Source organism: Dipodomys merriami, unplaced genomic scaffold (genome assembly GCF_024711535.1).
Source record: "Dipodomys merriami isolate MVZ:Mamm:240054 unplaced genomic scaffold, mDipMer1.0.p SCAF_10, whole genome shotgun sequence".
NCBI classification, from domain to species: domain Eukaryota; kingdom Metazoa; phylum Chordata; class Mammalia; order Rodentia; family Heteromyidae; genus Dipodomys; species Dipodomys merriami.
Window position 1 is genome coordinate 42,255,871 of NW_027202271.1, and position 121,896 is coordinate 42,377,766.

At 40.0% G+C, this 121,896-nt stretch overlaps 2 protein-coding genes across 12 annotated transcripts; both read right to left on the reverse strand.

Annotated features, from left to right (window-relative positions):
• Window positions 1–34,320: 34,320 nt before the first annotated feature.
• On the reverse strand, window positions 34,321–115,645 carry Poc1b (POC1 centriolar protein B). 11 transcript variants are annotated; one of them, XM_069989604.1, is made up of 13 exons: window positions 115,545–115,645; window positions 115,005–115,089; window positions 96,313–96,484; window positions 91,136–91,315; window positions 82,654–82,761; window positions 82,414–82,529; window positions 81,448–81,581; window positions 79,140–79,208; window positions 78,224–78,376; window positions 73,702–73,791; window positions 70,205–70,285; window positions 40,495–40,710; window positions 34,321–35,932 (listed from the first exon to the last, which is right to left on the reverse strand). In XM_069989604.1, exons 1-13 carry the CDS (start codon window positions 115,557–115,559, stop codon window positions 35,828–35,830), a joined length of 1,524 nt encoding a protein of 507 aa, XP_069845705.1. In that variant the 5' UTR covers window positions 115,560–115,645; the 3' UTR covers window positions 34,321–35,827. The 11 variants fall into 11 exon arrangements, 10 of the variants coding, with proteins under 10 accessions (XP_069845705.1, XP_069845703.1, XP_069845726.1 ...); XM_069989602.1 differs by lacking the exons at window positions 115,005–115,089; window positions 115,545–115,645 and adding an exon at window positions 110,575–112,653; XM_069989609.1 differs by lacking the exon at window positions 73,702–73,791 and having other exon boundaries at window positions 34,322–35,932.
• On the reverse strand, window positions 112,668–114,432 carry Galnt4 (polypeptide N-acetylgalactosaminyltransferase 4). Its single transcript, XM_069989593.1, has one exon. The coding sequence runs from the start codon at window positions 114,415–114,417 to the stop codon at window positions 112,669–112,671; it is 1,749 nt and encodes a 582-aa protein (XP_069845694.1). The 5' UTR covers window positions 114,418–114,432; the 3' UTR covers window position 112,668.
• Window positions 115,646–121,896: the final 6,251 nt, after the last annotated feature.

Genomic DNA, 121,896 nt, shown 5'->3' on the forward strand with positions numbered 1-121,896 from the left:
ATGCTCGGCATGTGACAGGTGTCCAGTGAGCTCTGCTCAGTTCTGCACTGGTGACTTACCATGAGAGACATGACAGGAATTTGCATGCCAGAGTACTTAATTTGAACTGAGAAATTAAAAAGCAGAATGAACTGATTGGGCTACTGTAACAAGAATCATATCAGTTCTTAGCTTTCTACAAACTATGTAAGACCTATCAAAGTTGCCAAGTCTGTAACAAATAGGTTGAAGGGAGAAATAAACCTAGAGGGCCTGGGAAGGTGGCTCAGTGGTAGAGTGCTTGCCTTGCATGCCTGAGGCCCTGGGTTCGATTCCTCAGCACCACATAAGCAGAAAAAGCCGGAAGTGGTGCTATGGCTCAAGTGGTAGAGCACTAGCCTTGAGCTGAAGAGCTGAGGGACAGTGCCCAGGCCCAGAGAGTTCAGTCTCCATGATCAAAAAATAAATAAATAAAATAAAAACTACAGCAGACTTGTTTCTCAAAGTAGAATCTGTGCAAGCATGCCATTTAACTGAAAAGAGATTTCTCTCTTAGTAAGTGTAGCTGTATTTTTTTTTTTAACTTGTAGGTACATTTGTTTTGTTTTGTTTTGGGGGCCAGTCGTGGGGCCTGAACTCTGTCCCTCAGCAATTCAGCTCAAGGCAAGCGCTCTACCACTAGAGCTACAGCGCCACTTCCGGCTTTTTTCTTTTTGCTTATGGGTGCTGAGGAATCGAACCCAGGGCCTCATGCATGCAAGGCAAGCACTCTACCACTCAGCCACCTTCTCAGCCCCTTGTAGGTACATTTGATGAAACTGTGTGCATTACAGGTTGTTAGTTTATCACTAACTCAGCAAAAGAACACACTGCCTGGGAATGGGGGCCTGCCTGAGAATTGTTCTGTGCTCTGGTGGCACATTTATATTTTCTGTCTAATAAAAAAAGAGAATATGCTAAATTGGTTATGCTATATGAAGTAATAAATAATTTAGAGTCAGTTCTAGAGAAAGGAATGAAAGAAACATCGTTGATAGTACATTGTTTTGTCTTTATATTTGAAACAAATCACAGAGCCAGTTTAGTGTCTCATGCTTAGAATCCCAACACTCCAGAGGCCAAAGGAGGATCTTGAGTTCAAGGCCAGTCTGGGCCACGTAGAGAGTTTACATCATCCAAGTCTGCATAGTAAGAGCCCATCTTAAACATACAAACAAGGGTTGGGGATGTAGCTTAGTGCTCTAGCACCTGCCTAGTGTACTCAATATCCTGGGATAGATTCCCAAGTGAAAGAAAAGATTCATTTTTTTTAAAGCATAAATGACAGAAATTAAAAGCGCTGCAGAAGAAATATAATTCAAATTCATTTCAAAGTAAGGCGAGGGCATGTTGTTTTGGGGAAAAGTAGAAGTAGCTTAGTGATTCTTTCCTCCAACATCGCTCCTCTTCCCTATGTTTCCTCTTCTCCACAGTTCTAAGCCTCACAGACATATCCCTGATCATTCCTGGAGAGGAGCATCAGTGCTAGCCTGCTGTGGAAATCCCTGGTATGCTGTTTCCTAATCTGGAAGAAAAGGAAGGTGTGAGGTAGAAGTGGAAGATGGTGAGGTAGGTACACTGCACCTCCGTACTTCTCCGTAGCCCTGAGTCACAGTATCCCTTGACAGAGGGAGGCCACCAAACCCCAACAGGTTGGAGAAAGAGACTTGCTTGTCTATGGGGAGCCACTTTTCTCCTACAGGAAAAACTATCCATTCAAGTGCTCCTCCCTATCCTAGACAAAGAGGTTGAATATCTGACCAAAGCAAAGCTATGCCTAGCAGATGCGCTTCACCTGGAATTTCAAGGCCAACACACATTTAAGTGACACAGAGACTGAGAATGATTGGAAAGAGGACTACATTCATTCCCAAACTTGGATTCCAAGCTGTTCTTGTCGTTGTATAAAGCATGCTCTTCAGTTGCTTTGTCTACTCAGTGAGCTCCTCAAGATCTTTCCAATACATTTGTTTGTTTGCTTAACATATCCGGAATCAGCATCTGCTACCCACATCCCAGAATTCCAACTAAAATAACTTCTCACATGCTTCAAGCTCCAACATGCAAGGCTAAAGGTCAAAGTCTGGGGAGTGGAGGGAGGAGTCATTTGGGTCAAACATTTACTAAGGGACCAAGCTCATATTTTCCCTTCTCCCACATGTTGGCTTTATGGCATCTCTTTATAGAGTGGGAGCCACACCAACCTGAGTTAGAAAACGAGCCCTAGAGCCAGTCTTCCAGGGGTCAATTGGGTTCTAAGGATCAGACTGACTACTTCTATCAATGAAATTCCAGCAGGTTCCATGGACTGTATAAAAAACGTCAGTGGTGCTGGTGGAGGAGGGTAATTTTCCATCAGTCTTACAAGAGGCCATAATTACTTAAGAGATCATGATGGAGGAGTAGCCACTGAAGTAAAATCAACAGGCATTAAAAAAATATCACTGTGTGGGAACATTTTCAACCTCAACCCTCCATCAGGAGCCTCCATTTCCCAGAAGGTCCTCATTCTTTCCTCTGGGCAGCAGTCTTCAAGTCAGCCCAAACCACTGCTTCCTTTGTAGCAGCAACCAAAGAAAGAGTCAGGCTGTATTTTACTTTATGAGAAGCACCAGCTCAAGGTCACTGCACTTCATACTCTTGGAATATCATCATCTTTGGATGTTATTTTCATACTTTTCAGAATGAAAATAACCAACACCCAGCTTTCACCCATAGAAGTTGGAGAGGAAGAAAAACAAGAAGGAAGGGAAGCATGGGAGAGAACACTATCCTCTATCTGTTCAAATTTCCCCTTCTTCCTCTTGTTTTGTTTTTGCTGGCAATGTCACTTTAGCATTCGGATAGTGAAGTGAACTGTGTAGCCTTTAATTCAACAAACATGTCTTGAGTAGCTATTAAAGGCTAGGCACTATGTCCTGGTACATTAGGCATATAATATCCTCGCCTTTGAGAAGCTTCTCTTTCAAAGGAGAGAGACAGAAGCATACAGGATGCTTACAGATCTGCTTGGCCCACAATGAATGGGTTGGGGATTCTGATGGCTCTACTTTCTTGGTGAGAAGGATTACTTGTAAAGAATACCAATTAGTTAGACACACACTGCAGAAAAGGAAAATCAGAAAAAGCAACTGTTGATTTCAAACAAGTTCAAAGAAGTAAAATCTTTCAGAAAAGCCTTTATTTTATGGACTAGCTTTAGTATTTCTTTGTTCTTCTCATTTGGGGCATTTTATTAAGTAATTTGCAACTGTGGAATGTTCGATGAATGTGCAGAGCACCCTCTTGCCCAGAATTTTATTTGGTCCCTAAGAAAAATTCTGGAGCAGCTACGATTTTGACTTACAAATAGGAAAACAGAAGCTCAAATGACTTGCTAAATGCCTAGAAGACAGCTCTTCCCCTTCCTTAATCAACACCACAACCCTCATCTCTACCTTCTACCCCACTTATCTCCATCTTTTCCATCTGGCAGAACAGCTCTGATGCTGTGGGGCTGAGTGGGGTGATATATACTATTCTGGTTGGGAAACAGAATATTCCCCCAACAGGTGCACACCTCACAATGTATGTACTACCCCTGTAATTTGCTGCCATCATTTGTCAAACTGCTCCACTCCTCCTTTTTTTTTTTTTTTCTGTCCTGGCTCAGAGACCATTCAGGAAAGAAACATGTTTCCAGTAGTACTTGTTCCTTAGGTTCATGGGAAATAATCAAGAGAGGACATAGCATAAATAATTGTCATTTTGCATCAAACATATTAGAAGTAGGAAGACAAATGTCATGTTTATAACATGAGCCTCTGTAGTTGTAAGAATCCTATTTTCCAAGCCCCATTTGCTTGAGTCATCCTTATAAAATGGATCCATTTTGTGACAACAGGATGGAAACTATATGTAAATTAATTTTCCTATAGTAAACGTGGACTCTATTAATGAAAGCTAGCATTTATCTAACATCTACTATCAACTAGGCTATATGCTAAGGATTATGTGTAATGATATCACCCTTTAACCTTGCCTTTTCAGTAAGGTGCTGTTATTATATCCACTTTACAGATGAGGAAATTGAAGCTCCTAAATGTTAACTAATTTTCCCATAACTACATAGTGATAGATTGAAGCCAGAGATAGCTAACTGGGAATTCTCTTTCCTAGTCAATGTTTTAACTGGAGTTAGACTTTAGTTCATCTCTTTCTTTTAGACACAAAAGCACACAGGTCCTATTTATCAGGTTAAGACATGTTACGGTGAAATTCCAGCACTGGAATAAATCTTGTTTTTCCGTTCTTTCTTCCAGCTGGAGAGATGCTAGGATGGGTCTTTTGGTATCTGCCTATGCATTTACAAAGGAATAGCTTCTGAGAGCATAAAGTAGGGACTATCCATGTTATGTAGAATGGAATCTTGACAGACTTGTACTCTCAAACCCAGTGCTGAAGTTATCTACTCAGTGGTAACATTTCTAATAAAAAAAAACAGCCATATTTTAGTAGGAGTCAGTCACCATTTCACCTGGGTCTTCTGATACAAGTGAAGTTGGAGAGTGATTATCTGTTTCATAATAGTGTATTTGTCTCAAGCTTTCAAGGGAGTCATCTTTCAAAAATTCATAAGCAGGAAGTTAACTGTGATAATATGCTGATGGTGACAGTTCAGGTTTCATTACTTTTATTGTTTCGATGGTTATTCTTTTATTTTTTCAAGAGCTCAATAAACCACATCAAATGCAAACAACCCATTAGCTCTAAAGGAAACATTTTTAGCTCCAAGAAAATTTCTTCTCATTCCCAAATCTGAACTGGCCAATACAAAACTCCTTGTCTCAATGAAAAAGGTTTAATATTGATTGTTTCTACAAGATTAGCCCTATTGATCTAAAGCCCTATGCTTCTGGAACCATAAGACATTATTTTTTTTCTTATTTATTTATTTAATTTTTTTAAATAATTTTTTTTTTCAGGAAAGCTGTGCTTAGTACTAAAGTTATTTATCTAGCTGTAAACGGACAAGCTCAATGAAGATCAAAGTAGTGTGTGATTGACCTGGTTACAAAATGCCACCTTCTACTCTCTTTCAGGATGCTGAGCAAGTGGAAGAGAGTGGTCTCTCCCTATCACCTACTTCAGGGACTCAGAAAAGCTCTTATTTTAGGCCATTCACTTGTTCTACTTAGTTTTCCGGTTATTGAGTTCCAGAGAACAGGCGATAAAAAAACCCTAACACAGAATTTGTATCCGTGAGACCCTTGGGAGTGACTACCAATCCAAAGAGGTATGGGCAAAGTTTTGGGGAACCATGTGTGTCCCCCATCCCAGATGAGCCTGCTCTACGCTCCCTAGGGAAAAGTGGCCACACAACTGTACCCATTCCCACGCCCTCAACCTGCTCTCACTCTAATGGCAGCTAAGCAGTGCAACACACACACACACACGTCCTAGAGTTTAACCTTGAACATTCAGTGACAGGGTTGGAGAGGGGAGAGCCAAAATAGAAAGAGGAAAAATACAAGATGGCTTGGCCTACGAAGCACACATGGAAAGAACCTCACTCCCTCCTCCTCCCGCCATGCACCCCTATTTTTTAAACATAAAAATAAAAACACAAAACAAAATCCACGGGTTACATTTACCTAGAAGCAAGAAAATAAAAAGAAAGCAATTTAAACTAGAATGTTGAAAAAAATGGCTGGCAATTGAGAAGAGGAGTACCCCCCTCTTCAAATTTCCCCAGTAGGTTTGAAGATGGGGAAGAGCCATTCAAACCAGACACTAGCCTGGCACAGGATTGCTCTCTCATTGAAGTGTGGCCCAGGTGCTTGGAAAGGAGCTTGCAAGAAGGCAGGAGGGAAAGGAGGGCAGAGAACCTGCTGGTATGCCTCTTCCCTTGGAATGCTTCTCAGAGAGCTTTAAAGGCTGGCAGCTAAATTTAATCAGGGTTAAATCACTGAAATGAAGATGATGTTCTTATGCAACAAATGAGAAGCGATTCTGCCGGTGCTTTCCCTACAAGGTATTGAATGGAACAGGCTCCTAGGAGCAGCTCAGCCATTTGGAAATGTTATAAATTCAGGGAAGGCAGGAAATGTGAAAGTCTGCTTCATTGCTAATATTGTCTTCTGGGGATTTTGGATCTGGAGGTTGAACAAGCAGAGTTCCACAGCTGATGTTGTGTAATGACTGAACACTCGCTTGCTCTCAGTTCAGTAAAGTGTTTCATACATAGCATCTTTATTCTATATTTAAGACAGCGTTTTTCCTCTAAGGAACTCCAAATGTTTTCTGTAAAGGAGCTTGCATAAAATCTTACATCCAGGGATTTGGACTAAGTAAAACAGCATTTGCTTCAAGGTACTTTGGCAATCTGATTTTGTGCCAGTTCAATTGTTTTTAGAAAATATACAGGCCCAGTTCTGGCTTTGATTGACTTCTCCCATGATTTATTTTCTTTAAAAAGCAATGTTAGGGCAACAGTGATCAGTCACGAACACTTGGTATGATGTGATGAGAAAAGCACGTCACCTGTGAAGTTGCCCTTCCAAAAACCCATAACCCCTGTCTAACCCTGAGAAAAATTGCTGAGAAGCCCATATGGGAAAACATTCTACAGATGACCTCACTAGGGTTCCCCAAGGTCATCTCAAACAAGGGAAGCCTGAAATACTGTCCCAGTCCAGAGGGCTCTAAAGAGGCATGACAGCTAAGTGAAATGTGGAATTCTGGAGGGGATCTTGGAACAGCAAAGGACATTAGGGGGGTGAAAATTTAAGGAAATCAGATCCCAGTGCAGGCTAGAGTATATGATAAAATGCCAATGTGAGTTGACTAGTGTTGACATGTACACACCCAGGTAACATGATGACAATAGACTAGCTACACATAGACTGTACAGACATCTTTTCTGAAGTTTCACAACATTTTGATAACAAACTATTCGATTTTTTGGTTTACTCAATAATAAATGTCCAAATGTACATTGACTCATGTTTCTGCAAAAAGTCAGTAAGTTGAATTCATATAAAGTTTCACTTTATGGCCAGTTTTAAACCCTGTTCCAGTGTCTCATCATCATCATCATCATCATCATCATCATCATCATCATCATCATCACATCATCATCATCATCATCATATACCAAAAGGAAAACACAAAAATAGACCTGAACATAAGACAAGAAGTAATGTAATAAGAATTTCTCTACCTCACCGTGAGCACCTGGCCTATGTGCCTTGCCCACAGCCTCGTGCCAGGGTGGTAGGTATTAGGTGCTTCAAGTGTTACCTTGTAAAGGGTTTCAGTGGGATCGTTTGGAAAGGGAAAAGAGGGTGCTGAGGAGTGATTTTTATAATAGTGGAATTTCTAATAAAGGCAATTAGTTCGAGATAGAGAATGGTTCCATTGATCCTCAGATTCTCCTGTACGCGTTGAGCCAGCACCTGGCTCATATGACACAAGATCAGTTAGTATGAGGGCAGAGGCCATCAAATTCTGATTAAGGCAGCAAAGACTTCCTGGAGTCAATCAGGGATAACATGCTTTCTCATCGCAAATATATAAGATACAGTCAGTGTAGGTGTGGATGCTCGGGCCTGTGACAGCAGGAGCCAGCAGCCTCTGAGATGACCTGTACCTTGCCTTTTGACCTTTAAGAACCTGAAACATCATCGCTATCACCTTTCTAACCAAGTTCTACAGACTGCCGTAATGAAAGATCACAGCAGACTTTGTCCTCTTAACGCCCTGACTTCAAGATTCTGCCTCCAACTCTCTATTTCCTGGCTACGTAAACCAACCAGTCTTCAAATTTTCCAGCAGGAATAAAGATCCTTGAGGGATTGCTGTGAGGACTAACTTCATTGAGTTACATGAGATCCCCTTTTCCATTGTCTGCAAAACAGTATGTGCTAAACAAATGCACCTCTTCCCCTCCCCCTTCCCATAGATCCAGGACACAGAGTAGTCACAGCCCAGGCAGCTTAAGACTTTCCACAAAAGTTTCTCTCTGTTCTCACGAGATTAGCGCTTTTAATAGGATTAGGAATTCTTCTCATTTATTTATTATTAATCCTGGGATTTGTCTCGATTTGTGCAGAATCAAGAATGTAATGCTCTTTTAGGATATACACTCTCTTATCAGTATTTTGCTGTTATTTGGTGGAAATGTCCAATTTTCCCCCCCACTAGAAATAGTCTGGATGGCTCTTGGGCCAGACAATTAAGAGTAATTGAACCCAGGAGCTATGCAAAATAGATATACTAAAAGAAGATTTGTTTAAAACAAGACAGACTGGCTACTTATACTATGACTTGAATCATAGGACAGCAGTGAATCTCCCAACTGTGGAAACAAGCAAGCAAGATGCAAGATATCTCAGAAGGCTAAGAGCAGTGGGGAATGCAGAGACAAAAAAACAGGTAGTCAGAAGGTAAACAGAGAATCCCTCACTATAGAGAGTCTGGAGATGAAAAAGCTGGGGAAATTCCTACAGGAAACCCTCACAGGGACAGAAAATGCTTCCTCAAGATAGACACCATTTATATTTCTGAATGACAGCTGCCTTCATGATGAATGTTTCTTTAAGGGGAAGTGGATCAAGTGTATCTGTTATACTGGACCTAACAGTGTGGCCTATAAAATGATACAGTTTACACTGAACTGATATGAGAAAGGTTCTGCATCTCTGTAAACCAAGCCAGCATTCAAATGAAAGGACCACACTTTTACTATTCGAAGTCTGCATTGTGACACCTGTCAAGTAATCCATCATTTAGAGCAAACACTATCTGAGCAGTATCATAGAGCTCTTTCTATATTTGATGGGCAGGTGTCTTCTAAACCATGAAGGGGAAATATATGAGTTTTAATGCTCTTACTATTGGGTAGCCTTCATTACACTATTTTAGAAAACTTTTTTGGTGGGAGTTCTGGGGAGTGAACTCAGGGCCTTTACCATGCTAAGCGTGTTCTCTACTACAGAGCTTCATCATCAGCCTTTGTAAAAACTTTTTATTTGTATTTTTTGGTCAGTTGTGGGGATTGAACTCTGGGCCTATGCGCTGTCCCTCAGCTCTTCAGCTCAAGGCAAGTGCTCTACCACTTGAGCCACAGTGCCACTTCTGGTTTTCTGGTGGTTAACTGGAGATAAGAGGGTCATGGATTTTCCTGCCCGGGTGGTTGGCTTTGAACCACGATCCTCAAATCTCAGCCTCCTGAGTAGCTAGGATTACAGGAGTGAGCCACCAGCGCCAGGCCCTTGTAAAAACTTTGAAATACAAGAGTTATACAAAATTATGAAAAGCGTAAAACTGAAGACCTGAGGATTAGCCAAATAAATATGAACTCATTAACTAAAAACAATAACATTAACGTTGCATTCTTTCTTATTTTCTTTCTTTCTTTTTTATTGCTCCCTTCCCTTGCTTTTTTTTCTTTCTTTTTTCAGGTAATACTGGGGTTTGAATTTAGGGCATTACAGGGCACATAATCTACCATTTGAAACACAACCATGTCTCCAAACCTTCCTTTTGAGATAAGGTCTCACTTTTTTTTTTGCCTAAGATGACCTGAACTGTGATTCCCCTATTTTCCCCCATAACTGGAATTACAACATGCGTAGATTTTTTGATTGAGATGGGGACCTCACAAATGTTTTTGCCTGGACTGGACTGACACTGTGATCCTTACAATCTCAGCTTCATGAGTACACAGAAACATAGGTGTGAGTCACCTATGTTTTGTTTTATGGCTATTTTATCTTTCTTTTAATTTTTCAATATAAAAGTATAATATAAAATGTGAAAAAAAGAACAAAAATGCCATAATTATTCTTCCTTCACGGCTGTCAAAATTCTGGTTTCCCTTTTTCTACCTCTATAAATATATTCCTACTGTAACATAATTGCAAAGAAATCACATATACAATTTATGACACTTTCATCTGCCATTTTCACAAGAGATTACAAATTTTCTCTATCAAAATGTTCATTTCTAGCCTCACGCTAATATTACATAGAATATGGTTATTGTATTACATATATTACATAGAATGTATGGTTATTGTATTAAACAATTCTCTTATAATTAGAATTTAGTTTATTTCCAGACTTTGCAGTTAGATGTCAAAATACTACCATAAGTGTTTTAAGATCCTGAAAATAGTATTATTTTGTTATATCTCATTGTTTTTGTTTAGGAAAAAGACTTTTATTTATTGAGTACTTGTGCAGTGTGCTAAGATTCCTAAGTGAGTAAGATTTGGCCCCTACTTAGAAGACTGTAATCATGTAAAGGAGAGTGATGCTTTTGATTCACCTTGAGAGGTACTATAATAAAAGTGCCATGTCTTATGAGCTAAGGCACTGAACTTGGCATCTAGTAAGTATTCAATAAAAGAGTAATCTTTGCTTTTTTGTCGGTCCTGGAGCTTGACCTCTGTTCCTGAGTTTTTGCACTCAAGGCTAGCACTCTACCACTTTGAGCCACTGCTCTACTTCTGGCTTTTGAGTGGTTAATTGGATAAGAGTCTCTTGGGACTTTCCTGCCCGGGTTAGCTTCAAACTACAATCCTCAAATCTCAGCCTCCTGAGTAGCTAGGATTATAGATGTGAGTGATCAGCACCTGGCTTAAGCCATCTAATTTCTAACAGAATCCTTTAGATGCTTGTGGATTCACATTCACAGAATATAATCAGGAGAGTAACAAAATGTTCTCCATGAATTTCAAAAATCCATGATGTCCCCTATGTATTTAGGCTATGCCAGTAAACAGCAAAGACTGCTGTGTTCCTGCTAATCAACCTCCTTCGATATGGCTGTCCTGCCGGCATGACGTCATTCCAGCTTGAACACTGCCAGACTACATGACTTTGATCTTCTGCTCCTGACTCTGGTCAGCTCGAGTTATTTTCAGATAGGAGATAAGTCATTTCAGATAAGAGATAAGTCATTTATATTTCAGGAAAAAAATATGTGTATAGCTTTTGATTTGATTTGATATCATTTTAGAAACCTAGGCAGAACATGGAAGTCTAAAATTTTCCATAGGTAGGTTTGTTGGCATGGAATTACTGATTCTCACGTCTGCCGGGTCCACAGACCCGAACAATGGTTAATGTTTAAAAAGGTACGGTGTGTTCTGGTTATCATCCCTGCTCATTTCCTCTTCCTCGTGGTGCTGCTGTGATTGTAGGACTCAAGCAAGGGATTTGTTTTTGTTTTTTGGACTTTGTGTGTGTGTGTGTGTGTGTGTGTGTGTGTGTGTGTGTGTGTGACATGAGAATTCAGGAGAACTGGTGTATAAGTCATAATCAGTGTGAGATTAAAGTTGCTTGGAGATAAGGAAGTTGTAGCCATAAGGAAAACCTTGACTTGATGTGGGCCCCTGTGGGAGGAGATTGACTGGAGTTAGTGGAAATAACCCACAGCCACCACTGAAGTATGTGTGAGGATTTTAGACAGGAAATGAAGGAAATGCTGCATTAAACTGAAAGCACAGTGGGATTTAAACAGCCAAATATAGACTCTCTGCTGAGAATTAGATCAGGGCATGGCTGCCTGGCTTGCCCTCTCATCTACAGTGGTAGGAAGAATTACATGGTCCAACTATCAAATCCAGAATACAAATGCTTTCAACCCTCCACTGATCCACCTTCTTCTGTTATTAACTTCATTTCTCATTAATCCCTGCGCAGTGTTCTGAGAGAGCCAGCTCAGTGCAGCTTCTGACATTTCCCATAAGTGATATACCCCAGTCTTCTTCCTGCCACATTGAAGAGATCCACTTCCTTCAGCCTGGTGACCTCAAGGCTATTCCTGATCACTGCAAACCCTCAGCAGTTATTTATCAATTGACTTGCTCACTATGGCAGTAGATTTGCTTGTACCTGACATTGGGCTTGGAGCTAGGGTGACACTGATGAGTAAACCTCACACACTGCCTTCATGGCGGTCACAGTTCACACGGAAAATACAAACAAAAAACATCCTAATAAAATGTGATAAGGGTCATGATCAAGATAGGCAGGCAGGAGCATAAAGACATTCAGCCTTCAGAGGATCAGAAGGCTTCCTGGAAAGGCTGATCCCAGCATTGAGTTTTCTGGGAAGAGGAGAAGATAGGCTGAGAAGAGCAAATGGGAGGACACACAAATAGCCCATGTGGTAGGTGGGACAGGCCAGCAACAGAGATGCGCTTGAGCGGCATGTTATGAAGGGTATACATGTAACTTCCACTTTATGAGAAGCTCTCTGAATTTCTTTCCTCCTACAATTGAACCAGATAAGCTCTGGCAGAGACCATGTTTTCTACTTATTCTGCCCTTTTCCCCGTGGGTCTATTTGAGTCCTCAGTGATTTTTACAAAGGAAGTGTTCCATCCTTCTGGGAAATCTATCAGCAAGTCAATGAACACCTCCCAGCTAAACTGCCTGGCCGTGCCAAGGAGACTTTGTGTGTGTCATGCTCTTGGAAGCTTTTATTTGCCATCTCCATGGGCTGAGGACAACGTACAGGTCTGACTACAGTAGACACTTCTACCCAGAAATTCTGCAAGTCTTTTGTTGTTGTTGTTGTTGGTCATAGGGCCTGAACTCGGGGCCTAAGTGCTGTCCCGCAGCTCTTCCGCTCAAGGTTAGCATTCTATCATTTGAACCACAGCACCACTTCCAGTTTTTGGGTAGTTAATTGGACATAAGAGTCTCACGGACTTTCCTGACCGGGCTGGCTTTGAACTGTGATCCTCAGAGCTCAGCTTCCTGAATAGCTAGGATTACAGGCATGAGCCCGCAAATCTTCATCACCTATTATCTTCCTACCATTTCACAGTTTTAGATTTTTTTGTCATGATTTATATTTTCACATTTAAAAAGCCCACTCACCAATAGTTCTATGAAGATTTCACTGGGAAATAACCACTCTCACTTAGCCAGTGTGGAATGGAAGTTCTCCTCCCTACTACAGACACAGGAAGTGTAGACTCAAAATGTTTAAATTAAGATTTTTAATTGATGTGGATGCTACTTTTTATAGATGTGGTTACCTCAAAAATTGCCAATGCTGGCTGACTCAGCCCTGCCTTGATTCATCTGGCTTTAAAAGTGGAAATCCTTTATGGGCAACTGGCAGTGACTTACAAGCTCTTGTGAGGTTCAGAGTCCCTCCCTTTCACAGAGAGGCTGGGGCACGAGCCGGTGGTGCAGCGTGAGCATGTGTGCACCAATCTGGCCTTGTAGTACACAGACGTTTACATTGTAAGGATGCAGTTAAATCCCAATCGCCTCTCCCCACACCCTGGGGTCCTGGTAGAAGGAGGAGAGGTACAACAGCAACAAACAAATTAAAAAAAAAAAAGAATCAGCATGAAGGAAGTTTTACAGGTTGTATTCCTCCAAAGCTGTCATTTCAAGATCAGGGTGAAAGGACAGTTAGGCTGTCCTTCCATAATGGAAGCCTGTACCTTCCTTAATGGAAATAGCCAGGATTAGCCTGCTTCAGGAAATAAGGGCAGATTCTGGAGCAGGAAGTCAGGCAAAGAATTTTGATCACTGATCACAAAGCTTGTAGAAACCTGGGAACTTGGAATCTAACAATCCAGAAGAAAGACTAAAATAATACTGTAGTGTAACAAGTGAAACCACTGGCCTCTTTTAAAGTCCCCAACTAGAATTGCCAAATGTTGTTGCTAGCCTGGTAAGCTAGCAACCTATGATAAGCTGGTTAATGGAAACCCCTTAAAATCATCATGGAGAACCAGAAAAGGCAAAGGTATTTCCTTATTCAGTTAAATTTCACAGTTAACCAGTGGTGTAATCAAAAGTCTTAGGACTTGTATAGGAATACTTTGGAAAAGCAAATGATACTTCCTGAGTGACTTGTCCTCAAGCCTGTGTCCTATTTCTTGGGAATGTTCATACTAACTCAAAGGACTGCTATGGAGATTCTATAACAGATCTTCATAGTCCTTATAAAGTAGGCCCCAGGGGAAAACTGCGCTCTCCTCATCTGTCTTCTTATCTGCTGACTCTTCATCCTTACTATCTCCGTGGTGATACTCACTGTGGTGTTTCTTTGCTCGTGTGTTCCTTCCTGGTAGGGCCTTGAGAACTGGATAAGGGCAGAAACTATGAGCAGCTACGCTGCTCTTCCCATGAAGGACTGCACAGGGCCGGTGGGCAGCAGATGCTGGTTGGATTCACGTTTCTGTACCTGCAATGAGCTGCTTCCCTTTTTTTCTGACTGATCCTCCATCTCAAACACACATATGGGATGTTGGTTGGGTGAGCTCAAAATGCTTTGGCAGACTTCAATGGCCTTTTCCTACCTTTGAAGACAACTGGCCAATAGGAATGAAACTAGAAGTAGAAAGATATTTCTTAACATAAGCTGAGATAATTAAAGGCCAATGACTGAATTTCTCAATGAGGATAGGATTACTAGAGAAATTATGCCCTATGAGGCTTTTGAAGTACAGTCCTGGAAAAATGTAACTTCAAAGCAATGTTGTGATCAAGAGCCCACTTTATAGATAACTCCATAACTTTATGGAACACAGTTCTCTAATCTATTTCAAAATACCAGCACCTTTACAAGAACCATACTGATACCATCAATCACCAGGCAGGGAATGTTTGAGCAGATTTAAATTTCCACAAATAGACAGACCCAAAAAGACATTCAAGATTACCTAGTCTTTCATTTCACAGATGAGCAAGCTAAAGCCATGATACAACAATCTGTTCAAGGTCACAAGGCCAATTATAGCCAGAGCAGGATCAATGCACCCACATCGAACAATTTCTAGTTCTGATCTATTTTAATTACTAAATACCTCGTGTGTTTGAGATACAAAGATGAGTATGACACCTTCACTAAGAATTCTAAGAATTTCTCATTCTAAATAATAAATGAGCTGGGCATTGGTGGCTCACACCTCTAATCCTAGCTACTCAGGAGGCTGAGATCTGAGGATCACAGTTCAAAGCCAGCCCAGACAGGAAAGTCTGTGAGACTCTTATCTCCCAATAAACCACCAGAAAACTGGAAGTGGCGCTGTGGATCAAGTGATAGAGCACTTGCCTTGACCTCAAGAGCTGTGGGACAGCGCACAGGCCCAGAGTTCAAGCCCGACAACTGACAAAAAAAAAGTAGTAGTCACCTGCTCAGCAGCACATAGTGACGGATGTAAGGATACCATGGGAGCCACAAGTTAGGATAAGGAGAGGGAGGCACCTACTTTGAACTTCAAATCTGAGGGTACACAGAAAAACTGAACAATCAAGGCAATAATATTGTCTAGAGAAGCTTAATAGGAGCCTTTTGGGCTTTGCATTTTGGCTCAAGGATCAATATAGCTTAACAAGACACTATTACTGATCTTGAACATTTTAATAATTTTTTTGTCTGTCACTGATTTTTTTCTATTTATTTTGATTTTTTTTAAAGTATTGCATTTAGCCGATGGCTCACACCTGTAATCCTAGCTACTCAAGAAGATCTGAGGATTATAATTCAAAGCCAGCCCAGTCCATAAGATTCTGATCTCCAATTAGTCACCAAAAAGCTGGAAGTGGAGTTATGGCTCAAGTGGTAGAGCATTAGCTTTGAGCAAGAAAGCTCAGGGGCAGCATTTAGCAACATCTAGACCCTGAGTTTAAACACACAATCAATGAATCAATTTATTTGGGAAGGCAAATAATACTTCCTGAGTGATATTAATATTATATATAGCATCTAAATATTTAAATATACATATATGTGTATATATACATGTGTGTATATATGTGTGTGTGTATATATATAAATATGTATATATATAATTTAAATACTGTCTTAGATGGGTGTGGTGGTACAAGTCTTGATCCCAGCACTTGGAGATATGAGGCAGAAGGATCACAAGTTCAAAGCCATTTTTGCCCCTTTCTCAAAAGAAAACTTTTTTAAAGACATAGAGTGCTTGCTAATCAACATGCCAGGACCTGGGTTCTAACCCCAGTACTAAGAAAGGTGTGTTCATCTTGATTAGGTTTTTTTTTTGGGGGGGGAGCACTTCAATTTTGCATCTCAGGCAATAGCTTCACTCTCATCTGTAAGGGAACCCAACAGGATAGGGATGGGTGGAAAAAAGGAGCAATCTGTATCCCAGCACAGGTGCAAGCAGTTTAGGTTTTGTTTCCCAGAGGGCTACAAAGTAACTCTGCCTTGATCTAGTTTGTTTGTTAACTTTCTCTGCAAAAGGTTTTGTTATATTCCTTGTTTGGAAGAATTAGGTTCAAGTTTAAGAAATGTTTGCAAAGCCCCTATAATCATGCAAAAAGTCTAGTTCACATACAGTAAGTGAAGAAAGCTATTGTTTTTTGCTGCAAGGAAAAGGAGAAATCTAGCTAAAAGTAGAAATGGGCTTAAGAGAAGTGACTTGCTCTTTTTATAAAGGAGAAAGAAAAATAAATTGTTTGTATGCAGATAAGAAGAGTCTGGCCGGGCGCTGGGGGCTCACGCCTGTAATCCTAGCTACTCAGGAGGCTGAGATCTGAGGATCGCGGTTCAAAGCCAGCCCGGGCAGGAGAGACCATGAGACTCCTATCTCCAATAAACCACCAGAAAACCGGAAGTGGCGCTGTAGCTCAAGTGGTAGAGCGCTAGCCTTGAGCTGAAGAGCTGAGGGACAGCGCCCAGGCCCAGAGTTCAAGCCCCACGACCGACAAAAAAAAAAAAGATAAGAAGAGTCTGCAGAAAAGCGGGGGGGGGGGGGGGGGGGGGGGGGGAGGAAATGGATGGTGCAGGGAAGAGAAGACAGACTTTGGGAGCAATGTCCTCAACAGGCAAAGGGGCTGGGATCAGTGCCAAAGAGATGCTAGTTCTCTGTCTCCGGGAAATGGAGGTTTATGGTCCGGGACACTGGAAGGTGGGCCGAAGTAAGTGAGGACAGTGGAAACCTCCATTGAAGTCTGTTTTCTCAACAGAAGGAGGACACAATGCTATCAGCCCAAAGTGGGAATCCTGACAGGGCAGATGAATGAGTGGCCTGGGGAAACAGGAGATGATTACTTGGGAACTGCAAAGGAGATGAACAGGTATTACTTAAGGACAAGGAAGCAGGAAAGAAAAATGTGCATGAACTTGCACTTGACAAATGTGCATCTGGAAACTTTTTTAAGGAAATGATTGAGGGACTTTTGCCAGCATGTTCACTGGCAGAACTTTTTTCTTTTTTTGGAGGGTCCAGTCGGGGGGCCTGAACTCTGGGCCTGGGCGCTGCCCCTCAGCTCTTCAGCTGAAGGCTAGTGCTCTACCACTTGAGCCACAGAGCCACTTCTGGCTTTTTTCTTTTTTGCTTATGTGGTGCTGAGGAATCGAACCCAGGGCCTCAGGCGTGCAAGGCAAGCGCTCTACCACTGAACCACCTTCTCAGCCCTCAGGGAACTTTTTTGAAAAGAGCAAGAAGTTAAAAATCATTATTCTCACCAGGCACCGATGGCTCAGGCCTGTAATCCTAGCTACTCAGGAGGCTGAGATATGAAGATTGCAGTTCAAAGCTAGCCTCGGCTAGTCTCTGAGACTCTTATCTCCAATTAGCCACCAGAAAACTGGAAGTGGCACTGTGGTTCAAGTGGTAGAGTGCTTGCCTTAAGCTGAAATGCTAAGGGACAGCACCCAGGCCCAGAATTGAACCCCCATGACTGCACCCTCCCTTTCTCTCCCTCCCCCCCACCAAAAAAAAATCATTTTCCTATTAAACAATTAATTAACCAGTGTCGTTTTTCTAATGTATTCCGTGCTTAGCAGGGCACTGTGACTCAAGTCTTTAATCCTAGCTACCTGGGAGGTGGAGCTCTGGAGAATTACTCTGATCTCAACTCACTGGCTGAGTTGAAGCTTTTGACCATGTATTTCAAAGAAAATGAAAGTTCTCGTGCTCGTTTTACACACACACACACACACACACACACATTGTCTATCTACAAGCATCTCCATAGTTAGATACTTAGGTTTAAAATGGATTATAGAGTGCCCATTCTTTCTGTTGACATTTTCTAGGTTTCTATAATTAGGAAAATAAGACATTTGTAATGGAAAATAAGAATAAAATCCTGCCCAACGTTCTTGTGCTATGTGGCTTCTTTGGTTTTGATGACTCTGAAGATGTCCAGCAGTTTCTTTGTACACTTCTTTATCCTGTTCTGAGTTTTCCTAAAGCTAAAAGCAACTTTGGTAATGCCCTGGGGCAAGGCTACTTCAAGACCAACCATACGATTACCACTCCAACCACCCATATTTCAACCTGTGTAAAATAATCCCACATTTTATTTGTACAACTATTTAAAAATACTTCCGTATATCTACTTTATGTGTGCAATGCGACTGAAGGTAAGATTAATTAGCACGTGAAGTGACCAAGTCAAAATAAACTTCTTCCTTGTGATTGTTAACATATGGAAAATACTTATAAGAGCTAACCTTTATTTAACTGTGTAGCCAGGGCAACAACTAGCTCATTCTGAGGTAACTACTTTTTATTTTGTTTTTTTCTGGTTTGTTTCTTTGAGACAAGGTCTTGCTATAGCTGGGGTTGACCTTGAACTTAGGATTCTCCTGCCTCAGTCTTTTAAAAAGGAATACATGAATTGGTTCAGCCACTCAGTTACATCTGAGATCTTTCAGGCCGGGTTCCACTCCATGGAGATTTGTGCCTAGGTGTTTCCTTCAACTCCAGTGTTGCCTATAAAATCCTGCTGTGTATATATGGAAGAGTCCACTCTGTGCTTTTTCCATAAGGTTTGGAACATAGAAATTGTCATGAGAGGGAGCTGTCAAGTGCCTGTCTACTCACTACTATGTGCTCCTGTTGGACCTATTTGTTCTGAGACTTGCTTGGACTGTGACACACCCAGTTGGGTTGAATCAGTAACACCTACCAGCTTGTTAGAGGAAATTACCAACACTTACCAGAAAGAATCTTGTAATTCTCTGTAGGCAAGGTTGTCTTAGGCAATTTTACTCACTCAAACCCCCTCCCCCCAACCCAGTATTATTATTTGACATGTTTAAAGGAAATTGCTTCAGTAGTTCATTGAGTAGATTTAAAAGCATAGAGGCTTTTGCTACTTTTGTTGATCTGCTGTATATAGTTCAAGTTTAAAACATGTGCTGCCCATGACATGGCTGTAAGACAGCCCTTGGCCATCTGTTGTTTAACCAGATTGGTGTCCCAGATCCTCGAGCAAGGGATTCTGGCACTGTCCTTTCCTCAAGGGACCCTGAGTGTTCTGTCCACCTCCCTGTGAAACAGCTTTCCGGAATTCAAATCGCCAGTACCATATTGCCACCTCTCCTACCCATTGGCCTCTAATGCACTGGGAAAGTTTGGACTACAGTGGATAACTCTGGGGGTTAAAGTTGATTCACATAAATGGGTATTTGAGTCAGCAGTTGATACATGACCTAAAATAAACTCATGGTTCCATATTGCACAAACATGTTTTATAATCTGTTTAACAGCAAACTTGATACTTCCTGGATGTGTCAATCCAAACACACCCCTTTCTATTAAAAAAAAAAAAAAAGAAAGAAAGTGCATTTTTCTTGTCATTCATAAGAACAATCCAATTTCTTGGATCATTCTTTTTACTCTGTATTCATTTTTCATCTCCTTGTGCAGGGTAGAATGAAAGCAACTCTCATACTTAGAATGGTGTTATTTAACTTCCAGCTTATTAGTTTAAGCTCAGATTCCTGGATCTGACTAGTGATCCAAGTGAGCATCATTAATAAATGCACAGAATGGACATTCTGTGTTCTCTGCTACAACCCTCGGAGAAAAAGATGGCATCATTTCTGTGATATTCCTGGCCAAATACTTAAGGAAATCAGTCATAAGGAAATGTCATACAAACCCAAATTGAGGGGGATTCTACAAAATTACTCGAGTGGAATAAAAAAGAAAATACTGAAGGAAGTAAAACAAACAAAAGACAAATGAATCATTTTGGATTGAACAGATATCGCAAGTAAACAGAACACATAGTCTCCGGTTGCATCCAGAAACAGAAGGAAAAAATATTTGTTGTACCTATTGGAACAACAGGTAAATTTGAATAGTAGATTTGATGGTGAGATTAGATTAGAATAGCTGATATAAGTATCAACTTCCTGCTTTGGATAACTGAAGGGTTGTAGGAGAATGTCCCTGTCTTTTAGGAAATTTACATTGATATTTCTAGTGGTACTCATGCCTTGCTTGTATTTCCCACTATTCAATTGTTGGAGGACCATGTAAAACAGATGATAGAAAATGATACAGCAAAAGTATACACACACACACACACACACATACACATACATACACACACATTACCAATTGGGGAATCTGGCTAAAAAGCAGATGGAAGGTCTTTGTATTATTATTTGTAGTTCTTTGTATTATTTCTTTTCAAAGAAATATTAAATATACATTTATACAATAGTCATTAAGGTACTATTTACAGTACTATTAAAATCATGGTACTCACCATCCCTATAAAGCCAATTGCAAATCCTTAAGTCTATAAATGATAGACACATATAGATGTAAGGTGCAGATAAGTAGAGTACAGCATACTTTGCTCATTTCTACATACATGCAGGTAGCTTGCCTATCTGGGATCCTGCAGATGTGCTGACTAGAAGGTGGCTGAGCTCCCAGAAGCTCCCGAGGTGACTCTGGGATGCAGCCAACATGCTGAGCTATCCCCTACACCAATCCTCTTAGTTGCAGAGTTTAGGGGAGTGGGTGTGGGAAGGAGGAATTTCAGCTTCTTGTCCTTGTTTTTTCCCTCTCATTCCAAGGTCTCCTATGTTCTTCTCTCTTGCTGCCTCACCTCCCAAGGTATAAATAAATACCTGATAACGGCTCAGTGAAGCTTCCTGAACTTCCTCAAAATACTAATGTGTTCCAGGAGAACAAAACAAACAAAACCCTCATCTGTTCCTTGGGTTGAATATGTCACATTTGGAATTCCATTTGTGGAATTTATAAAATGCATTTATTTCAACATGGTTTCATTTGCTTATTAATTCAGTACTTTGCAAATACATATGGCCATCAAATATTTCCCCTTTAATATTTATATGGCATAACACCCACAGACACTTGGGGCTCTCCAGGGTTTCTTCCTCTAGAAGATGGTGAAGGAACACTGAAAGGCGGTCAGGACTCAGGCCTGGTTCAGTCAGAGCCTGGCTCAACTCACTGCTATGTTCACTGCTCTGCCTTCTTGTGTATGTGTCAGCTCTGCCTGCAGTGGCCTCCATCATCAGATGTGAAGATGCCATGAGCAATAGCCATCAGGTCTAAGGCTTCACCCCACACAGCCAGGGAAAGAATATATTTGTATCATACTGACCCTCGTCATGCAATCCCCAGGTCAAGGGAAATAGGATTGCCCTGTTGGCTCAGACTCGTCTGGGCTCACCCAAATGGCCTTTGGGGTTCCATTTGTATATGGTGGCTTCACATGAGGAGGGGTAGAGTGGCAATCACTGTGGAAGGAAAGCCAGCAGAGCATTGCATTGCTCTCTCAGGTGAATGTGTCCTGGAATAAGGAAGAGGATCTTTAAGTTCTCTCCTCTCCTGGGTGGGAAATAGAAGACAGGGCAGTGGCACAGGCAGAACTCTGAGAAAAGGACAGTAGTATCAGTGCACTGGGCCAAGATTGGGGTTTAGTGGTAGAGTGCTTGCCTAGTATGTGCTAGGTATCATCTGCAGTGCATGCATGCAACACACACACACACACACACACACACACACACACACACACACACACACACACACACACACACGGTGTGCTAAGTAGCCTTTTCCAGTTTTTTTTTTTTTTCTCTTTTTGATTCCCATGCTTCTGCACAAATGGATTTTCCTTTTTCTCATCCCCACCCAGATTTCCTGTAAGGCCTGGTTTAGGAGCAGGCTGGTTACTGTTGACCTACATTTAGGACACTAAAATGAACATAAGATTGCTCACCAGTTTCCTCCCAAGAGCTTGAATTCCAAAGGTTATTTTCACTGAGCCCTTATCTCAACCTTTTGCTTCATAATTTTGAAGTAAGACCCATTTTAAGACAGGTCCTCACAAAGCACCAAGAAGTGAACAGTGCCTCATTGTGACTGTTGCAGTAATTTCCAAATAGCACTGATGAATTCAGATTTTGTAAGAAAATGTGAATGGATTACTCATATTACAATCAAGAAAAGTACAACTGTAATTTCACCATGAAGCTGTGGGTTCATGTCTTTAGTATGACTACAGGTAGTCAGCAAAGTAACTGAGGCATGTTTACGTAAGAAGCCTTAGGAAGTCCCAAGCTGCTGACCTGGACCAAGAGGGCAAGGAGGTGTCTTCCCTTCCTTCCCTTCCTCCTTTTTATTGTGCCCTTTCTCTTCTTACCCCCAAACACTGCCTCAAAGCAGAAGGCCCAAGACATTCTTGACCTTAGTGTAACTAGTTATAAACCACAGCTATTGTCCTGTTGTCCTTCCTTCTTGAAATCAGCAGTTCCTTGTGAAGATTTTCAAAATGGTGATTAAAAACTGTTAATTAAAGCCAGGTGCTGATGGCTCACGCCTGTAATCCTAGCTACTCAGGAGGCTAAGCTGAGGACCACCGTTTAAAGCCAGCCCTGGCAGGAAAGTCCATGAGACTCTAATCTCCAATCAATCACCAGAAAACCAGAAGTGGCCCTGTGGCTCAAGTGGTAGAGTGTTCGCCTTGAGCTGAAGAGCTGAAGGACAGAGCCCAGGCCCAGAGTTCAAGTCCCATAACTGGAGGAAAAAAAAAAAACCCACCACCACCACCAACAACAAAAAACCTTGATAATTACTAATTCTCCTAAATTAACCTAGAAGTGATTTTGTTTGAAGATTTTTTTTATGGTCACTTTGGAGTACTAGTGGCCCCTTAAGAGCTACCTCTAGTCATATGTCTGCCTCAGGAAAGTTGCTTGAGGCACACAACACACTCTTACACTTGGGAGTTGCCTTTGGTTCTAGAATTCCTTCTCTCAATTACCAGTTCGGCAGATATAAAGCCCAGGAGCACAGTCTGAAGGCAGATGATTATCATAAATGTTCCAACCAACCAAAAAAATGTGTCATTTCCTCACCGCAGGTGTAATCTAGTCTCCTTTAAGCCATCTCTGGGAATAAGCTATCTTGGACCTCTAAATAAGGGGGTCAATTGGTTTTCAGATAGAACTAATTGAAAATCTTCATTATGTCCAAGTGAAGTCTCTAGCACCCTTCTGCCTTCTGCAATGTTTTTAAATGTCCAGAGTTTCTACGTGGCTGTCTTTTACCATTCAGGAATCTTAAGGCGGATCAGAGAGACACAGTGTAGTTTCTTGTGCCTAGGTGGCCATGTTTCTTGTGCTTCCTCTGTCCTACACAATCCATCAGCCCATCAGGAGAGCCCGCATAAATGTTTATCTTACTAGGGATGATGATAACAAAATTCATCAATGAGATCTCTTCTCTCAAGAATTTGGTTTGGAAATGGATCAAAGACCTTGAAGTTAAACAGACACCCTGAAAACATTACAGGAAGGAATAGGAGAAAGTCTAAGGCTCCTTGGCACAGGCCGAAATTTTCTTAATAAAGACCCAGAAACACAACAAATCAAAGAAAGGCTGATAAATGGGATTGCATGAAACTGCAGAGCTTCTGCATGGCAAAGGACATAGCTAGCAAGATCAACAGAAAGGCTACGGACTGAGAGAAGATCTTCCCTAGCCATATAACAGACAAGAGTCTCATATCTAAAATATACTTAGAATTCAAGAAATTAAATCCCCCAACAACAAATTCTCAAAGCAGCAACTGCCCAATAAATAAGTGGGCTAAAGACTTAAAGAGAGACTTCTCTGAAGAGGAATAAGGATGGCCAATAGACACATGAAGAAATGCTCAACTTCTTTAGCTATAAAAGAAATGCAAATCAAAACAACATTGAAATTCCACCTCACCCCAGTTAGAATGGCTATAATCAAGAAATGTAATAACAACAGATGCTGGAGGGGATGTGGCCAAAAAGAAACCCTACTGCATTGTTGGTGGGAGTGTAAACTTGCTCACCACTTTGGAAAGCAGTATGGCGGTTCCTCAAAAGAGTCCACATAGAGCTCCCCTATGACCCAGCAATCCCACTTTTGGGCATTTACCCAAAGGATCACAAACAAGGCTATACTAAAGCTACCAGCACAACTATGTTTATCGAATGGCATCGCCCCATTTGTTAGGAAATGGAAAGACTTGGCCAAAATTATATTAAATGAAGTAGGCCAGGCCCAAAGAAACATAATGGGTCCTGTGGTTTCTCTTATTTGTAATAACTAGTATATGTCCAGGACAAGCAAAAAAGGTCAAAAGCTATGTACATGTGACCATATAAGATGTTAAGCCAAATGAACCCCAAGATAGGGACACAAGTGTTTTTTTTCTTTCATTCTTGCTATTGTTTTTAACTTATTTAAAATATACTATGTGGTGGTTTTCGTTGTTGTTGTTTCTCTTGTATATTCTACCCCCAAGGTATAACCCCTGTTTTCACTTTGATGTAGGTGCCTTGCATCTTGTATATACGTTTTTCTAATTTGGGGAGGAAAGGGGAAATAGCAAAATGCTTAAATAAGGATACAGGTTGACCCATTGTAACAATGAGATGTACAAGACACTATGTTAAAAACGAATTTTACAACTTCGGGTGGGGTGGGGGGGAGGAGTTGGGGGGCGGAAGGGATGGTAGGGTAAAAACAAAGGAGGATGTAACAATGCTGGATCGGAAATGTACTCATTACCTTACTCATGTAATTGTAACCCCTCTGTACAGTATTTTTACAATAAAAAACATATAAAAAAGAATTTGGTTTGGAGAAATAGGGAGAGGTTAGCAACATTTGTCAAGCACAGACAAAAAATAGTCTAATCATGTTAATGACAGAGTACTAGAAAAGAGTCCCATTGGGGCTGGGAAGGTGGCTCAGTGGTAGACTGCTTGCCTTGCATGCATGAGGCTCTGGATTTGATTCCTCAGCACCACATAAGCAGAAAAAATGGAAGTGGTGCTGTGGCTCAAGTGGTAGAGTGCTAGCCTTGAGCTGAAGAGCCGAGGGACAGCACCCAAGCCCAGTGTTCAGACCCCACGACTGACCCAAAAAACAAACAAAAAACAACCAAAACTGGCTTCCCTCTCATCTTACTGACAAAAGGAAAAGAAAATGGTAAATTCCAGATAATGTTTCAATTTATTATCAGAAAGAAAGGTGTAAATATTATGCACATCCATTTTCTGTCTGCATGTATTAGAAAAAATCTAACTGTTGCTTAGACCATAGGGACAGTGTTTAATGAAGCAGCTGGAAAGGGGCGACAGTCTGTGTTCTGTTTGTGTTTTGTTTCTCATTCCACATTAGAGTCTTTAAGTCTGCCCCCAGAATTCTGCTTGACATTTTCTCATGACCATGTTCAAGACTGAAAGTCCTGAAAATCTTCTTGAGCCAGCAGAAGACTTCCCCATCTGTCTGATTTTGCAGCTGGGAGGCACATGGCCAATCTGAGCCACAGCAGGGCAGAGAAGTAAGTGCCTGGCATAGGGAAGGAGATGGGCATAACTAGGCAAAGCGTCTGCTTCAGAGTTCACCGTGTTAAAAATAAAGTTTAATTTTATTATAAACGTTATTCTTTTCCTTCCTACTTTCCTTCCTTCCTGCTACCCCTTCTTTCTTTTCCTTCAGTGCTGAGATTACAGACCTAGACCACTAAACGCAGTTTATCAATCCATGATTAGTCAATACTGTTTGGAAAACAAAAGAAAAAGATTCCTGAATGCCACTACCTAATGACTTCTCTCAAGGCATTGTTTAAAAACTGTTCATACTGCACACCTTCTTCTTTTCTCTTTCACTTCAACATAAGATTAAGGCTCATAGGGGTTTTGAAATAGAATGCAAACTATAGGAAACTGCATAGAACCACAATAGAGGACTGGCTGAAGAATGAAAGATTGTGCCTTTAGCCCAGGTTCTGGTACTAACTGCATTTCCATTTCTTCAAAGAGGTAACATTTCTCACTTCCACATTCTCAAGTCTGCAAGATGATAAAACATGTACCTTTGATGGTGTGGATTGGCAAAAAAAAAAAAAAAAAAAAATTACTGTGATAGGAATATAGGAGAAAAAGTTTATCACAAGGCCTTTAAAGGAAAGTGGCAAGCAGCTAGGCCAAGCAGCATAGTACTGCTGCTCTTGCTGTGGCTGCATGCACCCTTGCGAAGGTGGGAACAAACTTGTATGGATGAATGGGGATTTTGCTGATTGGCTATTTTCCTTTTTGTGGACTTCATTGATTGGCTCTATTTTTTTTTTTCATAACTACATTCCATTTGGCTCATTTCACGGGCTTGGCTCACCTGCATGTTCTACCCAGACTTTGCTATAGAAATATCTACAATGTCTCCCCCACACTTGAGACCTATAAGCTGTCCTATTCGGATACCAATTCAGCATTGTGGGCTGGAGCCACAAAGGCAAGAGGAGGAACGGGAAGTTGCTGCCAGGTGACTGTATAACGTAAAATATGACATATAATAGCAGGTCTTCCAATTTTTCAACAGAAGCCAGAAATCAAGATTTGCATGGAGTTGTTTGGTCTGGAGCACAGCAAAGGCTAAACCCATGTCTATTAAGTGTCAGTTTTTTGTTTGTTTGCTTGTTTTTGTCTTTTCTTTTTTAGTACTGGGGATCATCGAACCCAGGATGTTGTACTTGCTAGGCAAAAGCACTTTGCAACTGAGCTACCTCCCAGCCCTTACATGCCAATTTTTAACTGGCTAAACCAGCAGCAAATTTATCAAGAAGGGTAAATGGCTGAACAGATCCACAAACATCCATACAAGGAGAGGAAGGTTCTGAAGAGCTTATAAGGCATTTTACGATATAGCACCTACATTATTACAACTGTCGGAAACACCTAATGCTTCTATCATTGGTGAAGAGACTCAGTCTAGTCTTTTTACATTGACAGAAACTTCCTTTGCTGATTTCAGAACACCCCCAGGGACCGGCTGAGATTTGATGTGCTGGCTTTCAACTCCTTTTACAGGTATTTTTCATGATCATATCTGGCTCTGTATCCAATCCAGAGTGTTTTGTCTTATTCTCTCAGTTTAAGCTGAAAATGAGAATGTAAATGATTAAAGTCCAGACAGATGCTTCCAGGAGTGAAAAGTGCTGTCTCAAGAAGTTGATTCTTTTCTTCTTCCTCCTTAATCACTCCTTTTCAGACAAAGAATGAGCAACACCTCCAGACACATGAATCTGACTCTTGCTTACTGAAAGGGGATTTAACAACTTTGAACTTTTTTTTGCCTTTGACACAGTTGTTTTTAGTTTTGAAGCAGCAACAGACCCCTGTAAGAACATCAGGTTTCTAAAGGATTCATCTCTTCATCCGTGATATTCAATCCAGGTGTGGGAATCAACGACACAACCCTGCAGGCTCTTTCCTGGGGTTTGGAAAGGCTTCAGTGAAATTCTGTAGCAAAAGGCCAGGCGCTTCCCGGACTTTCTCTTTGTTCTACTAACTTTTTATCTCTGAAAAGCAAAGGGATTTCCTCAGGGGATTAAGCAGAGGAAACAACCTGAGATAAGGATAGTGTTGCATTAGAAGTGAAAGTCACCAGAAAGATCCTGCAGCTATCTCAGCAGCCTGGAGCTGCTCAGGGTATATCCAGCTTCTAGCATCACAAATCCCTGTCCTGCTAAGGTTTCTCACTCACTCTTCCTTCTCCAGGTGACAGAAGTAACTTGGGCAAACAATAGTGGTTTCTTACGCAAGACAGAAAGGTATCTAATCCAAAAGTGCAACAACCTGCTTTATTTTATCCTCTGTAATTTTCAAAAATTTTATACGCAATTACCTTTTTCACACTAAGTTCCTTTGCAATCATTTTACTATCCGAAGATGGCTCCCTCATCCTGCCAGGTTTTAGTTTCCAGCTGATGAAAGGATCCAGAAAGATAGAGACAGATGATTCTCTTCTGTTTCCCTTCTCCCCTCTCTTCCTGCTCCCTCCTCCCTCCTCCCTTGAGACAGGATCTTGTTATAGAGCCAAAGGGTCCTCGAACTTAAGAGCATCCTGCCTCAGCCTCTTGAGTGATGACATTATAGTTGTGCACCACCATGCTTGGTTATAATGTAATACTTTAAGGAGGGCTGTACTATAGCCTCACAATTCAAAATTCCTAGTTTTAACGATTGATCTTACAATGAATGAATGAGAGCAAAGAGTTTCCTGCTTCCACGGAACTTTGGGGTTTTCAAGATATGCAAAATGGCACTCTAAATTTCCCTCCTTTTTATTGCAAGCCAAAGTCTGCAGAAGAATTAAGTATGATGTAAAGAAAATCATTTTGGGTATACATTGCTGCAGAAGGTGATCAGGAAGTTTTGGACAGTGTATGCCAAATGGATGAGAATTCAGGTGAGTTTGGCATGGTTTGACAGAACGAATGATTTCAAGATAGTGCACATTATATTATTATTATTCTTTCATACTGTGTAATGCTGATCTCAGATCAGAAAGTAACAAAAATTTATTTGTATCACTTAAATAAATAACTTTTTATATTAAAAAAAAGAATCTGTGTCAAAGAAGCTGAGCTAATGCCAGCCTGACAGAACATTTTCCTATCTATGTAAGACCAGATAAAAGCAAACTATTTTGATACTGTTCAAAAGCCACAAACAAAAATAAATGATAACATAAATTACTATTAGATGTGTTTCTCAAATTTACATATTTTTGGTTTGTCAGTATAATACTTCAAAATTCAGTGATAATCTAAACAACCAGTTTCTAAGGTTACCAGGTTTTTTAATTACTTTTGAAGTGAAGCAAGTTTGAGCTCTGAAGGATTAACATTCAAAATTTCCAAGATCCAATTATTTTTCCACACTTACTTGAGCCTTATTTTCTTCATTTATTGTGCTTACTATATTTTTAGGAAGATGCATGGCTTATACTTTGTTTTCACATGTCTAAATTGACATGTTGCTTTTCTGTTTTCATTTAAAAATATTCCCTACTAAATTTTGCAATTTACTTTCTGGCTTAAATTTTTACTGGAGTTTAAGCTTTCTTTTTCACATATTCTGTGTGATTAAGGATTTTTAAATAAAGCTTCAAATAAAATAATAGTTTCTGGCCAAGGGGCATGTAGATTTTTTACTACAATGTTCTCTCATGTAGTCCAGAACATGTTTAAGATATTCTTGAACAAAAAAGCAATTTAGTGTATTGTTTTTTAACCAATTCTGGGTATATTTGTATTAAGCAGATCTAGTATGTTGCTATTCCCAATTATTGTTGTATTTCTGCCAATTTTTTATCTGTTCTTGTATCTTTTTGTTTAATTTAGAATTTCTAGATGGTCAAGTTATTTCTCCCGGTGCTTTTGTTGTGAAATGTGCTTTATCAGAAAAATCTTAAATCAGAATCTTTATTCTGAATAGAAATGTTTGAACTATGCCAAAAAAAAGACAATCAATATACCTTATAATAGAAAAAGTAGCTGTGCGCACTTCTCTCTTTTCCCCCTCTCCTCAGTCATTAGCCTCTTGGAAAGTCACTGACCTACTTCCTAGTAAGCCCAGCTTGCAACTGTGTTACCTGGCTGAGTCACAATTGGAGCATATGGAGGACAACCTGGAAATTATGCTGTGTTCCTAGAGTCAATGATCATTCATAACTCCTTTAGTGCATTGATCGAAAACTTCATGACTTAGTGAAATTCTAAGCCATCAGAAAAAAAATGTTGTAGATAGTGTATCTGTGATATAAGCTCACTTAAAATTCCACACCTGTTTTTTTTTTTTTTGTTGGCCATGGGGCTTGAACTCTGGGCCTGGGCACTGTCCCTCAGCTCTTCAGTTCAAGGTGAGCGCTCTACCACTTGAGTCTCACGGTCTCTCCTGCCCGGGCTGGCTTTGAACCGCGATCCTCAGATCTCAGCCTCCTGAGTAGCTAGGATTACAAGGCGTGAGCCACCAGCGCCCGGCTCACACCTGTTTTTATTTATTTGTTTTTGGTCCGTTGTGGGGCCTGAACTCTGGGCCTACGCACTTTCCCTCAACTCTTCAGCTCAAGGCAAGCACTCTACCACTTGAGCCACAGCGCCACTTCCGGCTTTTTCTGCTTATGTGGTGCTGAGGAATCAAATCCAGGGCTTCATGCATGCAAGGCAAGCACTCTACCACTGAGCCACCTTCCCAGCCCCCACACCTGTTTTTAAGAACTCTCATGATTTCATTATGATTATTTGTCAATAACCTCCAAATATTACAATTATCTTTTTCTCTCAGTCACCAAATATTCTTTTCTAGGGACAGATGACTCAGCTACTAGTCCTCTTAGATGCATAGAATTCATCTTGGAAATGTGTGTACTCAACACCTGGACAAAAAGGTCAGTGAGCACACCTGGATGGTCTTGTCTTTCAAGAAAAGACTATAAGCAAATAACACTGGATCTCTAAATGCCCAGAAAGGATGGGTTCCAGGCAAATCTTACTCTTAATGACACTTAATTGACTCACATTCCAGTTCCCTCCCCCACTTCCCTGAGTTTGCCTGGCCTCTCTCTATTTAGGGAAAATTATGGCATTTGTATTTCTCAGGCTGAATTCCTCAGAAGTTGCTCAATGGCTGCATTTGGCCAACCCCCTGAGGTTTTCTGCCTATGAAAAGCTAATTTCTCTTATACAATTATGCCTTTTTGTGGAATTTTTAGAAATGTAACATTAATTTTGGATTAAGTACTATGCTTTTCTTTAGTTACCACTTTAGGATTAAGTTCTGGTTTCCTTCTGGTTATGACTGAAATAGTACTGACTGGACTGGGAAGGTAGCTCAGTGGTAGAATGCTTGCCTTGCATGCATAAGGCCCTGGGTTCAATTCCTTAGCACCACATAAGCAGGAAAAGCCAGAAATGGCACTGTGGCTCAAGTGGTAGAGGACTAGCCTTGAGATGAAGAGTTGAGGGACAGGTCCCAGGCCCAGAGTTCAGGCCCCACAACTGACAAAATAATAATAATAATAATAATAATAATAATAATAATAATAATAATAAAATAAAAATAAAAATAAAAATAGTACTGACTTGGAAATGTAGACCAGAGAATCAAAAATGGTAAATCAATAGTACTAATAGCTATTGCTATTGCAAGTATTGCTCACTATAGCTACTGTGCCAGTTACTTTGCAAACAACTCACATGATTATTATTACCTTCAGTTAAAGAATATAGGCATACTGAATATCTTCCTTAAAGGTCACACTACCAGATAATGCACAAGTAGAATTTGTACCTAAGTCTTTCTGCCTTCAAACACAACATAGGTAGTTACTGAGATATGTAATGAATGGCAGCAGGTCATTTTAACAACTACTTAGCCCCAATTATTCCACATGGGAATGTTTACCTACTTATCTCTGTCTACTCACTGTAGTTTTAACTGATTTTCCCTCTAAGTGAAGAACAATGTTATTAAAAGAACAAAAAAACCATGTAAATCTATGAAAATGCTGCTTCACTGAATGTTTCCTTGTTGTGCTCCCCCAATGAACTGGGCAATGATAATCTAAAGGTCACAGTACTTTCCCTTAGAAGTCCAGTCAGAATGGAGGAAGCAGAGTTCAATTGCATTGCTGTCTATACTGTTGTGGAGACTCGCACAAAATGCGCTGGAAGAACAAGAGAAAAATCTGAGGTGATATACCAGCTAGTTTTTTTTGAAAGGTGAGGGCTTTCCAAGCAATGAAGAGATAGGTAGGGCAAGAGTAGGCTCAGTAGAAGTGGAGATGGAAAAGGAATGGCATGTTCCATTCCAGTAATGGTGAAAGGTTCAGGGCTAAGAGTAAGGCACAAAGCCAGGGAGCAAGAGGAAAGACGTCAGAAGGGTATAGATGGGATCAGATGAGAAATAACCACAGAATGGTAGAGACACTTTAGATCACCAGGTAGAAGACTTGCATACCATAGGGTCAGGTAGGTAATGTCAAGCAGTAGAGAAAGGTGATGACAAACAGGAGTGGGGTATGCCTGCCCTACCAAAGCCAATTCCTCTCCCAGTGTTAGTTCCCTGCAGCTATGAAAAAGGCAGGTGCAGTATTTACAGAACATTTCTGCTATCACAAGGTAGAGTCTAAGTTATGATCTAAATCTCCAGTCTTTAAGTATCAGTAGGTAACACCAATAGACTAAAAATAAATTTGTGAGCCAAGCAAAACTATTCAGTGGTTGCATTTGGGTTCATCCCAATGGTTCAAATTTATCATAAATTTCAAATCTTTAGTAAAATCAGGAGACATTATCATATAAACAATCACATATAATTAGAAAGGTAAAGCTCATCAACTTACAGTTTGAAACTATATACTCCATAAATAATTGTCATTAGAAAAAAATCTTTCCTGCCATTATTTTTCATGTATCCCATGAAAGTTCACTAACTGAACTACCTAAACAATTTTCTTCATCTTTTTGTCCTTTTTTTTGGAGGCAGGGTCTAGCTTTATAGCCCAGGCTGGCCTTGAACTTTCAATGTTCTTGTCTGGGTCTTCTAAGTGCTGGGACTATAGGTGTGCTTCACCTAAACAATGTTTTATACCATTTGAAATATTAACCTTCAAAATTAGAATGGGAAATAGGCTATTTGCAAATGAGATGTAACTTATACCGTGATGTTAAAATAATTAGACTCAAACAGTTCTAACTCCCTAAGCTTTTCTGTACAGAACTAGGAAGAAAACCTCCGATTAAAGTCATATTGGAGGACGACCAAATTTGAGTATCAACAATCTATAACCTCTAAGTCTGTTTATGGCTTCCTATTCTACATTAACTAGTCAAATATTTCTGTCTTGCTTCCTCAAACACCTTATAAAAGATTCCCCAGGTGCTTGTACTTGGTGGTGAAGCCCAGACCTCTTGTGGTTTGGTATAGCCTAATTCTTGAATTCATTGCTGTCTGCCCAAAGAAATGAAAAGGGTTTAAGGTGCTGGAAATAGCTATGACCCTGATTGGAAAGTTGATACCTAATATACATGCGTTGAATAATCACTCTGCCATAAATAAGTATAATTGTTATATGTTAAGTTTTAAAATTATAGCCATTCATAGTGGAGGATGCCTGTAATTCCAGCACTTGGAAGGCTGAGATAGAAGTATGGTAGAGTTCAAGGAGAAAGTGATATCAAAGATTATAACTGAAGATTAATGAGCTGTTAAGCTCTTCTGCTCAAGAAGTAAATGAGGTTGAAAAGACATCATCTGGGTAAAGGAATTTACTCTGAATGAGATGGGAACTTGCTTTCTTGTTGCTGTGTTTGTTTTTCTGGGGCAAGGTCTTCTTGACCCAGGCTGGCATCCAACTTTTGATCCTTCCGCTTCAGCCTCCAGAGTGCTTTGATTGATTAGAGGCATATACTCCTGTATCTGGTTGAGCTACCTATTTTGACTCCACAAAGGCCTGATGTTTATAGGTGATAGCCTGAAGAACAGTTAGGAGGTATCTACAGTCATCCAGGAAAGAGATGATGGCTTGGGCCATGACGAAAGATGGAGGTGATGAGGAATTGAGTTTCATCAATTCTTAAGATTTGCTGAAGAACTGAAGAATGAGGTTTGAAAGAAGTCAAGGAGGAAACCACGACTTCAGCTTCACCAATGGAAGATTGACATTTTATTAAGGTTAGAAAGCATAGGAAAATTGCTGCTGTTGATGGTAGTAATTGGGGGAGAGGGTGGCGGAACTGATTATGGATATATTTAGAAGTTACTATTGCACTTTAAAGAGGAGATATTCCAGTTGGGGTGGGAAGCCAGGATCTGTTTGAGGTAAAGGGGAATTATAAAATGACCCTCCCCGAACAAGTTGTAAGTTCGTATCATTATCATAAACCACATAAAGTTCTTCCAGGTCTGTACAACTAATGTGGTAACATTGTGTTGTAAGACTGAGCTAAAGTTACATCAGTGATTCCTCAAGTGTGGGCCTTGGGGCAATAGCATCTTTGTAGTCAGTGACTTACTTGTTAAGAGACACAAGTCATGGGCCCCTCCCATCCCTGTGACTCATAACCTCTGATAAGGCCCTGGAAACTGTGTGGACAAGCTCTCTAGGAGACTGATACTTACATTGCAAGAGCCGGATGATAAGAAGCTTAGAATTTCCAGGTTATAAACGTTAAAAAAAAACTGACTTTTTTTTAAAAAAGGAAAAGTGTCTTTATTGTATGAAGCATAAAAAATTGTAAACAAAAATTGCATGACATTTCATTTCTTATTTAGATTTTTCAATGGAGTTATAAAAATATAATACCAGTTAGTCTTTGTAAGCTCTTGAAAATGTCTAGAAAACACAATATAAAAGGCACTTAAAACACACAAGGAGACGATAAAAAGATAAAAGTCATGGGTACAATTAAAATTGCTTTGAAAAAAATGTTTCAATATAGATTTTCACATAAACAGGACTTTACCTTTTCTCCTATTTTAGTTTTTTAAACCATAGATAGTATTTTCCTCATATTATAAGTAGAGACTATAAATGTGGTCTTCCATCTCCCACCTTTGTTCTTGATTCAGGCTACTGGAAAAGCAAGCTGCAATTAATTTGCCTGCTTTTTTTTTTCTTTCAAACTTTATTCTCCATTTTGTCTAAGATAAAATTCTTAATCCGTAACCACAATCTTTTAGAAAGTCTGGCTCATTTTCATTTTGCTTCAAGTCACAATTCATTAACAACAATAACAAACCCAGGAAGACAATGATGCAAATGATGCTTTTCAGAATAAATATAGGACTTATTTTTCGGCTGCCAAAAATCACCCTAAGCAAAGGTATTTCTGAGGCATGTGTATATATACATGTGTGCAAATTTTAAAATAGATCTGTTACATCATTTTGGCTTTTTAGCATGCTGAAATCACACTAACAAAATCTCTGCGAACTGTGATTGCAGGTGCATTCCTACCCAGATCATTCTGCCCACTCATTTGTGATAGAAACTACATGTGTGCTTCAGATGCTTTTAACTCTCCATTTCCCTTTGGGTCAGTCAAAAGATAAAGAATGCACAGCAGAAATCAAATAAAAACCCTCTGCCTCACCTTACATATGTCCCGTTGCTAATAGGGTGTATTCTTACTGTGGAAGTTCCATAGTCTTGGTATTTTTATCCATTATCTCTTTAAGGCCTTAATATGAGGATGCTTTTTTGTTGTTGTTGTTTAAAAGAAACATGAGCCAGATCAATAGCTCATTCTCTACTTTCAAATGCTAGTTTAGAAATGAATCATTGCACTGTTCAAGTGTGTTGTTATAGAAATAACTTAATTACTTTAAGGGATTTCCTGAACATGATCATTCTCAAATAATTTAGCAGTAAAATTCAAAGATTTGGTTACTTTCCTGGCAAGATTTAGGGTATGAATGAAAAATGACATTTATATAAAATAATATGGGGGGAAGGGGAATTGCATGAATGCTTCTCCACTTTATTACTGCAATCATACCTGGGAGTGATGTAAATTAGTCCTTGACATTGATTTGTGTGTTTAAATTGGTCCTTAAATAGGCTTTTTCTGTCTTTTGTTCTGTTGCTCACCCTCTGAAGAAATGTCATGGGGAGTGGTGAGTGGGGTAAGGGGGTGGAGCCTCTGGGCTACCTTCCTGAGTACATACACGCGCTCATTTCTCTTGCCTCAGTTCACACTTTCCTAGTCAACTTTTCTGGTGGATGGCACCGAAAATCTTTTGCTGATTTTCAAGGCAGTCTTTCAGCTTATCCTCTGTCAAAGTCAGTCGCTGCTCCAAAATTGAAACAGTCTGCAAATAGGAGGACAAAATAGTCAATGGCTGGTAACTTCGGGATTAGTATGAAAAAGGTGGTGTCTGGATGAACAAGCCTTTTCAAAATTGGGATGCCAATCTCCTGTTTTTTAAAAAAAGCGTTGGGGGGGGGGCGCGAACTTGTGTTACTGCTGGGTCCTACCAAGGGACAAGCACTATCAAGCAGTTTAAGGAAATGAACAAAACTGACACATATGAGGAAAAAGGAATGTAGATCTGGCCTCTGCAGACAACTCTTCTATCTGATCTACTGAAGCCACAGGCCCGGAAAGAGACCATGTAAAGTACTGCTTATAAGCAGTGCCACAGGCTACACAGTAGTGTGCGGAGAGCAACCCTCGGCCTGCGCTTGCGGCTCAGGCGCCACGGGGAGGTCATCTCCAGTCGCTCTGTTACAACTGAATCCATGGCCGAGCTTCCCTTCAGCGCCCCAGAGCCAGGCAGTTAAGAGTTCTTTGGAGAGACCATAATGATCGCCCCAGGTTCCCGCACCCAGAAGAGGCCAGCAGCAGCGCACAGGCTGACGAGAGCAAAAATGTACACAGTGGCTTATGCTGGTTCTAGGCTGCCGTAACCAGGGGTTCGTCAGGATGCGGTTACATACCCTCATTAAAAGTACATGCATTAAATTTGGGAAATCTAATTTTGTGTGATATTTTACGTGTGTGTGTGTGTGTGTGTGTGTGTGTGTGTGTGTGTGTGTGTGTGTGTGTGTGTGTGTGTGTGTGTGTGTGTGTGTGTGTGTGTGCATTAGTGTGCTGGTACTGGGGCTTGAATTCAGAAGCTAGGCACTATCCCTTAAAAGCATTTCCACTCAAGGCTGGCACTCTACCACTTAAGCTACAGCTCCGCTTCCAGTTTTCTGTTGGTTAGCTGGAGATAAGAGTTTCACAGACATTCCTGTCTGGACTGGCTTTGAGCTGTGATCCTTAGAGCTCAGCCTCTCGAGTAGACAGGATTACAGGCAGGAGCCACTGCCATCTGGCTTCTTTTATATCTTTTAAAAAATACTTGTTATAACTAAGATATATATTAGGAAGTCACACGAGACTTAATGAATTCTCACCAGAAAAACATTTTAATAGCTACCAGGCAATAACTAAAACTCCGCTGGCACCTGGAGCACCTTCCATGTCTGTCCTCCTGCTACTTCCAGAACAGCCACTATCCTTACCTTTACCATCACTTTTTAAATATTTCCTTATGGTTTTATTTCTCAAATGTAAACCCCAGGAAAATACATTTGCTCTTTTATTTTCGAGGCCTGCCAGGTTACTTTTAATCTACAGGTGCCACTTTTCCCTAATTTCTTTTGACAGTGTATTTGTTGGCAGTTCAGGTCAGCTGACCTTTGAAGAAGTTTCCAGTGACTTGGACTTAAGGGCCACACTCAGGTGCGGCTTACTCTGTTCCTCCAGCCTGTGCACATTCTACAAGATCAAGGTAAGACTGCAGGTGGTGGTGGTCTGTGTTTTCATTAGTGGGCACACAGTCAGCGCAGCGTCAGTTATTTCTCTTTGAGTGATGTTTTTGGTGGTGACTCAATGCCGGGATAATGACCATTGTCTAATTCTGTCATATGAGACATTTTATAAGTTGGGATAATTTATAAATAAGAGACATGTTTCCATGTTTCCTGCTTGGCTATTCAATGGGAGAATTCATATAGGAACGGCAAAATAAATGCTTGGTTATTTTAGCCAACAATGTACAAGAAAATGAAGTGATTTTTCCATTGTACATGAAAGGTAAACTGTTGGTATCACTTAAAACTCTTGCTGTCATATTTCTGGAGTAGACCATGACTAACTAAAAAATGACAGTTAAGTTCATAAGACTTTCTACCAATGCTTGAGTGCCTAAAATGTGCCAAACAGCTTGCCAGATACAATATACTACTACATTACTTATGATAAAGTGGTTTGACACTGATTGACTCCACTTATCTCCTGGCCAAATGTTACTTAATTTTAATTTACTTCTTTTTTTTTTTTTTTTTTTTTTTTTGTCGGTCGTGGGACTTGAACTCTGGGCCTGGGCGCTGTCCCTCAGCTCTTCAGCTCAAGGTGAGCGCTCTACCACTTGAGCTACAGCGCCACTTCCGGTTTTCTGGTGGTTTATTGGAGATAGAAGTCTCATGGTCTTTCCTGCCCGGGCTGGCTTTGAACTGCAATCATCAGATCTCAGCCTCCTGAGTAGCTGGGATTACAGGTGTGAGCCACCAGCGCCTGGCTAATTTTAATTTACTTCTAATTACAGTTCCTACAGACAGTTAAATTCTCTGCAACTTAGGTGACGTGAAGTCACTAGTAAATGGAGTAAGAAATGTATTTTCCTTGCTTCTTGCCTGCAGACTCTCTGTTCCCCTTTTACAAGTATGCTAGGCCTGCTTTAACCTTTTTAATAGCCAATTCTGTCCTTCAACATTAATTTTTTTTAAATCACAGATTTAACAAAGCTGAAGGTTTTTCACTTAACTTTGAATCAGGTGAAGAAAGCAATGAATCCTGAAGCTGAAGCAGTAGTGAATGAGAAGGTTATATGTGAGAAATTCTAATGAGGACTGGCACTGACAGGTAATGGCTTAGGTAAACACATGGCAATCTGGATAACAAGCCAGCTAAAACTGATTTTTGACATGAAACTCAGAGGGCAACAACTCCTCCCCCTCCCCTTCCTCCATCCTCTTCTTCATCTTTGCCCTCCTCCTCCTCCTCCTCCTCATTTTTTTAGACAAGGTATCACTATATAGCCCAAGATGGCCATGAATTCATGATCCTCCAGTCCCAGCCTCTCAAATCCTGAGATTACAGGTGTGTACTATCTCACCTCACTATCTTTAAAGGAAAGGAACATCTGCTAAAAACAGAGAAAGTCTCTCTGGCACAATATTAGAAAGTGGTAATGGACGATTTTAATATGCTCTCTGAGCAAATCATACATGACTCCAAGTTCTCACATGGCTCATTACCACAGACTGTTGACTAAAACCATGGACATGCTTCTTAAAATTCCAAAGGCCTTGAGAGGTTATCAACAGTATACAAATATGCCTTAAATTAGTGGTTCTAGCCAGGTACCAGTGGCTCATGTCTGTAATCCTAACTACTCAGAAGGCTGAGATCTAAGGATTTTGTAGTTTGAAGCCAGGCTAGGCAGAAAAGTCCCTTTGAGACTCTAATCTCCAATTAACCACTCAAAAGCCAGAAGTGGCACTGTGGGCTCAAGTGGTAGAGCATTAGCATCGAGCACAAAGAGGCTCAGGGACAGTATCCAGGCCCTGAGTTCAAGCCCCACAACAAAATAAAACATAAAATAGTTATTCTAAACATTGGTTCCAAAGCAGAATTACAAGACGTGCTTATCTGAAAGACACCAGTATCTTATCACATCCAGGTGGCCCTGGATTACAGTGATGTAATACACAGCCAGTACTGAGAAGTGAGTTAGGTAATTTCTATACAGGAGCTATTTTATTTTGAAATATTTTTGCTAGACAAGTAATTGATATCTCTCTAGTTTATATTTTAGTCCTTTGTTCTATATAACTATATAATTTATCTGCTCCAACAAATATTGTGCATGGTGGATTATACAGACATTATACATTTCAAAGAACTTAAGAAGACTCCTCTAAAGAAAACACTAAATCAACAGAGCTGAACAGAAGACTTTGGTGCATCACTTCAAGGTACAACTTTCCTTACCACATCTATACCTTTGATCAAGAACTGGAAAGATCTGGGTGCATTATTTAAGAATCACTATTTCTGGGGCTGGGAAATTGGCTCAGTGGTAGAGTGCTTGCCTCGCATGCATGAGGCCTTGGGTTCAATTTCTCAGCACCACATGAAAAAAGAAAAAAATCGGAAGTGGTGCTGTGGCTCAAGTGGTAGGGTGCTAGCCTTGAGCTGAAGAGCTGAGGAACAGTGCCCAGGCCCAGAATTCAGCCACCAGGATGGAGAAAAAAAAAAAAAAAAAAAGAATCACGATTTCCTTTCTTTGCAAAGGTAAACTGCTTCACAAAAACTGATTAAGATACTAAAATGGGAATGCAAAGCCCTTACTAATAAAGAACTACTACTGATACATGAAGCTTTGGAAAGAGAAAAGTTATGTTTTCAGAGTGAAAAAGTATACATACTGGTGGTAATAGTTCATAATAACCAGAAATGTTTACTTGCAATAGATTTTTCTTTAGGTCCCAAGTATTATATTATGAGTGACATAATATTAATATTCAGAGGGCAAAACATCACTGTCTAAAGCCAAATACCTCTGTGGCATGGAGTGCCACTGCTGCTTTTTCCAAAGAAATCTGTGTGTGTGTGAGCGTGCGCATGCATGCAACCACACTTCTTTCCTCTTTCCCTCCCCTGTCCCTCTCTTTCTCTCTCTTCGAGCTTCTCTGTAGACACAGCTTAGAGCAGCTAGCCCAGCACATCTTGGGAATAAAGAAAAATCTTCTCATGCCCCATTAGTTTTGCAACCTGCTATAACAAAATTGTGCATATCTTCCCAAGACCGTGCCAACGCACCTGTGTCAAGACATTGAGCTGCTCCATGATATGCTCTAGTGCATCGGTCACAGCAAGTGGTACGCTTCTTTGACTGTCAGACAGGTCACTCACATCTTCTGTCTTCTTTCTCACAGCTGGTGAAGACCCTGGTTGTACCAAGGATGGGTTCATGAAATACGCACTGATGTCCTCACCATTCTTGTCTGGCTGAGTTCTATCAATAGTGTCTGTTGTCTTTAATATCATAGAAAAGACAGGGAGAGTTATAGTTCCCAAAATTTAAAATGATATGTATCCACAAAAGTTTAAAATATTCCAGACTTACAGGGCTGACATGAAGATCCATTCCTATAATGCTAGCTACTCAGGGGAGCAGAGAGGGAGGGATCATGGTTTGAGGCCAGCCAGGGAAAAATGTTAAGTGAGATCTTATCCATCTAAACAAAATTAAGCCAGGTATGATAGTTCATGCCTGTAATCTCAGGCATTGGGAAGAAAGTGTAGGATTCTATCTGAAAAATAACTAAGGCAAAAACAAGCAGAGACATGGTTTAGTACCTAATAAGTTGAAGGCCCCAGGTTGCCATAAAAAAAAAAAAAGTTCAGACAGCATTTAGTTATTTATCAACTATAGTAAATTATGGATATTCCCAATTATAATAAAGACACAAAGCTAACAAGGAATCTAGAAAACCACCATTTTCCTTGAGTTTCTTTTCACTGAAATACTTAGTATGTCTAACATATTAAGTATTTAATTTTCAAATAAAAAATTATATCTTTTAGTATGATTATTGTTTTTTTGCCAGTCCTGGGGTTAAAGGAGGGCCTGAGAACTGTCCCTGAGCATCTTTTGCTCAAAGCTGACACTCTACCACTTGAGCATAGTGCCACTTCGGGATTTTTCTGTTTATGTGGTACTGAGGAATTGAACCCAGGGTTTCATGCATGCTAGGCAAGCACTCTACCACTAAGCCACATCCCCAGCCCCTAGTATGACTATTATATATATATATATATATATATATATATATATATATATATATATGTATGTATGTATGTATTTAAAAGTAACAAATGATGGTGAAGATGTAGAGAAGTTTGAATGGTTTGTGCTTTGCTGTGTAAGGGTGAAACATGCAGATGCCACAAAAACCAGCAGGGTCATCCCTCAAAACAGTCATAGAATCACAAGGCCTGCAGTGTAGAAGCAGAAGAACTGAGAGCAGAGACTCAAACACAGATATTCATAGCAGTCTTACTCAAATGGCCCAAAGGTAAAAACATATTTAAGAAAATGTAACTCAGGTATAAAAATGAGCTGAATTTTAGTACCTATTATAGCACTAATAAACTTGAAAACTCTGTGCTAAGTGAGATACACAGAAATAAAAAGTGCAAACATTGCATGATCCCATTTACATGAGGTATCAGGAGTAAGTCAATTTAGAGATGAAAAAGAGGGTGAAGGTTAATAGGGGCTGAAAGGAAGTAAAATGGAAAGTTATTGCTTAATGGGTGCAGAGTTTCTATTTGCAGTGATCAAAAAGATTCTGAAAATAAACAATGGTGATGGTTACACAACACTGTGAATTTTGTGAATATAGTTAGAGCCATTGGTTATACACTTAAAAGTGGTAAAAGATTTAAAAAAATGGAAATTTTTAGGTTGTGTATTTTATCACAATAAAATAAAACAGAAAACCTCCAACCTATGGCAATGAGCATAAGTGATATACTAAAATGCCACTGAAAGAACAAGGTATAGGACTCATATTTCTAAACAATAAAACTTACTACACCAAGTTACAACAAGACAACATGAGTGGCAGTGTTACTCAATGGTAAAGTACTTTTCTAATATGCATGAAGTCCTAGGCTCAATCTGCCAACACAACTAAAACAAACAAAAACAGTGTGATACTAGCATAGGAATATGTATGTGTGTTTGTGTATGTGTATATATATGTGTGTGTGTGTGTGTGTGTGTGTGTGTACACACACACACACACACACACACACACACACACACACACACACACACACACACACACATACATGTATGTCACCAAAATAGAACTGAGAGGCCAGAAATAAACACACTTATTTATGGTCAATTAATTTCTGACATGTTTGCCAAGTCAATTTTATTGCAAAAGAATATTTTTTTTTTTGGGTCCGGTCGTGGGGCCTGAACTCTGGGCCTGGGCGCTGTCCCTCAGCTCTTCAGCTCAGGGCTAGCGCTCTACCACTTGAGCCACAGCGTCACTTCCGGATTTTTTTCTTTTTGCTTATGTGGTGTTGAGGAATCAAACCCAGGGCCTCATGCATGCAAGGCAAGAGCTCTACCACTGAGCCACCTTCCCAGCCCCTGCAAAAGAATATTTTTACCAACAAATGGTGCTGGGAAAATTATATACACTTAAAAGAATATATGTGGAGCTGGTGGCTTAGGCCTGTAATCCTAGTTACTCAGGAGGCTGAGATCCAAGGATCCCAGTTCAAAGTCAGCCTGGGCAGGAAAGTCTGTGAGACTCTTATCTCCAATAAACCACTAGAAAACCGGAAGTGTGCTGTGGCTCAAGCGGTAGAGCCCTCACCTTGAGCTGAAGAGCCGAGTTCAAGCCCCACGACCAACAACAACAACAAAAAACCCCAAACAATAACAACAAAAAAACCCCAGAAGTAGCACCATGGCTCAAGTGGTGGAGTGCTAGCCTTGAGTTGAACCTGCTGAGGGACTGCTCCCAGGCCCAGAGGTCAAGCCCCACAACAGACAAAAAAAAAGAATGTACTTGGGATCCTACCTCACATCATATACAAAATTGATTTGAAATAGCTTAATTGAAGGAACTAAATCTAGAAACATTAAGAAGGAGTAGATTTTTCTGACCTGTGGCTAGATAAATGCTATTAATACACAACACCAAACATACACATGACAAAATAAAAAAATAAATTAGACTTTATCAAATTAAATATTCATGCAACTAAAAAGCTGAAAATGAAGGCAATCCATAGAATGGGAGAAAATATTTGCAAATCATTTATTTGATAAGAGACTTATATGTTGGTTGACATGAATTCTTACAACTAAATAATAAAAAGATAATCTAATTGAAAACGAGTGGACCAATATATATTATACAAATACATGGGCATGTTAAATGAAATCTTCCAACAACCCTTTGAATATAATAATAAAAAATAGTTGAAGGATCTGAGTAGACATTTCTACAAAGATATACAAATGGTCAATAAACACTTAAGAAAAGGTTCTACACTGTTAGCCATAAGGGAAATTTTAATAAAGTTGACAATGAAATATTGCTTCATTACTCACTAGGATTTATAAAAAAAGTTAAGACAGATAGTGTTAGCCAGATTGTAGAAAAATCAAAGCCCTCATGCATTGCTGGTGGGACAGTGTTGTACATCTCCTTTGGGGAACAGTGGGTAGTTCCTCTAAATGTTAACCACAGAATCACCATGTGACCTAGCAATTCCATTCCTAGGTATAAACCCACGAGAAGTGAAAAAGTATCTGCACAAAATTTGTATATGAATGCTCATAGAAGCATTGGCCATAATATCCAAGAATAGGGGAAAAACCCAAATGCCTAAATGGTATGATGATATGAAATGACATATCCTGACTATGGATTACTATTTGCCATTAAGAATGGACTGCATGGGCTGGGAAGGTGGCTCAGTGGTAGAGCGCTTGCCTTACATACCTGAGGTCCTGGGTTTGATTCCTGAGCACCACATAAGCAAAAAGAAAAAAAAAAAAGAAAAAAGCCAGAAGTGGCGCTGTGGCTCAAGTGGTAGAGTGATAGCCTTGAGCTGAAGAGCGCAGGGACTGTGCCTAGGCCCAGAGGTCAGCCCTGATGACTGAGAAAAAAAAAAAAAAAAGATTGTTTATACAAGTCACAACTTGCACAAACCTTGAAAATACTGCATTAAAGAAGCTAGACTTATCAGAAAAGATATAATAAGTAATATTAAATGTAAAAGTAAGGATACATGATCATATGTTGTAAGATGGTATATTATTGCTACATGATAGTAAATAAAAGACAGTATATTGTAAAATATATCATGGTATATTATAGGATGATGTAGTGTAATAAATGATGGGCAGGGTGCCGGTGGCTCACACCTATATAATCCTAGCTACTCAGGTGGCTGAGATCTGAGGATCATGGTTCACAGCCAGCCTGAGCAGGAAAGTCCATGAGATTCTTATCTCCAATTAACCACTAGAAAACTGGAAGTGGTGCTGTGGCTCAAGTGTGGCTCAAGTAGCCTTGAGTTGAAGAGCACAGGGACAGCACCCAAGCCCAGAGTTCAAGCTCCACAACTGACAAAAAATAAAAAATAAAAAATAAATGATGGTATTTGTAAGATTATATGGTTGTCAGGGCTGAATTTAGGAGAAAATGGGGAGAGACTAGGAATGAGTATGGAGAGGATAAAAAACACCCTCAAATTCCCTTTGGAGTGATAGATTAGTCAAAAAGTAGGTAATAGTAATGATAGTACAACTTTGTGAATGTACTAAACACTAGTGAATTGGACACTGTAAAAGAGCGAAATTTATATCATGCAAATGATACCATCAAAAAATAAACTATAATGTAAGTTAAAAAAAAACACAAATGAATTTCTTTGTAAATCTTCATCAACTTAAAACTTACAGAAGTTCTTGCCTGAGGTTGCTTCAGACATGGAGAACATACTTCCTCTGACACTTGGCCTCTAACAAGCTTACTGTGTGCTTTGAATTGTTTCAAGTGCTTTCCATATAGTAACTGAGTTACCTGATAATAACTCCTGCCTGCCACGGGTTTCTCTGCCTCCTAGCAGTCCTGAATGGAAAAATCTTTTTTTTTTTTTTGGTCCGGTTGTGGGGCCTGAACTCTGGGCCTGAGCACTGTCCCTCAGCTCTTCAGCTCAAGGTTAGTGCCCTACCACTTGAGCCACAGCGCCACTTCCAGCTTTTTTCTTTTTGCTTATGTGGTGCTGAGGAATCGAACCCAGGGCCTCCGGCATGCAAGGCAAGCGCTCTACCACTAAGCCAACTTCCCAGCCCTGGAAAAATCTTTTTGACCACCAAATTATTTCTCACATTTTACGAATAAGAAAGGTTAGCTTGTCCAAGGTCACAAGGGTAGGAGGGATGTGTGAAACAACAAATTATAAATCTGACACACAGAAGTACCACATTCTGAGACTCTAGAATCAAAACCACCATTTTCTGTGATCTTCCTGAGCATGTTTTAGGAAGATGAACACTTTCAAATTTCCTTCTGTTACATTGATTTATTATTTGTCTAAAATAATGAAAGCAAACTGAAAATCCATTGTTTGATTCTTCTTTTTTTGGGGGGAGGGACCAGTCCTGGGGTTTGCACTGAGGGCCTGGGCACTGTCCCTGAGCTTCTTTTGCTCAAAGCTGGCACTTTACCACTAGAGCCACAGTGCCACTTTGGGCTTTTTCTGTTTATGTGTTACTGAGGAATCGAACCCAGGGCTTCATGCATGCTAGGCACAAGCACTCTACCACTAAGCTACATTCTCAGCCCGTCTCCCTCCCCTTCTCCTTTCCTTCCCTCACCCCCTCTTCTCCTCCTCCTTCTTCCTGTTATATCACTATTTGGTGATAGGATCAACTCAAAGGCTTCAAGCAGGCTAGGCAAGCGCTCTAACACTGAGCTACATCCCTAGCATAAAACCATTATTCTTTGTTCAAATGAGTTTGCCTGCCTGCCTGCCAGCCTTTCTTCTTCTCTCCTTCTCCTTCCTCTCTCTCTCCTTTCTTTCTCTTCCATTTTTCTCTTTTCCTTTATTTTCTTTCTCTTCAGTACTGGCGCTTGAACTCCAGGTCACATGCTAAAGCATGCCTTTTTCTGCTCGTGGCTGGTAGTCACTTGAGCCACACTTCTAGCCCTCAAGTTTGTTTTAAAAGTAATTATAAAATACATCTTTATAACCTCATTCAGATAAGTATATCTGCTCGAGGTCTTCGTATGTTCACTCAACGCATATTTTTAGAGCCTTACTCTGGCCGGGAACTCCAAGTGGTGAGGAGCCAGAAGTGGGGCACTGGACAGCACTACCCAAGACATGCCCTCCTGTAGCTCACAGTCTGGACCATGTAGTCACCATTTCTCTGCCTCTGATTTATTATTATTTTTGCAGTTCTGACTGTTGAACCCAGGGCCTCATGGTATACCCTCATCCACTCCTCAGAGAGATTTATATATTTTGTTATAGTTTTGTATATTTGTTTAGTATGTGACATTTAGTTTAAAAAAATAGTAGTCTTTAAGGTACTGTGCTCTGTACTCATGAATTTTCTACCATGGGGATGTGTCTGCTAATGTCAGAGCATGAACCTAAAATAGCTAGACAGAAGGACTTCTTAGACTATGAAGTTCCACACCTTCAAACAATCCACAGTCCATCCATCACTACCACTTCGCATTACTCATCTCCATATGACAAAACTAACATCATCCCGAAAATGTCCAGAAAAAAAAAGTATCCTGGCAATCACAGATGAAAGAACAAGTCAGGACAAGGGGTGATTAATGCTACTCATTAGCTGTATTCAGAAGCATCCATGACCTACCACCTATTCATGCTCTCCTCTATGGGAACTGGGAAAACAGTATACAGCACTAACCCACATGGGCCCTCTTGAGCTGGTGGCTAGGATTGAATGAATCAGAGTAAAGATGAGTGTGGAAATACTGAGGACTCACCAGGAAATCCATATCACAATTTCAGTCCCAGATAGACACCTCATCCACAGTAGACTACAGATGTCCATGCATAACTATCTTCACCCCAAAATACTTAATTCCACTCAAAGGACAGGCTGTCCTTGTTTCACTGCTGCTGCTTTGTCTCCAAAGACCTCTGGTAGCCAAATTTCACCTTAATTTCCCTGTCTTCAGAAAATTAATTACTGACTACTCATCAAAGATGGACTTTCTGTTGGCCAGCAAGGTATGCTGATTTTTCCCTCCATAACTGACTATAGAATTCGCACGGGTACATCTTCCTTGTCTGAAGTCTGTCTTCTCTAGTTGCTTGACTGTACCATAACTGCTCTTCTCATCCCAGTTGCTTTTGATCTAGCATCACGTCTGGCACTTAGCAGAAATGTGAGTACTTTTGAATATATAACCACTTACATGCAGAATTCATTATTGTGACAACAGTAATTCTCTATAAACAAAAAGTGAGTATACACATATTAGTAGTTGTAATGTCAACTCCAGCTTTTCATGGAAAAACCCAATTAACAAATTAATCATTGAACTCTGGGAACTTGTAATCAAGGTAGTTAACAGAGGGGGTACAAGTATAGACAATCTAAGCAATAGAGGAACTCCAATATAGTTTTAATAACAATAATTCTCTTGCTTGGGATCGTATTATCATCATGGAGAGGAACAATAGGAAAAATGAGAAAAGATTCCATCTCTCATTAACCAACAGTCTCCACCTGTCTTTTTATGTCTCAAGGGATTAGAATCCATGTACTGAGAAATTCACACCAACTCTGCCTTTGCAATCTGCTTATACAAGGAAAGAATGAGACACATAGTGTGGGGAAAGTTTCAATACACTCAAAATTTTAAAAAATGATACTTAAGATTCTAGGCTAACAAAAAAGTCTGGCAAATGAAGTCTATAGTATCTGCTTCTCACAAAACTTTAATGTTCATTTCTTTGAGAACATTTACTGAACACTTATGCCATTGCAAGGAATTACCATTGACATGTACAAATAACACTATACCTGCTCTTAAGAATTTTTATTATCTTAGATCTCAAATGAGATTATTGAAGTTTCTAGTCCTTATTCTAAATACTGTCATGCAAAAGAAATGCTAGGCCAACAGTAGATGCCTATAATCAACCCCAGCACTTCAAAAACTGAGGCAGAGGGTTACAGATTTCAAGGTCAGCCAGGTCTACATAGCAAGAGCCTGTCTCAAATACACATAGATATGTGTTTGATGTAATGTCAAGCCCATAAAAACATAAACGATTCTTTTCAAATTGTATGAGATTTCCCTGTATCTGAATGCCCTATGAAGTATAACATCAGGGTGTACAAAATAAGTAATAGCTACTTATTCCGGTGCCAGACTTGAGCATCTGAGTGCTGTCCTTGAGCTTTTTTTGCTTAAGGATAATGCTCTACCACTTTGAGCCACAGCTCCATTTCTGGCTTTTTGGTGAAAATAAGAATCTCACAGACTTTTCTACATGGGCTAGCTTAGAACCATGATCCTTAGATCTCAGCCTTCTGAGTAGCTAGGTTTATAGCTATAAGCCACTGGTGCCTGACTATTTTCCCTTGAGAATTTATAGGAAGCTTTCTTGCTACTGTATCTATCAGGAACACTGTATACTACTTGTAGGCTATTAAAATTCAGTATTTACTCCGGAGACCATTAATTCTATTTTACTGATTACCTCTCTACCTCCAGAGAGTTGTAGTCAAGTACTTTTTCATTAATTAAGATATATCTGGTGTGATACACTTGTCTAGATGAAGGTAGGGCCCTTTAAGGAACTGGTAGTTTCTTTTTTCTTAAACTAATATGCTAAGTGACACCAGGAGGGCAGTTTTGTTCAGATTTTATTTGTCTTAGTTGTATCCTATCCACTGATGGCTTCAGAAATAGTAATGTTCTGAAGAAATGAAAGTAAGGAATACAGACAGTGGTAGCAATGTCTCTATGGCCTCAACTGTCTTTTCTAAGGGAACAGCATTATTTGGATATTTTAGTGGATAGCTCCAAAGAGGTATGTTTGTCAAATCTGTTAGAAATTTGGAGAAGAAAAAAAAATCAAAACACTCAACAAACCCTTATACCCAAAGCATGAACTTTTTTTGTTTTGTTTTCTTTTGTTTAGAAAATGATCTATAATTTCCCCTGAAGAATGAACAATACCTTTCCAGCTCACTAAATTTAGCTTAGAGAGAAAAAAATTGCATACCATTCTCTGATCTTTATCCTAGAAATAGTTTTATATCGGTCAGACTTGAGGATCCAAATAGGTATGTTCTTACAAGAAAGTATAAAACCCTGTGATTGTAAAAGTTTTAGACATTATGCAATTTTTCTTCTTCAAGATTAACATCCTAAAAGTCCCCTTAATTTAGAAAGTAGGCTTGAATTCTATATTGTGATTTTGTGACAATTCATCTGGGAGACACTGTTGTGCATTTCTGTTCCTCTGATTGGTCCATCCACTCTTGAGAGCACTGACAACTATTGAGCAACACTTCAGGAAGACAAGTCTCTTGTCTGTCAGTATCTCAGTGACCTCAGTGAGCATCTGAGTCCTCCGTGTCGATGGTGGACTCACCGTAAGGCCTCCCACTCCTTGGCCCCACCACTTCTCCTATTCCCCAGTTTGATGACTCATCAACCCCCTAAGAGCCTCCAGTCAAGTTTCCTTCTTTTCCATTATTCATCCCTTAGTCTGTGTAGTCTGTGTGTTTAGATGCTCCACCATACCCGCCCTGCTTTAGCCCCTTTTTCCGGCTTTTTTGTTTTTGCTTATGTGGTGCTCAGGAATTGAACCCAGGGTCTCAGGCATGCAAGGCAAGCGCTCTACCACTGAGCCAACTTCCCAGCCCCTAGCCCTTTTTCCTTCTGTTGTCCTCACCCAGAAAAATACCCGCCCAGGTTAAGACCATTTCTTTGCCTACTCTACATCTATATGCAAGGAATCGAATTTGACCAGACCACCATGCAGGCTGATCTCAATTCAAACTTATTTAGACAAAGTCCCAGCGCTTTCTTAGCCACTGCCTACCAAGTAAACAAATCAACAACACTAATAGTGATTCAGAAAGCCAACCAAGTTAAAAGGTTAAAGTATGCCTTCAAATAAGAGTGCTTGCCTTGTATGCATGAGGCCCTGGGATCAATTCCTCAGCACCACATAAGCAGGAAAAGCTGGAAGTGGCACTGTGGCTCAGATGGTAGAGTTCTTGAGCTGAAGAGCTGAGGGACAGTGTCCAGGCCCAGAGTTTAGGCCCTGTGGCCAACAAATAGCACCCACTTTTATGAAACATGAAGTTAATCAAAGAATCAGAAGCTTTACTCAAAATATATCTATTTTCATAGGCTTGCTATTTTGTAGGCTTGCTTATTATTCTCTGAGATAAATAATATTATTCATTGGTCCTTCTTAAAGACTATTTTCTGTTCCTTAAAACTCTTTTAAGTACCAAATTCATCAGAAATGAGTTGTGTAAGTCATGAAATAATTTTTAAAAGAAAATGATGCTTTGTTCACTTGATTAAGACTTCAGCTTCCTTACAGTATTTGTTTTAATACTATAAAGAAGTAATTTTAAACTCAGAATCCATCCAATAGTCTAACAAAGCTACATTCAAAAACTGGCAAGCTGAATGGATCATCTTTTGGAAGATGAATATTTCATTTATTGTTCTATTCACCATCTAGCATAATGTGAACATTATAGTAGGATTAATGATAACTCTGTGATTACAGAGTAACAGTAAGATATATTCACAGCTAGGTACTGAAAACCACCCTTCTGTCTATTTATTATTCATTAAATCATTTAAACACAGAAAACTCAGAAAGTGAAAGCTTTCTATGTGAACTCAGTATACAAGTGTACATTATATTAGTCAACTTAATTTGCATATGGAAAACAATGAAGCCTTTCCTCATGTTCCCAAAATAGACGCAATCTGCCTCTTCTCCAAATCTTGATAATGATTCAATTTTGCTCGTTATGGCAGGTTTTTTTTTTTTTGCCTGCATTCCTGATATTTGTGATATTCTATAAATATCTGTGATAATGAAGATAGTAGTTTCAATCTTTCTCTTCTGTGTACTAATTATATGACCTGGGACCAATTACTCAACCTCTCTAAATCTTACTTTTCTTATCTATTAATTGGAGGTATGAGTACTGAGCTACATTACATGGTGGTTGTAAGAATGAAGGTAAGGATTTAATTTGTAGTTTGTGTTAAGTTACATGTCATCACTAATATAATCATATCATCTTCTTTTCCTCTCCATTAAATTCTAAATTGTACCTTAACAGAGGTTAGAAGTGATAATTTATCTTCCAGACCACTGATAACATGCTAGCTACCTCTTATGTGTAAGGCTTATTTCTTGAATTAACATTTCCTTATTCATTAAGTTCCTAGTTTTTCTCTCTTTCTAATCTTATGTCTTCTTTTGAATCAAATAACATGCCATTTAAAGGCAGGTGGGAGTTCAATAAATAAATGAATGAGCCATTCTAAATGTTAAATGCATTGTAAATGAATATACTCAGTGTATATTTAAAATGAATGCCACCATTAAAAAAAAAAAAAACCTAAACCAAATATTAAAACATGTTCAGATAGTGTTTTAAAAAAGAAAAAAGCCAGGCACCGGTGGCTCATGCCTGTAATCCTAGCTACTCAGGAGGCTGAGATCTGAGGATTGAGGTTCAAAGCCAGCCCAGGCAGGAAAGTCCATGAGACTCTTATCTCCAATAAACCACTAGAAAATGGGAAGTGGCGCTATGGCTCAAGTGGTAGAGCACTCACCTTGAGCTGAAGAGCTGAGGGACAGCACCCAAGCCCAGAGTTCAAGCCCCACAACCGACCAAAAAAAAAAGGAAAGAAAAAGTTTCCATATTTAGACAGTCAACCGAAAAAATGCATACATTGTGTTTTTAAAACATAGTAGGCACAATTTCATTATTTATTTAAAAGTTCTGGTTCCTAGGGCTAGAGGCCTGGCTAAAGTGCTTAGCAAGCACAAATCTGTGAGTTCAAAACCCATTATCAGCCAGGTGCAGGTGGCTCAGGCCAATTAGCCTACTACTCAGGATGCTCAGAGCTAAGGATTGGGGTTTGAAGCCAGTAGAAGCTGAAAAGTCTTTGAGAATCTCATCTATAGTAAAACTAATCTCCCCCAAAAAAGCCAAAAGTGGAGCTGTGGCTCAAATGGTACAGCACTTGTCTTGAGCACAAGAAGCTTAGGGACAACATCCATGCCTTGAGTTAAAGCCCCCAAACTGGTACAAAACCCCACTGCCAAAAAAATAAAACAAAAACAATCTGTTTCTATCTTTTGTTTTATTTTGGGTCCGGTTGTGGGCCTGAACTCTGAGCCTGGGCGCTGCCCCTCAGCTCTTCAGCTCAAGGCTAGTGCTCTACCACTTGAGCCACAGCACCACTTCCGGCTTTTTTTTTTGCTTATGGGTGCTGAGGAATCGAACCCAGGGCCTCAAGCATGCAAGGCAAGCGCTTTACCACTGAGCCACCTTCCCAGCCCTGTTTCTATCTTTTATGGTGGATGAAAACTGGATTTTTTTTTTCTTCCTGTCATGGGGCTTGAACTCGGAACCTTGGAACTATCCCTTAGCTCTTCTGCTCAAGGCGAGTACTCTGCTACTGGAGCCACAGCACCACTTTCAGTTTTCTGGTGGTTAAATGGAAATAAGAGTCTCACAGATTTTCCTGCCTGGGCTGGCTTTGAACTGTGATCCTCACATCTCAGCCTCCTGAGTAGCTAGATTACAAATGTGAGCCACTGGCACCCGACTGAAAACTTGGTTCTTAACAATAACACAGGAAGCCAATCTAATATTACACAGTTAGATCCCTGAACTTCTCAAACGTTTAAATCGTTGAGGAAAGACTAAAGATTATATAAGTGGACACAGTTGAAAAAAGCAATGACATGAAAGTGTCCAGAAAGAAGAACAGTATTCTTCCATGGTTTAGAAGAAGAGTATCAGTAGCAAACACCTCATTATGAAAAACTGAAGACAAGATGCTAGGTTAACACTATGCTGTTTCCATATATTTGTATGTAAATGGTGTGGTGGTCTTTCTTATCTTGCTGATCGAAGAAACTTGGAAACAAAAGAAAAATAATGACCAGTAAAAAAGCAAATTTTCTTAACAATTATCATGGGTGAAAAACTGTTTAGACAAAATTTTGAGTATTACCATAAAATGCAAAAGAATTCTTTTCAGTCACCATGACTCAAAGAATATGAGCCTGAAAGTTATAGAATTAAGGCACGTTGTTTCACTTTTGCACTGTGCACTCATGTAGACAGATGGCAGAAGGAAGTTCTTCAGGAGGGAAGTGCAATACCACAATGCACAGCATTAAACAAAAAGGTTTCCTATTTTTTGGGGCAGGCCCAGAATTTACTGAATAAGCAGTATTATTCAAGTAGACAATCTTCCAGTGAACTTTCCTGATAAATGAGATAACTCATGCAAATGAGCTTTCTGTCATAATCATATTTACTATGGAGCTGCCTTTCAGGAGTCACCTTTGGGAGCCTCATGGTTTGGTCAAAATCCTAGACTGGATGTACCATACCCAAACCTTGTTTCTTCCTGCCTTGATAAATAATGTTATTATCTACCGGCAGCCCAAACTCTCACCACTATACTCCCACTAGTAAACAGAAAGCAGAGCCTCATTTGCTTCAGTGTCTCAGTGTCTCCCCTTCTTCATTCCCTAAATTATGGCTCTAGATCAGGCCCTTATATTTGTATGGATTCCTACTGCATTTGCTTCATTCTCCATGCCTCCAATCTGTCTTCAAACCTTATTTCACTGGAGTCACTTTTTGGGAGCTTCTGGAGTAAAATACTTCATTGGGTCTATCAAAGTTCTCAGGGTAAATCAAAATACCTGCAAGTGACATTCCATATATTCATGATTCATCCTCATCTCCTGACTTCTACCTCATTTCTTATTATTTGCTCAATGCCACTGAAGACTCCAGCCAACCAGAAATCCCCAGTTCTCTGTATTTCTTTCTCTCTCAAGTCTTCTTTCCTGTGCTCTTGCCGAACTCTGGTCCTGCTCCTCTTAATGGGAAAATTCTTCCAGAATTAGGGCTAGTACTAACACTGACATTGACTACCTCGGATTAACTTTCAGTTCTTGTGTTAATTCTCCAGGGCTCAGGTATATACACACACAGCTGGGCCCACCACACATTCTCTCCATCTAACCACTCCACCAGAGTGATTTAGGCAGACATCACTATTATTGAACTTACTCTTTTCCTTTGTATAGGTCCACTGCTTGCTACATAACAAGTACTCAACAAATGTACTGAATAAAAGAACACATATAGTCTAGTTAACTTCTTTTTGCTTCTTTTCTCTCCATTTATTCTTTAACCTACTTCATATGGCTTATACCTATATTTCCCCACCAGAACAGTTCTTCAAGGATGAGGGCACAAAAAACAGTTGTGTTCCTATCTTGGGGTTCATTTCACTTAACATCATCTTATATGGTCATATGTACATAGCTTTTGACTTTTTCTGCTTTTCCTAGACTTATACTAGTTATTGCAAATAAGGGAAACCATGGGACCTATGTTTCTTTGGGCCTGGCTTACTTCACTCAATGTAAATTTTTCCAAGTCTTTCCATTTCCTAACAAATGGGGCCATGTCATTCTTTCTGATGGAAGGATAGGGTTCCACTTTATATATATGCCACATTTTCTTGATCCATTCATCTACTAAGAGGCATCTGGGTTGGTTCCATATCTTAACTATGGTAAATAATGCTGCAATAAACATAGTTGTGCTGGTAGCTTTAGTGTGGCCTTGTTTGCGATCAGATTTACAACGGACTATGTGATTTTTTTGTTTCTTCTGTATGTTCTTCCCCCATGGTATAACCCCTATTTTCACTGTATTTGATGTGGGTGCTCTGCATCTTGTATATACATTTTTCTAATTTGGGGAAGGGAAGGGAAATAACAAAATACTGAAATAAGGATACAGGTTGACCCATTGTAACAAGATGTACAAGACACTGTGTTGAAAACAAACTTTACGACTTGGGGAGGTGGGGAGGGAAGGGATGGTAGGGGATAAACAAAGGAGGATGTAATAATGCTCGATAGGAAATGTATTCATTACCTTACTCATGTTATTTTTTACAATAAAAAACATACATAAAAAGACCTTTTCAAAATGTTATCATTAGTCTTTCTGAATTCATCACAATTTATTTTCATGGTTTTTTTCATTTTTTTCTCTGCACTTGCAGCCATGTGGACTTGTCTCATCTTGGCCTGCTCCTCCTCGCTAGTCTGCTGTGATACCACCCTCTCAGGATCCCTTCTTCCTGGCCCTTCTCTGCCTTCTTGGCAGGCTAATCCTCTTCTACCATAATAGTTTTATTAAAATTCATCACAGTTAGGTTCTAAATCTTTAAAAAATAATTTAAAATTAATATGCCTGTTGGAACATACTATGTTACATACTTATGGTGCAGTAAGGCATTTCAATATATGCACATGAAGTATATTGATCAGATCAGATAGTTAGTACCTCAGATGTAGACACTTATTTGGTGTTGCTTAACTACCTCTTTGTAATCCCAGCCAACCTTGTCTAAGCTTGTAGCTTCAATTCCTACATATATATAGAATAGTCATAATAATCTTATTTCCACTCTAGATTTTTCCTTTCAGCCCCAGATATATGTACAGTATTTTACAAATTCTTATTTTCCAATTCAATGTGTCCTAAATGGAACTCGGATAAATTATTTGTTCCCTTTGGAAAGTCCCCTACCTGGATGCATATTACTATACTAGCTAAAATTTCAGTAATTTTCATTGATGGCTCGTTTCTTGCTCCCAAATCATTACACATATTATCAAGTGTACCATTTATAGCCCTTAAAAGTGAATTCTATTTTCTTGATCTGGTTTTTTTTTGGGGGGGGGGGATCCAGTCGTGGGGCCTGAACTCTGGGCCTGGGCGCTGTCCCTCAGCTCTTCAGCTCAAGGCTAGTGCTCTACCACTTGAGCCACAGTGCCACTCCTGTTTTTTTCTTTTTGCTTATGTGGTGCTGAGGAATCGAACCCAGGGCCTCATGCATGCAAGGCAAGCGCTCTACCACTGAGCCACCTTCCCAGCCCTCCTTGATCTGTTAAGGTGATTCTTAGCCAGCTGGCTTCAATTTTCATCTGAACTACTTGACTTGTGCTCTTGACTGGTTTCCATGTGTCCGTTCGGCTTGCAAAAAGGTAATTTTTCATGTTGTACAGGAAGACTTGGTTAAAAAGCCTGCATGTCCAATCCTACCATCTTCTCTAGACTGAACTCACCATAACACTGCTCTCCACCTGAACCCAGGACCCCAGCCTTCTGCTTCAATACCCAGCCACACTAAGCAGGACAATTTTATATGCATTGTTCTTTCTGCCTAGGATGTAATAGTATACCCAGATTCTCTGTAATTCCCATGGAAACTTCAGATCAATACTTCTCAAACTTTATTGTATACAAACTACCTGGGGATCTTACTAAAATGCAAAATCTTATTTGGTTAAGTCTGTAGTAGGACTTGAAAAAAATGCTTTCTACTAAGTTCCCAAGTGATGCTTGAATAAACTGTCCATGGGTCACATGTGGAAAAGCAAGGTTTTAGCTCCAGTGCCTCCTGAGAAACTTTTTTTTTGGCTGCATCTCATGCATAGTAGTGGTTTAATCAATGTCCCCAGTTTATACTTTCATAATACCATGTGGCACTCTCATTGACCCAGGCTTAGGCCACTGCCCTGAAATTAGCAACCACAGAAATCCAGTTCATCTTTGGTTAGTGTTCAGGCTCACTCACTTAGGCATTTGCTTAATCATATCATGTTGGTCCTAGTCTCCATGAAAAGCAGAGGAAGACAAGTTAGTTCCACTTATAGTGTGGTCAGATCCAAATTTCCATCTTAGAGTAAGAAATGGTTTAGGGAAGGATGAAAGTAGGAGAAACAGATACAAATTTTGGTATGTCCTTAGTCTTTTCTATTGAAAGTATCATTGGTTAAATTGTTATAAAATTCACTTTTCTGTTATTTAGGAAAATAATTGACTAAAAATACTGTAGGAAAAATTATAGAAGTTAATGGTTGGATAGAACAACTACAGTTGTAGCATGAAGTTGTAATGGGAGAATAAAAGAAAACAGCTTAAGTTAACAAAACACATGACAGGCAAAAGCAATACCACTATTGCCAAGAGAACTGCCTGGAAAGAGTGCTAAAGCGAAATCTAAAAATAAACAAATAGATTCACAAGCATATTCATAGTTTGTAATAGAAACACCTGTAGCTGTCATCTCCTTTGACTAATAAATGGCACTTAACAAATAAAGTTCTTCACACTTAAATATTAATAATATAGCATCATAGAGAACATTTGCTCTCTAAAAGCTTTAAGCATAGTGAATAATACTTGATTCTGAAATTAAAACATCTTTTTTTCTCAATTCTGAGAATTTTACAAATTAAAAAAATACTTTAGGCATAATTAGAATTTTCTTTTTTTGAGGCACGGAGCGGTAAACTCAGGGTCTCATTCTTGCTAAGCAGGTCCTCTTATCACTTGAGACACACCTTCAGCCCTGTTTTGCACTGGTTATTTTTCAGGTAGGGTCTTATTTTACCCTCAGTCAAGCCTGGCTATGATCTTCTTATTTGTGCTGAGGATGATAGGTACTCACAACTGCACTGAGCCACTGTGTTTCCCCTAAAATTGGGATAATAACCACATAGCACAGTGCCCAGTTACTGGTTGAAATGGCCTCATGAACTTCTTCATAGCCAGGCTTAAAGCCCATCCTTTGATCTGAGCCTTTCAAGTAACTAGGGATTATAGGTTTAAGCCATAACGCCATTCTTGAACTTTTTTTTATATCATTTAACTACTTGTCAGAAAGATTGCTTTTCTCAGGGATGGGACTCAAGAAAATGATCCTCTGATACATTTAATGTCCCAAATGTAAAACGGCCAGATTTCTAGAAAAGAGCAAAATAAAAGTTTTTTTTTTCCTTCTTGTGCCAGTTCTGGGGTTTGAACTCAGGGACTGGGGTGCTACCCCTTAGCTTATTTGCTCAAGGCTAGTGCTCTACCACTTGAGCCACAGCTCTACTTCTGGCTTATTTTCAGTAGTTAATTGATGATAGAGTCTCCTGGACTTTCCTGTCTGGGATAGCTTTGAAATGCAATCCTCAGATCTCAGCTTCCTGAATAGTTGGGATTATGGGCATGAGCCACCAATACCTAGACAAAATTCAAAAGTCTTAATGTCTTGAAAATTTAAAATTAATTTTACTGTGCACTGAATCGTCGTACAAAAAGCGCAACATTTTCTAAAAGTACAAATCTGTAAGAGTTTATTTTGTAGTCAAATTCTTCACATTTCTACTGATTTTCCAAAGTACACAATTAAGTTTGCTTTATCTTAGTGAAGAATTTACAGTTCTGTTCTGAATTTAGATGATCATTTGCTCAGCCTGGTATTTTGCCAGATTACATAATTTCCTTGAAAGTTCCACCTCTGAGGATAAGGAAATAATCTTTTAACAGCTCTGTTACATGTTCAGGCTGGGAGATATAAACAGAGTCTGAGAAGCTTTGAATGTGGAGCCTGGATCTTCTAGAACTATGGTCACTCCTGATCTGAGGAGTAAGAACAGCAAAAGAAAGAAAGGTTGGAAGAGATGGCCTGAATCTTGAAGTTAGCAACACCATTACACACGTGCCTCAAGCCTTAGGAAAACGAAATAACAAGCAAACCCCAAGGGTTTGGGCATGCTCTTGACCTTTGCCTACAAGATTTCTAACCAATAAATTGATGAAAGCGTAGTTCTGTTTAAAAATAAAAGTCAATTGAAAAACAGGATTTTTGTTGTTCTTGTTATTGATAGTGGAGCCTGACTGGGCCTGGGCTCTGTCCCTCAGCTCTTCAGCTCAAGGTGAGCACTCTACCACTTTAGCCACAGCATCACTTCCAGTTTTCTGGAGGTTAATTAGAGATAGAGTCTCAGTCTTTCCTGCGGCTGGCTTTGAACTCAGCCTCCTGAGTACCTAGGATTACAGGTGTGAGTCACTGGCGCCTCGAAGGACTTCTTTCATAAAAATTCACAGTAGCTGGATTTCAACTATTATCTCCACAAGGGTGAAAACACCTACACAAACCAGAACTCACAGCAATAACAACCAAGAAAACTTATACACACACAGTTTCTGCTACAAATAACTAAAACATAAAACTTAGTGTTGGGCAGGATGGGGATTCAGAAGAGCAGTAATAACAAAGTCTGACAAGGGAGGTAAAGTCATTGTATCTATATGAAACAGATTAAAGATATGACAGCTCAAACAATTATTCATATCTGGAGGCTCTCTCTATACAATTAGGCTTGAGCAACCTGTAATGAGCAGCCATATGGCACACCTTCTGGATAATCTTTAAGAGAGAAGTGTATCTTAAACACACTTCTCTCTGATGAGAATTCTAACATTATGTTAAAGGCTCTTGAAAGCTAAAACTACATGTCAAGGATTTACATACTTGGCAAGCAGGTGGTATGTAAGTCCCAAAGTGGCTTCCACGACCAGTGACTTCGAAGCATTGACTTTAGGGCTGGTATTCCCACCTGTTCCCACAATACCTTCCCTACCCTATCCCAAATAGATATATTGATCTGCTCTCTCTGGCTACTCTACTACTATGAAGAAATGTTTACTTAGGTTAAACCCCATTGACAAAGACAGCCAAACAGTGACTCACAATGACAAGGTGTGTGGTTCTGGGACCTGAACTGCTGGAGATGGCAGGCTGGGCTCTGAGTTCAGATTAGGGCTTAAACATTTGTCCAGTCCAGGCCTTGCTTGCCTGCCTACTTCCAAGCTGTGCAACAAGGCAAGGTGCTGAGCCTCTTCAAGGCCAATTTGTGCAATGAGAGAATCTGTGCTTAAGTCAGGAGGTAAAATGCTTAAGTAGTACATGAAAAATGGTGGCTATTTTTATGGCAACCACAGGAATGTAATTAGAATTGCTTCTAAATCCAATTCAGTAAAACTTTAAAATACTTATCTTCCATGTTACATTTCTAAATGAGCAATTCAAGATTGTACAGTTGGCAGTTCTCCCTAAATTATTTTGTAAGTCGAATGCAAAGCTAATCATCATTCCAGTGGGCTGTTTTCTGGGAACTGATGAAAAAGTTCTAAAGCTCGTATAAAGAAATAAAGGGAAACAATATAAAAAAATTTCATGAAAAAAATGACATTATTTTTAAAGAAATAAGTTACAATGATTAAGGTGCATGAATGGATCAAATCCAAACAGAGCACCAAGACAGAAGAGAAAGTCTTCAAGGAGAACGTGATGTTCAGTAAAGGTAATGCAAATCAAAACACAATGCACATGGATGGTATGTTTTAATCTCTAAATCTGTACTACACAACTAAACTGATACTTCTGGAGTTTCAAATTTTATTGTTAAAGATTGAACTTTAGATATTTGGGGGTTTGAAAAGAGTTTCTTTGCACAGAATCCAGATACATCATAAGATGAAAGTTAATGCAGCTAAACCTAGCAACAAAATTCAAAGGGAAATGACGAACAGGATATCATATTTGTAGCATATAGCAAAGGGTCAACTTTTGAATTAAATAGACTTACAGGTCAATTTTTAAATGAAGAATCTACAACGGGAAAATGCATCTACCTTTGGAAATCCAACTGAGCAGTAATCATAAAACCAAGACAAAGTTCCCAAATCACTAAACAGTGGTAATAAAACTTGATGTCTGTTGCTTATTGAACTTCTTAAGGCTTTTAAAATACTAAATGATTAAAAACAAATACAATACTTAGTATATTTAAAAGTAGAGAAAACAGGAACTCTCCTGTATTATCTGTAACAATATTTATATATTTTAGAGTGAAAAGAGCTTTATAAACCTTTTTTTGCATCTATCCTTTAGTCCAATAACTCTTCAAACATAGAATCTGTCTCTGTCTCAGGTGCTTGGGAGACTGCTCTTGCTACTAAGCACTGGCGGCTCCTTACCTGGGCCCATAACAGGAGGCAGCATTAAAGGCCTGGCCAACCTGCCTGTTTTGTACCTGTCTTTGCTCCGAGCCATTCTCTCCTGCAAGTCAGTCACCTTGCAGCCTCAGTGGATTCCAGGAGGACAGGGCTGATGATAACATCTCCTGACAAGAGTTAAAGCTAACCTGCAGGCAATGGTGACTTTGTTATCATGACTAGGCCCTGCCTGATTATTCCGGAGATGATGATCTCACCTCAGACCACATTTGTGACCTCACCATTTCATAAATAAATATGGAGTTTTTACCCCCTGCCTCAATTCTTCCACTATGCAAACCTAACTGCATGTCTATACCATAAAGATGGGCTGAAATGATTATTTTACCTCTTCTTGTGGCATTACAATAAATCTTTTTCTGTCCTGTGTATGTGTGTGCACACGCATGTGCTGGTACTGGGGCTTGGATTCAGGACCCAAGTGTTGTTCTTGAGCTGTCCCCTCTGCCCCCCTTCCCCCCCCCCCCCAGTCCCTCTGCCTACCACCACTCAAGACTAGTGCTTGCCACTTCTGATTTTTTGGTGGTTAACTGGAGTTAAGAGTTTCATGGATGGTAGAGCGCTCGCCTTGAGCTGAAGAGCTAAGGGACAACGCCCAGGCCCAGAGTTCAAGCCCCACGACCCACAAAAAAAAAAAAAAAAAAAAAGAGTTTCATGGACTTTCCTGCCTGGGATGGCTCCAAACTGAGATCTTCAAATCTCAGTCTCCTGAGAAGCTAGGATTACAGACATGAGCCAAAACCAGGGCTGGACTAATAATTCAAGTGTTGGAATGCTAGCTGATCAAATAAGATCCCAGAGGGAGGAAGAGAAGGAGGGAAGGAAAAAGGGAGGAAATATGGGAGTGAAGAAACACACATACTGTAAAGCCAGGTAGATTTCAAGTCCAGCTTTATTACTGGCTGGCTGAATGTGGGCATGCTGCCCTAGTATATGGTATATATGGTTTATTCAGGAGTTCTGTAGATCAGATAAACATATTTTTTCCCTTTAAAAAATTAGCAACACGCTGCTTGCTGTAAGGTGAAGGGATGTTTTTAATTGTGATATACAAAAAAAGGATTTCTATTTATTAAAAATTTTTATTTGGGGGGGCTGGGAAGGTGGCTCAGTGGTAGAGCACTTGCCTTGCATGCCTGAGGCCCTGGATTCAATTCCTCAGCACCACATAAGCAAAAAGAAAAAAAAAACCGGAAGTGGTGCTGTGGCTCAAGTGGTAGAGCGCTAGCCTTGAGCTGAAGAGCTGAGGGACAGCGCCCAGGCCCAGAGTTCAGGCCCCACGACCGGACACACACACAAAAAATTTTTTTATTTGGAAGTAATTTCAAATTTAGAGCAAATCTGCAAGCATAGTAAAATGGAACACCAACCAAAATGACTTTTAGCAAGGTATTAAGTAAAAGCAGTATTATCAATAGATGGACTAGGCAAGACGTTGTATATGTTAAGTTCAAAAACAGGAAAAAGGGAGAGAGAAGCAGACAGAGATGGCTCAACACAAGCACAGGCTTATTAGGAAAAAATCTGCCCGGGAGAGCCCTCCAGCCAAAGCTAGAGACTGACTCTGTGCTTACAGTCTAAAGTATTTATAGGGAGTCTGAATAAATGCTAGAATTGTCTAGGGAGGTGCTTTGAAAGTAACTAGTGGTGAAATGAATGGTGGGAAATAAGGTCATGGTTAGAGGCAGGGAGGGAACTGAGGCAGGGGTATCTGCTCAAGGTCCAAGCTAGGAGTAAATTTTGGTCTGGTGCCCACCTCAGGAGTTTACGTGGTCTGGGAAAGCGCATGAGGCAGGAGGATTAGTGAATCAAGGCACTGTCCTGGCGCCTCAAGATATGGACATGTCTGGACGTTTGTGCTTAATACGTTCTTCATCCAGATTTACTAATATTGCTATCCAACTACCTAAACAGGTGAATTTTTCTTTTCAGTTATCTGGTAGCCACCATGCCCTTCACCTCAATCACTACACTGGGCATGACCTACCAGTAAGTCCATTCTTTTGCAAAACCACAGTAACATACTAAGGGTGAAGAGGATCCAAGTAACACACACACCACACACACACACACACACACACACACACACACACACACACACACACACACACACACACACACACACACACACACACACACACACACACACACACACACACACACACACACACACACACACACACACACACAGATGAAATTCACCAGACACTTAAAGGAGGTAGGGATGAGAATAAAGGATAGGGTGAACTTGTGTAAAGTACACTATATGCATATATGGAATTATCACAAACCATTTTGTGTTATTAATACATGCTCATTCAAAATTAAATAATAAAAACATTAATCTAGGGCTGGGAAGGTGGCTCAGTGGTAGAGTGCTTGCTTTGCATGCATGAGGCCCTGGGTTCGATTCCTTAGCACCACATAAGCAAAAAGAAAAAAGCCGGAAGTGGTGCTGTGGCTCAAGTGGTAGAATGCTTGCCTTGAGCTGAAGAGCTGAGGGACAGAGCCCAGGCCCAGAGTTCAAGCCCCAAGACTGGACCCCCCCCCAAAAAAAAACCCCAATTAATCTGGCATAAAACCCACAGTATGATTACAAAAAGTTAATTTAGCAATGATACTATTATCCAGAATTCAGTATCTATTCAACCCCATGTCACTCAATTTTTATTTTCAGTGCTGGGGATTGAACGAAGGACCTCAAATATGCTAGGCACCTGTTTTAATGTCTTCTAAAATGATTTTTCCACAGCCCAGGGTCAAATCTGGAATCCTTTGTATTTAGTTGTTATTAAATACAGAATGTCTACATAATAACCCATCTTCTCATATTACTTTTATCTAATACTTTGCTAAAAGCCATTTGGCTTGTGTTCCTTTTCTGTGGCTACTTACAAATAATGCTGAAAAACACATCTCTTAATAGAAATCTTTGTGTGTAGCTCTTATTATTTCTTGACTTTTTTTTTTAACAGTATTGGGATTTGAACTCAGGACTTTTTGCTTAGTAGGCCGGCATTCTATCACTTGAGCCATTTTCTAGCTATCCTACTATTTTTTTAGGATGTATTAGTTGGAGTCCAGCAGAAAGCAGAAATGTCAATTGAGGTAGTAAAAGAGAAGATACAGGAAACGCAAGGTAGTTGAGAATCTGTAAAGCCTAAACCCAAGCTCTAAGATCAGAGGTAGATAGTAAATTCATGAAACAACTATTGCCCAAGGCTGGGGAACAAAAGAAAGAGGTTAAAATATTCCTGACTAGTGAGTTGAAGGGTTCTTGCAGAACTAAAATGGTGTTTGTTCCTAAGGAGGAAAGACAAATGCTCATTGAAAAGACATTTGGATAAGGAACAGGAAATGCCTGGCATTCCTTCTCCATCTCCTCTTCAACTTAAAACAAACATGTAACTCTTATGCACTTGAGCAAAATACTCCAGACAGATATGCAAAAAGTAAAAGAATTTTGCTACCATAAACACTGAAACCTACCAAAATTTTGCAATGATTTGGAAAAGTTCTAAATGAAAACTGAGTTTCATAGCGGCCATGATCAGCTAAAGCACAAGAACAAGGAAGCACAAGAACAAGGAATTAGGATAAAGCAGAAATCAAATTACCTTTCAACATTCAAAAGTCAATCTGCAATTAATGAGGCAGGCATAGTGTTTAATTTGTGCGTATATGGTTGTGTAGAGAATGGTAACTGCTATTGATGTCTGTCTTCCTCAGGGGGCAAAGGAAAGGACTCTGAAATGGGCAAGGACCAGTGCAGAGCATTAACAGTCACTTAACCAAGATTATGGGCTTTCAAGTCTTTCAGAAATCTTAACAGATTTTCAGAAAACATCTGAAGTGAGAAGTTGACTTGGCAGACTGGCTGACTACTTCCACCAAATAACTTCCTATCAAGTGGTCAAAGCAAGAGCAATACCAAATAACTCAAACCCAGATGGGCAGAGGTATACCTAACAGCTGCAAGATATGCTCTTTCTCCTCCCCAAACAAGCCCCAAACAAATGGCAGTAAACCATGCTCTGGGTCAGCAGGAAGCTCTTTATGGCTGCCAGTCCAGAAGACAAGCACTTTTCAGAGCGCCACCCGAGCAATTTCCTGTGTGAAAAGCTCACTGCTGCCCTTGCATTCCTCCGGGTGCATTTCTTCTCATCTCAGAGGATGTGGCTCTTCCACAGGAAGAGGAAGGAACCGGTTGTTATGGGATGTGTGTGTGGGCTGAGAGCTGTGGGGCATTTTCAGCATGCCTCACTCTCAGCTGTGGGAACCTGGGATGCAACTTGGATTCCCAGGCCAGAGACAGGCAGTGTCCCTGGGGGGGGGGGGGGGGGGGAGGGAAGAGGGGGAGTCACAGTATAGAAATTCAGTGTCTCAGGAAGTGCAGAGGCAGAAATAATACCTGGAACTTCAACAGCCTGGATTCCGAGAAATGTAGGTTTTCTAAAGGAAATTAGAACAAGTATTTACTCTGTTAGGGTCCCAAATAGCATGTTTTATTTTTTAACAAAATCCTTTTGTAGAGTTTCCTTTCTTCTAACAAAACAAAACACATGTCATATATAGAAAAGTTTAAGCTTTACATCAATTTTGTCTGCAGGAATCAGGAACAATTTCACTGGATAAAGCAGTATTTACCTGGGAATACTTATTTAAAACTCGATTACTATGATATGTTTGGTACATCTATTACATTTTCTTTCTCTGTAACTGAAACTTAACAGGAAAGAAGCTGAGATCAGTCTATGTTTTCGGTACATGTGCTTATAGATTAATAATGACAAATTTTAAAAGAATTTTATTAAAGTCTTTGATCAATATAACACTTGTTTTCTTTCACAGTGACACTAAAAACCAAGCTACTCATATCCTTATATTTAGAAAAACATGCTATGTTCCTTTAATAGACTAAATATGTTTTTTAAGCATATTTTAAAAAAAAGTCAGCTCACATTCACAACTGTCAGTTTTTGTAACATATGGGTCATGGTGTGCTTTAGAAGCAAGGATCTAACTGATCTGGAAATAGTCTTTATTCCATCTTTAATGTTTTTTTCTCCTCTACTTTACAGACTGTAACTGAATCAATATAAAACTCAATGGCTGGTGAGCTGTAGAAATGTATTTTTCTTCATTTAATTTGATTATAATGAATGTTCTATTGCTCACATGACTTGGACAATTTATTTCACATCTTTTTATTGCAAAGGAAATGATCATAAGTTATTTTTCAAATATTACAATAATGTTATACAATTAAGCATCTGGAAGATTTAATGTATAACTTTTTGAGTTAATTGATAAGCTACTGACTCTCACACTATATCATACATTGAAGTTAAGACTAAGTCTCTCAATGAAAGTGGGATAGCCTAGAATCCAGAGGCCTGCATGCTACAAATGCTTAAGTGCATTTCCTTCAAACTCTTATAGCAGAGCCTGGGGGACAATGCTTTAAGATACCATAATGCCAGTTCCCTAAAGCTCAGAAAGCAGCTACAATCATATCTAGTCTCAGAACCAAACACAAAGTTTAAAAACTTTAAAACCTCACCCACTCCAAACTGAGAAGATGTCTATACAGATCGAAGAAGAAAGTCAGCATACAGAAAAGTAGAAAAAGCAGGTATATGTGCAACATGATTTTTTTAAGCAAATTTCTTTGAAAAGTAAAGGAGGAACATCTTAGGACAATAAATTGCATATGCCACTTTATACTTTCAAAGCTACACGTTTTAGTTTTGAGACATTTAATTTCACATACACTGTGTTCTTTCAAGTAAGTCTTTCCAAATCTTTGCTTACATAAGCAGTTAGGCACTGAAATAACTCTCGGCTGGTTACGCAATGTTGTCTGGTAACCAGGATGCACTGTTGCCACAATACTCAGGAAGCATTCTCTGTGGAGCTGCGGGTCTCCTTTTGGTGTGTCCATATATTTATTTTGTCCATACCTTAATACTGTTTCACATACCATATAACATATGTTGGTTCCCATGATCGTGATTTTTTTTTCTCCTAAAAATCTTTCCAAATGAGAAACCAATACACTTTGCTGAAAAACACGAATCTAGATGACATTTAGGAAGGCGGAGGGCAACTCCCAAAGTCATGGAAACAGCAAAGTATCTCTTGCACTGATTCAGCTGATGGCTTTTCCTGATCCCAGCAGGAAAAGGATGATTCTTTTTCTCTAGGAGTCCCTCTGCCAAGATGAGGAAGAGCCAGGAGATATTCTCAGCTAACCCTAAGATTACTCAGGGCTACCCTTACTGTCCCTGGGGAAAGGAGATAGGGAATCCCACAGCTGACATCCAATCTGTCAGGAAATCTCTTGGCTCTGCCTTCAAAATGTATCCAGGACCGGATCTTTTATCGCTAGTTCCTCTGCCATTGCCCTGTGTTGAGGGCAATAGCACGATTCCTTGTGACTAAGCATTTCATTGGCTTCCTAATTACTCTCCCGGTACCCCCCATTACCACTCCCCTGCCTGTTCACACCCAGCAGCCAGAGCCCCTGCTAGGGCAGAAGTCAAATCCTCTCCCTCCTCTGCAGAAAACCTTCCGGTGGCTCCTCTGTCACTGTGGATTTGGCCTTCCAATTGTTGATCCTGCTGACCCAGAGTCCTTCCCAGAACTTAGCTCACTGTCTTCCCTTCCATAGTCCCTTACTCCAACATCACTTGTCATGTGACTTTGTCCTGGCCATGTGATCTGCCTGTGCTGTTGTGGTTTTGGACTTCATCATAAAGTTTATTTTTTATTTAGTCTTTGCATTGCCTATTTCCAATAGAATATAGGTTTCTTTAGGCAGGTATTTTTGTTTTGCTTATTTCCTTAAAACAAAAAAACGTGTGTATCTGGGCAGCATCTTGGATGCTTGCCCCACTTGCCATCTACTGAGGCAGACACCGTAAAGAACCTAACCCAGCTCTGTGTGCATGTGTGTGCATTTGCACACGCACACACACACACAAACTCTATACATTTATGCATATTGTATATATATTTAAAAATATTAATTGTCCTATAAATAACAAACTTTCTTTAATTTATCCTTTTTGGGAGGCCTGGAGGAAGTCTCAGACACCTTATGTAGACAGACCATGTATCAATGCTAATGTTAAATGCCCAAACAGAATTTACTTTCTTCGGTGTTAGGGACTGAACCTAGGGCTTCAAGAATGCTAGGCTGAACTAGTGAAGTTCTGATGACAAACCTTGGTCACAGTTTTGCAAAACCTAAGTAAATAAAAATATTAAGAGATAGAAACATCATCTGGAAGTAAAATAGCTTTAGGAAATGAGTACCATATAGAATAAGTAACAATATAACCGAGGCAAAGATTCAGGCATTGGAGAAAATGAGCATTTTTAAAACATCCAAATGCCAGACAGTACTCACTTTTACTGAAACTTTTGTTAAAACAGATAGTTTTAAATGTAGATTGACAACTGTTTATTCTAACCCTCAACCCCAACCCTCTAACCTTCCTGCCAGGCATTTGCAACTTCAGTGTAAACAACAGAGATACCATAACTTCTTCTCTGGAGTAAAGCAGAGCATAGGCAAGATTATCAGTACACTTAGGTTTCAAAACCATCCTGAATACATCACTAAGTCAAGGGGAAAAGCAGGAGTAGAAGCTAATTATTATTATTATTATTTTATATATATATATATTTTATTGTGAAAATACTGTACAGAGGGGTTACAATGACATGGGTAAGATAATGAGTACATTTCTTATCAAGCATTGTAGCCTCCTGCTTTGTTTCCCCTTCCCATCCCTTTGTATCCTCCCTCCCCACCGCCAATTATTTTTTATATCACATAGAATAATGCATTTAGTCTTCAAAAAAAAGAATAAAAATTTTTGACAGGGTTGCTGGGGATCTAGTGTAGTGTTAGGGCACTTTTTAAAAACCATGTTTAAGGCCCCAGGGTTCAACCCCAGTAAATAAACGATCAAAGTATATTATATACATGCATGAAAATTTCATAAAGAAACCCACTATTTTATACAGCTAATATATATATATATTAATAAAATACATATAATTATTTTTGACAAATTAAGGTATAAAAACTTGGGCCCCAGTGGTCTACACCAATAATCCAAGCTACTTAAGAGGCTGAAATTTGAGGATCATGGTTCAAAGCCAGCCCAGGAAGTAAAGTTTATGAGACTCTTGTCTCCAATTAACCACCAAAAAGCTGGAATTGTAGTTGCGGCTCAAGTGATAGAGTAGAGCATTAAGCAAAAAAAGCTCAAGGACAGTGCCCAGTACTAGGCTAATTTTTTTAAAGGATGTTTTCCTTTGTACTGGTTAATGTTTGAATAATCCATAGAGACTAACAAAAACCAAAGGAAATGATTGCTATTCTGATAGCTTCTAAAAAGTCAAAATATTAGTTCTTCTGAAAGGCAAATAACACAGTAGACAATATTCTCTGGGATGGGGAAGTTTAAAGTTACTTTGTGGCATATTAAGGGAAGAGACAATAAGTATGAATTAGACTGAGCAACAGAGCCTTAAAAATATTCTAGAAATGAATGCTGCTCCCCCTTGTGGCTTCTTCTATACATTACAGATAGAAATTTTTGCATAATACCTTGCTGTGCTAAGATATATCGTAAGCTACTGAAGTCCACATTTTATCCTCTCCTCTACATGCTGTTTAAGGAAACATATTATGCTAAATAAACACCACTTTAATTAAAAATAAGAACTTACTGTAGTAGAATCAAAAGAAAGGATGTCCACAACAGGGGGAGAAGAACTTTGCAAATCGATTACATCAAGCTTTGGATTAATCTGTGTATATACGTAAAAAAAGTTAATGTGACATTTTTATACCATAACATAGTGGATGAAATTTATAAAATCATAGGGGATAATTCTAATATAGTGTAAAATATGTAAACATATTTATTAACATGAGTATCAAGTAACTATTAGCCCACAAAATATCAGTGTATAATGACAAAATTGAATTTACCACAGGAATAAATTAATTTTTACATTAAAAAAATGTGGTTCACCTATCCAGGAATATTAAAAATAAAATGACCTACTTCAAAAGCTGTAGAAAAATATCCTAGCCAGATCATTAAGAAATAAAAGTGTTATATAACAATTTTAAGAAATGTCATTCATATATAAAATGATTACCTATGGAAAAATCTCAAAAAGAATTGTTAAATCATTAATAAGCCAATTTAACAAAATTGCATAGTATATACATATATTGCATACACATGTGTATATATGCAATATATACAACATATATAAGGCAATATGCAATATATATACATGTGTGCATACTCACACATATATGTATATATATATATATATAACAAAATCATGTATGAATCAGATCATGAGTTAGAAAATATGAAAAGATGCCACTAATAATACCATAAAAATTTTAAATAAATCAAAATAAATATATCAAAATAAATATATGAAGATATAGAACCTTATGGGTAAAAATAAAAAGCTTGTTCTTACATTAATGAAGCCTCAGATAAATGGAAAGTGCAGCACCAAGAGCTCAGAAGGCTTAGAGCTGTACACAGGAAAAGTGACAAACAGGTACACAAATGAACAGTAGAAGAGTGGCATCATTTTAAAATTAAATCATGGATTCCTGCCTAATACTGCATAAAGGTAGGCAGCAGACAAATCAAATCTAAATAAATGTTATGCTACAACCAGACAATAAATAAATATAAACAGAGTGGTTGAAAAGGCATCTTAAAAACAGCAAAAAGCAAAAGCAAAGAAAAAAAATTTATCTGAATGATAGTCTAACCAATTCAGTCTAGCCATGTGGTTTCTAACCACAGACACCACAAAATTAACCATTAGATAGTAGAACAGGTAGAGATATTACGATGTCTAAAATGGAAAAGTAATATCTAAAATACACATGAAAAACTAAAAATCAGTACGAAAAGAACAGCAGCCACAAGAAAAGAGCTATACAAGTGTAAATCAAACAGTCAGCATATGAAGAGATGCTCAGAGATGTTATTAAGGAGAAGAATGAATAAACAAAACAACCAACCAACTAGACTTCCAAGTCTAGAGAGTTCAATGACACCAACACTGTTTATCACATTCCCTGTAAAGGCCCACCCCCCCCCAAACCAAAAATACCTCAAATGTCTATTAACTACTACTATGGTGAGTTCATTGAAATATAAAACAGCAGTGAAAATTAATGGACTAGAACTGTGTACAACTTTGCCTATAAGAATTCAGATTTTAAGGGGCTGGGAAGGTGGCTCAGTGGTAGAGCACTTGCCTTGCATGCCTGAGGCCCTGGGTTCGATTCCTCAGCACCACATAAGCAAAAAGAAAAAAGCCGGAAGTGGCGCTGTGGCTCAATTGGTAGAGGGCTAGCCTTGAGCTGAAGAGCTGAGGGACAACACCCAGGCCCAGAGTTCAGGTCCTACGACCAGGCCCCCTCCCCCCCAAAAAAGACTTCAGATTTTAAATATATGAATTGCCAGAGTCATATATTTGAACATGGAATAATAAAGGAAATTACAGAATACGTTCAATATTATTCTGTTGATATAAAGTGCAACATGATACATATAAAGTATAAGATGATTCAAAACTAAACAATAATTAAGCATCAATTCAAATATTTCTTATAAGATCACAAAGAAAATCAAAAGAATGGTTTCCTAGATGAGGATACCTTCTGAGGGAGGTTGTTTCAATACTCAAACTGTAACTGTAACCCCTGTGTACATCACCATAATAAATTTTTTTAAAAAGGAACCAAAATGTTAAAAACAAAAAAATTAACATGGAAAATCTCCAAGGCAATATAAAGGACAACAAAGGTAGAGGTACCAACAATCAATACACTGAGGATCACAAAAAGGGGACTGTGTCACAAATGACTAGAGAAGTTAGAAAGGTGAAACTATGTAGGGTGAAGCCATCTGGAAAAGCACAAGGAGTTGGCATGTAAAATGTTTTCGACTCATCTGAAAGAGGCAGAGAAAGCACAAAGGAATGGGGAATGGCAGTGAGACACTGCTGTGATAGTCCAGTACTATAGAGATGCGGCCTGAATGCCTGGTAAGATGACTAGAACAAGTTACTTATGCTTGGCAGCCACAGCTGTAGTTATAACCTGGGTATAACCTGGGCTGGCCTCCCACTGGTGATCTTGTCTATGCTTCCTGAATGCTAGGATTATAGGTGTGTGATATCTTGCCACGTCCTATAGCTGTAAGAGCATTCTGTAATGCTCCAGCTGGTAGTGTTAGAGGTGAAGGTGAACATACCCTTGTAGTGGTCAAGTTATAGAAATGGGTGCAAGATAGGAATGAGGACCATCAGCCCAACTAGCCAACACCTTCTTTCTGACTGGTCCACAAAGCAGATAAGAGAGACAGCCTTATTGTGTTAGCTTTGAATCTGAAGCTTACACCAAAGAAGAGATACTCAGCATGTCTTACTGCTGGCTCCTTTTAATCCTAGGCCAGCTGTTCTGGGAGACTGTTACAGACATTCTCTTTTGTCTACTGCCACCTAGTGTAGATATGGAAGTGTTTGCCAAGTACTGGATTCAACTGAAACTGGAAACAAACGAAAAATAAATAAGAAGAATCTCACCTATCAAAGAAAAATCTTTCACTGGCTGGGAAGGTGGCTCCGTGGTAGAGTGCTTGCCTTGCATGCATGAGGCCCTGGGTTCGATTCCTCAGCACCACATAAGCAGAAAAAGCTGGAAGTGGCACTGTGGCTAGAGGTGGAGTGCTAGGCCTTGAGCTGAAGAGCTGAGGGACAGCGCCCAGGCCCAGAGTTCAGGCCCCATGACTGGCAAAAAATAAAATATAATAAAATAAAAATAAATAAAAATCAAAAATTAAAAAAATAAATCTTTCACCTTCTCCAAGTGAGGAAACTTCGCACTTTACTACATTGCGGAACAAATTGTTACAACAATTAAGTTCCCTTAAAACGGAGTGGGCTGGGAGGCTGAGTCAAGGGGATAATGCTCTACCACTTAAGCTACAGCTCTATTTCCAGCTTTTTAGTGGTTAACTGGAGACAAAAGGGTCTCATGGACTTGAGTTCCAACCCTCAGATCTTAGCATCTGAGTAGCTAGTGTGAGCCACCAGCACTTGTCTTGAAAACTGAATTTTTATCCTACTGAACATTACATCAAAGAGGTTGACAACACAAAATAGAACCAGCATACCTGGGCTGGAAATCTAGGGCTGTCATCTATTCTGTTAACTCGCAACTGCCGCAGTTGCTCATGTGGATGAAATGTTACTTTTACAGGAACCTTAGAAATAGTAAATAGTTTATGTAAAGCACTTAGAAAAGTATAAAAGTGTTGAATATTATAACTATCATTATCATATAATCTCAAAAGGATACCTATTGAGGTTTAAAGCAGTAAAAGCATCTAAGTCAACTAGAATTAAAACCTACAACCAGAAGACAAAGGGTCATTAGTTTTATTCTAAGTGGCAATATTTCAACCTTTACAGAAAATTGACCTGAAAATCTGGTCTTAAGAAGACTTCAATTGATCACTTAAATAAATATTTTTCAACAGGAAATCATGATGGTCTTGCTAGCAAAAAAAATACCTTACATATTAAGTTAAAAGATGCATTCACGGGCTGGGAAGTTGGCTCAGTGGTAGAGCGCTTGCCTTGCATGCCTGAGGCCCTGGGTTCAATTCCTCAGCACCACATAAGAAAAAAAAAAAGCCGGAAGTGGTGCTGTGGCTCAAGTGGTAGAGCACTAGCCTTGAGCTGAAGAGCTGAGGGACAGTGCCCAAGCCCAGAGTTCAGGCCCCACGACCGGAATAAAAAAAAATTAATAAAAAAAAAAAAGATGCATTCGCAATGTTCGACAAGGAATGTCCTCATTAACTCATTTTTGTAACTGCAACCCTTCTGTACATCACCCTTACAATAAAATAAAATTAATAAAGATACATTCCTTTCTGCTAAATACCATTCAGAATGTTATATGCAATCATAAACTAAGGAAATATTAAATGGCAATTATAAAATAGAGAACCATCAAAATAATTATATTTCTAGTACATTAGATTTAACTCTTTATTACTCCTCACAATATTCTACAATTCTCCCAGCAATAACTATTGGATGTTACTGTCACCAAGATCTATCCCTGTCCTTTAGAAGGCTTTATGGTTTTCTCATCAAGCAAAGAGGGAGAGGGCTGTATAAGGAAACTGTGTCTATATACATATACACACACACATATCCATCCATCCATCCATCCACACATACATACATACGTACATACATACACACACATATACAGCAAGGATCCAGGGCCTCGGGCCCTCTCAAAGCAACCTGGCTAACACATCTCTCTTTCCAAGTAGTAAGCAGAAAAAGAAAATAAAAGAAATAACCAAGTAGGAATTGGTAATTTATACATTTAGTAAGCTGCTACACAAGATCTCAGACTCTGCAGGATTCCTCACCTTAAAACAAGAAGAGTTCTTAATGAATTGCTTTTGCCAAAGTCCAATATCAATCAAAAGATTGAGACTATACTTTCAAATGAGCCACACAGAAAATAATTAGATGCAAGTCAGAGGAATCCTATCTTGCTTCAAGAAATAAAGCTCTTGTTTCTGCAAAGAGAAAGCTTACAGGAACCACTAGATAATGCCTATTCAATATATTTCAATAGTGCCTCTTTATTTTCTTTAAATCATGAATATTCAAAAGGGTTTGCAGTTTTAAAATAGTTAACATATATAAGCTCATCTTGCCTAGAGCACTGAAAAACTTTTCAATCTACAAAATTTAGCCTTCAAAGTATTAAAGTATAATTTATTGATCATGAATCTAGCACAACCTCTATTCCAATTCATAGTAGGTAAAGCTTTTAGGTTCAGTAGTTTCTCTCTCTCTCTCTCTCTCTCTCTCTCTCTCTCTCTCTCTCTCCCTTCTTCCCCTCTTCCTCCTTCTCTTCCTCCTCCTCTCCTTTCTCTCTCTTTTCTTCTTTGTTTGGGCTCTTTCCTCCTTCTCTCCTTGCTCTTTTTTGGCTCTGTGAGGTCTCTTTTTCATTAATGTGAAGTACAATCTTAAACAAAAATTGTGAATACCACAATTGTTTCTCTATAATGCTAAAGATGTCTTCTACCTAGATACCTTTATATATGCTTTTGCTTTATTATGGGACTTTTAAAACTAAACTGTTCATTGTCCATGTGCAAAATCTTGTCACCTATCTAGCATTGTATATGACAGTGCCTATCTGTTTTACAAAGCTTTGTGATCATCCTAAGCAACCGTAACACTAGCAGATAGTTTACACGGGGTGCATGAAGCCAATTTCCTCAGGGCTTCATGAACAATTCAGTCTCAATGCTCAGCATTAAGTAGAGTGCCACTGACCTCCAATTCCACAAGGAAAATCCAGTTTTTAATAGAACTTTATTTGTGAAAAGTACAGTTGAGAGCTGTCTTCACAGCCTGGGTCACAGTGACCTGGCAATACAAAGCAACCCTGCTGGTTTTATGGCTTTCTGGCTGTCCAGACAAAGCAGAGCTGCTCAGACAACTTGTTGACATCTTACAATAAATCTAGCTTTCTTAAGTGGATTGGGGCTGACAGTACATCATGGCAGGAATGGCTTGCATCTGTGTTGGGATAGCATGATGTTGTGAAAGTATCACTCATTAGAGGTGAGGAGGCTAGGTGACCCCTGCAGTTCTACAGCTGCACCCTGGTGAGATGGCCAAATGGGCGACAGGACAGCAGTGCATCTTCCCCTGGACATGCCTGGCCAGACCCTAGAAATGCTGGAGCAAAAATGCTGAGAATCTGGCTGGGTGCTGGCGTTCATGTGTACAGTCCTAGCTACTCAAGAGGTCATCCAGTGCAAAAAAAAAAAAAAAAAAAAAAAAAAAAATCATGAAATTCCCATCTCAAGCAATAGTTGGGATCAGTAGTTTATGCCCAAATATGTGGGAAGCTCAGGTCAAGATTGTGGTTCTAGGCCAGCCAGGAAGAAAAGGTCATAAGACCCTATCTTAAAAGAAAAAGAGTGGCATGGTGGTGCTTGTTTGTCATCCCAGCTATGCCAAGAAGCACCAATGGGAGCCTAGGTAGGCGGGACTCGACAAAAATCACAACCTAATTTCAAAAATAACAAGGAAAGGGCTGGGAAGGTGGCTCAGCGCTTGCCTTGCATGCATGAGGCCCTGGGTTCGATTCCTCAGCACCACATAAGCAAAAAGAAAAAAGCTGGAAGTGGCGCTGTGGCTCAAGTGGTAGAACTCTAGCCTTGATCTGAAGAGCTGAGGGACAGTGCCCAGCCCAGAGTTCAGGCCCCACGACCGGACCCAAAAACTAAATAAATAAATAAAAAGTAAAAAGGCATGGCTCAAGTGGTCTAGCAAGTATGAAGCCTTAATTTAAACCCCAGTAGTGCCAAAAAACAAAAAAAGCCAAAACCATTTTGGTATCACAAGAAAAGGATATTCAAGTTAAAATATATTTATTTAATACAACCATGTGTGATCACCAAGGTAAACAAATTTATAGGAACTGAAGAGGAAAAAAATCATGATGATTAAAGAGCTAATTACATTCTTTTTTTTTTTCTTTTTTTTTTGGTCGGTCATGAGGCTTGAACTCTAGGCCTGGGTACCGTCCCTGAACTCTTCAGCTTAAGGCTAGATCTCTACCACTTCAGCCACAGTGCCACTTCCAGTTTTCTGGTGGTTAATTGGAGATAAAGAGTCTCACGGACTTTCTGAGTAGCTAGGATTACAAGCGTGAGCCACCAGTGCCTGGCTTAGAGCTAATGACATTCTTTCTTTCAAAGAATGAATGAAAAAATGAGCACTGAAAATGCAACTCAGTGGTAGAACACCTGCCTAGTGTGTCTGAGGCCCTGGTTTTGATTTCCAGCATCACACAAAAAGAAAAGGAAAATGGTAATACAGTAAGTGGCATTAAGAAGTAATAAAGGGGGACACAGAAATGGAAGGACAAAGGGTTAAAAAGATAGCAGCAATAATCACTAGACTCTGTTGAAAATGAACTATATAACTTGTGAGTGGGGATGGGAGGGAAAAACAGACAGTAAGGGAAGCAGTAACACTGTCCAAAAAGAAATGTACTCATTGCCTGACTTATGTAACTGTAACCCCTCTGTATATCACCTTTATAATAATAATTTTTAAAAGTTTAAAAAAGTAATAAAGCTCAGTGGTTATTACTTTAGAATAACTACCATATTGTTAGAAGAACAGAAATTAACCAAGGGCCAGTGGCTCATGCCTCTAATCCTATCTACTTAGGAGGCTGAGACCTGAGGATTGTGTTTTAAAGCCAGTCAGGGCAAAATAATAAAGAGATTCTTGTCCTCCAATTAACAAGCCCAAAGCCAGAACTAGAGGCATGGCTTCATACTTGCTAGGCAGGGGCTTCCTCAAAGAGGAAGAGTGGGGAGGGACTGTGTGAGAAATATCAAGACCAAGGAAACTGGAACTAGATTAATAATGGGAGTGGGAAACTTAGAAACCCTGGAGATAGTTTGGGATCTCAACCTGAACCATGAATGATGCCACTGTACCTCAGCACACAGAACAACTTTCTCACAGCACTGCTGTTTTAGGTTAGGGCTAGGTTTTTTCTAAAGTACGTATAATTTCAAACACCTGACTGAGTAACAGCCCCCAGTATACCTAGAATGTAGGACAAATACTCACTTCAACAGTCTCAACTTTTCCCTCATGGGGATGTGGTGTTCTTGGGTAGATGTCGAGAAGGTGTGGTTGTGAATCAAAATGCAATCTTTTGAGATTTCTTTTATTAAGATCTTTACTATGCAACTCATCAAAGTTAGTCTTCCACAGTAAGACCTACAAGAAAGTCAATTATGTTGGTGGTTATTGATTCACACATACAAACAGAACTAATTTTGTTTAAGGGAGATAACAGAACTATCCCTCAAAGTAGACAGAAAGGCTACGTATACACATATACATCTATATTCCAACGATTTCACTATTTCTCAACAACTTTTTTGACAAGATATAAGAAGAGATTTACTATTTCAAATTGCCATTGTGCCTGGTTTAAAATTCATTCTAAGGTAACATCTTAAATTTTTATTTTTTCCCCACTAAAGCCCCAATCATGCTTTTGGCTTGATAATCAAGTTTATCTAATACATCTGGTAATATGAATGACTGGATTATTTCACATAAATGCACGATTTGCCTCCTATATGATCTGTACTTAGTTTCCTCAAGGACAGTGGTACAGTTATTTAACATCTGAAGAAACAAGATCTGAAGACAAAGGATTAGGCCATAATTTAGGCTAAGAGGCTATGCCCTGAACATAGACACTGAACAAGTGTCCATGATATATACAAACACAGCTAGATGGAAAAGTGAAAAAAAAATTGGTTTCTCAATTCTAAACATTATTTGAACTGGAACTATTTCAGCTATGAGATGGCAGACTTCCTGTCACTAAATTAAAATGTAAAACCATAGATAATCATCTTCATATGCACAAACTAGATGGTTGTACAAATCTCAGCAGGGGTCAAAGATTCCTTTAGTCTAATCAAATCCTTCTGTTCAAGTTAAAGAGGGAACTGAAAAACATACAAACCTGTGCATCTGCACCACCTGATGCAAACATTTCTCCACCTTTGGAAAAGGAAACAGTAAAGACAGGTCCCTAAGAAACAAAGGGAGGAGAAAGAAAAATAACATGTAGTGAAGCTTTCTCAAGGCCAAGAGGACATCCTAAGTCTGACAGCACCCAACCAGCACCTAGCAACTAATGCTGGCACAGTAAATATAATCAAAGAACCAGCCTACTGATATTAACATACAAATAAATGATACTAAACATAAAGCAGTTACCAAAAATCAATAACCTGTTTCTCCTTTGAAGAAAGAATTATATATGCACACATTGATCATTTCTGTTAAGATTTTTCTGCTGTATATTCTGTAATTCATCCAATGGTTAGCAAAAACTTAAGTACATAAGGGAGGGAAATGAAGGTAGAGAAATAAAGCCATGTCCTGACCACAACAGGATCCACTGAGTTTGCTCTTGTGAAGTGGGCAGCAGGGAACTAGTAAGGTCTTCATAAAAGGATGCACATGGGAGGAAAGCAGTGATGGATGAAAATCAGTACCACAGTTGCAGCAATCACAAATTTGAGTGGGAAAGACCAGTGGAAGGCCAGTCAGGAAGTCACTGGGATTACAGATGAGAGACTAGAACTTGTGCAATTACTAAGGTTGGCATAATCACAAGACCAATAGCCTCTAGATAAACTTTTTAGTCAAGACGAGTTATTTCTTTATCTCAAAAGGTATAATATGCTGTATTTTAAATATGCCTTTAATTTATGCAAGTAGTGTCTGTAGAAAGAACACTTCACGTTTCCCAAGTGCACCCTGCCATAGATTTAGACTGCTTTAGTTTCAGAAAACCTTCACATCCAAATTATGAAAAATTCCATCTTAATGTAGAGTTCTTTTCTCCTATATTTACTTTTATATACTTTTTACACTTTTATATCATTTTCTCTATTTTTTACTTCCTTCATAGACATTTAGGCTCCTAATAATTTCTACTATGTTTTTTCAGCCCAAATCCTATGCATGTATGCATATATCTCAGCTGGTTTGTCCATTTCTGCTTCCCCCTAATATTGAGGCCAAAAAAATGACAAAGTAGGAAGCAGGCAGGATAAAGAAGGTAGAAACATACTCTTTCCTTTCTAGACCACAAAACCCATTCTATCCTAACTATGATGCTAAGCAAAATGAACCCCAAGATAGGGACACAAGAGGTTTTATCTTTCTTGCTGTTGTTTTTAATGTACTTATAATGAACTATCTGATTTTTTTTGTTTCTTTTATATGTTCTTCCCCCATGATATAACCCCTGTTGTCACTGTATTTGATTCCAGCGCCCTGCATCTTATATAAACATTTTTCTAATTTGGGGAGGGGAAGGGAAATAACAAAATACTGAAATAAGGATACAGGTTGACCCACTGTAACAGTGAGATGTACAAGACACGATGTTGAAAAACAACTTTACAACTTCGGTGGGGGAGTAGGGAGGGAGGACTTGGGGAGGTGGGGAGGGAAGGGAGGGTAAGGGTAAAGCAAAGGAGGTAACAATGCTTGACAGGAAATGTACTCATTACCTTACTCATGTAACTGTAACCCCCCTGTACAGTATCTTTACAATAACATATATATATTAAAAAGAAGACAGTATGCTTGCCTAAAAGGGAGTTCCTAGTATATCCAAAAACAAAACAAAACAACAAGAAAAAGCCAAAGAGGATCCACTCTAAAATATTCACAGACATTTGAATGTTTACTCACAAGAGAGAAATAGTTTATATACAACACCAAATGCCTCACCATGCTACAGTAGCACTCTACCACCTGGTTTTGAGAAAGGGTCTCAATTTCTGCCTGGGCCAGTCTCAGACTCACAATCTTCCTGCTTCAGTCTCCTGAGTACAGCTCACAGATGTATAGCACTATGCTTGACTGAAAGATACTGATTTTGATGAGAAATAAAGTGTGGTTCTAGAGGCTCTTACCTATTCTACAAGCTACTTGGAAGGCTGAGGGCAAGAGGATGTAGTTTATGGCCAGGCTGGGCAAGAAAGTTTTTGACACTCCTATCTCAAAAATAACAAGAAAAATAAAAGAAAGAAAAGAAACCTAAACCAAATGAAAGCAGGGCTGGAAGAATGACTTCAGTGGCTCGGCACCAGCTTAGCAAGCATGAGTCCCTGAGTTCAAACCCCAGTACTCTCTATCATCTAAATAAATAAAATAAAAAAGGTTCTAGAAGTAAAACAATTTGTGATAATAGCAACTTCGTGACAGTAAAATAGATTTTATTTAAAAGACAACGATCTTGGAGTTTATACCGTGTGTCCTTGAAGCGTATATATGAGTCTTCCTTCCAAGAGATCCAGAATCTTAAGGGTGCCATCAGAAGAAGCAGTGATGAGGTAGTTACCCGAAGGGTGGAATGACACACAGTTAACTCCACAGTTGTGAACTAATTTGTAGAGATAAAGGCAAAAATTAACAACTTCAGAGCCTGAGATTTGAGGACCATGGTTTGAAGGCAGCCAAGGCAGTGAAGTCCATGAGACTCTTATATCCAATAAACTACCAATCCCTGCCCTCCCAAACAACACAAAACAAACAAACAAAAAAACCAGAAGTGGAGCTGTGACTCAAGTGGTAGACAATTAGCCTTGAGCAAAAGCAGCTCAGGGACAATGCCCAGGCCCTGAGTTCAAGCCCCATAACCAGAACAACAACAACAACAAAAAAGTTCCATATTCTTGCCAGCAGAGAGTCTTGTCAGTTCTATCCATTATTGAGCAAGTTATACTCTACTTTTAAGATTTAATTTTTCTTATCTTTGAAATGGAGGAAGTAATAATACATTAGGAATATTTTGAGGATTAACTGTCTCTACTACATAGTAAACACCAAGTGACAGCTTTTATTACTCTTACACAGGACAATAAGGTGGATTTAATATACTGTAAAGCCAATACAAATCAAGAAAAATTTATTTATCTTTTAGTTTCAATATACATAGTAGGAAGTTGTTTTCTACCAGTTACAACATCCATTTGGGATCATGTATGACCTTGTGATTCAGAATTCAAACTTGTGACTTGCATCCCGATTAAACTGTTTTTAAACAGTTTAAAAAGTCCCATGGTAATTTCACCTTTCCTGGTTTTGAGAGCTAACTACATACTGTTCTTATTCAATTCAAAGGCAGCCCCAACCCCATGAAAGTATCTTTTCCTAGAACAGCCATTCAAAACTCTGTGTGTGTGTATCCGTGTTCTGGCTGGGGGAACTGTTACCTTGATAATGCTGGAGTAATTTGTTTACTCGGATATCCCAGATTTTCACAGTGTGATCAGAACCTGCTGAAGCTATGCATGTCCCATTAGGGTTGAAGTCCACAAAATTTGCAAATCTGGGAAGACATAATATGAGGCCTAAGATTTCAGTTTCTCTACCTTCATTTCTTTAAATTTGATCTAATGCAACATCTCCTTAGCAAACTGATTTATATGAATGTACAAAGAGGATGGACTTACCCTACAGAATCAGAGAAGTTATTAATACACTGCTTATTTGTGGTATCCCAAATTTTAACTGTTTTGTCCTCACTACATGATACTATGAGTCTTCCATCAGGGGAAAATCTGGAAAGCAGAAGAAAGAAGATTCTATTTGTGAATGGTTCCTGGTAATCACCACCCCACAGTTCCACACCACATACAAATGAGCCCGGTGTACCACAGAGCTGCCATATTCTGGAACCAAAGGTCTTTCCAACTAACTATCATTAAAACAAATATTTTGATCATTAAAGACCAAAACAGATATTCAGACCAACCAAGTTTCTTTCTTCTTTTTCATCTTTTATTCAAATAATTTAGTTTTGTGGCTTCTGCTCTGGACTTCTGATTCAATTCCACATTCCTTCTAAGCCAAATACCTTACTTTTGTTTTGTTTTTTGGTATGCTATTTATTTCTTTTCTTGTCTTCTATTCTGTCCATATCACTTTAGAGAACTTTTTCTTTTTGTTAATTTATTGTTATTGTCAAGGTGATGTACAGAGGGGTTACAGTTACATAAGTTAGGTAATGAGTACATTTCTTGTCATTCCCCCCTTGTCCTTTGTCTCACCATTCTGTTGTTCCCCTTCCCTTCCCTAATTCAAATAAACATATATAAATACCAGAGCTCTACCAACCTCATATCATAGTAAAGCTTTAGTGGAAAGAAATAGGATTGGTACATGAGAATTACAATTAAGTGACATCATTAACTTCTCTAAGCTGGCTGCTTCCTGGACCCAGGCAGAGGAGGGCAGAGACCATTCCTGGACCAAAACTAGAACAATGCATTCAAGAACAAAACACAAGTTGCTTCATGGACAAACTTATACTCCACGAAGCCCCATAAAGAAACAGAGGAGAAAAATCGCAGACACCTTGTCTCCTACTACTTCTGTGTTCGCTGTTCCTTTAAGATCTTTTCCAAGCCAGGCTCTGGTGCTCATGCCTATAATCCTAGTTACTCAGGAGACTGAGTTCTGAGGACCGGTTCAAAGTCAGCCTGGATAGGAAAGTCTGTGAGACTCCTATCTCCAATTAACCACCAGAAAACTGAAGTGGTGCTGTGGCTCAAGTGGTAGAGTGCTTGCCTTGAGCTGAAGAGCTCAGCAACAGTGCCCAGGCCCAGAGTTCAAGCCCTACAAAAAAAATAAAAACAAAACAAAACAAAAGGATCTTCTCTGTTTCTTTTTGTTTTTTTAAATTCTAGCAGAGGCCTAGACAGAAAATGAAACACAGTTTTGTCTAATTAGGAAGCTATGAACTATATTTTTATTATTAGTAATAAACCCAGAAAATGCAGATTTATGTCACAGACTGATGACTAGGTATAAGTTTTATTTGTAATTTCCTTCTCCGCCCAAAGTCCACAATACTATAAGTCATCAGCTAAGGGTGTGGAATGTAGTTGAAGGTTTTCTTTGGGTTTACTCCCTACTCCCACCTCATTCATAAGAAGGACCTAAAAATAATTCTTCATGGAAACTTCTGTTCTGGCCATGAACGGATTCATCATGGAAGAAGCAAAATACATACAAATTTGATGTGAAACAGTATTTCCAAATATGTGAAGATAATCTAATGAGAAATCTTCCATGCTGGGGAGTTTACTCTGACTTTATTGTAACATAATACCTTATTAAATTTTTCCTCTAAAATTTATGTGAAAAAGACTTAAGTACAGAGAACAGTATTATAGAAATATTCCAAAGAGAGGAAACTTATACAGACTCTGGGAATGAAATATTTATTCAGTATCCTCATGAAAATAAACTTGTCATGATAATTGTAAACCAATGTAAATAAGCAAGCATTTTCTTAGTGGAGCTGTGGCTCAAAGTGGTAGAGTACTAGCCTTAAGCAAAAAACTTTAGGGACAGTGCCCAGGCCCGGAGTTCAAGCCCTACAACCCACAAAGCTATCTTTTCTTAGTAAGCTATCTTTACTTAATGTGCACATTTCAAGTGGCAAAAATACTTCTGAGAGGATGTCACTTTTTCATTTGGGAAAAACCACGATAAGAATTTAGTAAAATGGAATTATCAGATAAGGAAAAAGTATAAAAACACATTGTAACTGTTAATTGGTTGCCAATCTGATTGGATTTAGTGATTAGTAAAATACAGGATGGGGTGTCTGTGTCTTCAGAGAAGATTAGAACCTAAGGCTCTGATCTAATCACTTGAATAATTTAATAGAATCATAATATGATGACATTATTGGAAAACAGTAAAAGGTAAGAGGAAATAAACCACTGTAGTATGTCTTTGGGAGCTCTATGCTGTCTTAGGCTCTTATTTTCTAACCCTAGCTCTGCCACACGCTCCCTCCCTGTCGAGAGGGATGACCTCTCTGAAACCAACCAAATTAAATCTGCTACTCCATAAATTGTTTCTGTCAGGCATTTTCATCAGCGCTATACAGAAGTAACTAATACACTTATTCTACAACATTATCACTCATTTTCCTACCAACATTTATTGAGTATATACCTCCCTGAATGGTTCTTAACACTTCCTAGAGTAACCAATTTAGTCTTCAAAGTAACCTTATAAAGCAGGTTAGTTAATTGAGGCTAAGGAGAAACTGAGGTTTGAACCTGAGTTTGGCTGTTAGCCAAACTTTTGAAAAACTCTGCTTAAGTTTCTGATAAAAGAGTTTGTTGACTAGCCAAATTATTTTGAGTACTTTAAGTTCTATATAAGCCATAGAAAGTTCTAAAATGGAAGCAGTAGTACCATCAGAAAACAAATTATCCTGTAAGAAAACCTATGAGAGGTGATAGAAGCTATAAATTAAATAAGCACGTCCCCCCCTCCTCCCTCCCCACTCTTTTCCTTGAAAAATTTATGGGAGAAAATTCATTCATTCTAATTCATCCATTCACCCATTTACTCATAAAGTCTACTAAGCACCTGGTAGTCCCCAGGATGAGCCCTGTTCTAGATAACAGGAATATAGAAGTGAATGAGACGATAACATCCCTACTCTCATGAAGCTTTCATTCTAGGGAGGGGAAAAAGGAGGGGGAACTCAGAATTTATGTCATTTTTAGAGTGTGATATAAAAAATGAAACAAAGAGGCACCAATCTGTCACCAGAAGCCTTATGGAAGAAACAGGTAAATAAGAAAAAGCAGCTGATCAGTTACAATCTTATCCTGAGCAGGAGGGTGCCATAACTTAGAGTAATTTCCCACAAGAAAGGAAGTGACTGCACTTGAGATAAGTGGGGGTGGGGTGGGGAAGAGGCCAGAAGCAGAGGCAAGGCAGGCTCCTCCGCCAAAGAAACACAACCAAAGGGGGAGCACCGTGAAAGCCTTCCCCTTTCTCTGGACATGCCACTATGATTCCTGCATATGATTTTTGCCATTAGAAGAGCTGAGAGAAAGGTTGATGGCTTGTATTGCCTCCTCCCTGTTATTTTTAATTACAGACATTAAAAAAATAAGTCAGCACTGAAAAGACAATCTTCCCTTTATCCTGACTTTCATGAGGCCCTTATTGATAAAACCCAAACAATACCTGACAGGGCTGTTAATTTGGAGACTATTAGCAGAATATAAATTTTCCATTGAGAATTGTTAAGGCTGTTCAGTCTCCAATTTAGTACCACCCAAACATACAAACATATGTGCAAACATACACAGTCACACAAGGTGAATATTAGTCAATGGTGACTAATGGGTCAGCAGGCAGACTGCCTGAAAGGCATTTGAGGCCAATTTAATTTCTGTTTAACCCTTCCAGGCTAATTAGATGTTAAGAAAAATGAGGAAAAATTTCAACTTCTTTCTTGAAAAACTGGTTCATATGCTCATGAGAGTGGCCCAAATTATAAAACAGGAGTTCTTTAGTGATCTATGGAATTCCTCAGTCTCTACATAAAATTTTAGGCCTAGATGTACAGTCAGAGAGTTACTTTATTAGAGAACCATGATTTTGAGGGGAGGAAGGGGGGAGCTGGTACTAGGACTCACGCTAAGGGCCTGGGTGCTGTATCTTAGCTTTTTCACTCAAGGCTGGTACTTTACCACTTGAGCCATAGCTCTACTTCTGGCTTTTTGGTGCTTAATTGGAGATTAGTATCTCACAAATTTTCCTGCTTGGGCTGACTTTGAAACATGATTCTAAGATTTCAGTCTCCTCAGTAGGTAAGATTACAGACATGAGCCATTGGCACCTGGCTAAGAACCAGGAAATGTTTTTTAAAATGAATTTGTAGGGGTTGGGAAGGTGGCTCAGTGGTAGAGTGCTTGCCTTGCATGCAGGAGGCCCTGGGTTCGATTCCTCAGCACCACATAAGCAAAAAGAAAAAAGCCGGAAGTGGCGCTGTGGCTCAAGTGGTAGAGCACTAGCCTTGAGCTGAAGAGCTGAGGGACAGCGCCCAGGTCCCCAGGCCCCATGACCCACAACAACAACAACAACAAAATGTATTTGTAAGCTGGGTGCCATGACTCACACCTGTAATCCTAGCTACTCAGAAGGCTTACAACTGAGGATCACGGTTCAAAGCCAGCCTCGGCAGAAAAGTCTGTGAGACTCTTATATATATAACTACTAGAAAACTGGAAATGGTACTGTGGCTAAAGTGGTAGAATACTCGCTTTGAGCTGAAGAGCGCAGGGATAGCGCCCAAACCCAGAGTTCCAGCCCAATGCCCCCCCCCCAAAAAAAAAAGCATTTGTAAGAAATCCAGGTTTTCCTTTTATTTCTTGTTTTGTCTTTTTATCTCCTCCTTTCTTCTCTCCCTCCCTCCCATACTAGGCAAGTACTTTCCCATTGAGAGCTATAACTCCAGTCATCTACTGGATGTTTCTTATCATTAAAGTATATATTCCATAAACACATTTTGAGCCTTCAGGGTTCTAGGACCAAACAAGAGTAAGAACTGTTCCATGTTCTATAAGAAACAAATCATTAAGCAAAAGGACCTCAGAAGCCAATAGGAAGGCCACCAAACAAAGAACAGTAGTGTAATAAGACTGCCTCGATAAGTACAAAGCTTTCAGTCCTAGGGTGAATTCTGAAACTGCCCAGTCAGATAACCCCGGGAAGCTTACAATCAACTAGCCATGATTTTCTATTTGTTACACGAGCAAGTTTTGACTGCTTTCAGACTAAAACGTTCATATATGTATTGGCAGTCTCAGAATTTGCTTATGATTTGGTGTTTATGTACTTAAGGTGAAGTTGAAGGATAGACACAAAATTTCTATGTTTTCTAAAGTGTTGGTCAGCATTAGAAGAGAATCCATCTTTAACTACAACAACAGAATTGATTCCTGCAAACTGAGACAAACAGTAAATGAAATCAATATCTATTTATTTATAGCTATTCTTTCTTGAGATTTCTGCCCATGAGTACTATTTGGTCACCGTTCATAAGCAGCCTGTAAGCACCTCCAACTCTGAACTTTTCTAAACTCACATTTATCATCTTTCTTCCTCTGATCTGTTTCTTCTTCAACATTCTTTTTCTGGGCAAGAGAGTCATTACTGATTGCTATTTCCCTTCCAATGCCCCTCATTCCAATCCATTGCTGAACCACATCTGGCCCTGTGCCTCCATTTTCTATAAGCAACAAAAATGATCTTGAGGTTGGGTGCAGGTGGCTCTTGTCTGGCCTACTCAAGAGGTTGAAATCTGAGGGTCTCGGTTAGAAGTCAACCATTTTTAGGCTCACCATGAGAAAAGTGCTAAAAATAAAAGATCTTAGAGAAGCAGAGTGGAAAAAACCCACTATGAACTGTAAACCAGAAGAAAAATGAGATGATGTTAGTCAAAAAAGGCTCCTGTAACCAATGAACTGGGAGAAAGCTGGTGGTACTAGAGTCCCTGGTTCTAGTCTTCTACTCCAAGATCACATGTCAGCCAAATAACCAACCACCATAGGGGGAGAAAATGAAGTACTCTGTGTTTCTGTCACTTTCAACCAGATGAGTCCTAACTGTAGCTTTCTAAAATCTATGTTTCTCACCTACAAATTGGGAAAAGAAAACAGTCTTCCTTTCCTAGGCACCTCTGATGGAGAAATGAGATGTGAACTTGGAGTTTCTTGGCAGTGTATCTTTAGAACTCTGTGGCTGTTAACTGACCAACAGATTCTAACGAAGATTCTACAGTTCTCCTTGACTCCTCTTTCTGTCATTTCGGTGTAAGAGTAAATACTGTTGATGTCACTCCAAATTCCCTTTAGCATCCAACTGCTTCTCAAAATATCCATATGGAGATTTGCACTGACATTGTGGCCTAACCATATATCCCTATTTCTGGTCCAATATATACACATACATGCACACATATATAATACATATAATTTATTTTTGTAGTATTTAGTATAACAGGGATCTTGCATATGCTGGTAAAGTGCTCTCCCATTAAGCTACATTCCTAGTTCTTTTTATATTTTATTTTGTTTTGAAACAAGGTCTCTCCAAGTTGCCCAGATTGGTCAAACTTGTACTCTTCCTACCTCAGCCTCTCAAACAGTTAGCTTTGGGGGCTGGGAATGTGGCTTAGTGGTAGAGTGCTTGCCTAGCATGCATGAAGCCCAGGGTTTGATTCCTCAGTATCACAAAAACAGAAAAATCTGGAAGTAGGAATGTGGCTTAAGTGGTAGAGCACTAGCCTTGAGCACAGAGAGGCTCAGAGACAGAGCCCAGGCTCTGAGTTCAAGCCCCAGAACTGGCTGTAACCCCTCTGTATATCACCTTGACAATAAAAACAAACAAGCAAACAAAAAAACAAAAAAAACTTCCAAAATCAAATAGCTGGCATTATAGGTATGTACCATCATGCTTGCTATGGATCAACTTAAAATTTTTTTATGTTTATAGTAATTGTATGAAATAGTGGCTTCTACTATGACATTTTCATATATGTATGTAAGTACTGTGAATTATTTATGGCCCTTTTTATCCACATTTATCCTTTTTTTTTTTTTGGTAGGTTGTGGGGCTTGAACTCTGGGCCTGGGCACTATCCCTCAGCTCTTCAGCTCAAGGTGAGCGCTCTATTGCTTGAACCACAGCACCAGAAGGGTGGTTAATTGGAGATAAAAGTCTCGAGGACTTTTCTGCCCGGGCTGGCTTTGAACTGTGATCCTCATATCTCAGCCTCCTGAGAAGCTAGGACTACAGGTGTGAGCTACCAGTGCCTGGCACATTTATCCTTCCCATTGGCAATCTTCCTATTTCTTAACTCCTCCTCCTACTTTCAGGTCCCTTTTCTCCTTTTCCTTCCTTAAAATAAAAGAAAAAGGAAACATAACCATTTGTCTTTACTGAGTTTGGCTTATGTGATTTAATAGGATGTTTTCAGTTCCATCCATTTTTTCTGCAAATGACATTTTTCTTCTCTTTCTTATGGCTAATACTCCACTGTGTATTCATGTATGTATGTAATCTCTCTGTATAAATATATATAATGTGATTGTATTATAGATGTGTATACACACATATAAGTATATACCACATTTTTATCCATTCATTCATTTATGAGCATCTAGGCTGATTCCATGACTGGACTATGGTGAATAGTACCAAAGCAAACAGCAATGTGCAGGTATCTCTTTTGTAGGCTGCCTTTGATTCCTTTATATACATAACAAAGAGTTGACAGCAAGACCATATAATAGTTCTTTATTTTTAGTTTTTTGAGGACATTCTAACTATGGACTGCACAGTAGTCAGAGTGATCCTCCTGTACTACGAGAGGACAGTGCGAGGAGTTCCTTCTCCGTGTGGTACATGGCAGAATACCCTCACCTTGCCCAGGCCTCCCTCTTTACTCTCCTACCTCTGCTCCATTCACTACTCTTGCTTTCCCTCAAATAGCTAGCAGACTCCTACCTCCTTTCACAAATTCTTCAAGCTCTACTCCCTCCTTCCTCTAATTCTCTGCCCAAAGCCCTGCTCTCCGAGAGGCATCCAGGAACACTGTTTAAAATGGCTCGCCCCCTACCAACCCTGTCCAGTTTTTCATTCTATTGTCCTTTCTTTTTTTAATATATATTTTTATTGTAAAGATACTGTACAGAGGGGTTACAGTTACATGAGCAAGGTAATGAATCCATTTCCTATCGAGTATTGTTACACCCTCCTTTATATTTCCCCTACCATCCCTTTCCTCCCCACCTATTGTCCTTTCTTGAAAAAAAAAGTCTATCTCTTTAAAACACAAGTTCCCTTCAATGCTTGATAGGAAATGTACTCATTACTTTGCCCATGTAATTGTAACCCCTCTGTACGGTATTTTCACAATTAAAAAAAAACAAAACAAACCACAAGTTCCATGAGAACAAGGTTACTACTGGTCCCAGCACACAATAATCATGTAATACATTTTTGCTGAGTAGATGAATGAATTTACCCTCAATCTCATTCCTGGAGATAGGGAGGTGAAAATCTGTTATAGAAGAAAAAAAGTGTTGTTATGAAACTTTCTTCACTTACTTGGCACAGCGTACCCAATGTGTGTGTCGGTATAAGGAATATAAGAAGCGCTGGCGATGCATATTCCATACTTTGATAGACTTGTCTTCAGAAGCTGTAACAAGATATTGACCATCGGATGAAAAGTCCACACTTCGAACTGGAGCTGTATGTGCTTTAAATTCTGAAGATTTCCCTTTCCTGGAAATAAACAGTTTAATACTAATAACTTACTTGACTTAATTATAATCAACATTTAATTACAATGAAGACTTGGAAATGTATAAAATGGTTTAACTATTGTAAACCTAGAAGAAGTATGAAGTATGCTGTACTGCACCTCCATATTGTTTCATACTGGCTGGGTTTGGGTTTAATAAAATTAAAACAAGGAAGACCCTGGTTATACCTACCCTTGACATGCACATTCTACTTCTGTCTCAGTTAGAAGCTAGGGGAAGAAGTTTTGAGCCAGTCTCTACCATGCATTTTTAACTTCCTTTAGAAATGACAATCTATAGGCCAGGTAATCCTAGCTACTCAGAAAAGAAAGTACAACCTAGAAAAACTAGGACTGATTAAATTCATAGCTCCAAGCAGTATTTTGTACCTGGGTCACATGGATGCTGTGTGACTTGGCAGCCTGGGTTGGGAAGAAAAGATAGCCTAGGTGTCATTTGCCTTTCCACACAGTGCCCCCGGGTGATCTATCCTCACCGTGGTCACCTACGCTCCCAGCCTCCAGTGAGTTGGAATGATGAGAACTGAGACTCACATGTGTACTGAAGGCCTAGCTTACTTTGTAGACTTGATCTTAGTATTCATAAATGAAACACAGTATTAATGGGGGAAAAAGCATATTTCAGCATCTAAAATTTCAGATGCTTTTTTTTTCTTGGCTAGAAAGTGAAAAAAGATAGAGAAAATAATGTGAGGTACTTGAGGAGGAAAAAGCATAAGAATTGCTAAAGTAGGAGCAGCTTTCAGTAGTTTTGGAGCTATAAGGTTATGTTTGAAAAATACTAAGATATTCTGTCAGTGCTGCTATATTCTCAAGGCACTTTTACTTTATAGGACTTAGAAATGTTCCAACTTAGAAAATCTTATTTATGTTATTGATACCATAAGGGGAAAACTGCCACAACTGAGTGAAAAAGATTGGCAATGGAAGTTAGTTAGACAGGCTCAGCTTTTTCGATATCCTACCTCCCACACATCTGCCCTCAACCTATTATTGATTGGTTACAGCCACTTCTACCTAGATCTTAGAGTCCTGGAACAATAGCCACCTACTTCTGAACCAGAATCCTGGAAATCACAATTAGTCCCACCCCTTCCTCTTTTCCAGGAAGTAAATAAACCTTGTGTGTCCACTTCCTCAATATCTTTTGGATGGCCTGCTTCTTTGTACCCCAGCTCTTACCCTTAGGTAGCTATATATCCTCAATATCCTTCACCTAGATTACTTCAAAATCCTCTTATCTGGCTTCCTTGTTCTAATCTTTCATCCCCGCTAGTCACATACAAATTGTGCTTATCTGCTTGCTAGAAGTAGCTATATCACCAAGTGTATAAATCCTAGTGTAAACACATCTCTGGCTTTCCAACCTGAAAGGCAACTCCTACGTGTGCTGTTGAACTTTGTACTCAGAACAGCCACAGTGCTTAAAACACACCTCTGCCCTTTGTGCTTTCTCAGGTGAACTACTTCCCAACTCCAGCTGGCTTTGGATCTACTAATATTATTTAACCTACGCATCACATCATGACATGTGTGGTGTGTGTGTGTTGGTCCTGGGCACTGTCTCTAAGCTTTTTTGCTCAAAAATAGCACTTTACCACTTGAGCCAGAGCTTTTTGTAGTTAATTGGAGATGAGTGTCTCCCATACATTCCTGCCTGGCTGGCTTTAAACCACAATCCTCATATCTCAGTATCCTGAGTAGCTAGGGTTACAGGCATGAGCCACCAGCACTTGGCTTATATCAGGGCTAACAAAAATAAACAACAACAACAATATAAAAAACGATGGGCTGGTTATATGGCTTAGTGCTTGTCTAGCATGCATGAAGCCCTAGGTTCAATTCCTCAGTACCACATAAATAGAAACAGCTGGAAGTGGTACGGTGGCTCAAGTGGTTGAGTGCTAGCCTTGAGCAAAAAGAAGCTCAGAGACAGTGCCCAGGCCCGAGTTTAAGACCCAGGACTGGCAAAAACAACAACAAATAAACAAACAAAATAACAGATTTGCTTCTCTTCTCTGAAGCAGTGTGCTTTTGAGGACAAGATTGCTGCTTCAGTCATCTCAGTAGGATCAGACCTAAGCACAATGTAGGCACATAAAAGAGGGCAATTTTGTGAATTCCACTGGGAAGAATCCAGGTGTAAATGTTTTAAGAGCCAACCTGGCTTGCCCCTTTCTGTGGCCTGTAGATGGCAAAGAGACTTCACCATTTAATTTCCCATCATCTGACCAGTATAATACATCAGGAATAACTAAAATTGATTTTCAACAAAGATGGGAGGGGGTACATTCCAGGACTACTACAGTGAAGATTCAAGAAGATCTTTTATATGGTGAAATCAGGAGTAGTTTAAAACTGAGAGAAGATAAAGAAGACTTGGTACCTGTGGTGACTGGGATGAGAAGGGAAGGGACAGTCTTCCCTTTCTGGATCACTGAAACCTGCACTGATCTCTACTTCCCCATTCCACACACCAGCAGGCTGCTCAGCAAGCCTTCATTTTAAAGGCTCTAGTCTCCACTGCAGACAGGCCTAGCCAGGAACTTGTCTCACCAGGAACCATGTAAGAAACAAAATAGGTGTGTTCTGTGTTTGCTGTGCTGGTGCACAATTGGTTTCTCACTTGAGTCTTGACTGGTGTGTGACCCTAATCCGGAGAATGTAGCAGAAGTAACAGTGTGCAAGCCCTGAGTCTAGCCCTTGAAAAGGGGGAGTAGCTTTGTTTTTACTCTCTAGGACGCAACTACCATACTGTTAAGAAAGTCCATGTTATACTGCCGAGTCAGTACACGTGGAGAAGCAAGGCATCCTGGCCAACCACAGCAACAAGGCTCCAGACTGTGAGGGAAGTGCCTGACCTCCACCCAGCTATCAGCACAATGAGGCTGTGGGAGTCATCCCTTCCCACATCAAGCAAGGAGAACCCATATGCATAAAATGCATAAAATCATTAAAACGATCATTTCTGTATTGAACGAAACAGGTGGGGGCTATTAAACACTGTGAGATAACTGGTCACTGGTGGAAGCATCTGTTTTTTGTATGACCTGCCACTGCCCTGGCCCTCCGTGATCTGATTTAGAAAGAGAAATCAGAGATACACAAACATAATCAGCGCGCTAAGATGGGCCATGAGCCATTAGGGACTATAAGCTAATGGTTCTGTGTGATTTAACCTTGCTAACCCTTGTTCCCTGAGATTTCCATTATAAAAGACTAAAATCTGTGCTAGCCCTAAATCCCAAAGTTAAAGATTTTAGAGCATGATTCTCCTTTGAGCCCAAAACTGGTCTCTGCCCCTTTGTTACTCCCTTCTACATGCATGCACATTATCACTGTAACTTGTCATTTCTCATCAACAGGTTTTACTTTCATCCAGATAAAAACACAGATTTCTCAGAATGAAATTTCCTAGGTGACGGCAGGATAAAGTGTCCAGTGGCAGGGTAATCCCCTGTGAACTTGCTTTGAGTGGTAAGTGTCCAGGCCTGCTCAGTCACATGCTGCAAATCAAATCCTGTTACAACAGATTCAAGGAAAATGCCCAAATGCCTATCTTCTGATAAGACACAGCAAGCAAGGATAGGATGCATGAAATTTGTTCTAAAAGTACTGAAAAAGGAGTTAGATGAAGTAAAATGAAGTTAGTTGATGAATAGTTGGGAAGAGGCTATTCAGTTTTTCACGTATGCTTAAAAGTTTACATTCTTCAAGTTGTTTTTGTTTGTTCATTTGTTTTTTTTTAGACAAAATCTCATAAGCCACGCCAGGCTGGGATATGCTCTGTAACCCAGGCTTGCCTCAAACCCTTCATCTTCCTTCCCTTACCTCCCTTACACTTACAGGCATGCTCTACCACACTTAGCTACTTACGTTTTAAAGCTTTTCTTAAAAAACATGATTTCATAATTGCTTAAAATAGTTGGTATGAGCTGAAAATGCAGCAATTTATATTGTCAGAAATTTTCTTTAACAAGGAAATGCTGGCGCCACAAAATAAATTTTATTAATCAAAATCAAAGAACAGTTCAAGCACAGAGCTAGTCAGTAAACATCAAAGGGTCCCTAAAACATCTATGAATGGACAATAGGAAGTGAATAAACTGTAGACTTTTTATATACTGCAATGCATATGTTTCTTGGTAGATAATCTATAATTGCTAATTACTGTGGGGGGTGCTTAGCTTCTTGGGGGGGGGGCAGCTATGATCTGAGGATCTCAGTTCAAAGCCAGTGGTCAAGCAGACAACACTGTGAGATTTATCTCCAATTAACCACCAAAAAGCCAGAAGTGGAGGTGTGGCTCAAATAGTAGAGTACCAGCATTGATCAAAAAAAATCTAAGGAAGCACATGAGATCCTGAATTGAAGCCAAGTACAGGTATTAATCAATCAATAACAAATTGCCAACTACCACCATCCCCAGAAAGCTTGAAATATTCATATCTCCATGTTGGAAGTAATTTTTTAGAAAGAAGACATAATTTTAAGGTTTGGATCAGGCAGAAAAGAGTTTATTAGGGGAAGAGCATACTGCCACTTGTACAAGATGGAGGTGTGCAGGGGGTACAAAGAAAGGGGAAGGGAAAGGAAAGGGAAGAGGAGAAAGGTAGAAAGGGAAAGGCTGCAAGTGGGCCAGGGGCAAAACAAAGAAGGGCAGAACTAATCATGGTGACTGATATATGTGGTGGGAGGCGGTGTAGCTACAGCAAAGACCTCAGAGCCAGGGGGACTTCCCACTGCCCCCAGGTGCACCAGTTACCTGGGATACAAATGTTGGGTTGGGCTTCTAGGGAAGGAACCACAAAGATGAAGAAAAACATCTCCTGTGTGTCCCAATTAAATACAGGTAGGTGGGGAATTTAGGCATACCCAAGAAGTACATTCAAAGCAGAGAGGCATAGTTCCTTCACATCCCTAAAGCCAAATAATATCAAGTGTTTATTTCTCTTACTTATCAGGAATCCAGAGTCTAACAGTTCTGTCTCTTGAGGCAGATGCTAGTAAGTTCCCTTGTGGAGCAAACTGCACGCTGGTTACAACGTCCTTGTGACCTACATATCTGTAAGCTCTAGCTTGTGGTTTCAAATTCCATAGCATGAGAAAGGTGTCCCAGGATGCAGTAGCTATTAAGAAAGAGAAGGATAAAACCACTGTTAGTTAAACTGCAAATGCAGGAATTTTTAATTTAAGAGGGCAGTGCATCTAATAACAAGGTGTCTTGGTAACAGAGAAGCTGTTAAGTTGTAGGGAAGATCAGGTTATAGCAAAAATATTAAGCCACATCACAAATATGCAAGCTTGACTGAGTCCTGTGCAAACAAACCACATAGCAGGGTTACTGGCCCCAGTATTCAATTCGAGCTCTGTTAAACTATTTAACAAGAAAGTAGCATAGAACTTCAGAGGATCACTGGACTAAGAGCCAGTTTTGCCTCACTCTCTTGATGACGGGGGAGCTATTAAATCTGTGTCACATGTTGTTGTTTTGGATTTCTTTGGACAGGGAGAGCTAATTTTTAAAAAATTCTTCAACATATTTCTAAGAATAAGTATATTTTCTCACCTACCCAAAGCAATTGTCAGCTAGAAAAATAATCAAATATATACAATTCTTTTTTTTTTTTTTTTTTGTGAGTCGTGGGGCTTGAACTTTGGGCGTGGGCACTGTCCTTGTGCTCTTCAGCTCAATGCGAGTGCTCTACCACTTGAGCCACAGCACCACTTCCGGTTTTCACGACATTTCCTGCCTGGGGTGGCTTTGAATCGCGATCCTCAGATCTGAGGATCTGAGTAGCTAGGATTACAGGTGTAGGCCACTGGCACCCAGCTAAATATATACAATTCTTTAGTCTACCAACTAAACTCTAAATTTTGTCAATTGACCCAGAAATGGCTTTCATAGCTGGAGGGCAATTTTATGCAATTTGACAAATAATAAAAGAATCATGTGTGTCAGACATTAGTTTAAAACTTTTGGAGAAGGAAAACGAATATAATCAATTGTGGAAATTAAGGCCTTGAACATACATAATGAACATATAAATAAATGAGAAATAGATTTGTCTTGCATAAAAAGCAAATTTTATTATATGTATACAGCAACAGAATAGCCCCAATAAGCAAGAAGCAGGTTGAAGAGAATCACTAATGCCTAGAAAAAAGTCAACTTTGTAAACTTAAAATGCGATTAGTATTACTGCTATAAGAAAAATAGGGCCTGGCTTTATAAAGCTACTGAAACCTTCTAAGTTGTTTAGCTAACCATTCAGTATTCATTTGGATTCAAGCTTATATATTATCTTCATGTAAAATAGTTAAAGTGTGTTTGTAAGTTTTAAGCTACAATGTTACCTAGCATTTATTTTTAGAAAGCATACAAAGTAACAAAGAAATCATCTTATAAATATGTTAGAAATAATTGCATGAAAGCAAAAACATTTGAATACTTACCTTGGGGTTCATTTCACCTAACATCAACTTATCTGACATTTTCTGCTTGTCTCAGACATATACTAGTTATTGCAAATAAGGGAAACCATGGGACCTATGTCTATTCCTATGTCTCTTTGTTGCTTTGTATGTCCCTCCCCCACGGTATAACCCCTGCTTTCACCGTATTTGATGTTGGTATAATTTGTGGAGGGGAAGGGCAAAAACAAATCCTTTAAATAGGGATACAGGTGGACCCATTGCAACAATGAGCTGTACAAGTCATTATGTCGAAAAACCAACTTTACAACTTGGGGGGAGGGGGAGATGGGAAGGGATGGGAAGGGGAAACAAAGGAGGAGGCAACAATGCTTGATAAGAAATATACTCATTATCTTGCCCATGTAATTGTAACCCCTCTGTATGGTATGTTCACAATAAAAAAGAAAAAGAAAAAAGAAAAAAAAAAGAAAATGAACTTTACAACTTTGGCAGGGGGAGGAGTTGGGAAGGCAGAGAGGGAGGGATGGTAGGGGAAAAACAAAGAGGGGAGTAACAACACTCTATAGGAAATTTACTCATTATATTACTCATGTAACTGTACAGTATCTTTATAATATATATTTACATATATATTTTTTCTTTTTGGGGGGCGGGTCTGGTTGTGGGGCATTAACTCTGGGCCTGGGCACTGTCCCTCAGCTCTTCAGCTCAAGGCTAGCACTCTACCACTTGAGCCACAGCGCCACTTCCGGCTTTTTTTTTTTCTGCTTATGTGGTGCTGAGGAATCGAACCCAGGGCCTCATGCATGCAAGGCAAGCGCTCTACCACTGAGCCACCTTCCCCGCTACATACATTTTTATATATGGGAATAGATTGCTTCAATTCAGAAAATTTGTAAGTTTTTCAAAATGTAAATTTAACTGTGTTGTGGAGAAACAAAAAATATATAAAGTAAAAAAAAAATAAAAAGAAAAGAAAGCACACAAAGTTGATGTTGTTTCACAGATCATCCAAATGATAAAATATCTATATTCGGGTCTGATTTAATGTATCCAAAAAGAGAAAACAAGTAATTCTCAGATGCATTATATTTAGGATCCTATTTGAGTTTTTATGTGTTATACTGCAAACAAGATACACTAAAGCAAATAGAAAACAATCCCTTCCCTGAAGGAGACATTATTGATAATTTCATGCATGTACAGGACTTTTATATATCTGAAGTCATTTGAGCAGAAAGCTGATTGAAATTGAGTGATCCAGGCTAGAGATGTGGAGAAAGAGCATTCTTAGCAGAAATAACTCCAAGAATGCATATGCATATTTCAGGCTCACGCCTGTAATCTTAGCTACTCAGGAGCTGAGATCTGAGGATCACGCTTCCAAGCCAGCTCGGGCAGGAAAGTCCCGAGACTTATCTCCAATAAACCACTCAGAAAACCAGAAGTGGCTCAAGCAGTAGAGGACTAGCCTAGAGCTGAAGAGCTGAGGGGAGGATGTTGGGTTGTTAGGATCGTGGGGGAGTGACTTAGGATCAAGGGATACTGGGATACCACCTCCTTCCTGTGTCGATCTTGGTTTCTCAGCCACCATGAGATGAGCAGCTTCCTCCATGACTATGTGCTACCATGGTATAATGCCTTCCCACAGGCCCCCAAATGACAAGGCCAACTAATAATGGACTCTAATCTCTGACACTGTGAACCAAAATTAGCTTTTTCTCCTAAAAGTTTGCTTATCTCATATGTTTTGTCATAGTAATGTCAAGCTAACTAATACATGGCAGTAATGGTAATGTTTCTTGTTCTGAATTTTAGTGACATAGGTATGTTGCACTGTGAAAGTTGATCAGATTGTAGATGATGTTTTGTGCAATTTTTGTTGTATATCTATATATCAAGAAAACATTTAGAAACACCCAAAGTCTAACCACTCTGGCTGTTGGATGAAGAATAAACAGGAACAGTGAGATAGAACCAAATAAAGTAATCAATTCACAGGCATTACAATAATGATGTCAGGAGAAGGCTATGGTCTGTACAGTGAAAATCAAGACACTCTATAAACAAAGGTAGCGCCTATGAGGCTTTCTAAGGGGTGAGATGTGACAGAGAGGAAGAGGAGTCAGAAGGGTGCCAGGCTTCAGAAGAGATAACCTAAACCTTAAAATGTGGTCTAATGAGGTGGGAAAGACAAGAAGCAAAGGGAGTTTGGAAGGTAGGATGAGGAGGAATAAAATTCAAAAGTTTCAGACGTGAAAATTTACATACCAATTGGACGTACAAGTAGAAACAGCAGATAGAGATGGACATGGATCTACCTGCCTGGAGCCCAGAAAGAGATTTTGACTATACAGTGCAGTGGTGGAGTTTCTGAGGCCTATCCATTCAGGGACATCTAGGGCAGAGATGTCCTAGTTACATCATTATAGCTCAGTATACTTTATATTCTCTAAATTTCAGGAAAACAGAAAAGAAGTACTTAAGTATAAGAACTGTATGGATCTATTCACACCAAAAGTTACAAAAACTAACGCTAAATTCCCTTCTTAGTTCCTTAACATTTCTTAAGAAAGAATTGTTCCAACAAACCCACTATCATTATAATAAAAGGCAGGTATTAGATTACTGACGTTAATGTTTTACTGTGTCAATTTAGAATCTGCTTTCATGTTTCCACGGAACCACACCCTATATAAACATTACCATATAACTTCAAATGTCAAAGCTTACAGCATTCATGACCCAAATGGCCTATTTTGAAATAAAATGTTGAAAGAAGAAAAAGGTTAGTAAAACGAACAATCTAAAACAGTGTATATTCTTTATGTATACATATATTGATATTCTTGAAATGATAATCCTTGAGCTGAAAAAACATTTTTTAGGACAAAGCCTATCCTCTTGTAGCTTACTTCTTTGTCTCTAGAAGGGACAATATAAAATAATGTTCTTTCCTTAACCTAAGCTTTATCAATCATGCTTTAATCAAAACCGCCTGTAGTTAACTTGAGTTTTGCTCTGTTAAGGGTACTATTTTGTGAAAGTAAATGCTTCTTTCCTTAGTTTTTCTGGGTTTTTTAAATTATCTTACATGTCTAAACATTTGCAATTAGACAGGTGCCTGGGACAGAATAACATTACAAAATGATATCCTGTGAAACCCCCTGCCAGTTTTTGGTCCCCTAATGCCTTTTCTTGGCGTCAGCCTGCATTGCCATGTGCTCACATAAACTGATGTTCATTCGCATATATGTTTGTATTACAGATAGTAGTGTTCATATGTCAAATGGTAAGGCAGTATATTTACTCTTGTGCATTTTGCCTCTCTAGTCTCCCCTTCTCTGTTCGCTTAATGTAATGTACACTGAAAATCATCTTTTTTAAATGTAAAGCTGTGTTAGTATGTTACTCTACTATTTTTGATAATTTTTGATAACTTCAAGCTTATGAAAAAATTACAAGACAAAAGCCTCATACATTTACCAAGTTTTGTTATTATTTACATTTTGTCTATTTATCCTTTTCTCTCTACAAAAATACCTTTAAGAGTTCAAGCCCCACAGCCGACAAAAAAAAAAAATCCTTTAAATGTGCTTATTTTTTTTCTCACCCATTTGCAATGAAGTTAGACTTCCTAAATGGATTAATTGATCCTGTAGATGTGTTGGTGACTTTCACCCCAAAAATCTTTGAGGACATTCCCCTATACATATACATATAACATACAGAGTAGCTTATGGTCACTGCTCAGACAACACCCCAGAATCTTTTTTATTTTGGTCAGTCATGGGGCTTGAATTCTGGGCCTGGGTGATGTCCCTGAGCTCTTCAGCTCAAGGTGAGCACTCTACAACTTGAACCACTGCACCACTTACAGTTTTCTGGTGATTAATTGGAGATAAGAGTCTCATGGACTTCCCTGCCTGGGCTGGTTTTGAACTGTGATCCTCAGATCTCAGCCTCCTGAGTAGCAAGGATTATAGGCGCCAGCCACTGGCACCCAGTCTCAGAAGCTTGTTATCCAAATTTCAGCCCCATCAATCAGAGTGCAAAACTCTGATGTCTGCCACTCTGTTACTGCTCTACCTTTCTGCCATAGAGAAAAAGCCAGGGTATGGTAAGCTCACCTTGTATGTTCATATAGTTTTGTGGTCCCTGTAGCTCAGTGCCTGAAACAGTTATCTCACACATTTTGTCTAGTTTTATAGCTGTCTTCCAATGCCACTTAGTGTCAAAACTAAAAGCAAAAATCCTGCCTTATTCTTCTCAAGGCCATATAGCACTCTACTATATAGCTATAGCTTAATAAATCTATTATTTAGGCTGTTCACAGTATTGAACTTCCTACAAATGATTTTGCAGTGTATGAATTTTCTGATGTGTAAATAAATCACTGTGATAAGTTTTTAAAAGAATTATTACTGAGGCCAGGCATGGTGGCTCATGTCTGTAATCCTAGCTATTCAGGAGGCTGAGATTTGAGGATTGCAGTTCAAAGCCAGCCTGGGCAAGAAAGTCTGTGAGACCCTTATCTCCAATTAACCACCAGAAAACTGGAAGTGGTGCTGTGGCTCAAAGTGGTAGAGTGCTAGCCTGGATCAAAAAAGCTCAGGGACAGTGTATTACAACCAACTATATGAGAGAGAGAGACAGAGAGACAGAGAGAGACACACACAGAGAGAATATATATATATATATATATATATATATATATACACACACATATATATATATACACACATATATACACATATATATGAGAGTCTGAATTAAAGAGTACTTATAATAGGGGCTAGAGGTATGGTTCAGTGGTAGAGTACCTGCCTGGCTAGTATAAGGCTCTGAATTTAAACCCTAGTAATACACACACATGCACGCACACATGCATGCACATACACACACACAGACACACAAAGCATACATATTATATTAGAAGAATTTGAAAAGGTCCATGTCCTTAATATAGACTTTCTATATCCTAGAAACTTGAATTATATTCTCTCAACTCATTTAGTTCTACACTCAAAAGATTCTGAAAATCCAAAATACCTTCATGTGGAAACCTTTGAAATTTTCAATTATTTCAGAAGTCATTCTGTTTTCTATTTCCACTATGTCCTATAAGGTCCATTAAAGAGTGATACTCAAGTGTTCTGGTGTTAAGGTATCTTGACTTTGTACTCTGTTGTATTTCCAGTTTTATACTGGCACACAAGGAAATACACAAAGGAAACATTGTACTGCCTTCTTGTTCAGGCAAAAACTAAACAAGGAAATAGCCTAATGAAATCAATGAGCAGTTTCCTATAATTTTTTTAAGAAAAGAAAAATAAAATCTAATTCCCAGGAACATGCATTTGCAAACCTAGATGGAATTAAGAGGGTCACAAACACAACAACATTTCTATATGAACTAGATAAATGTTAATATTGCCGGGGTTAGATTTTACTAGACCAGAACTATGTAACAATATAATTAAGTGATGGCAGTACTTCAGAATTCATTCTAGCTCATAAAAGTAGTTAGCTTGCTAGCATAGTAGGGGCTAAAGAAGCTATGAGTGTTTTGAAAAATAATTTTTTCTTCAATAGCTCAGGAAATAATAGCAAGAATTGACAAATGGGATTAAGTGACAAAGTTTGTCCCTAGCAAAAGAAACCATCAACAAAATGAAATACAGCTGGGCCCTGGTAATTCATGCCTGTAATCCTAGCTACTGTGGAGGCTGAGATCTGAGGATTGTGATTCAAAGCCAGCCTGGGCAAAGAAGTCTGTGAGACACCTACCTCCACTAAACTACCAAAAACAAAACAAAACAAAACAAAAGCCCCAGAAGTGGAAATGTGGTTTAAGTGGTAGAGAGGTAGCCCAGAGCAAAAGAAGCTCAAGGTCAGTACCCAGGCCTGGAATTCAAGCCCCAGGAATTTTCCCCTCTCTCCCCTTGCCAAAAACAAAAAACAGCAAGGAAGACAAAAGGCCTTAGAAATTCAAACAGTAGAGCAGTTATCACCTAGCAAGCAAGAGGTCCGGAGTTCAAACACTAGTTCTGTCAAAAAAGAAAGCTTTAGTAAGGAGATATGGAGACCTGGAATCTAGTGTAGTCAAATTCCACTTCTTTAAAGACTGGTAACATCAATGGTACAAACCTTTACTTTTACATTATAGGCCTCCTACTTCTATATACTTCATAAGCATTTTTTACCTGGGCCTCACGAGGTGGTGAAAACTCATCATGCTTATTTTATGGATAAAGAATGGGGTTTAGTGAGGTGAGGTAACAGATGAAAAGGAGTTCAATTTCCCTCTCATTCTTCCTGTCAGATTCCATATCAAGGGCTTTTAGCCAATTAGCCACTGATTCTCAAAAGCACGGGGAGTTTACACATTTTTCTCTAGTGGCTAGTTTTAAAGGCTTATTTCTAGGGGGAAAAAATCACACATTCTTTGAGGTGAGATCCAAGAATATGAATTTTTGAAAAGTTAATTCTGATACACACTGAAATTGGCCAAATACTGTACTGTCACTGCTTCTCAGTGTACACAATAATTTTCTCTAACAATTGCAAGTGATTCAGCATCGATTCAGCATCCTTCACCGTCATTTATTCTACCAATAGCCTACGTGTTACATAGCAATTGAGTTCACGTTAAGGTAACCCTGAAGAAAAAAAAGGAGAAAAGTACCATTCTATATTAAAAATACATATACCTTTAAAATGTGCTAAAGTAGAGTTGGATTCTGCAAGCCATGTGGAAAACTTTTAAATTCTTTTTTTTGGGGGGTCCGGTCATGGGGCCTTAACTCTGGGCCTGGGCAATGTCCCTCAGCTCTTCAGCTCAAGACGAGTGCTTTACCACTTGAACCACAGCGCCACTTCCGGCCTTTTTCTTTTTCTGCTTATGTGGTGCTGAGGAATCGAACCCAGGGCCTCATGTATGTAAGGCAAGCGCTCTACCACTGAGCCACCTTCCCAGTCCAAACTTTTAAAATTTTTTTTTTTTTTGGGTCCGGTTGTGGGGCCTGAACTCTGGGCCTGGGTGCTGTCCCTCAGCTCTTCAGTTCAAGGCTAGCGCTCTACCACTTGAGCCACAGCGCCACTTCCGGCTTTTACCTTTTTGCTTATGTGGTGCTGAGGAATCGAACCCAGGGCCTCAGGCATGCAAGGCAAGCGCTCTACCACTGAGCCACCTTCCCAGCCCAAACTTTTAAATTCTTAATGTCTATTCAAACTTGAATGTGACTCTCTAGGAGAAAAAAAAATTGGTTTAACTTAAGAGTGCAATTCCCAAATCATGCCTCGATGTGTTTCCTAACCTCTGCTGCTTACTACCTAATATTCTTACTTTTTGTTTTTGTGCCAATACTGGGGCTTGAACTGGGTCTGGGTGCTGCTGCTTACCTTTTTTGTTCCACTATTGTTTTATTGACGATCAATTAGAGATAAGAGTTCCATGTGCTTTTTCTGCTCCTGCTACTTTGAATCATGATCCTCAAATCTCATAAGTCTAAAAAGCTAAGATTATAAGTATGAGCCACTGGTGCTTGGCTTACTACCTAAGACTTTTGGGGAAAATCACTGGATTTTGAATTTCTGCAGCCATAAAAAGGGATGGTGTTCATAAGGCCATTGCTTCCTCCCATTCTCTACTTTTCGACCATCTTCCAACCCAGCCTCTGAAACCCAAGAGGCCATAACTTTGAAAAGGCTACCAGGTAGAAAAGGGGAAGGGAAGGAATCTACCTTACTCCACACAGTTTCCTCCACTCTTGACCAAAAAATTAAGCCTTAAGTCTCCAAGGTTATCAATCATTATACAAACATATACTCCCTTCATGCTCTATATATCCGTTTAGCTACTGCTATGGGTGCCTTCTCTCTCCCTAAAACTACTCCTGGGCTAGAGGAATCTCCACTGCATGACTTCCTTTAGAAGCAACAAGCTCCTTTCTGAAAGATCTTCCTCCTTCTCAACTACATTAACTTGGATTTGACTACTTGGGGAAACCACATATCCTGAAATCCTCTCAAACAACAATCACATTCTCTACCACACATCATCTGCTCTAAGTCATCCCTCTTTCAAGTCACCAGCATGCAACAGGTATCTGATCTTTACCTCATGTGGGACGTCAAAACAGCGAAAATCTCAAATTAAGGAGCTTAAAATCAAGTGAAGCAGCAGACATCACAGGCTAAGTTTATAGGCGTGAGTCACTGGTTCTCAGCTTATTACCTAATACTTTTTGGGAATTACTGGACTTTGAATTTCACAAATACAGAAGTAAAACACATAATTTTACTTTTAGGGTATACTTTTAAAATGGACATTTAGAAATCTATGGGATATACTCAATAAGTAATCATCAGATTGGGATAACTGCATTTCTGTCACTTCAGAGAGACCATTTCTTTAGTTAAGGACATTCAAAATAGCTATTAGCCTTTTCAATTTATAATTTTTGATTTGATGAAGAATTAACGATAAAGCAAGAAACCATTTTGTGAATAGGTGAAATACTTAGGTATTGCGCGTGGTCAGTAGTACTTTAAGAGAAAGCCTGAAGGACAAGGAGTCAACTCGGCCAAGAATGAGATGATTAATATTTTAGAATGAGAGAAAAATTGGGCCAGAGATCCTTTCTTCCAGGTCTTTTCAGAAACCCGTTCTATTATGAATACTGAATCTGGCCGCCAGCACACTTAAACACCTACTTCCCAAATCATTAGTGGAAACCTACTACAACTTACTTTCCGTATCCATAGCTGGTACCACGGCTTCCACCTTATCCAGGGCTCAGTCCAGTGACCTAAGATATTCATCGAGCCTCCCTTCTCTCCAACATTTCACTACTTCTGTATATCTTACCTCTCTCATACATACCCAAGTCTTCCTTCTGCCTTCCAATTCATCAGGCAAAACTCCTTTCACTTTGCATTTCCTAAGACCATGTTTGTGCCAGTGACAATTGCTGGACACCCAGCCCCCCACTTGGAAACTAACTTCGTGCTAAGTTTACATGGGTCTTCCTCTACATGCAAAAGTAGTGTGCAACTCTCCATTGTCCCCCACCACCCATTATAACAACCCAGTGCCTTCTCTCTCTTCAACATTGGTACCATATTCTGACATCAGCTTTCATGAGGCAATGCCATTTCCTTCTTTGTGAATACTACAAACTGCATTCTATCTCCTGATCTAAAGGTTGGACAACTCAAACTCCAGTCATTTGTTCCCATTCTTCTACTTATTCCTAGGTGGACTAATAACATCCCATGACTTTAAATTTCATAAACATGTTTACAACTCCAACTCTCTCTCTTGCCTCAGGCTATCACTCTGGTTTATCGCTCTGGCTTAAGGTTCCATCTCAGCATCTGCCTCTGAATTCATATGGCTTCTTTTAAAAGCACTTACTGGATATTTTATAATTTTATAATTTATATAATATTTTATGACCATATCATCTCAATTATCCTTAATTATAATTACATATGTCTTTCTTCTAAATAAAGGCATACCACAGCTTCAACAATTAGGACTAAGACACATCTCTTGGTGCCCCTGTCCCCAACAGCCGCTACTAAGGTCTCCACAAACTCCCTCTGGCTGCTCTTGAGATGTGATCTCATCATACTCTTTGTTTACCAGGCTCTAATCTTTCTGGCTTTTTTTTTTTTTTTACTTCCTTAATTTAGTACAAGTCTTCCTAGAACTTGTAATGGTCTTTGCCTATGCCAGTCTCTAGTCTTTACCTAGCTAATTCCTCCTTTATGTCTTCAGTTAAATATAACTTCTGTGGAGAATTATTATCACTCATCAGACACCCTGTCTCTTTCCTTCACAGCACTGTTTTCCTTTCTTCCATCCAGGTGTACTTACACGTGGATTTGTGGGCTTACTAGCTAATATTTGTCTCTACCATTGAACCATGACTTCTTTATACCATCTCAGGAAGTAGATGTGTGTTGTTCACCACTGAGTATACACTCAGAGCACTGGATAGCATCTGGCACACAGTGGCATTAACTAAATAAAGGAGTCCTAAACAAATATACCACCTCCCCTTCTTTTATCTAACAGGTATAGATAAATGCGAATAAACTGGCTAGGATGGTGACCAGTGGAGGACACTTCCAACCTCCAGTAAGCATCTTTCCCAAAGGATAAAGCTTAACACAGGAGGGGGAGGGAGATGGAAGGAGACACGATTATTACCAGAATAAATAGGATTATTATTAGCAAATAGGCTTTCTTTGATCTTCCATTCTGTCACAGACAAACTACACAACACAGGCACTCAATTCACTTTTTAACAAAGAATTAGTCGAACTTTCGCTCAATTTTTAGGAAAAAATACAAACTACTCCCACTACTAAACCATAAGATTTGGATCAATAGCAATTTTTTTCCTAATTCTACAAATTAAAAAGTGAATTTCAAAATCTCTTCCCTAAGATACCTGAAATTTCCCAACCTCTTTCCCTCTCCTGATTTTTCTAAATCCAGATATAATTCACAAGCCATAAAATTTGAGGTTTAGTACAAAACCCAGTGTGTATCCACTATCACCAATTCTAGAAATTTCATCATGATGCCCACCTTCTTCCTTGCTCCCCCCGCAAAAAAAAAAACCCAAACCAATCAGCCATTATCCTGTATCCCTCCCTCCCCCAGTTCCTGGAAACCACTAATATACTGTTTGCTATGGATTTTCCAGTACTTTTACATTCATGAAACTGAAACACAGAGATATAAAATAATTTAGAGTGTTATAAGAGTTACTAAGAGAGCAGAATTTTAACAAAATCCACATGTTTATAGGAACATGTTTATAGTGGATTATAACAAAAAGAAAGTGAAAATATGTTCAGCATATTCTATTCATGTCCTAAAGGTGGCTATAAGACATCTGATGGGGGCTGGGAAGGGGCTCAGTGGTAGAGCACTTGCCTTGCATGCTTGAGGCCCTGGGTTCGATTCCTCAGCACCCATAAGCAAAAAACAAAAAAAAAAAGCTGGAAGTGGTGCTGTGGCTCAAGTGGTAGAGCGCTAGCCTTGAGCTGGAGAGCTGAGGGGCAGCGCCCAGGCTCAGAGTTCAGGCCCACGACCGGACCCCCAAAAAAACAAAAAACAAAACAAAAAGACATCTGATGATATGGTTAGAGTACCTTCTGTAGCGGTATGAAAACTGTCACAATTAATATATAACTGTACAATTAATATACATCATAAAAAGTTTTTAAAAGAGATCAGATAAAAGCAAGTGTTCTTAGAATAACCAATCTGAGGCAGTGTCTCATCTAAGAGAGATGAGGTTGTAGGGTGTTAGAATCATTAAAGAGGGGCTAGAAATGTGGGTCAAGCAGTAGTACTTATCTATCAAGTGAGAAACCTGAGTTCAAGCCCCAGGAATGTCAAAAAAAAAAAAGAAGAAGAAGAAGAAGAACAATTAAAAGCTTAACTGATCTGTTATGTCATTAATGTGGACACAGGAGAAATAATCCCATAGACTAAAATCATCACAACCCATTTGCAAAAATAACTAGCCACACATTTTATTTTATGTCTTAATCAACACTACAAACACCATTATCAAAAAAAGAAAAAAAAAGAAACTTCATAACACAAAAAAGTTTGTCATTTAAGAGATTAATCTGTGCTCGTTCAAAAATATTAAACAATTTAAAAAGACCAATATTGAAACTATGTATTTTATTAAGTAAAATTTAGATGCTAAAACAACGGTATTCAATGTAAAAACTAATCTCTTGTCCCCAAACTAGAAAATTCTAATTTGCTAACATGAATGCATACACAAGTAAACAATTTTTATTCCACAAATAAGTTATATGGAGTTATAAAGACCCTTCTGATGACTATGTTAACATTTTTTAAATAAAAATGACTGTTAAGAATGCTACATGGTCAACCCTGTACATTGAAATAGTGAATAAAGTGGAAAGTTCTTGTTCACTTTGTGAAATGATTATTAAGCATGTAAATTAGCTTAAAAGGTCAACTCTTAATTGTCTACAGCAAAAGAGAGCTGTGGTACCAATAAATTAGAATGAAAAAATGAAAATATATTTGTACCTGTCATTACAGTATATTTTTGGAATCAAATTGGAACATACCTACATATAAAAACATGAGTCATGTTTCTCTGTTAAAGCATGTTATTATCAGGGATGAACAATCTAACTATTGTGAATTATTGATATAAATAAAGCACTAGCCTAAAATTTCTTCCAAAAAGATTGCTGGGTCTCACCACCAACTTAAATTTAAAAAATTAATATTTTACTTTTAAAAAGCCTCTTTTTGTTTTTGATAGGAACAGTAAGATATGAAAATAAAGAATAATTCAAACAGGTACTTCAAGAATGCATCTTTTTTTTCTCATATGATTGGGGGGCTAAGAAAAACACAGAAAAAGATCATTTTTAAATAAATTAAAAATAGGAATTTATTTTTTAAAAAAGACTGGGCAAAGGGAGAGAGAGCTGTATAGTTCAGAGCGCTATTATGAATTTTTCTTAAATGAATACCAGAGCCAAGCATGTTACACATAGAAGGTAGACAACTCTTTGATAAACTTTAAGGTTTCTGGAAACTTACAAAGACTACTAACATATTCTCAACTTTAAGGAGCAGAACAGAAACAAAAGTTTGGATCTGGTGCCTCATGCCTGTAATCCTAGCTACTCAGGAGGCTGAAATCTAGGGATTGCAGTTCTAAGCCAACTTGGGCAGAAAAGTCTGTGAGACTCTTACCTCCAGAAAACCAGAAGTGGAGCTGCGGACAAAAGCTCAGGAACACCATCCAGCCTCTGAGTCGAAACCCCAAGACTGGCAAATACACAATAATCTCAATTACCATAGTGATTTGAAATTTTTGACATGGCCATTCTACACAATTCCTTAAATTCAGATTTTGCAAAGTTCCCACTCTCTACGTCATCAAGTAAACACTGAACACTCCTTAGGAACACTTGTGGGCTAATTTGTTATGGAGTGTACAGCAACTGAGATTTAATTCTAAGTGCAGCCTGTGATTTCTGGATCTAACATTGGTATGAAAGCAGTAAAGATACTTCAAAACAAAAGTATGTTTGCTTTTCACATGATTTAGTTTGGAAATAATATTCTTAGTCAAAGATTACTTTTAGGGCACATAAGGGTTTTTTGTTTGTTTATTGCGTGCTGGTCCTGGGGCTTGAACTGAGGCAGGGCCTGGGTGGTGTCCCTGAGCCTCTTTGTAAGAGCTCAAGGCTAGCACTCTCCACTTGAACTACAACACTTCCAACTTTTTCTGAGTAGTTCATTGGAGATAAAGAATCTCACAGACTTTTCTGCCCCCACTGGCTTCAAACCATGATCCTCAAAAATCTCAGCCTCCTGAGTAGCTAGGATTATAGGCATGAGCCACTGGGGCCCAGCTAGGGCTTAGAAGTTTTAAAAAACAAAACCGGTTCAAGAACTGTCAAAGTGAAATGACTACCAGAAACAACTGCTTCAGGTGAGCCCAGCTCACTCAGTTTAAAAAAAAACACCACTCTTTTCCAGCTCACAAACATTGTAGCAAACATTGCTCAATATTACCTATGTTAGAAGTGAAGATAGGAAAGCTGTAATAGAAATTGCACAATGAATGAGTCTGAGGAGAGAATGTATAATCAACATTTCATAGCTGGACCATTCATAAATCACCTACAGATGAGGAAACTGATGAGCAAGTGCAATAAAAATGACTGGATGAAAATCGTATTCCTCAGCTAAGCCATTCGTTCAGTCATTCATTCACCCACTTACTAAAAGCTGCCTAAGCACAAGACTGGTAGGGGCTACAAATAGGCCAGAAGGCAGCACTGACAATTGTCAATGCAGTCTTCTTTCCTGGCAATTTTAAGACAAATCCTTAAATTTCCAGATCAGTAGGAACTTGTGGAAGAATTCCAGTCTTTGCTGAAGTGGGTCCACTTTCAGTTTCACATATTTCAGTAAACACATTCGGGTTTAACTTTCAGAGAGGCCTCAGTTGTGTTTACTTCAAATGATTAAGCATTAAAAACAAAGAGATGGATAGTATTCTGAATGAATCCATTCCTAGTACATTCATAACTTAGGGAAGTGCAATTCAAAAATGCCCTACTCATAACAAGTTCACAGAGGGAGACCATGCAAAATTAGAGGTATTGATATACAGATAAGTCCAATAGCTCAAGTTCACCAAGTGCGGAATGTTAAGTATCTTTCCCTTTCATCCAGATTTCTAATTGTCTGAGATTTCTGTATGTTAAAAAGTCCTCCAAACTCACATTCAAACCAGGGAAAGAAATATCTAAACCAGGCTCTTTTCTCTACATCTGCTTTTCTTTGATTTCTATTTGGTTAAAGGAAAATTAGCTTAAAAGTGAACCAGATTCTATGTAATCAAAATAGTAATAATTCCAAATGCATATATTTAAGTTTTGGTTTTAAAAAATGGGATGTGCAGTGAACACAACCACCAGCATAACTCATATTTCACTTTGCTTGGACTTTTACATTCTTAAACATTGTGTCCTACACTTAAAAAGTGTTTTGTGTATCTCAATTCACAGTCAGTTTCTTTCAAGAGAAGTAAGAGACCCTATCAACAAAGCTTTTACATAAAACAACAACAACCCATCAGTAAGGCACGGATATATTAAACAGCAGCACTCTGCACCCAGTTTCAGTGTAATATTCCTGAGTGAACCACAACTCTCTGGTCCCTTCATAGATGACTGCTGGATGACTTCCGGTAAAACATAATCTTCACTGGGACTCTCTGCCTTTCGAGTTATTGTCAGCTCATGAGAAGAAAAAAAAATCCGTTGTGCTTTTCTATTTCTCAAAACTCCAGATCTGATTTTTATCTAGGGCATCACAAGTCCTCATTTGTACACCAGGTCGGCCCTCAGGTGTCCGATAAGCACTAAGACACTCTCCCGAGTGTGGATGAAATATGGTCCCATCTGGTTTAAAATGCCAAATAATATTGACTGGGACGGGGAGTCCATCTTTAGGACAGTTTTGCATTCCTACATGATTTTTTTGTTCAGGGACCACTGCACATAACTCGGTGACAGAATTAAACCTTATTTCATTGTTCGACGTGTATTCGAAGAACTGATTGCCTCCTTGACCGTGACATCCGAACAATGAAAGGTTCGCACCTGTGGGGTTGTTTTCGGGAGAATTGTAATCTAAACATTCGGAAGAGATGCCCAGACTGCGAATAGCCCCGTGCCAGCCTGGCCTATCTTCTGGTACATGTAAGTTAGGGAACACGTTATTCAAATACCAGTCAAAACTTCTGCATCTCAGTCGTTCTCGTAGTATTTTTCTTTCAGAAATATCCCCATAAGCTTCTTTCCGGGCCGGGGGGTTTCGGTTGTAGAAATGCTCTTTGTACTTATCCATCCATACTTCCGCGGCCCGAGCAGTATTCTGTAGGAAATTGGGGCGGGCGTAGGGTGCCCGCTTAGGGAACACGTGGCCCACGTGCGAACACGGGTGGATCTCCAGCGTGCCGCCGCACTGCCACACCCGGAAAGACAGCTCTAGGTTCTCACCTCCCCACACCTCCATGCCCGTGTCGTATGTTCCCAGGTACTCAAAATACTTCTTGCTGACAGCAAACAACCCTCCAGCCATCGTGGGCGATCTGATGGGATCGATTCTTGAGGTCCGCCGGTCCCTTTCGTGTTTGGGGACGGAATGCCACTGGAATGTCAAACGCCAGTCAAACCCACCAATCATGGGCTCTCCGGTCTGCATATAGAACTCAAAAGTATTCCAGTCAATGGTATCGATAACGGGACAAACAATTGCTGTCTCATCACTACCAATCCTTTCTAGCAGGGGCTCCAGCCACCCAGAATTACACTCGCAGTGACAATCCAGGAAAGTGAGGACATCCCCAGTGGCGAAAGTGGCCCCGATTAGGCGGGCTCTCACCAGACCCTCTCGCTTATTGGTGCGAATCAAGCGGACGCGGTCCAGATTACTGATGTAGGTTTCCAGCTGCGCCTTCAAATAAGCTCTGTCGCTCAGGTCATCCACCAAGATGATCTCCTTCAAGAGGACCGCGGGGGAGGTTTCTAAAACACTGTGGATGGTGCGGAGCAGAGTGGACCAGGCTTCGTTATAGAAAGCGATGATCACCGAGGTGGTGGGGAGCTTCCTGTAGTTGAACTTCTGGGACTTACACTCGTACATCCTTTTATCCTCGATGTGGCGGTGCAGGGAAATCCTGTCGCTGAGGTAGATGTTAATGGCATATCTCTCGATGAGTTCTTCCTGCTGTTTCTGTTCGCCCTCGCTCAGCTGGAGCTTGCTCGGTCTCCCCCACTCCCCAAGCGCGCGGGAATCTGCGGGGGGCTTCGCATAAAGAGGGCGAGACAAATCTTCTCCCGTTCGGTCGAGGTTTGAGAGCCGTCCTGACCCCCGGGGCCCGGCTTGGCTGGCCCCCGGCCAGGCGTGCAAAGTGGAGACGGAGAACTCCACCAGGATGTAAGCTACTGTGAGAAGCGCCAGCAGCAAGCAGCTCTTGCCTGCCCATGTCCACCTCACGGCCATCCGGATCCGCATGGTCCGGGGCGAGGGGGGGGGACGCAGACGGGGCCACCGGGCCCCCACGCCGGCCGGCGGGGGTGGGGTGGGGGAGGAGCAGCAGTCGTCCCACGGCTCAGGTAGGGGAGCACTTCCCTTCCCAGCACGTCTCCCCTAGCAGCCTGGCGTTCAGCTCCTTTCCAGCCACCGGAGTTGGCTCACTTTGTGGGGGTTTCCCCACCCCGCGCGCGCGCGCGCACACACACACACACACACACCCCGGCCCCAAGGACCTCGGTCTCCGGTACAGCCCAACTCCTCCAGTCCCCACTTCCTCCTCCTGCTCGGCCCAGAACTTTTCACAAACTCTCCAGCCAACACCCCACCCATCCCGGCCCGGCGCAAACCCCTCCCCTTCCCGCCCGCGCCACCTGCTGGTGAGTCTGGGGAGACGCGGCGGGGCGAGACCCGGCCCGCGGGCGGGGGGGGGGGGGGGGAGGGCGGCGCCGCGGGGGATGGAGACGGGGAATGCCCAGGGGGGACCCCCTTCGCCCCCAGACGACAGACGGCAGCCAAATGCACCTTTGGCGTCCGTACACGAAAGAGAGGCAGAGCGGGGGACTCACCGAGTTGTTTGCCGTTGGGGCTGAAGCTCACGGAGGTGACCGCAGCTTTGTGACCTTTAAAATAACGCTCCAAGACGGGGTCCTCCTGGAAGGAAGGGGAGGGGGGGTGCGGTTGGGAAGGCAGGTGCGGACCCGGGCTCCGGAGACCCCGGGGCTCGGCGCTGCTCCCCGCCCCGCGCTCCGGGCCGCGCCCTCTCTGTTCCCGCCCGGGCGCGGGGCGCGCACGGAGGTGCGTCTCCGTCCAAGCCCCGGCTTCCCTCCGCGGGCAGCAGGGCAGCAGGGCCCGGGGGGCGTCCCGGAGGCGGCGCCCCGGCCTCGGCACTCGGAGCCCCCCCCAGGGCGATTCTGACGCGGGCGCTCCACGGACACTCTGCGAGGATTCTAGGCGCCCGTGGGGACTCCGGGGACCCCGGCCGGCGGGGCGGCGGTGGGGGTGGTGGGGAGGTGCGCCGTGGGGCCCGGGCGAGGAGGAGTCGGGGTCGCCCCCCGTCCGCCTCCCGCCGGGACGGCTCGGGAGGGGCCCGCCCCGCCGGTCCTTACCGGGGCGGAGGCCATGAGGGGCGCGGCGGGCGCCGGGCTCCGGCGGGAGGGGGGGATCCGGGGAGGGGGCGGGACGCGGCCGGCGGGGGTGTGGGGGGGACCGTGCGGCGTCCGGAACTGTCCGCTCGGAGCGGCGGCGCCTCCCGGTCACTACAACAACGGCGGCCCAATCAAACCCCGCGCTCCAGGCGTGGCCAGACGAGTCCCGAGAGCCTGCGCCCGCGCGGAGCTGTGTGTCCCCCCCCCCGCGGGGGCGGGGCACTGGAGGTGAGGGGCTGCCCCGGCCCCGTGACGTCAGCGTTCTCCGAGGCTGGGTGCCCGGAAGAGGGTCTGTAGCTGGGGGGAAAGGGGGCGGGGGAGAAAGGGTGATTCTTCATCGATGCCATCGGAGTTCTATTGTGCGTTAAAGAGACAAGCACCCCCGAGGCTTTTAAACTGGTCTCTACGGCGGGTGAATGGGAAGCGGGACTCTGATCACCCGGTGAAATGATGAACAGTTTATCGAAAGGAGCTAAATTCCCTGGAGGACTTGCCACCGTAGTTCGTTAACTTTCTCTGCCTCTCACCTTTTAGATACGGCTCCCCCTCTCCCCCATGTTTCGGTTCATACCTGCTCAAGCTTTACTTACTGAAGCCCCCCCCCCCTCAACTTAGAAGCATATGTTTTTGTTTCAGTTACTAGACCGCAGGGTAATTGTAACCATTCCTGCAGTAGGCTTCCTTATACATAGTACTGCGTTCCACCGACATTATGAAGTGGTAAAGTTACAATGTTATTGTTTCCTAATTATAAGCTTAGGTCTTAAATAACAGTTGAGGCTACAACAGATATAAATTCTTCAAGTCTGTACTCTTTTTAAACCTTGCCTCAAAGCATGCAGGGCATAACTGAGAATTATATAGAGAATAAAGATCTGGTGCAACAAGATGTTAGGTTAGACTGCACAATAAGATTATTCTATGTAAATGAAACGTGTGCTCCATACCTTAATTACAAATTATTTTAATTAGTTGTGTAGTGACTGAATGGAGTTGCAATGACTACTGTACATCCGATAAAAACAGTAGAAAATGACTTTAGATTGCAAGACAGCATTACTCTAAATTCAAGTATGTTTATTGAATATGTTTAGAGATGCAAAAAATACTCTCTATGTCCATAAGAACTCAGCAATCTAGAGTGCTGAATCTCATGTTTTAGTAGGTGTGGGTCCATCTTCAGAGATGTTTCAATCTGCACGGGGCAAATCTAGGGTTCTCCAGATAAAACAGGAGCCTCAGGTGATTGCTGTGTGAAACTCAGCTGTGTGTGGTGAGAAACACTGCTCTATTATAGGATATGATGTAGTAAGACGACTGAAGTTGGGCGCTGGTGGCTCACACCTGTTAATAATAGCTACTCAGGAGGCTGAGATCTGAGTGAGGCTTGTGGTTCAAAGCCAGCCTGAGCAGAAAACTCTCCAATAAACTACTCAAAAAAAAAAAAAAAAGGTGGAAGTAGTGTGCCGTGGCTCAAGTAGTAGAGTGCTTGCCTTGAGCCTAAGAAACTCAGATAAAGTTCCAGGACTGGAGTCCAAGCCTCAGGCATTAAAAAAAAAAAGTATTGTTATGTCATTGGGGATGCACCTAATGTTCCTCAGTTCCTGAGTATTGTAGTAGGAAGACCCCTACTCAGGCAGGCAAGCCCACCTAGTCATCTGGAGTGACAGAGCCCACCACAACAAAGTTGTTAACAAAGAAACAACTTTATTGAGAATGTTCCTACACTGACCAGCCAGGGCCACAGCACAGGCTTGGGAACTGATACTGCGACCCTGAACAGCCCCCATTCTTTGGTTTTTAAAGGCAAAATCCATGAGGTCGAGCCTGTGTGTGACCAATAGGGTCATACCAGACCACACACAAGTGGCCAGTAGGTGGAGTATACTGAAAGCCTGTTCAAAAGGCAGGGTTTACTGTAAGCACGTGGTGTTGCCAGTTGGAGCCAGTCCTTAACTGAACAATCAAGGTGGGTTAGGTTGTTAAGGGGAAGGGGACCTAGAGGCATTCTTTCCATTCCAGGTACTGGGCTGGTTGGAGCCAAGGTCTAGTTAACCTTGTTTAAAGGATTTTTCTAAAATCCTTAAAACAAAGGCAAAGCCTGGAAAGAAGCTGTACCAGCTCAAGTCTCCTCTCAGGGCCTACTTCAGTATGATAGTTAAGATTAAGATACTTAAGACTAAGACATTTCCCCAGGTGTGGCAAGAGACAGCTGAACACTAGGAAGATAGTAAAGACTGATTTATTAGCAAAACAGAACTATGCTTTGAAGGCTGAAACTGACGTTCAGGAAATCAACTGCCTGGGTACTGAACTCCACAAAGGTTAGACAGGCAATTAGATAAGGAAAGATAAGGAGAGCAGGTTGGGCTGGAGGTTTTATATCCAGCAGGGTGGGATTACTAGGAGGAGAGAAACTGAGGCTGTACCCTTGTGGCCTTCCCAAAATCCTTTGAAGACTGCACTGCTGGGTGTAGGAAGGTGAAGGTGAACACTTGTGCATTTGATTCTCTTTGCCCTTCCCGTTTGGCCCTCTTTTGGCCTACTTGTTTTAGCACTGTTCATGAAGGTCATTTAGCAGCCTTGACTCTTTCAAGGGTGATACCTGATCTTGATATATAAAGAGTGAGCTTCAAAGGATTATACAAATTCTCAAACAAAAAAATAAGTGGGCTAAAGACTTAAAGAGAAACTTCTCTGAAGAGGAAAGAAGGATGGCCAAAAGACACATGAAGAAATGCTCAACCTCTCTAGCCATAAAAGAAATGCAAATCAAAACAACATTGAGATACCACCTCACCCCAGTTAGAATGGCTAAAATCAAGAACTCTAATAACAACAGATGCTGGAGGGGATGTGGACAGAAGGGAGCCTTACTGCATTGTTGGTGGGACTGTAAACTTATTCAACCACTTTGGAAAACAATACAGAGGTTCCTAAAAAGACTCCACATAGAGCTCCCCTATGACCCAGCAATCCCACTTTTGGGCATTTACCCAAATGATCACAAACAAGACCATACTAAAGCTACCAGCACAACTATGTTTATTGCAGCATTATTTACCATAGCTAAGATATGGAACCAACCCAGATGCCCCTCAGTAGATGAATGGATCAAGAAAATGTGGTATATATACACAATGGAATTCTATGCCTCCATCAGAAAGGATGACATTGCCCTATTTGTTAGGAAATGGAAAGACTTGGAAAAAATTATATTAAGTGAAGTAAGCCAGGCTCAAAGAAACATAGGTCCCATGGTTTCCCTCATTTGCAATAACTAGTATATGTCTGAGACAAGCAAAAAAGGTCAGATATGCTGATGTTAGGTGAAATTAACCCCAAGATAAGTATTCAAAATGTTTTTCTTTCTTGCAATTGTTTCTAACATATTTATAAGATGATTTCTTTGTTGTTTTGTATGCCCTGCCCCCATGCTATAATCCCTGCTTTCACTGTATTTGATGTTGGTATAATTTGTGGAGGGGAAGCGGAAAAACAAATCATTTAAATAGGGATACAGGTGGATCCATTTTTCGTTATGTCGAAAAATGAACTTTACAACTTTGGCCAAGGAGAGGGCAGGGGATGAGGGGGAGCTGGGGGGGGGGGAGATGGGAAGGGATGGGAAGGGGAAACAAAGGAGGAGGCAACAATGCTTGATAAGAAATGTACTCATTATCTTGCCCATGTAATTGTAACCCCTCTGTATGGTATTTTCACAATTAAAAAAAAAAAGATTATATAGCGGTTACCTTATTCTCAGACCCCAGGATCTGGCCATTTGGGCTTTCAGAATGAATTCTTTTAGTCCAGGGTATTTCTGACCATGCGTGCCTAGCTGCCTGTGATAACTATAGCAAGGCTGGGTGTAGTTTATTGGCAGAATACTTAGCATACACAAGGCATTGGGTTTGGTCCCCAGCATGTGTGTGTGTGTGTGTGTGTGTGTGCGCGCACACACACAATGATGGAGAAACGAACTGTGGGAAGACTCTAAGCTTTGCAGCTTGCAGTCTAAGTTGTACTTTCTAAAATAGACTGGCATGCCTAGAAATAGTGCTGGGTGCTGCTAGGAATGTAAAATGGTAGCATTGTGAAAAGCAGTTTGGCAATTTCTTGAAATAGTTATACTTATCCAAACAATTCAACTTTGAAAATAGGGATTCAAACAGATATATGTATACCACTGTTGATAACAACATTACTTTTTAAATGCTAACAAGTAGAAACAACCAAGGATCCAATAGATAAACAGGTAAATACAATATGCACACAAAATAATAGTTGCTTTGTATGTGTGAACGAAATTCTAATCTATGCTACCACTGTAGGTGGATCTTGAAAGCATGTTAAGTGAATCAATCAGATAAAACAGCATTTAGTTACTACGTTTTTAAATTATATTTTATTGTCTTTAGTTACAAAGAGGTTTCAATTCAACACTTTGGTGTATAGGCACAAATGCATGTTGATGAATATCACCTCTTCCATCATTCTTTGTTATTATTCTCATAAGAAGTTTGGTGGTGGGCTGGGAAGGTGGCTCAGTGGTAGAGTGTTTGCCTTTCATGCATGAGGCCCTGGGTTCGATTCCTCAGCACCACATAAACAGAAAAAGCTGGAAGGTGCGCTGTGGCTCAAGTGGTAGAGCGCTAGCCTTGAGCTGAAGAGCTAAGGGACAATGCCCAAGCCCAGAGTTCAGGCCCCAGGACCGCCACAAAATAAAAAGAAGTTAGGTGGAGCCGAGTGCAGGTGATTCATGCCTGTAATTCTAGCTACTCAGGAGGCTGAGATCTGAGGATTGTGGTTCAAAGGTAGCCCAGACAGGAAAGTCCATGAGACTCTTCAATTAATCACCAGATAAATGGAAGTGGAGCTGTGGCTTAAAGTGAGAGTGAGCAAAAAAAAAAACCCAGCAGCTCAGTGACAGCACCCAGGTTGAGTTCAAGCCCCATGACTAACAAAAGGAGGAGGAAGAGAAGGAGGAGGAGGAGAAGGAGGAGGAGGAGGAGGAGGAGGAGGAGGAGGAGGAGGAGGAGGAGGAGGAGGAGGAGCAGAAGTTGTTGTTAAATGGATTCATGGAGACAAAAAGAATAGACATTACCAGGGGCCAGGAATAAGGAAGATTGAGATGTTGTTGTTTAGTGCAGTTTCTTTTTGAGATGATGAATTTTGAGAATGAGCAGTGATGTTTATACAATAGTGATGTTTTAAATGCCAGAAGATTGAACACTTTAAAACTGTGATTAAAATGGTAATTTTTATTTCATGTAAGTCTTACCACAATAAAATGCATTATTGGTAGAAACTGAGGCATCGTCAAGACATCAGGATTGCTCAGGACCTTGATGTGTCTAATAATGGACAAATAATAGAGGGGAAAGGAAGAAAAAAAATAATCTCAAAACTTGAAAGCCAGACATCAGTGGCTCACGCCTGTAATCCTAACTACACAGGAAGCTGAGATCTGAGGATCCCAGTTAGAAGCCAGTCCTGGAGCCCGGTGCTGGTGGCTCATGCCTGTAATCCTAGCTACTCAGGAGGCTGAGATCTGAGGATCGCGGTTCAAAGCCAGCCCGGGCAGGAGAGACCGTGAGACTCCAAACTCCAATAAACCACCAGAAAACCGGAAGTGGCACTGTAGCTCAAGTGGTAGAGTGCTTGCCTTGAGCTGAAGAGCTGAGGGACAGTGCCCAGGCCCAGAGTTCAAGCCCCACGACCGACAAAAAAAAAAAAAAAAGTCAGTCCTGGGAGCAAAGTCTGTGAGTGGAAGTGGAGCTGTGGCTGAAAGTGGTAGAGTGCTAACCTTGAGCAAAAAAGTTGAGAGACAGTGCCCAGACCCTGAGTTCAAGGCAAAACAAAATATACTTAGAGAATTAGTTTAAAAGGAAAAAGAGTTTAAGTATAAAGTTTAAGTATAAAAACCTTACAATTATAAATTGTATATTATAAATTAACCTTACAATTTATTTGTTTTTGTTGGTCCTGGGGCTTGAACTCTGGGCCTGGGCGCTGTCCCTCAGCTCTTCAGCTCAACCTCAGCTCTACCTCTAAAGCCACAGCATCACTTTCCTGTCCAGGCTGGCTTTGAAATGTGATCCTCAGATCTCAGCCTCCTGTAGCTAGGATTACAGATGTGAGCCACTGGCGCCCACTCAAAAAAAGGCATGTTTTAAAGATAATTAAATGAGAGAGGAGGCAAAGCAAGTTGTGAAAGAATAGCTATATATATTGCAAAACATCTACCTGTGCATGCTACTTAATAAGTCTCTTGTCTCTTCCCATAATAATATTGTGTAGAAAACAACCA

Excerpts from the sequence above, each read along its gene's own strand:
- Poc1b (XM_069989602.1), bottom strand. The coding sequence starts at position 110,680 with ATGGTAATTGAGATTATTGTGTATTTGCCAGTCTTGGGGTTTCGACTC. Across the intron at positions 81,582-82,413 it reads ATTACTCCAGCATTATCAAG|TTCACAACTGTGGAGTTAAC; the intron begins GTAACAGTTCCC and ends TCTACAAATTAG. Across the intron at positions 79,209-81,447 it reads ATACGCTTCAAGGACACACG|GGACCTGTCTTTACTGTTTC; the intron begins GTATAAACTCCA and ends TTTGTTTCTTAG.
- Galnt4 (XM_069989593.1), bottom strand. The coding sequence starts at position 114,417 with ATGCGGATCCGGATGGCCGTGAGGTGGACATGGGCAGGCAAGAGCTGC.